The 144,179-nt window shown below is 45.4% G+C and overlaps 1 protein-coding gene across 1 annotated transcript; it reads right to left on the reverse strand.

Moving 5' to 3' along the window:
* Positions 1 to 38,770: 38,770 nt before the first annotated feature.
* Positions 38,771 to 112,138, reverse strand: LOC144820082 (vomeronasal type-2 receptor 26-like). Its single transcript, XM_078677734.1, has 3 exons — positions 111,200 to 112,138; positions 98,218 to 98,341; positions 38,771 to 39,660 (listed from the first exon to the last, which is right to left on the reverse strand). Exons 1-3 carry the CDS (start codon positions 112,136 to 112,138, stop codon positions 38,771 to 38,773), a joined length of 1,953 nt encoding a protein of 650 aa, XP_078533860.1.
* Between the last annotated feature and the right edge of the window lie 32,041 nt (positions 112,139 to 144,179).

Raw genomic sequence — 144,179 nt, forward strand, 5'->3', positions numbered from 1 at the left:
CACTATTTGCTACTTGGGGCTGGACACTACTCAATATTTTATGTATACTGTTGGCGATATTATTTACATGCTGTACTTGTATACAGTGTGGTCCTATGCTCTGCTCCATGTGCATCACTGCTTGTACACCTGCCAAGAGAAATATTGCAGAAATAAAAGAACAACAAATGCTAAATAAAGAGATCATTGAGATTATGAGCATCAGTGTACAGAATGCATTTATAGATTAGCCCAGGTGAATGACTGTCTTCAGCTAATGCTAAAAGGGTTGTCTGTTGTAATTTGGCAGCAATGGGGTTAGCATTAGCAGAAGCCATCCTGTATTTAAAAACTTGTCCATTTTGTGGAATCCATTTTGGATTTCTGTCAGCCATTTTGTTTGCCATGTGCTACCATGTGCTCACCATGTGCTCTGTCCTACCTTCCTGTTAACAGCTCTTGAAATCTGCCCTGAGACGAGATATATTTAGCCTTTTCTGCTCCGCACATGCTCCGTTGAGCTTGCAGCTGTCCTTGCAGCTGTCCCCAGTCTGTAACTGTCAGGATGTGTTCGCCATAATTAGCATAATTAGCAACTGTTAGCTCCTCCCGCTTGTTGACTGTGCATTTTCTGTATGACCTTATATGTACCTAAAACCAGCATTTTGTACTTGTACCACCTTCATTTGAGCCCCTGTGTGGGTATAAAAAGACCAAGCTCCTTCCGTTCAGTGGCTACTTCATACATTACCGAAGGGTGTTGTGTGAATGTAGTTCCACCTCCTGAGGTTTAATAAACTCTGTATTTTCTATTCCAGCTTCTGTGCCAACTTCTTTCTATTGGTCTGAGGACTCTGTGCAGAGAAGGGAGAACCCCTAGCACTGGTAGGCCTTGCTGAGGCCCGCTATAACACGCCTTCCTTGTGAAGCATTAAGTGCGCGGGTCAACCCTCCTACAAAAGTCTTTGACCTGGGGCACAGTATATGTCTCCAGCTTGGCCGGCTTCAAATCCATTATTGTTGGTGCAGATGCTGCTTCTCCAGATAAAGACATGGTTTAGCAAAACATCAAAAAGCCAATTCAGAGAGAACTGAAAAGGGTTGGAATCGGTTTTAGTATAGAGTAGTACTGAGCCCTGAATTGCTATATGGTATTCCACAAACACAAGTCCTATCCTCACCTGTGATCACCAATGTTAGAAATAGGGTTTCTGATTTTCATCTAAATTCATGTTTAACTACTATGAGCCCTGCTCCTCTCATAGGTTGACAGTGGGAATTCCTTAATACACTTTTACGCTGTAATTCCTGATTAGAAAGGAGAGGCTCTGTTATGTTTCATATCGCCAATACATTGTACATTCCCTCTAGACAGCCACAAATACAGGAAAGTTAGGTGTATCTGAGTGCACATCTGCATTCTGATGGTTCATCCTGGGCAACATGGGAGGGAAAAGCTGACACCTCAATAGACAGTGTCCTCTTCCCCTACAGAGAACCTGGAGCCAGGGATAGGAAAGGACGTCTGTGTATTTCAAAGACCTTTCTTTGAAGTCACCCCCACTTCAAAGGCACAACTGTGTTACACTAATGGGTCTATGACCCCCTCAAATCAGATACTTCTGGACATGTAACTAATCTCTGCCAGAAGGACTGCTGTACTGCTACAAGGACTCACACTCAGATGGACTGCTGATCTGGAAGACCTGCATTTCTGCTAAGTTGCCCTGCTGCCTGCTGCTCTCTGACCCTTCTGAGGGAGAGCTGGACAATGCCTTGTAACCAAAGTAACTCCAAGGGCATGTTAGTTTGCCATCTGTTGCTTGAGTCTCAGGGCAATCGAAGCTTCTACCCCTGCTCCTATGCCTGGTTCACTAAAAGTGGACCCAGATACTTACCCTAGCAAAATCAAGCATTCTCTGTTGTGAGAGCAGGATCAACGCATCACCGCCGTAGCGGGCGCAGAATCTGCGCATCGCACATGGGGCGTGAGCAGTGTCACCGGGACCTCTCAGTCGACCACCAAACTGCTGCCACTGAAGGATGATTTGCGCATCCCTTCAACAAACGTAGAGAAACCTCGTGCATCGACTATTGACACAGCACAGAAACCACCTCATTGGCATCACTATTGATGGACGATCAATGCATCCCTTCAAAAAGTGTGGATAAACTGGGTAAATTAGTTCGGAAATCAATGCATCGCGGATCCGGTGCAATGTCTTCCGAAACCATCATATTGCCATCAACGCCTCAAGAAAATCAACACATCGCTTCGACTGCAGGAGTGATATCGATGCATCGGTCGATGCACCCCGCATCTCATGTTTGCGACAAGGACTATGTGTTGCATAAATACTTTACACATTGCTCTTAAGTTAAGCCTGCCTGCTCTGTGCCAAGCTACCAGAGTGTGAGCACAAGGTATTTTTTGCAGTGCATCTAACTTACCCTAACTAGAATTGTCTTTCCTGCTTGGACACGGTGCATACTCTTCCAAACAGCAACCCAATTTCTAACAACTTTCAAGGCATAGAATGTCCTCTCTCAGCACATCAAAGCCTCCTCTTGATTTCTTGATTTCTACAACTAGCTGAAGATCTAGCTCTTCATATAAGCATCTTGGGTCCACACAACTACAGACCATGCCCAAGTGCCTGGATACCCATCTCGGGTGATTATGGCGCTATATAAATCAATATAACATGTTTTGAATCACATTCTAAGGAGTGTGGTGTATTGTCTTCAGACGGTGTCAATCAAGACTCACAAATTCTGATAAATTGCCAGGACTCTATATACTTCAATATGACTTCTTAATCAAGTACAATACAAATCATGGTTCAGGCCAATAAAGATATTCACATGAAATTAAAAATGACTCAACATGAGTAAGTCTATTTACTAGGTTTTTTAACCAAATTTCCCCTACATCTGGATAGTTCAGTAATCCAACTCTCAGTTCTTCTAGTTCTCATTCTACCGTATAATGCACGTTAGCTCAGTTTTTTTCTCATCTCAGGATCCCTACTCTGGTACCGCCTGAGAAATTCACTGGAGACTCCCATTTTTTCATTCCTTTCTGGCTCAATATAATCTACACCTTGTAAATGGAGCAATTTAATTTTCCAATCACAACACGAAGATTGTTTGTATTTTATCATATTTGTCTCAGGACACTTTCATTTGAGCTACACTGTCAATTCACGTAAAGACTAAGGATTGAGGAACGTTTTTCGACCTTTTTAAAGTTGTGTTTGGTTAGAGACAGATTACACAAGCAACAGATTCTGGGGGTTTGATGGATATTATGACTTTCATATTTCAGTATACCCAAATACAATTAGAGGCAGTCTGGACAAATGAGGCGTTGGCTTCTGCCTTTACCATGGCTGAAGGGAGGAAGTTAAAGATTCTTTTTCATTGGTAGCCTGTGGACCAACTACCTTGAATGCGTTAAATGTGTTGTTGCTTCAGATTGATCACCAAAGAAAGGAACTATCTGCTGGAAGGGGCAGGAAATTGTGTTTAGAGGTTCCACCGGCTCTGGCTTATTGTTTATGAACTACTTTATCTGAAGAGCCATTGTAGATTATGAATGTATATAAACTCTTGTTCTCAGAGATAAATTATTGGAGAAAAAATGGTTTGAAACTCTTTGTAAAGAAATTCCCTCGTTTGGAAGGAAACATGATTGCTTTAGCTTACATAGCAGACCAAGGTCGAGTGTTTGCCACTTACAAGTGTCTGCCCAATGTGAAGCACATTTGTTGCTCAAAATGACTTTAGACCCTCCTTCCGGTGCAATGGAGTATTGAGTATTAGTAGACTCAGGCTGGCTGTTTCATGCATCTTCAAGTGCTTCATCTGCATGATATTCCTTCGAAAACAAAATAAACCCATGAACCAATTAAAGGAATAAACAGAAAACTGTTAACTTCAAGGGAAATAAGTCAAGAGACTTTTGAACTTTAAATAGTGCCGGACCAAACAATATCTGAGGAATTTATAGAGCGCAACAGCTACTCAGTGAGTGTCCCAGCACTCGCTAGAAGATTGATCAACTTACTAATATGTAATTACATTGTGGGCACGATGAGCCAAGTTTTAAGGAAATGCGTGAAAAGCAGGATATCCTCTGTGGCGCGAAGATGCTGCAGTAGAGCGTGCCAAAGCATAGCAAACAGGTAGAAGTAGGAGCTGCCACCCCACATCTTCCTACTGAATTGTGAGCTCACCACCAACAAGTAACTGGAGGAATGGAGTGATCTAGTAGGTTGCTCAGGGGCAATTCTATTAGACAGATACTGAGGGCCCAAGTGATAGAAACCTCTGTGTCAGTACTATTACTTTAAACTTAACTCATTCCTTGATAGAAAGCCAGTGTAGTTCCTTGAGGTAAGGTTGGATGTGTACTCTCATACAGAGTGTAAGAAAAATGTATTTTCTGCAGGTATTTCCCCACTTTTTGTTCCCATTTTGACTACTAGATTCTGGTTTTTGACTCTGAAAGTGCAATGAAGCCTGCTGACCAGGCCCAATGGCCAGTGCTTCTTCCCTAAAACTGATATTTGTGATTAGGCATCCCCAAATAACGAGAACCTTATCTCCTTATAAGTCCCTAGTATATGGTACCAGGGGTAACTAGGGCATAGCTGATAAAGGGGTCCTCATGGCTGCAGCATGAATTTGTGCCACCCTGAGTGACCCATCAAACTACTGCCAGCAAGCCTGACATTGCAGACTGCAGGAACAGTGCAAACTGCTCCATGTCAATATTACTTTCACCATGCGTGTTAAAGTCAATGCAATGCTCCTAGCATATGTCAGTCACCCCTAAGGAAGGCCTTCTGAGCATTGGAGGCATGGTGCAGTATATTAAGGGTGAAGACATGTAAGTGAAAGCTTATATTTTCCTATAGTGGCCTTTACCATTAAAGTACACTATAAGTGAAAGGCAGTCTATAGGCTAACATGGGCTTGAACCCAGACACTGACCGGGTTGCTGGCTTCATTGTGGCAGCACAGAAAAATGTCATGTTTAGTACTAAACAACATGCCTTCTCATCCCTGGCACGATTCATGTGTTGAGAGCAATGTGGCATACACCTAGATTGAGACTTTAGATGCCCCACTTGTAATATGCTTTGGCTGGCAAGCCTGACGGAGTTTCTCACACCTGCTACCACCAAGACAAGATTCTGACCTCCTGCTAGGCAGTGCAGTCACTCCCAGGAATCGGGAACAAAAACATGGGCAGGAAATAGGTCACACCTCCCTCCTCTCTTGCAGACTAGTGAATGGGCATGTCAAAGCAGTGAGCTTCAAAGGCTGCCCCACCTCTGAAATGCATCAGGGTTGACTCCCAGTGGAGGAAACAGCCCTCCCCATGTCCCAGGTAATTTACTTACGGACAGGCAGGAAATTAGCTATGCAAGGTAGTGTTCTCCCGAGAAGGCTGACCACATCTCCAGGGTGAGCAGCACAGTGTGTACACTAAGTGCAGTTTTCTGCCATGCTTATGAGTGGCAGAATAGAGGGTTATGCATAGAAAAGGTGACTCGCCCCTACCGGATGTGGTCATCTCGAGGGCAGATTAGCTGCAGGCGCTAGCTGCCGATTGGCTACTAGTCTCTACACCCCTAAATCCCCTAAATCTAGGAGTTAAGGGACCACCCTGATACAGAACCTCAGATCTGATCGACCTGCATCAAAGAAGGACCAAGAAGGGACCGTGTCTTCGACAACAGGACTTTTCCCACCAGCCAAAGCTAAAGGGGATACTCTTTCCCAGTAGCAACAGACTTGGAACTGTGAGAACAAGCCTTGCCCTTGTCCAAAACTCAGCACCCCCTGACAGAGGGATTCCTGTGTGTAAGATAGAAACAGCCTCAGACTTCCCTGGACTAGTGACACTAGTCCCTGCCCACTGCATGTAAAAACACTTACACGATCTTAAGAATTTCTGGCTATCGGGCCCTCCGTGGTATCAACAAAAAACAGATGGTACAGTGCATTGTGGGAGTTGTAGTCCAGCTTGACCTGAGGTATTAGGCCGCTAACTCACTCCCTCAGACACTGTGAAGTGCCCATACCTTTTTGCTGGGTTTACAGCTGCGAATGCTTGTTGGTTGCCAATACGGCAACTAACCCCCACACTTAAAGCTGCATCTAGAGGGAACACAGTGCAACCTACATCCGACATCAGCAACTGTGTCTCTGCTGTGTTTTTTCATTTTGTTTCTTGCAGTGCTGTTTAAGCGATAAAGTCAGCAGCACGTATGGTTCCCATTCACCACCACGGACAGCCAGGACAACTTTGCATCTGGAATCCACGGGCTAGGTAAAATTGTACTGAATGTCATGACCTGGTTCTAGGGAGTGCACAACCTTAACCCTGCAAGGGTTCCACATAACTCAGCCTCGAAGTGGCCGATTGTTACTATTGGTTTTTCCCATTGACCGCAATGTCATGTTTTCATGTAATATTTTGCAGAGTTAATATGGCTTGTAAAATCTATAACTCCAGTTATATATATGGTATTCCATTTGATTTGGTGGCCAAATTAGGGTAATAAAATACTTTATTTTTATGAATTGGTGTCGGATTTCAATTGAGTGCTCACAATTACTTATCACCCATGGTTGTACTCTGAAATACTTAACACATGTACCTCTGGAAAAACCTGACTGCTCTTTGCCCCTCTACCAGGACTGGGATAAGGAGTTATCAGTGTGAATCCAGAGAGTTTCAAAAGAAACCGTTCTGCGGCATTCTGAACCAGCTGTACTCTCTTCAGGAGATATGCCTGGAGACCCCATTAAAGAGAATTGGCATAGTCTAGCTTTGAGGTGATCAGGGCCTGAATCACTGTTTTTTGCTGAAGTAAAGAGTGAAGGTAGAGGATTTTTTAAAAGAATTTTTTAGGAGTCCAAAACAGGACCCTACTACACTGGTCACCTGGGGAGGGGGGGGGGGGTTCAAGATAGCAGAGTTATCACATTTCACCTAAGATTGTGAGCCACCGAGGTAGGGGCCGGTGGAGGCGAAACACCATTTGGCCAGATGTTGTTGTCCCAGATCAGAAGTGGTAACCCGAAGAGCAGAATTTCAATTTTAATGGCATTTCATTGTAGGTTGCTGGAGTGCATCCATTGAAACACTGCTGAAATGGATGCCTTAAAATTACTCAGAAAGTTAGAAGCATTTTTATCTAGGGTGCAGGGCATTTGTGGGTTATCGGCGTACAAAACTATTTATACACCATAACATTCTACAAAGGTTGCCAGTAGGGTCATTTAGACATTGAATAGTATTGGACTCATTGTAGACTTTGAGGTACCTTGAAGCCCAAAGATTGAGAGTCTGAGGTATATGCAGCCTTCTATACAGACTGATTTCCACCTAACAAACAGGAAAGGAACCATGCCAATGTGGAACCACAGATACCGATGTCATTGAGATGCTGTAGAAGTATGGGGTACAAGACTATGTAATAAGCTGCATATAGAGCAAGGAGAATCCGGGCCACCTGCTTCCCCTGATCCATCTCTCGCTTTAATGGTGTCTGCAACCTCCAACAGAGTAGTTTTGATATTAAAACTAGGGAAAAAGCCTGACTGGTAAGAATGTAAGAGCTTATTGTGCTCTTGAAAATCAGAGAATTCGTGATCCATAAGCCTTTCTAAAATCTTGTCAACAGCCGGCAGCAAGGAGATTGGTTAAACATTGGATAGGTTGTATTTGTCAGGTGATGGCAGTTTTGGGAGAGGAATTAATTTAGCCTGTTTCCAACTGTTGGGGACTGTGGTGATCCGAATGGACAAGTTTAAAAGTTGATTTAGAGAGAGGTTGATTGCTGCACAGTTGGAAACAAGAATATGGTGGGGGCACGGGTTATGGGAGACCAAGATATACATGCTCTAAGGGTGTGAGCAGACTCCACTAGAGAAAAAGAAGCAAACACTTGCAGGGAGTGGGAGAGGGTTGTTAGCGGAACAATGCTTTTTATTTTGGCACCAAAGAAGTTTGATAGTTGAGTACACAGGAGCCCATTAATGGCTGAAGCAGGGAGTCAGGATGGGTGCATTTTTTGAAGGTTTTAAATTACTCACCTGGTTTGTCATTGGAGGCATCGAGCTGAGCTGTAAAAAAGTCAGATTGGGCTTTCTTAATTGTATGGTGGTGTTTGTTTAAGGCATTCTTATAGATTATTTTATCCATAGGTCACCTCCATCTAGTTTATTGCATTGTGTGCATAGCTCTCTGTGTTCCTCATTGAACTAGGGTGCAGACTGTTGTTTAACCATGGAAGTAGTCTCCCTAGGTTTAATGGGGCCATTTGCATAAGCCAGGCATTGTCTGACAGAGCATCGAAATATATGTCCCCACTCATGCGTGGCGAATGCTCACTCAGGGAGAGGCTAAACTCAGAGGGTGGTTGGACAGTGTCAAGTAAAGTGAACTATTAGTCTTGGTGCATGTCTACATCTTAACCACATCGCTACGGGTGGTTGAGGTTCCAGTGATGCTTGCGGTGTATTAATAGTTAGTACATTGATGCATTTTACTTTACGGAGCCGGTTTTTGAATTTTAAACGCACTATTACTAAAGCACGAGACAAAAGCATGTCTTACCTGTTTCAAACCACCCGCAAGGGAGCCGACAATTGCTGATTAGTCATGTCATGGGTGGCGCGAGCAGGTCTAATGGTGCCATTTAGTGATGTTCCCCCTCATGCTGTCAAAGGTTTTATGCACAGATACGCCTGTAACCACCTGGCACTGTTCGTATGGATGTGCTGCCATTTTGGTTGCTGTGACGCAATGCCAAGGAGCTCAGCATTACCATGAAGGACATTTGCTTATGTAGAAACCCATGCGCACAAGCCAGTAGGAGCACAGACAGATGAGATACTCAAAAGGATGGGACTGAGGTGTTCCTTATCTCACTGAGCATTGTCCAGTTTAACAACCTGTTTCTTGTGGTAACAGATTGTTAGACCTGTCTGCCCTTTGAGTAGTCCCTCCTAATTATTTAGAGTGGACCACGCCAATGCAGACGGTCTCTCTAGGTATTTCCGCCTTAGTGATGAGGACTCCCAAGGGGTTGGGTAGCTCTCCCGACTTTCAGCTGGGGGGGACGTGTGTTAGACCTGTCTGCCCTTTGCGTAGTCCCTCCTAATTATTTATTTATTTTTGTCCCCTTTCTGCCCCTCAAAACCTTTAATTTTTATGTCCACTGGGTTTTCAGGTGTTGGCCTAGGGGTTAGGTGCTCTTTGCCCTCATAGTCTTTTTCTTGAGTCCTAGGTGCTTTCCTGAATAGATTTTCAAGACCCACAAAATGGTCGCCAGTAAGTGCCACAACTGCCAACTCAGGAACTGGACCCATAGGGTAGAATAGGAACATTCCAGAACCATCTGGTCCCTTCTGGACCTTCTGAGGACAGCCTATATAAGGCCAGGGTCAGGGCAGCCATTTTAGAGAGTGACCAGAGGCGCTTGAGTGAAACCTGGTGAGGAGTAGAGCAGTAGCGAAGGGAGGAAGGCGCACTGTGAGGGGTTAGATCGTCCCACGGGCCGGCTGCTCTACTGTGCTGGTGTGTCCCCCTTCCTATTGACTGAACCCTGGCAGTGCTACCTCAGCTCTAGCTCCAAATATTGAATTGTGCCTCAGAGGGAAACGTGGCTGGGCCACTCTGGAAGAGCGGTATACTGGCCTGGGAATTTACCCAGAGAAGCACCCATTTGTAGGGGGAATTGGTTTCTGCCTTTCTGCCCCTTCGGGACCCAAACTGGTCTGCTACCGTCAGGTGTGTGGAGGAGTGTCACATCGGCCTCCCACCCAAGGTCCTGAGCGTCCATAAGACGAAGGGAAGAATCACACCTTGCGGAGGCTTGCCGCTATCTTCCCTGTCTCTGGACTGCTGACGCCTCTTCACCGGCCCGTTGGGAAGGTCCAGCGGGGAGAGCCGCTTGAGGATAGTATCTGTGAGGCGGCATCGCGGAAGTCAGCGAGGACAGGCTAGCGAGATCCCGGAAGAAGGGGGCGGGAGCTAGAGAAGGCTGGTCCGCGTTCGTTCCCTCCCTCTCTGACGCCTGAGGCGAGGGCGGGACACTGAGCAGACAGCGACGCTGAAGGAGAGTCGCGGAGTGATTCCGGCTTCTTCAACTGCCCAGAGCTGTTAGCGCCACGTCTGGAGACACCACAGAACGACGTTACCGTGGTGAGTGAAGGAAGCGGAGCTGTGTGACTGGACCGAGGCGAAACTCCCGGTAAGACTGTGGGGTGAAGCGCTGGGCCGGAATGGGCTTCGCTTTTGCCTGGCAGTGGTAGGCGAAACTCCCGGTAAAAGTGTGGGGTGAAGCGCCAGACCTGAATGGGTTTCGCTATTGCCTGGCAGGGAGAGGTGAGGAGAGCCTGAGTCGCAACAAGTTACCGGCGTGGGACGGAATAGAGACCAGACCTCTGAAGCCGGCCGGAAGCGGGTCTGGGGTAATCTTTGGACTGTTTTAGCACAACCGAGTGGAAGAGAAGCAGGGGACAAGGTTGCTAAATCCCCATAAAGTTATGTGAACCCCATCGAAACATTTATCTGAGCATTTTGAACAGAAAGGAACAGGGAGGAGTAACATAGGCAGAACTGGGTAGGCGTCTAACTGACTCTAATTGTATGTGAAGGCAAGACCACATCATTGTAGGATTTTGCTAACAGAATTGAATGAACAGCCTAATCTGAATGTAGGGAATATCTATGCTGGTTGACTTCTAGATCTATGACGCATATTTTGTTTCTCTAAGGTGCAGGAGTGTTACAGAACTCTCCTTTCAGAGTGAAGGAACACAAGTAAATGCCAGTAATGTTTTTCTTTTTCTTTTATGAAACTGTCTAGTTGCTAATTTCATGTGAAGCTATTTTATGTACTGTAACTAAAGACTGCTAAGTAACAAAAGGGAAATCCGAGAATTCTTTTTATAAAGCAAACCGTATTTTTCCAAAATTAGTGTAGTGTCCTTATTTTTGAGTGGATGGACGTTATGTTACTGAAGGGTGTGACGCAAACTTAACACATGTGCCTTTGAGTTAGGCCTTCCTACTTAGTGCCAAGCTTCCCTAGGTGACTTGGAGACCCCAGGTCCAACATAATTGGTGTCTAGCGGTTGGATCAGAACTGTGTTTGCGTCCACCCTGAAGTAACAAAGTGTACTCCACAGGCCTACACCTGGAGTTTTCTCCTTGCGGACTCCCTAATTATATTTTTGGTTTTCCAAAGTTACTCCTGGTGGTGGGTGGAGGTAGCTTCGAATTGCCCCTTTTGAACCAATTCTTCCCGAATGGTTGTCCCTATATCTCTCATAAGCAAAATGAAATTTGCTCTGGAGGAACTGGAAACCTATTCTGCAGCCCAGCTTAGAGACTTTTGTCAGAAGATGGGAGTTTTTTTTAAGCGTGGTGCCAAGAAAGGGGAACTCCAGACCAGTTTGAGGGCTTGGGTGGCAGACATGGAGAGGGAAAGGAGGAGGAGGAGGAGACGGACCGGGACACAGTCATAGGAGTAGATGGATTGTTCCAACCTGAGATGGGGAACATACTACCAGGACCTAGGACCTTTTCAAGGAAAGGCAACAGTGTCTCCGGGGGAAGCTTAACCGAAGCTGAACTAGTGGACAGGAGGGAAAAGAGACAGCTAAAGTGGGAGTTAGCCAAGATGGAAAAGGAGAAAGAGGAACAGTGGATGGCTCACGAGTTGAAACTTAGGGAGCTAGAACTCAAGGCCCTACAGTTAGGACCCTCCAATTCTCCAAATGGTGGCAGCGAAACAAAAGAACTGACCAGGGAATCCAGACCCTACCTACCTAAGGATATAGTTGCCAGCTACAGCCCAGGGGATGACATCGCCAAGTGGCTGGCTGCCTACAAGGTCTCCTTAAGAGCCCATGGGATCCAGGAAAAACACTGGGGGGGTGGTTTATACAAATACATGCCTCCTATTGGCCCTAGAGCAGGATGAGCAGACCCACTACCCCACCATGAAAGTGGCGCTGATCAAAAAGTTTGGACTGACCCCAGAGAAGTACAGGCAAAAGTTCAGGGGAAGTCACAAGTTAGGCACACAGAATTGGGTGGATTTCCTGGACTACGCAAGGAAGGCACTAGAGGGTTGGATACAAGGCAGCGAGGTGAAGGACTATGAGGGGTTGTATGACCTTATTCTCAAAGAGCACCTACTCGAGAAATGTTTTCCAGAGCTGCGTCAACACCTGGTGGACAGCAAGCTGACCAACCCCCGGAAGCTTGCAGAGGAGGCGGACATCTGGGCAAGTACCCGGGTGTCCTCAAAGGGGACTGGAGGGGATTCCCAAAGGGCCGGACAGGGCGCCCCCCAGAGGAAAGAGGGGGAGATAAAAAGTGGGAGTTCTCAAAAGGCCCCCAAAACAGTTTCCAGGGAAAGGGAACAGGATTCCTCCCTAAGGCTAACCCGCCCAGAAACCCTTATCCTGGCCAAAGTCAGCAGCCAAGGGTTGTCCACTGTTTTGAGTGTGGTGGTGTTGGACATTATAAGGGAGACATCAAGTGCCCAAAGAGACCACCCCCTCCCACCGGAAGAAAAGTCCCGGGAGTAGCTAGTGTAGTGCTCAGGGAGGAGTTGCCCTTAGATAAGGGGGGTGAGTGGGCGGGTGTCACCTTAGTGTCCCTGGGAGATCGGGAGATGGTTCCTAAGATCCAGGTGCCCTTAAATACTGTAAAGTATGGGCAATGGGTCACCATCAATGGCCAGAGAGGGGAAGCTCTGAGAGACACAGGAGCCAGTATGACTATGGCAAGGAGTCAACTGGTGTCTCCAGAGCAGGTGATTCCACATGTACTCCACCCCGCCGCGATGGCTGACGGCAGATTGGGCCACTACCCTGTGGCCGAGGTTCCCTTTGAGTGGGAAGGGGTTGCAGGTTCACTTCGAGTTGCCGTAAGCCCTGCCGTGCCAGTCGATTGTCTGTTGGGAAATGACATGGAGCACAATGCTTGGAAGGAGGTGGAATACCGGACTCATTCGGAGGTGCTGGGTACACCTGACTGGGCCTGTGCAAGCACAAGGTCTGCGACTACCCGGAGAGGGAGTTCGCCTGGGCTGGAGCCTGGAACAATGGCCCAGCCCGCTGCCAAAAAGGGAAAGAACCGAGGACAGGAGAAGCCTGCTTCGGCTTCCACGCCCCATGAGACAGAACGGCCACCTGCGGTGGTGGACCAGGAGTCGTGGGGGAGGAAGTAGTCTCCCTGGAGGACCTACCTATCCCTGCTGAGTGGCACGTGGAAGGAGGGCCTACCAGGGAGGAGTTTTGTAAGGGCCAGAAGGAGTGCCCTACCCTTGAGGGACTGAGGCGACAGGCCGAATCCCAGGCAGCAGGGAACGTTGCAGGGCACTACCATATTTACTGGGAGGACGGACTCCTCTACAGTGAACCCAAGCTACCTTTGCCCGGTTCATCACGGGCCTTGTTAGTCCCTCAACGATACCGAGCCTTTCTTCTAGAATTGGCTCATGAAATTCCCTTGGCAGGACACTTAGGACAGGACAAGACCTTTGCCCGGCTTGTCCCCCACTTTTACTGGCCTCAGATGAAAGTGGCATCCGACACATACTGTCGGACGTGTGTATCCTGTCAAGCCAGTGGGAAGACAGGGGTGAAGCTGAAAGCTCCCCTGGAACAACTTCCTGTCGTTAGCACCCCCTTTGAAAGGGTGGGCATTGACATTGTGGGGCCATTGGATCCACCGACTACAGCTGGTCACAGGTTTATCCTGGTGCTGGTGGATCACGCCACACGGTACCCAGAGGCAATTCCTCTGAGGACTGTTACTGCACCTGTAGTGGCTAGGGCCCTGATGGGGATCTTTACCCGAGTGGGTTTCCCCAAGGAGGTTGTATCCGACAGGGGGGCCAACTTCATGTCAGCGTACATGCGGGCTATGTGGAAGGAGTGTGGAGTTACCTACCGGTTTACCACTCCTTATCACCCCCAGGCCAATGGCCTGGTGGAAAGGTTCAACAAGACCTTGAAAGGCATGATAAGAAGTCTGCCTGAGAGCCTGCGGAGGAAATGGGACGTCCTCCTACCCTGTTTGCTATTTTCCTACAGGGAAGTGCCACAGAAGGGAGTGGGCTTCAGCCCCTTTGAGCTACTGTACGGGCACCCTGTGCGTGGACCTCTCAGCCTGGTGAAGGATGGATGGGAAAAGTCTCCCAGAAAGCCTCCCCAGGATGTGGTGAGCTACATGCTGGCCTTCCGGAGCCAAATGGCCAAGTTGTGGAAGCAAGCTTCTGACAACTTGGAAGCCAGTCAAGCAGTAATGAAAGAGTGGTATGACCACAACGCTCACCCTGTGGAGTTGGAGCCTGGCCAGAAAGTGTGGGTGATGGAACCTGGAGAGCTAAGTGCTCTCCAGGATCGCTGGACAGGCCCCTTTGAGGTGTTGGAGAAGAAGGGTAAGTCCACCTACCTGGTGGATCTTAAGACCCCTCGACAGCCCCTATGGGTGCTACATGCTAATCGCCTCAAACCCCACCATGAGAGGCCCGAGGTCATCTTGATGATGGTGACTGATGGAGGAGAGGAAGCGGAAAGCGAGCCTCTCCCTGGCCTTTTTTCGTCTCAGGAAAAGAATGGGTCGGTGGAGGGAGTGATTCCCCATCCCTAACTCCTGAGCAGCGGAAGGACTGCCGCCAGATATTGGAGCAGTACTCTTCGTTGTTCTCCCTTGTCCCGGGAAGGACCCACCTGTGTACCCATGATGTGGACACAGGAGACAGCCCACCAGTGAAGTCTAAGACCTACCGGCTGTCAGATAAGGTGAAGGCCAGCATCCACGGTGAGGTTACCAAGATGCTGGAGCTAGGAGTCATTGAACCTTCCAGTAGCCCCTGGTCCAGACGGTGGTGGTAGTACCAAAAGCTGCTCCACCGGGCACCACTCCAGAACTGAGATTCTGTGTGGATTACCGGGGACTGAACTCAGTGACCAAGACTGATGCACATCCGATCCCTAGGGCGGATGAACTTATTGACCGGCTGGGAGCTGCCCAATATCTGAGTACCTTTGACCTTACTTCAGGGTACTGGTAGATCTCCCTTACAGACGAAGCAAAGGAAAGGTCAGCCTTCTCCACGCCTGAGGGCCACTACCAGTTCTGTGTGATGCCCTTTGGGCTCAAGAACGCCCCTGCCACTACTCAGCGGCTGGTGAACCAGGTCCTCTGAGGAATGGAGGCTTTCTCCGCTGCTTACCTGGATGACATTGCCGTCTTCAGCAGCAGTTGGGAGGACCATTTGCGTCACTTGCAAGCTGTTCTCCAGGCCTGAAACAGGCTGGCTTGACAATCAAGGCCAGTAAATGTCAGATTGGGCAGGGGTCGGTTGTGTACCTAGGCCACTTGGTGGGTAGGGGAACAGTGCAGCCCCTCCAGGCAAAGATTGAGGCAATCATGGCCTGGGAACCCCCCAAGACCCAGACTGAGGTCCGAGCTTTCTTGGGCCTCACAGGATACTACCGACGCTTTGTGAAGGGGTATGGCACTATTGTAGCACCCATCACAGAGCTCACATCCAAGAAACAACCTCGACGGGTAGTCTGGACAGAGGCTTGTCAGCAAGCCTTTGTGAAGCTGAAACAGGCAATGTGTGCAGCACCGGTCCTGAAGGCCCCAGGTTTCTCCAAGGAGTTCATTGTCCAGACAGACGCATCAGAGCATGGCATTGGGGCAGTGTTATCGCAACTCAATGAAGAGGGTCTGGATCAGCCTGTAGTCTTCCTGTCCAGGAGACTGCTTCCCCGGGAACAGAAGTGGAGTGCAATTGAGCGGGAAGCTTTTGCAGTTGTATGGGCTCTGAAGAAGTTGCGGCCATACCTGTTTGGCTCGCATTTCCTGGTTCAGACTGACCATCGACCTCTTCGTTGGCTGATGCAAATGAAGGGGGAGAATCCCAAACTGTTGAGATGGTCCATCTCCCTACAGGGTATGGACTTCCGGGTGGAACATCGGCCTGGAGTGGACCACGCCAATGCAGACGGTCTCTCTAGGTATTTCCGCCTTAGTGATGAGGACTCCCAAGGGGTTGGGTAGCTCTCCCCACTTTCAGCTGGGGGGGACGTGTGTTAGACCTGTCTGCCCTTTGTGTAGTCCCTCCTAATTATTTATTTATTTTTGTCCCCTTTCTGCCCCTCAAAACCTTTAATTTTTATGTCCACTGGGTTTTCAGGTGTTGGCCTAGGGGTTAGGTGCTCTTTGCCCTCATAGTCTTTTTCTTGAGGCCTAGGTGCTTTCCTGAATAGATTTACAAGACCCACAAAATGGTCGCCAGTAACTGCCACAACTGTCAACTCAGGAACTGGACCCATAGGGTAGAATAGGAACATTCCAGAACCTTCTGGTCCCTTCTGGACCTTCTGAGGACAGCCTATATAAGGCCAAGGTCAGGGCAGCCATTTTGGAGAGTGACCAGAGGAGCTTGAGTGAAACCTGGTGAGGAGTAGAGCAGTAGCGAAGGGAGGAAGGCGCACTGTGAGGGGTTAGATCGTCCCACGGGCCGGCTGCTCTACTGTGCTGGTGTGTCCCCCTTCCTATTGACTGAACCCTGGCACCACTACCTCAGCTCTAGCTCCAAATATTGAATTGTGCCTCAGAGGGAAACGTGGCTGGGCCACTCTGGAAGAGCGGTATACTGGCCTGGGAATTTACCCAGAGAAGCACCCATTTGTAGGGGGAATTGGTTTCTGCTTTTCTGCCCCTTCGGGACCCAAACTGGTCTGCCATCGTCAGGTGTGTGGAGGAGTGTCACATCGGCCTCACACCCAAGGTACTGAGCGTCCATAAGACGAAGGGAAGAATCATACCTTGCGGAGGCTTGCCGCTATCTTCCCTGTCTCTGGACTGCTGACGCCTCTTCACCGGCCCGTTGGGAAGGTCCAGCGGGGAGAGCCGCTTGAGGATAGTATCTGTGAGGCGGCATCGCGGAAGTCAGCGAGGACAGGCTAGCGAGATCCCGGAAGAAGGGGGCGGGAGCCAGAGAAGGCTGGCCCGCGTTCGTTCCCTCCCTCTCTGACGCCTGAGGCGAGGGCGGCACACTGAGCAGACAGCGACCCTGAAGGAGAGTCGCGGAGTGATTCCTGCTCCTTCAACTGCCCAGAGCTGTTAGCGCCACGTCTGGAGACACCACAGAACTACGTTACCGTGGTGAGTGAAGGAAGCGGAGCTGTGTGACTGGACCAAGGCGAAACTCCCGGTAAGACTGTAAGAGTGTGGAATCTATGCCCGGCAAAAAAGCTGTAACTAGCAGGAAAAGAAGAGTTTGCCCAAAGAAGCCAAGAATTAAGAAAACTAAAACAAGCTTCCCCTCAACTGAACCAGGAAGCCCGCTGAGAGAAGCTGGGGCCGAGCAGGTGCCTCAGTTGTTAGCCCCCCCAAGCTGGATGGCTCAAATAGTTTTAGACTTACAAAATCATTTAGAATCATTCATTGTAAGTCAGATAAAGTCATTAACTAGTAGGCTGGATAAAACTATAAATGAACTAAAGAATAGGGGTAGGGCGCAGGGTACATACTTGGATACAGGCACCACAAATAACTCGAATATTACTGATACCAGTCAAGCTCAACAGACGGTTATGCAATCCAGAAGGATGTCCAGTGAGCATTCTACGGTTATACAAGCCCCTAGTCCATCAGGCATTCCCCTGCACTTTAGGGGCATGGTTTCTGGAGAGGGGGTTTCACGGGCAGGGGCGGTACCTTCCGTGCCATCAACAGAATGGCAAAGTAATCATCCTTCTACACCTGAAGTATTAGCGGTAAACCAGACTGGTTGTGTGGCCAATATATCAACTACTGAAACTCTACTCATCATAAATTTACCACCTGAATCGTGCCCCTACGTAGTGGTACTCGCGGGGGTTCCAGATCTAAAGATAGATCAGAAAGAGTCAAACACCGAATTGAGAAATAAGACCACACATTGGCTGAATCAGAACAGGCCGCTTACAGGTAATCAAAACGGGGAAATCCTCCACGTTAGAAGGGTGAGCTGGATAGGCACCAGGTGTAAAGATATAGTGGGGAATTGCATAATTGTGAATTTCAGGGATGTAAGTGTAGTGCAGCACATTTTAGCCTGTGGGACGGTTAATCAGGCAAGTAGTATAAGATCCTTACCATTAGGATACTTTTATCCTAGACAAATTGTCCCGTATGACTCGGCCTACCTCTTTGGGAGATCGAGGGAAGGACCAAATATAAATAAGGCTCGAAGCCACACTTTGGGGCCGATTAGGATGGCGGTTTTTCCGCATCCTCCGGGCCGGCGGAAGTGTCCGCCGGCCTGGAGGATGCGGAAAAACCGCGGCGGAGACTCCAAAGACCCACCGCCAAATTAGGATGGCTGGTGGGTCTGATAATCTGTCCGCCGCTTTTCCGCCGCGGTCGGAAGGCGACCGCGGCGGAAAAGCACTAACATGTCTGGCGGTGTCTATCAGACACCGCCAGGCATATTAGGATGTCTGAAAATATATGCTTTTCCGCGGCGGCTTTACCGCCGTGGAAAAGCATACGGACCTTCACTTCGGGGGCCCGTTGCGGGCCCCCTGGGTGAAGGTGGGGTGGGGGGTGCACATGGGGGGTACCTATGGTACCCCCCTGCATTTGCGTGCACAATGCAGCAGGCACCGCGCGGTGCCTGCCGCTTTGTGCACGCAAATGCTGTGCATGGATTTTTTACATTGCGGCGGATGCAGCTTGAAGCTGCACCCGCCACAATGTTAGTGATAGAGGATGTGACCGCCACCCTGGCGGTCACATCCTAATTTGATCGGAGGGAACGCCGCAGCCCATGCGGACGTTCCCTCCTCCTCAGGGGTCGCGGACGGACTCAAGTCCGTCCGCGATCCTAATCGACCCCTTTGTGTGGCCCTGTGGCAAGAGATTGGGAACCATCTAAATGGACAAACAGATTTGGGCCCTTGACGTCCCTAGAGGAAAATGATTGACTGACAAAGTTCCCCCTCACAGTTGAGAAGCCAGCAAAAAGAGAAGGTGGGAACACGAACCCGCAGGGACTGCGAGGTGTGGGGCTGCGGGTGCCCCAAAAGGTTGCTTTCACAAATCCTTTCTCTATAGAAGAGGTTCATACATTAATAGGACCTAATGGGGCGAAATCAGTCAGTACGTTAGAACATAAGATTGGGCCTGCATCGGGAGGCATTAGCTGTGAGGAGGAGTCAAGGGATGATTTATCCATGCTCTCACTACAGTGTCGAGGGGCTCAAGTAATGTCTTTAATGGTTGATGATGGGTCTGGTACTGAAAGCCTAAGTGCCCAGGGACCAGCCTGTGATCAGTCACCAGAAGGTGGGCTAAAAATAATCTCGTGGAACATAGCCGGCTTAGCGAGTAAATTTGATAATATTGAATGGCGGCAATATATAAGCAAGTTCCAGATAATTAGTCTACAAGAGACCTGGGTGGTTGATAATAGTCTCATCCATATGATAGTGTATAAATGTTTTTTGTGCCCGCCCAGAAATCGAGATCAGGAAGAGCAATGGGAGGACTATCTGTTTATGTAGATTTAAATCTGCAAGGTACATGGACCAGTCCATCCTGGATATCTCCTAATCTACAGGCATTGGGGTTTAGGGGTAGCGGGCTAAGGCTGATCCTGTTCAATGTATATAATGCAGGAGCCCTCAGAGAAAATAATCCCACTCCCCAGGAATTAGACCATAGACTTAACCAGGAGATAGCCGAAAGGAAAGGGGCCTTGGAACCAACTGTTCTTGTCATGGGAGATTTTAACTGCCACTTATGTCCAACGTTGTTCCCCCTGAATGCAGAATGGTCACGCTGTCCAGTTGAGAAAGGCCCTCATTTTCAACACATAACCGAGGGAATGGCCTTTAGTAAACTCCTAAAAACCCATGTCCTGGAACACACCATTGACATGGTAAGACTGGAGCAAGACGGAACCCTCGTCCCAACTTTGAAAGGGAGAGGGTGTTCGTCATTTATTGACTATATCTTAGCGTCCAGGTTATTAAAAAACTGGATTAGTTCGGTGGGGACTGAGTGGAGCCCATTTAGTGACCATAACCCTCTGGTTTTAGAGCTCATGCACTTGGGTCGACCTAAGATAGGTCCCGTGGCAGGCATGTCTGTGAGGGTTACGGACCAGGGAAGACGGCTCAGGTGGTCAAAAATTGATAGTGAGGCTTTCTATAAATCACTAATAGTCACTGGGAAATACCTATTGGCGAGTACCTAGATCTCGCAGTTGAGGGGGCCATTGTTGGTTAGGGCGTTTGGGCTAGTAACGAGGTGGGTAGAGGGGCTTATGAAGTCAAGTGTCCCTATGAGAAATATTACCCACCTGAGATAGTTTGACAGGGAATGTTTGCGCGCCCTGAAGGAGTTAAAAATTAGTTTTAAAAAACAGCCTAGGGACAAACAAAGAGTAGTGCAGTGCAGACAGGCATATAAGAGTGCAGTAAATAAGAGGAAATTATCACTCCAAGTAGATGCATGGGCAGATTTTTGGGAGGCCGCAGACAGAAGGGACATGACAGAATTAACAAACCGTGTTTCCAGGATTGTAACGCCCCTGAGATTGGTGCAAATATCCTCCCGGAACAATGGCTCACACACTTTAAGGGCTTGTATAATTACAGATAGGACATTGCCCCGGAGGGGGGATGGGCTGGCCAGCAGGGCCAAGTAGTAGAGTTCTCCCTAGAGGAAATTATTGTGGGAATTCAGGGCTTGACAAGAAATAAAGCCCCCGGCCCTGACGGCACACCACCAGACCTGTACCTGAGTAATGTAGATCTATGGGGCCCTATCCTCACTAGAGTGTTAAATGCGGCAATTATGTGGGGACTACCCCGCTCTTGGTCCACGGCAATAATTGTCCCTATTTTTAAAAAGGGTAATAGGGACAACCCCCAGTGCTATCGGCCTATCTTATTGATTGATGTTTCCGACAAAGTTCTGGGTCGGGTAATTCTTAATCGTCTCACTGAATGGACCGAAGAACACAAAATCATCTCGGACATTCAGTAGGGCTTCAGGACAGGGAGGTCCACAAGTGATCAATGCCTGAACCTTTATTTGCTGGTGGCAAAATATACCAAAACCAGCAATGAAGCGATCTATCTTGGGTTTATGGTCCTGGCTGCCGCCTTTGACCATGTCAATAGGGAAAAGCTTTGGTCCTTGATGAGTAATCTGGGAATTGACCCGATCTGATCAATATCCTTAGAGAATTACATCAGGATACCACCGCCACGGTCCGCTATAACACGGAGGGGGAGAATACAGAACCCTTTCCGTGTACTAGCGGGGTGAGGCAAGGTTGTATTCTTGCCCCCTTTTTGTTCTCGCTCTATATTAACAACTTAGAGCAGGCTTTGGTTGCTCTGAAGACAGATTGCCCCGAAAGTAGGAACGCGCCATATTCCGGTGCTTTTGCACGCGGATGACGTGGTCCTACTGGCCCGTACCCCGAAGAGTTTACAGAGCTTAATTGACGGATTCGTCAATTTTATGGAAACACTAGATCTCTCTGTGAACCTAAGTAAGTCCTATGTAATGTTGGCTGGCACAAAACCATGCAAAAGGTTCTCTTATAGAATAGGGAACCACATATTAGAAAAGGTGCAGTCTTTTTCCTATCTTGGCTTGTTATTTGACGGGTTATTAAAGTTTGATTTCCTGGTGGACGAACGATGTAGCAAATTGGTATCCTCAAATGGCGCTATAGCAGGCAATGGGCGGAGGCTGGGTCGCTGGTCTCCTGAACAAGTTATGAACTTGTACAGTTCTATGTGCTGCTCCAAAGCTACGTATGGTTCTGAAGTGTGGGGTTTTGCAAATGTTGACCAATTGCAGCGGGAGGAAAACAAATATTTGCGATCGATCCTGAAAATACCTCAGAGCACCCCAGTTGTAATAGCTCACAGGGAATTAGGGAGGCCATACACTGAGGACCTGGTTAAACTCAGGCCGATCATGGCATGGATACAAATCTGGGCAAATCCTGAGGCAGACACATTTTAAGAGACTGCCTGGATAGGGACAAAGGCCTGGAAATACCATGGTTGAAATACGTGAAGATTACCCTGGAAGACCTAGATCGGAAGGTTCTTTTTATAAACCCCACAGCAATCTCACTACTGGACAAACCTAAAATAAAGAGATTGTTCTTGGATTGGAGAGCCAAGGTGGAGCAGCAATTGAAGGGACCAAACACTCAGTAAGTGCCCATGGCCTTGTCAAGAGCACCGAGGGTATGGAACCGTACCTTTACCTCATGTATAACGCCCAGGATAGGTTTTTAATGACCCGTTTTAGGCTTAATCTTTTACCTAATTTACTAGCTGATCCACAAGGTTTTACATTATCAGTTGAGCAGAAGGGTGCCTGCGGCTGCGACAATAGGTCTCCGCAGGACACCCTTCATTTTGTACTTTTGTGTTCTTTTTATGCAACCCCCAGGCGCAGATTTTTGGTAGACATTATAAAACAGGCCAAGTTGAGACATGCTAAAGCCGCCTTTCTCTTCTTGCAAAGGGCGAATGATTCCCGTACATTGTGCTGTATAATGAATTTTTTTAAAGTTTCTTTAAAATTAAGGAAAACAAGAGGGTAGGCCTGATTGTGGATTTTGTAAAGCTTTTTAAATTATTTGTGTATATATTAGTCGGGGTCTAGATGAATATTTAAACGTTTTTTAAATTGTATATATATGTGTGCTTTTATTGTGTTTTTTTAATCACCGAATAAAGATCCTTTGAAATTGAACTGTAGACCTGTACCAAGCACATGCAACCAACCAGCACTGCCACAGCTTTTAACTGTGGGAATCAGGGTTGCTTACACCGACCTCTCAGCAGCAAAGCACCTTGAGTCCTGGAAGTTAGCTAAAGTTGCAGAGCTTCTGTTGGAAGGTGCCTCCAGTCCCTCTGCAGCCCAGCCCCTTGGGTCCTAGTAGCTTGCACCTATCAATGAAAGATCTGAGATATCTTATAAAATAAGAGAGCCTCTTGCACTTGTACCTCGAGTTTGTTCACACCTATCACCAAATTTTCCAGGAATGATCAAGTCTCTCTCCAGCTGGACCTCTTTAGTCTGGAAAGCATGTACCTATCAGTGAGTTTCTGGCAGTAGGCTAACCCCTCTGCAGCAGGCCCTTTGACCACAGGAAGCTTGCACCTGTCTGCAGAGTTTCTGAGGACAGGCAAGCTTTCCCACAGCCGGGCATCTTAAGTCTGGGAAGCTTGCACTCTTCGGCAGCGTTTTGAGTGGAGCAAGCAGTAAAGGTCAGGAATTTGGGAATCTTGCTTGATGACCAACTAAGCTTTGGAGGCCAGTTTAATCAGTTAATATCGTCATACTTCTTCCAACTAAAAATCCTATGCAAAGTGTTCCCTTTTATTCTCCCGGACCTCAGAAAATCGATTGTATTTGCTTTGATCCATTCATGAATTGACTATGTAATGCCCTTTTCCTGAGCATAAACAAGTATCAATTGTCTTAACTACAATTTCTGCAAAACACTGCAGCTAGAATGCTGATTAACATTCCAAAGTACCACCACATTTGTAGCAGCATTAGAACACTTAAATGGCTACCAGTGCAACTGGAAATTGAATTTAAAGCACTGTGCCTGGTACATAAAGCACTGTTTGGTGGTGGAGCAGCGGATCTACAGAAATTATTCAGTGAGTACATTCCACAGCGTAATCTCAGATCTGCTAACAAAGGTCTTGTCCAGATACCTAGAATACAAAAGGCTAGATGGAGAGGTAGAAGCCTGAAAGATTGAGCATCTGAGCTATGGAATTAATTACCAGACGACATCAGACTACAACCTTCCAGACCTCTGTTCAGAAAAAGGCTGAAGGCCTGCCTATTCTCCTTGCAGAAATAAGGCCTGCATCCTTTCTCTAACTCGTTTCCTGCTATAGCACCAAGACGCCTCATCATTCGTGCACGCTATAAGCTTTTACTTACTTTGCGGAGTTTCCAGGGGCAGGTGCCCCTACCCCCTCAGATGCTGGGCCTCTTGAGCCTGGGAAGGGAGAGCTCCTCTGCAGCCAAGCCTTTTGTATTCAGGGAGCTTGCTCCCCTCAGTGGGCGTCCAGGCGTGGGTGAGCCACTCTGCAGGCAGGTTAATTGAGTCCATAAAGCTTGCACCCATCAAGGGATTAACCCGGGGTGGAGGCCCCCAACTCCTCTGCACCTGGGCCCCTTAAGTTTTTATGTGAGGATGACCTCTTAAGCAGCTGGGCACCTTGAGTTCAGGAAGTTTGCGCCTGTTGGCAGACTTCTCAGTTGTGGTTGCCTCAAGCCCTTCAGCAGCCAGGCCCCTTGAGTTCAGGAACTTTGTACTCACAGTTAAGCTTTCCATGGGTAGGGAAGACCCTTCACAGCTGAACCCCTGGGAAGCTTGTACCCATCAGCTAAGTTTCTCTTTAGCTTGCCTCTTGTGTCTGTGAAATGTACAGCAGCCAGATGAGACTCATTGTGCTATCTCTAGGTGCTATGCTAGTTCTAGCTGATGAATAAATAATACGCTTATTTCTTGTGTTTCATATGTGGTAGAACATCAACGTTTGTTGTCTGTTTTCAACAGCTTTCCAGCTATTTTGAGCACAGGTGTAAGGGGATTGTTGTTTCAGTGTGAGAACCCAATCCTACCAACAGTCACAGAAGCCAGAGCCTCACAAGACAGTATCAGCCTTGGGTAAGGTCGAATCTGGTGCAGTGTCCATCTGGATGTGTGTCTGGATTTTCTCCCTGAGAAATGTTTATCTCTTCCTCAGTGGTCATTTTATGGGGTATATAAAGTGCTGACCGCTGACGTAACCTTTATTGCAGGACTTTTCATTTAATCAGAGCCATAACAAGCATGACACAGCATGATAAAAATATGTCTACTCTGTAAAAAGCCCATAAGCTTTTGTGTCATCTTTAGCTCATGTTTACTTTAAGTGTCTGCTTCTAAAATCTTTAGATGTAGATAATAAGAGTATGCACTAGACATGCCACCTGATAGTGTACCAAAGTCATTGTTAGGATGAATTGACAAGTTCACAAGTTATGCTATATTTAACAACCCACTGAAAGTTGACCAAAGTGCAAACATACAACTAAAATGAAAACAACAACTAAAATAGAACCTGTCCTGTATGTGTTTGGGAACCTAAAACTAAAATAAAGAAACGTAAGAGCAAGTTATTGAAATAAATAAAATAGCAGAATTATGATGGCAAACAGTCATAGTGTCTGATTGCGATGGCGGACGGACTTGAGTACGTCCTACATCGCTCTGGAAATGGAACCGAACGACCTCCTGTTGTTGGTTCCAGCCCAGTTATTAGGATTGCGACCGAACCCTGTTTGGTCGCAATCCTATACTTTGCTATGAGAGCATGCATTCCGAACGGAATGCATGCTCCGATTGCAAAGAGCAGGGGTGCAGTTCATCCCAGCACCCATTGGCTGGCACCTTAATGTGCCTGCCACTGGGTGCAGGGATCAACAGGGGTCACCATAGGTGCGCCCTAGTCTGCCATTCGGCGGCCTTGCACCCACGGGGGCCCTGCTGGGGACCCCCAAAGACAGTTTCCCAATGCCTTTCTGTGTCGTAAAGGACGGTAGAGAAAAGCAGTGGGAAACTGCCCTTATAATCCCTCAGCCAGAAACAGCCGGCGATGAACTGGGTCGGAGCCATTCCTTACTGTATCATAATCGAGCCCATACTGTTTGAGATATCCCTGAATAATTTCTGAACTAAACAATCACCAATCATTCACTGAAGGTGTTTTTTCCATGATGTTGCTTATCAGAAATTCATGACACATTTACAGACCAGAAGCACGAGCTAGAAACATGCATTTGATGAAATAGTAATTCATTCCCTGTTGCATGTTCAGTAATACGTTTTCAAACTGAAATTAAAGGGTGCTGTCCTTTGGAAGACATGTCTTCATGAAAAGGTCACTGACAAATCCAAAAGTTAAACTGACATAATAGTTAGATATGTTAATAAGATCGCAGATGATGCTAAAAAAAAAAACAGAAATTCACTGAACAAATCAAATGTTAAAATTACATTATGTGTTGAAATGAATTGAAAACTGATGCTTCAAAACAAAAATCCATTATAATACACCAGGTATAGTTCATTGAGCTATGTGTAGCTTGCACTCTCATCATGCACTGCTTATGACTTCCCCTTTTAAATCACTCATGACATATTAAATTATATCATTGATGACATGGCATTGTTTAACACCATAAAAATACAACACCATGTTTTCTTCATGTGATTATCCCAAATGGATCAGCCAAAAAGCTCTATTTCTAGTGCATCTACATTAGAGCTACATAGTATGTCATATGCAGACTACAATGAGATCCGAATGGCTGTTATATCCCAGGAGCAGAGGAAGCCATATTACTTTAGTCATCCACACCCTGTACTGTAGACTAGTTGCAAGACAAATCTCTTCCATGGCTCTCAGCAGTATTCACTAGGTGAGCTATAGACAAAATGTATTTTGCTTCAATATAAACAACAATCAAATTAGGAACCTCAGATTTAGAACTTCTATTATTACTCCTTTCATAAAATCCCACATGGACAGGAGCTCTTTTCTTCGTTTAGGCTAACAAGAAAACACTCTTCTAGCATAAAGAATAAAAATCAACAATCACCTATAATTCAAAAGAGTCAGGCTGATCCTTAAAACGTGATTTGCGAGGTAAAGTGTAAAAAGGTAAGTGGGTATATACACAATCAGTGATGCTCTCTCTCACACCCAATTTATTCTTGCTTTCATGCTAAAAGCTCTGCCCAACATCAAAACATACTGCTGTTAGCGTACACCTCAAACCATTACTTTTCCAACCATGCATTAAAAAATGAGTAGCCGCTTATTGACTATTCAGAAAGTGCATCGGAGCCTCATCAGAGGTAGGCAAAAACAATACAAATGCATACACACAACACAACATTGGAAACATTTTATCCACATCCACATTCCATGAAAAAGGTATGCCTGGGCAAAATGGCAGTTACACCAGAGTAATTTAAGTAATTCTGCATTACTCTTTTAGATGGAATTATTGATAATTATGCAATTATTCCTGCTATCAAACAATCAATTAGGATGTGTAAAGCTCTGCTTACCACCAGTGAGGGTATCCAGGTGCTCGGGGGTGTCGAGGATGGTTGCTGAGTGCTGTATGGTCTATGAACTTAGTAGTGTGATGATCCCCACTTAGAGGGAGTTGCCATAGCTGGTGTTGAGGGCCTGGGTGACTGTGCGTCTGGTGCTGGTGGGGAGGCACTTGAAGATTTTCCGAAGCATGTGGAGAGTGAGGAAGTAGGAAGATGAGACAGTGTTTATCTGGTTTTTTATGGTGAGCTTGCTGTCGAGTATGATGCTGTCATTTCTTGCGTGATCTGTGGGTGTAGGTGGGGTTCTAAGTTTGATTGCTATTTAAGAGCATATTAGGACTTTTTAGGAGAGTGCTAGAGGGAGACCATATTAGAGAGCACGAGTTAGTGCTCGTTATTCAGGTTCTGCAGCATTTAGTGCTGTTTCGTAGTGCAAAATGCATCCACACATCCATGTTGTGCATAAGGATGGATTTTGTGCTAAATGCCAGTAATAAAATTGGGGAAAATCCCAACCCAGAAGCACATTTAGCGAGCACGAGTGGCTGCTATCAGACAACACATTAAGACACTTGAAGCTCTGCACCATCGAAAATCCTTGGGACCCCCTTGTTGTCTTACTGTTCCATGCAGTCTCTGTGCTGGAATCCCCAGGGTCTGTGTGCAGCTTAAGGTAGGTAAGCCTTTAGAGTGGGGGTGTCGTGAAGGGAGAGGATGGTGTGACCCATGGCATAATCCACAGTGATCATTATTTCCTTGGAGTTTATCGTGGTATACCTCTCAAGCAAAGCAGGCGAGGGGAAGCTGGGAACTCTCTGAGCTTCAGGCACAGGAAAAGAAGGCCACTACCAGCTCACACTAAATTGCATCAGAGCAGACCCTACAATCATACTGCCTCACTGTCTGGCAATAACAGAAACAGACAAGAAGTACATAAACGCATTCTGATGTGATCAGTGGTGAGAAAAGATCACCTCTTCTAAACCTGACCTTTAAATAGACTGGGAGAAGGGAGCAGGACATATGCTGAGAGAGGCTTGTTCCTTCCTCTGCTGTACAAATAAGAAAGAACGCATAAAATGAAAATGTGGAATGAGAGTTAAAAGTAGCATAACAGAGAGCAAACAGACAAAAAAAGACCCAGTAGAATTAAAAAACATATACACTGCAGAATACTAATATAAGTAATAGGTAAAGAAAAGTTTATGAAGGTTTTTTTTTATAAACAATGTTATTGATATAGCACAGTTCAATGGGAGAGAGAATTCCCTCTTGGATAGATGGTAAACCCTTATAATGCATGATCACAAAAGTCTCAGGTGGTACAGACAGTTAAGGAAGCGACACAAATTTAAGCCACGAGACACAACCATTTCCCCCCCACCTTATGGTATTTCTTCGGACATCTTGCGCATCATACTTGGGCTTTTCCTGTGTGGCACACCAGTCTACCCCCTCACGCCATTTCTTGATGCTAGGTGGAGTAGGATGTTTCCAGTTGGCGGCTATGTCCCGTATAGCTACAATCATTGCCATGTTAAAAAACAGTTTCTAAATTCTGGACCCAGCCAGTCCAACTGTGATCCCCAGGAGCGTGTGCAATGGGTCATGGGGGACTTCCCAACCCAGGACTTCCATGAGTTCCTCCTCTATACACGCCCAGAATCACACCAACTGACTCACACCCTGACCGTGTGGAAGATATCTGCCTGGTCTTGGCCGCAGTGCATACCGGAGGCAGTGGGATATATGCCTGCCCTGTGAAAGTGAGAAGGGGTAAAATAGGCAGCGTTAAAAGGTGAGTAGGGGTTAAATAGGCAGTGTGAAAGTAGTTCAGTTGGATCAGGCGAAGTCTAGCCAATGCAGTGACTGTCTTAGGTGCCATTAGTGCATCCCTCCAATCTTCAACTTCCAGTGGACCCGCCCATTCCTCCCACGGGTTTCTGAGCCGGTACAGTGTGGCTGGGTTGTTGTTACTTAATGTGCGATAAATACGAGAGATGCCCCCCTTCCCCAGATTCCCCATCATAGTTTGCGCCTCGGGTGGGCTATATTCAGGTACTGCTGTGCCACCTGATATGTGTGAGTGGTGAGCATGACGCAGCAGCATGTATCTGTAAAATGTTGATGGGTGTAAGGAATACCTAGATTGTAGGTCCTGGAAGGAGCGTATGTGACCATTGGCTCGCACTTCCCCAAGCTGGGCGATCCCTATAAGATCCCCAGACCAAAATCCTTTTAGCCCACCAACTTCCCTGAGCCACATTCCATGCCAGAGCGGCACATGTTGGGTTCGTTTATGTGTCCATTGGGTGTGGTGCAGTGATGCCCGCCAGGCCAGAAGAACGGCACTTGTCACCCCCGGTAAAGTGCAAGGTATGGGCCCGCCATACAACATAGTTTGAATCTGGGATAGACCCAGTTCGCTCAGCTCGAGCCAAACAGCCGGATCAGACCATCCCCCATTAAACCAATCATGTACTGTGAGTAGGCGGGTCGCCAAATAATATAAATACAAGTTGGTCATCCCTGTCGAAGGGTGGGATCCGGCAGTGGGTTATGCAGGGTCTCTGACACCCCAGAGAAATTTGGTGGCTGTGCTGTCCAGCTCTCTGAACCAGGCCCTGGGAAACAGAAGAGGGTGTTTTGAAGGTCGTAGAGGAATCTGGGGAGAATCATCATTTTGAACAGGACCACCCTTAGGGGATTCAGTGGTCATTTGCAAAGGTCTTTGCCAAATTTTTTCACCAGGGGAGTTATGTTGAGGGTACAGGCGAGATCAGGGAGCAGTGCAACCCAGATCCCACGGAGACTGCATTGGTTGAGGTAGCTAAAGCAATTAGGGAGTGCGTGGACGGGGGCGGCAGAGCAGCTCTGATTTTACATGACCTCTCTGCCGCCTTCGCTACGGTACCTCACCAGCTTCTTCTCGACCGGCTCTCATCCATCGGCGTCTCGGGTGCGGTGTGGGCTTGGCTGAGATCCTTTTTGGAGGAGCGCTCCCAACAGGTCTGGATGACCCCCTTCTCAACCTCGGAAGCTATCAACGGAGTCCCGCAGAGCTCCACCTTGAGCCTGCTACTCTTCAATATCTACATGACTCCTTTGATTGCCCTGGCGGAGGGGCTGGGTGCCAAAATTATGGCATATGCCGATGATAAACAGCTTTTATTTACATGGAAAAGATCTGGTTTTTGCACCGGGGATGCGCAGAGTGTGGTACTGAAAATTTTGGACCTGTGTCATAAACATCGTCGTATCATGGCGATTTTGATATCAGCAGACCGAGAATGGCTAGTACACTATGCACAAGCATTTTCGTCATATTCAAATGACAGAATCACCCTGAAATCAGAGTTTTCGTCCTGAACCCTCAGGTTCCATTTTGTGAACGGCAGCCATTTGTTGGATTGCCCTTACAGTAGGCCCTCACTGTGGCAGAACAAGTATTTAAGGACATAACCTTAGCATGGGTTTGTGCTGACTCCTGCATGACCTGGCGAAAGCTGACCCTGTTGCCCGAGGCTGACCTCGTTGAGACAGTTCCTTGTTAGGCAGCTGGTCAGATAGAGATCAAAGAGCAGGACATTGCAATGTTTATTGTACACGCACACACCCCTTTATCTTGCTCCTATCTGTTTCTGTTCCTTCTTTATGGTCTATTTAAGATGTGGGCTGCGGGCCTTTTCATTATGGGTCTTGTCCAGCTTGTCTAATGAAGAATGTTTATTATGGGTTTGTTTGATGATTAATTTTGGGCTGGACTAACTGAAAAATGGGTTTGTCATCATACAATGCTTTGGTCGTGTATACATGGGATTGGTCAAACTGTAAATAAGGAATGTTGGGGGTTTTGCATGCTTGCATAAGCCCCTTACTGTTGTGCTGAGTCATGTAACCTAAAACATATATAGGAGCTCTGTTATCTGTATTCCCTCAGACTGCCTCATTCAATTGCTAAGGCAGTTGGGTGACGTAGCCTCACTTAATTGTGTTTAATAAAGATGTATTTTTTCATATTTCAGCTTCTGTGCCAAGTTCTTTGTTATATTAGTAAGTATTCCCTGAGAGCCAAATTACCAAGTTTTTCAAGAGGAGCTTATCTGCTGTGTTTGCCTGGCTGGCTAATGCGCGTCTTAAGTGCAACGAAGAAAAATCTGAGAAATTGCTGTATGGCAATTTTCCCCCGCTGTTTAGAGAGACTCTGTGGCCACCTGACTTCTCATGCCCACCGTCAGTGGGCAGCCTGGCCAAGAACTTAGGGGTATGGTTCGGGAAGATCTTTGGTTCGCCGAGCATATTAAAAAACTTACTGGTATCCGCTTCGGCACTCTTAACCTCTTCCACGCTCATGACGAGCTGAGCTCGTCATGGCCAGTGGAACGCTCAGGTGCAGGGAGAATTCCCCCGCTGTGCTGAGTGTTCCACGGGAGTCAATACACCTGTGACGAACTCAGCTCGTCATGAGCACCGGAGCGCCGTAGCTCATGACGAGCTGAGCTCGTCATGAGCGCCCCCTCCCCCCCAGCACAGCGGGGGAATAACCCCCGCAGCGAAGGGGTTAAGATTTTTAGGAAGTTTTTCCCTCTGCTACCGCAGCAAGCAAAGTAAATGGTGGCTCGGGCACTTATCCTTTCCAGGCTTGACTACGCTAATGCCTTGTTCATTGGCATTCCTGGATATATCATGAATAAACTCAAACTGATTCAAAATGCGGTGGCCAGACTTTTATTTAACATCTCCAAATGATCCAGTGCGAGGCTTCTTCTACGTGACCTTCACTGGTTACCTGTGGCCCAGCGGGTTCAATTTAAAATCTTGACCATGGCCCATAAAGCCCTGCATGACTCTGGACCTTCGTACATTAGGAAGCGCATGGCCTTTTACAAGCCTGGCCGCTCGCTTCGCTCCTCCTCTCTTTGCCTACTGGCCATTCCTCGGTTTTGTCACTCTAGGATGGGCGGCCAGTCGTGGTCAGTAAAGGTGGCCACTCTATGGAACAGCCTTCCCGGCCTTGTGCGACACACTCAGGACCTCCACATCTTCAAGAAACTCCTTAAAACTTATCTTTTCAATCCCTCCATCTAATTTATTTGTGTCTCTCGGCCTCAGCCTCTTGAGTAATTGTGCGCGCTACCAATCATACACATAACATCCCCAAGTATTTGAAGGATTGTCAACTGAGGGGTATTGGGGTTTGCGAGTCATAGCAATCCCTCGCTAAGTGTAAGGGGAACAGGACTGACTTACTGGGGTTAAGTCGTAGGCCGAAGGCCTGCCCAAAGGAGTGCAGCACCCGGATACAATGAGGGCTGGAGCGGGCCGGTTCCTCAAGGAAAATTAAGACATTTTCTGTGTAGAGGGCAATTTTGTCCTCCTCCGAGTTGGGCGACTTCCATGCCTGAATGGGGTCGTCCGACTGAATGTGGCTCGCTAGGGGGACCATCACCAAACATGAATATGGGAGGTGAGAGGGGGCATCTCTGCTGCGTTCCTCTACAAATGGGAAGCGCCTCCGATACTACCCCATTGACTAGTACCTATGCTTGAGGTCGAGAGTAGAGAACCTTCACCAGGTTGCAAAAGCGTGGGCCGAAACCCATCTCAACCAGCACATCGCCCAGGTACCGCCAATCCACAGAATTGGAGGCCTTCTCAAAGTCGACGAGAAGAAGTGCCAGATAAAGAGTGAGCAAGTGGCGGTTAGCTAGGGCCAGAAGGAGACGACGGAGGCAGTGTCTAGTGCACCGCATCGGCATAAACCCACACTGGTCATGGTGGACCAGTTTGGTGAGGTATGGCCTCATTTGCTGGGGAAGTACTGACGGCGATTGTGTTTTACGGAGAACAACAATAGTGGCAACGTTAGTCGCAGGCAGAAAGAAGCCCTTCTCTATGGCCTCATCAAAGAGATCAGCGAGGTGCAGAATAAGGGTCTCCCAGTTTGCAGAGTAGTATTCCTATGGGAACCCATCTGGGCCTGGGGTCTTGCCCGGCGAGGTATGTGCTATGGCTTCATTAATCTCCTCGCGGGTGATGGGGAGGTCCAAGTCAGCAAACTCAGTGGTGCTAAGGTGCGGGAGGTTGAGACGGCTTGTGCCAAAGCAATTCGGAAAGGGAAGTTTCAGGGCGCTGCGCTGAATAGAGTTCGCGATAGTAGAAGGCAAAGGCTCGGGCCATCACCAGAGGGGAACGATGTGCCAGACCATCTGGGCCCACAATCTCTGGAATGATGCGGTTGGCCGTTAGGTATTTAGCTAATCTGTGGAGGATCTTTCCATTCTTATCGCCCCATCCATACACCCTAGCTATAGATGATCTCCATAGGAGATTAGCGGCTTCCAAGGAGAGCTGCTTGATTTTGCCCCTTAGGTGTGTGAGCTGCCTCTCTTGGGCGGCGGTGCGGCCCTCAGGAGGACATTGCTCAAGGAGCAGCGCTTGAGCCTCTCACAGGGTGATCTGGTGTGTTTGGGCTTGCCGCTGAAGTTTAAGTTTGCTCTTGGCGAAGCCTCGGATGGTGGCTTTGCCCGCTTCCCTGTGGGTGCCCGGAGAGGGAACAGAGCCGGTGTTGGCAAGGAAGAACTGCTGGAGTTCTACCCCAACTGCCTTTTTAAACTCCTTCTCCTGGCGGAACCAGGCGTTCATCCACCAGGTTGGGCGCATCGAGGGAGGAGGTTCTTCAATGCTGAGAAGTACTGGTGAGTGGTCTGAGATACCCCTGGGAAGGATACTGATGTCTTTAATTGTTTGGCATTCAATAGAGCGGACGGATATAGCAGCTATACGTGCCTGGATGTGGTATGCAGCTGATGTGTGAGTAAACGGCATGTTTCGAGGGGTCCAGATTCTCCAGGCATCACACAGGTCCAGGGAGTCAGCCCAGTTGGCATGGGAAATTCTGTTGGCGGACGGTGAGCCTGTAGTGTCAAGGTGTTGGGTTAAGAACTGCATTGAAGTCGCCCCCGACTATTGGGGTACCGAGAGGTAAGGAGGTGAGGTCGTAGGTGGTGCGTTCCTAAGTCACTGTGAGCATCGATGGGGGTGAATAGATGGAGACGAGGTTGAGAGGGTTCTCACTCAACGTTCCACACAGAGCCACATATCCACCCTGGGAGTGGTCAGTAACCTGTGTGAGCACAAAGGGAAGGTTATGCCTTATAAGCATGGCCACCCCTCGGGAGCCCCAGGCAAACCCTGAATGCCAGACTCTATCATACCCATACCGTGCTAGAAAGGGGCAGTGGTTCCCCACCAGGTGAGTTTCTTGAAGCAGGAGTATGTCAACAGTCTGGCATTGGGCATAGCACAGGAAAGCCGTTTGTTTGACCCTATCCCGGAGCCCATTAATGTTCCAGGACAGTGTGAGGAGGGAGGCTCTGGAAATAGTTGTGCAAGTCATAGTGGCAGCAGGCAGGAGCGAAGGTTCACAAGACCTGGGCTAGCAGTGGGAGCAAATGGGGTCTGGAGCAAGCGCGGGACAGTAAAAGTGACTTTAGTTTGCAGGTGATACATGGGATTATCATAGTGTGCATTAAGAAAGCTGGTGAAGCAACACATAAAACCAACATCAACAATGGGACAATGGTATCAACCCCACTACTATCCCCCTCCCCCACCCTATAATTCAAGAACAGAAGCATCTGTCGTCCCAACTTAGGCAAAATCAAAAACCAAACTAAAATGTTCGGGTTGGATTGCGTGGAGGACCCTTCCTTAGAGACGGCTGTTCAGTATCTCGGCAGAGAGACAAACAGGTTGGAGCAAGAACTCTCCCATGGCGCCTTTAATGCTGGAATAGTGAGGACATGCCACTGGATGGGGCCCCTCCCACAGGGTGCGGTGGGCAGTGAGGAGCCCAGGGTCAGCAGGGCACTGCAGAAATGCCTGGTAGGATAGGCCACGGTTCAGTTCCACACGGCTTGTAGAGTCGGATCACTGGAGGTGGCAGGTGATATTCAAGGGGGAGAATTCTCCATGGCACGGGTGGGTGCCCCTGCCAACATTGGCTGAGGGAAGGCCGCTTGCCTGTACCCCAGTTCCACTGTGCGGCATCGTGCAGACTGTACATTAAACGGAGAGGCAGCGCAGACCTCCCGGATCATGGTCCTCTCCTTCCAGAGGGCGTCAGATTGTTGGGCTTCAGGAAAGGTCCAAGACCATGGCTGCCAAGCCCGATGGCCCAGTGGCAGGTGTTCCCCAGATGGGCTGCCAGTCTAGTGATTTCTGTGGTGAGATGGGGAGCCCAGGAGCTAGGAGAGCCTCCGGGCTCGTGGGTGGCTAGACTCAGCTCAGCGATCTGGATGCCTCTCTGTGGGGGGACTGACACCCTCTGGGGGACTCTGTATGCCTCTGGCATTCTTTGGTGGATCGAGGCCACGTGGACCTGGGGCCCGAGAGTCCGAGGGCGCGGGTGACAAGTTCCGCCAGGACCCAAAGTGGCGCTCCTCTGTCAGCCAAGTCCAGGCAGCCTGGGGTGATTCAAAGAACTGTCTCCTGCCCTGGAAGATGATACAAAGGCGTTCCGGGAACAGGAGCCGGTATTGAAGGCCAAGAGTCCGCAATTTCTTCTTCACTTCCATAAAGGAGCATCGCTGGTCTTGCACCTCCTTAGTATAATTGGGAGACACCATAATGGTGTGGTTTTGGAACTTTAGGGATCCCAGGGACCACGCCTCATTCAGGATCACATCCCAGTATTTAAAGTTGAGAATCCGGGCTAATATGGGATGATGCGGGCCCCGGGTGGCGGCTTAGGTGCAAGGGACCGGTGGGCTCGCTCCACTGCGAACCAGTTGGAGAGCGTGTCCTTGGGCATCCAGGAGGAGAACCAGGATTCAATGAAGGTGGACAGCTGCTCTTTCTCAGCGACCTCAGGGAAGCCCACCAAGCGGAGATAGTTGCTGTGTGAGCAATTTTTGGCATCTTCTGTATGCCTGTGGAGCTCCTTGGTATGGAACTGCAAGCGAGTCACTTGTTCTTTTAAGTGATGAATGTCGTCCTCCGACATGGAAAGGTGAGATTCAGCCTCTGTGATGCAGGCCGTGGCATTGTGCAAATCCTGTCAGATAAGGGAAATGTCTACCCTGACTTCACTGATCTTCCCTTCCACTGAGGCCTGGGACGAGCTGATTGCCTGCAGGATATCAGCCAAGTTTTTGCCCTGAAGAGACGGGCCGCCCTCACCCTGTTCTGAGGGATCATGGTCAACTGTGGTGAATTGGTCGATGTTTGTTTGCGTATTGGTGGCAGAAGATTTAGGACCTTGGTCTTTCCCCATGGCAATGGACAACAAACCGGCGGAGGGTCAAGGCAGATCTGATTTGGTCTCTGCAGGCCGAGGCCAGTTGGGCGCCCCTGGCTGCAAGTCAAAAGTCCGTTGGGATCTGAGGTCAGGGGCCCGGAGCATGTGTCTTCTCAAAAGCTGCAACTGCGTGCTCAACTGTGTGCAGGAGCCCCCGTGATAAGTGCCAAAGTTCAGCACCAACAGTGCGCAGGGGGGATATCACTTCACCCAAGTGCCAGGGTCGGGCTAGAACTGCGCCCACAGTGTGCCGGTGGTCCTGCGTGCACACATGTGCAAACACCAAGTCAATGGTGGGGGAGGAGGATGATGAAGCATAAATCCAGCGTGCGGCATGCTCACATCCAACAGGAAGCCACAGCCCCCTTCACGATCAGCGTTGCAGGGCAGGACTCAAGATGGTCATTGCTAGCGCCTTATCACTTATCGGAGGCCCACAAGAATCACTCCATGGGCTCAGGACTCGTGTTCCAGGATAAGCACCAACCATGAAGCTGTCTTCCCAAGCCTACAGTGGTGACAGCCTGGGCCCACCGTCAACCCACCACCAGGAAGCAACCCACTGTCAGACCCTGGAGCAACAGTGGGGTGAACAGGCCACAGCAGACCCCAGGCAGACAGGAAGGGAGGGGGGTAGAGACTCTCTCTTGAGCCCCCATGCTGCCCGTGCATGACAGCCAAGACACCCCCCCCCAGCAATGCGGGATCAGTTGGTTGCAGGAGTTCCAGTTAGCGGTGGGCTCCTTCTTCTCCGCTCGCTACGTTCCACTCGACCCACAGGCCACGAATCAGAGCAAGGCCACGGGGCCCAGATGCTGGTCTCTGGTGACGTTCGAGCTGTCGGGGGTGGTCTGAGTCTGGCAGTGCTGGCCCAGTTGACTGGAAGGCCGCCAAGGCAGAGGAAGCACCGTGGGAGTAGGAAAAGGGGATTGATGGAGAGGGCCCTCTCCCAAGACCCCACGCTGCTCGATTGATGCAGCAGATCCACCCCCAAAATACAGCTGCAAGCAGTCTACAGTACTCAGGGAGCACCACACCAGACGGGTCCCCGTCTCCACCCGCCGCTGTCTCCACACTCACCGAGTTCCAGAGGAGCTGCAAGGACCCTCTCAGGCCATTGGAGTCGCGCACTGCCGGTAAGCAGTCACGCTCTGGGTCTGGCAGGGATGGTGGGAAGGTGAACTGGTGAAGCCACAGATGATCTCGACCTCCGCTGCCCGAAATGGCAGCCAAAACTGCAGTTTCGCCTCAGCGCAGCCCGCGGTAAGGCCCCTGTGGCGCCAGGCCTCACCTCCATCACAGGGATTTGGCTGATAGTCAGGGTGTCACCTACGGGCCTCGCAGCCGAGCACCACACCTCTGATCTACGGCTTGCAAGGGGCCGGTCTCTGATCTCCCTGGATCCTCCTGCTGGGTGGCCGATGAGTAATCAGGTCCACCAAGCACTTTGTTGGGCTTCTCCCACCGACGCTTGAGTTTCCAGGCAGAGGGCAAGCGGCCCCTGGCTGTGGCCCACATAGCTCATGACTCCCAGGGTCCCACCGAGGGGAGGAGGCCTCCTACGTGAGTCACATAAGTGGACAACCCGTGCCAGGCCACTAGGGAGCAGGGGCAGGTCTGCAGTGTGCGGGTGACTCTTGGTGTCGCCGGGCTGGCCTCTGGTCTCCTCATCAGCCCCAGGTCACAGATCGGTAGAGTGTGGGCCACGGTCCCACAGCAGCGATGCAGGCTAGGGCACCGCGGTCCAGAAAGCGGGTGCCAACATTTTGAAGAGCAGTGGCACCACGGTGATCTTGTTTGCACAACCACGGTGATCTTGTTTGCACAGAAAGGCAGGGATTTTGCTGAGATTTTTTTCCTGGATGTGTGTCCTGGCTTGTAGCTGTGCATTGGCAGCAGAACTGGAGGATGGATGGCTGCCGGTGCTAGTGGATGTTGGTGTGGATGATGGAGTGGGCCAGAGCACTTTTAGAGTGCGACCGCCATCTTGACCTGCCAAGCCACGCCCGTTTGTCAAGATTTTAGCTGGGAGAATAGCAAAACATTGTGTTAGTTAACTAACAATAAAATTAATGATTTTTCCAGTGAAATGTTTCACTTTTTTATCATGTGAATTTTAATATATAATTTGCATTTATTTTCTTATATAGTTATGCATAGGATTTTATGGAGATGGCATCACCAGAATGTGCCTCCATTCTGATACATAACTGCAATATTAATATGACAAACTATAATGTTTTTATGACTATTAATTGTCCTAACTCTTATATTCTTTTTTGTTTACATCTGGCTTGAGTAGAATGATGTAACATTTAGGAAAAAATATACAGACAAGGAGTCCAGCACTGGAAGCCAAGATAGCAAAGATCTCCACGGACACCATGTATCTTCCTTTAGTGCTGAGGTAGGCTGGAATGAAGGAGACCCAGACACTGCAGAACACCAACATGCTGAATGTGATGAGCTTGGCCTCGTTGAATCTATCAGGTAGGTTCCTGGCAAGGAAAGACACAATGAAGCTCATAAAAGCCAATAGGGCCATGTAACCAATGACACTATAGAAAGCAGTAACAGACCCCTGAGCACATTGTAGGATCATATTTCCCATTTCAAAGTGTGTGTCCATGTCTGGGTGAGGTGGGGAGGTGAGCAGCCAAGTGAGACAAATTACTGCTTCACCCATTGTTGACAAGAGGACCATAGAGGCAGACACCCGATTTCCCAACCATCTGCTTAACGTGCTACCAGGCCTGATAGCTTTAAAGGCAATGACAACAGTGATGGTTTTCACTAATACGCATGACACAGCAACAGTAAAAATTATTCCGAATGCAGCCTGTTGGATCAGACAGGTCAATGGTGTAGGTCGTCCAATGAACAAGAGGGAGCAGAGGAAGGCCAATATTAAGGAGACAAGGAGGGTGTAGCTAATATTTCGGTTATTAGCTTTCACTATTGGTGTGTCCCGGTGTCTAAGAAAGATTCCCAACACTCCAGCTGTGATTAAGGAGCAAGCAATGGATATAGAGACCAAACTCACACCAAGACTATCATTGTAGGAAAGATAAACCACATTCTTCTGTATGCACCCAGTCTTCATGTGATTGGGCCACTGGTCATCAGGACATTTTAGGCAGTTTTCCATGTCTAAAAGAAAAAAAAGAGTATGTTGTCATATGTAATAGAAATGTCAGTAACACATATCACAATGCCACTCTCTGCTCAATAAATTGATCTGTTACTAAAAGGCAGAGTGATGTATAAAGAAAACAGATGGCAATATCTCTAGGAAGCCCCAAAGCCTGTTTCTTAGTGCATTGTAGACAGTTAGAAATTGGGTTTCTGGTTGCCAGAGTATGCACCCTGTACAAGAAGGAACCAAAATCCAAGATGGGGTAAGTCAGATACACATCTTAAATATTACCTGTGCTCATCCTCTCTTATCTTGGCATAGAGCAGTCAGGCTAATCTGAGGATGCAATGTGTAAAGTATTTGTGGAAGGCAAAAAACAGTAACACAATGAAAACACCACAAAAAGACTCCATACAGGTTTAGAAAGATAGATTATGATTTTATAAATAAAACAAGACCAAACCAATAAGTAGAAGTCAAGATATGAACTTTTAAAGATTAAATTCAGTTCTAGCGCTTAGAAGTGAATAGCTCTTTAAGGGTTTATCTGGTCATGCTGGACCAGGACAAGGTCAAGAGTTCAGGCCACTTGCAATGGAGTGCAGGCCAGCTACAGGACCCACACAAGGCCCAATGAGCAAAAGTACCTTTGTCCTTGTTGCAAAGACGAGATACAGGAGGCCTTTATCGATGTGTCAATGTCACTCCTGCAGTTGAGGATATGTTTTGATTTTCTCCACATGTTGATGGTAATGTTTTGGTTTCCGAAGATGCGTTGATTTCAAACCAATGCACCGGTTTTTCCAAACGTTTGCAGAAGGGATGCTTTGATCATCCTTCGGTGGTGGTGGTGATGCAGCAGTTGATCTAGCGGTTCTGGTGGTGCTACTCAGGCCCCAAGAGCGATGCACTGATTCTACTTCTGCAACATGGTTGGTGCGCCAAATCTGCTCCAAGCAAACAAGAGATGCCTCCATTTCTCTGGTGCAAGTACCTAGGTCCACTTCCAGTGCACCAGGCGTACAACCAGGGGTAGAGTCTTTGACAGCCCTGAATCTCAAGCAGAAGAAGGCAAGGCAACAAGTCCTTAAAGATCACTTTGGTTGCAAAGCAAGTCCAGCTCTCCCTCAGCAGGGTCAGGGAGCAACAGGCAGCAGGGCAGCCCAGCAGAAAAGCATGACTTCCTGATCAGCTGTCACTCTGAATATCAGTCTTTGTAGCAGCATGGCAGTTCTTCTGACAGAGATAAGGTACAGGTCCAGAAGTGTCTGATTTGAGGGTGTCGGAGACCCAGTACTTATATCCAGTTGTGCCCTTGAAGTGGAGGTGACTTCAAAGAAGGGTCTTTGAAATGCACAAAAGTTATTTCTTCACAGCCCCGGCTCCAGACGAAGGAGGTAATCAGCCCTTTGTGCGGGTAACAGGACACTGCCTATTTAGGTGTAAGTTTTAGCTCATCCCTACCATCCTGCCAAGGATGAGCCATCAGAATGCAGATGGGCACTCAGACACACCTAACCTTCATTTGTTTGTGACAGTCTATAGGGAATGCGCAAAGTGATGCTGTCAATCATACCAGATGTGTATTGGAGACAAACTGCAGGCACACAGAACAATAAGAGCAGAAAAAATGTATGGCCACATTCTGCAAGTACCCTTTCTAAAAAAGTAATATTAAATCCAACTTTACTAGTAAAGATGACATATCATTACTTTTCCAACGATATGAACCATGACAGAGCTACTCCTTTCTAATCAGGAATTGCAAGTTAAAAGTGTACTAAGGAATTCTCAATGTTAAACTATGAGCGGAGCAGTCATCACAGTAGTGAAAAAGGAATGTATATGTTTTTCACTACCAGGACTCGCAATGCCTAAAACTACATGTCCTAACTTTTACTTACACAGTGCCTGGTCCTATGGGCTACCTACAGTCTACCTTGGGAGTGACGTATGTGTAAATAAAGGGGAGTTTAAGGCTTGGCAAATGTTTTTAAATGCCAAGTTGAAGTGGAAGTAACACAGCCCACACAGGCTCTCCAGTGGCAGGCCTGAGACATGTTTAAGTGGCAAAAAGAATCAGCTAAAAGAGGAGGTTAACAGGCAAAGGTTTTGGTGAAAACCTGCATAAGTAAAGGTTATTTTTTTAGATTTGAATGAAATAAACAGAATGACTTGTAACAGGTAGTTCATATGTACAAAATAGACCTATTGGGTAAAACCTGCATACCTTCCAACACAAGTAATATTTGAAGTTTGGATACAAAGTTTTTGAAAATATTTGTTAGTTTGGAGTCTGATTAAGAAATGTTATGGCTGGCTTATGTGCTCAAAAGGCTATGTTTGATTCATAAATCCACATGCTAATTCAATGAATCCACAGTGATCACTTTTCGAAGCTGAAATAATACTTTCAAGTGCATTTTTGGCTTACAAAAACTCATAAGCACGGGAGGAAACGTATGCCTTCTAGGGCTGTGGCTCTCAAGTATGTTATAGGTGGTTGGATTTTGCAGGTTGTTTCCCCACCTGGAAGTGGATGTAAAACTAATAACACCCAAAGGCCAGAATAAGAGTCCTTTCAGAGTTAAAAAAATGGAGGGCAGAAATCAAGGTAAAAGGTTAACAGTTAGGCATACATTTCTAATTTACTCATAAAGATATTCTACAGGATGTCTATTCTGAAGGGCTGAAGGGCTAAATTCTAAATGGGAAAGGAACATCTGGGGTTCCACGACTAGCAAACAGGAGTAGATTTATGACTTTTTAAAGCTTTACTTTGTGAATCAGACCCTTAAAGATCGAGTAACTGACCCAGTTTCTCATCAGCCTAATGCAACCCACATAAAGCGCAAATCATTGTTTTAGATTAAAGTTCATCATCCATAGAAGTAAACATCTGATGATAGTTATGAAAATGTCTGAGTCTGGATCTTTATGTCTCATAATTCACATGTGCACTTGTAGAAAGTATTCTATTCCATAGGTTGCAAGAACAGGAACTAAAGCATTGCCTCAGAGTACCACAGTTTTTCCAAAGATCAGGCCACCCTCATGGACTGTCTGTTAGTGTGCACTTCTTTGTGGAGAGTTCTCTGCAGCCATGAAGTATTACATGCACATATGCATGTGTGTTTATATGAGTATGAATTTCCATATAGCACTAAATATTGGTGAGATTTATGTAATTAACATTATATTGATGGCATATCTTCAATATTCAAGACTTACTACTATAAGCTAGGTATAAATTACAAAACAATATTTTTGTACGTCTGTGTAAAGTTAGTGTGATATCATATTTTGTTAAATATTTTTGTATTTGCCATTATAAGGCTGGGGTACTATATTTTGAAACAATATTTTTGACAAGATATTTGTGTAACATGATAATATTGAATTTGCTATTGTGTCATTGATCTCAAAGTAATCAGCTGCCTCAAGCTCAACTCGGAGAAGACAGAGGTCCTCGTCCTTGAACCCTCCTCCACTGCCTAGGACAATACATGGTGGCCTTCCACCCTCAGAAACCCACCCACTCCATCAGACCATGCCCAAAACCTCTGCATCATCCTAGACTTCTCCCTCGCCATGACCGGCCAGATCAACGCCGTCGCCTCCACCTGCTTCAACTCCCTTCGCACCCTCCGCAAGACCTTCAAGCAGAACCCCCGAATGCAGAAAGCCTGTCACCCACGCACTCATAACCAGCAGACTGAACTACGGTAACAACCTCTACTCCTGAATCAACAAAATCCTGCTACACAACCTCCAAACCATACAGAACACTGCAGCCAGACTCGTCCGTGGAACCTACAACACAAGCACATGACCTAGCACCTAGGAGACCTCCACTGGCTCCCAATCGAGAAAAGAGTAACCTTCCAGCTACTCACCCATGCCTACTAATCCCTCCACAACATCAGACCCAAATATCTCAACGCATTAGTCTCCTTCCACGTACCCAAAAGGAACCCCTGCCCCGCTGACCTCGCCCTGGCAGAGACCCCACGCATCCACAGAACCAGAGTAGGCAGAAGAGCCTTCTCCTACATCACAGCAAAGACCTGGAACGAGATCCCAGTCAACATCAGACGCTCCCTCACTCTGCACACCTTCAGGAAGAGCCGCAAGAACTTGCTCTTCGACTGATCCGGATCTGCACCCTCCACCCAGCCCCTTGAGACCCTCATGGGTGAGTAGCTTGCTTTATAAACCCCCTGATTGATTGACAATACATTCTGTCAATTCACTGTATCAATTGCTTATATTATTACATGTAACAATTGTATGCTCTGCAAGGCAATATATATGTATTGGTGTACAGTACACATTTTGAAATGGATCATTACATTTTGCACTTAAAGACAATTAGGCATATTGATTTAAATTGTTGAAAAACATGCAGGGTGTGCTATTTATCATTACAAGGTCCCATCCGTCCAACATATGCTGGTTTTTATATCCTAGACTCACCCAAAAAAACTTACTGTTGTAAGATTCAGGAGATCATATTTATTATACACTTGGTATATATAATTGCCCTCTATATAGTGTTTAAAAGCTCATTTGGGAAAGGGATATATGTTGACCTAAAGAGAAACATCACAACAGCAATTAAGTAGACCAAGCAAAAGTGCTTGGTGTACTGTGTACTATCTTGAGTCACAACCACTTGGACCTCAAGATGCACGGAATCACAGGAAATGTTTCCTTCTTGAGTGAAAGACTGCTATATTGTAATCAGGCCTACCTAACAAATATTACCAGAACAAGAACTCATCACCTTACACACCTATTCTATCATCAAATGCCATTTATCTTTGCCCCCACTATGTATACTATTAAGTTTTAGAATCTTTTCTAGGAGCCCAACAGCCTCAACACTTTTTAGAGCTCATAGTCTCTGCCTTATGAACTCCTTGCTTCCACCTCTTTAAGAACTTAAAGATCTGCCTTCCTGCATCTACCAGCTGTCTATATTTTTTAAGGTTACCAGGTGAAACTGTGTCACTAAGGACACACTGCCCCAGTATTCTTACAGTTTAAACAAATAGATTTTCATGGTGAAATTCCGAACAGTAGCTACCACAATGCATTAAATAGCACACCTAGCCCCTGTCTTTAGTATTTCTCCTTGTGTCCATCTTACCTCAGCATACTTTTACAATAATCATACAAGGAGGCAACACATACAGTTATTTGTGAACATTTGTGAACCTTTCCTCTTCCAAACTCCCTTTAACTGTTGAAATACTGTCCTTTCCATTTATAATTCACAAAGTTTTAAGCAGGTGGAAGTTCAACATCAAAATGCCCTTTTACGAGAAGTGCGAGCCCGCAAATCAAGATGAGCTCCTCAGTGCGTCAAGCCCTTATTCATCGATTTCTGGATGTTTATTTGCCAGAATCCAAAAATATTGGCAGCAATGTTTGGAGGCATTTACTAACCGGTGAGGTGTTTATCCAGCTCTGCAGAACACTGGAAGCTGTATTTCTCCCATTCTGGTTCTGCCTAGATCTCTTCACTCTGGTACAGCCCAGCCTTCCAGTCAGGGGGGAGGAGTAGGGCAAGGCAAGGCTTTGGCCTAGTCACTCCCACAGTCAGTTTTAGCTGCTGCACCTCCATTTATTGAAATAATGTTTTCTTCCTTATTAACTCTTTCCTGCATATTTGATTCTATTTGGCTGCTGAAATTCATTTAAAGAAATATGAAGAGCCAACATGTGCAGGCTCAGCATAATAAAAGGAAACAACATATTTCTCCTCCTCCAGTTAAGTCTAAAGTAGTGGAATCTAGTGAATCTTCTTTGACTTTGCTACTTAATGAGATTCATGCAATTCTCTCTAGCACTGATACTATTGCGTCAGAGATTAAAAACTTACGAAAAGATATGACTAGTATGTCAATGGAAATATCTGACTATGCCAATAAAATTCAAGATAATAAAGTCGAAATTGATACTTTCTCACTGCTTGTGGCAAAAATATTTCTTATGTGTACTGTTCTTCTTGATTTAGAAAATCGTAACAAACAGTATAACCTGCGTATTTTTAATTTACCAGAAGATGTAGAAGGTAATGATTGCAGGTTATATTTGGAGAATCGAATACCTGGTCTTTTGCTTCAAAAATTCCCTGAGAAATTTGAAATAGATAAAGCCCACAGGATTCCTTCTCATCGTAATCCACATCATACTAAGCTGAGACAAAGGGTCTTTACATTTTTACGTCACCATCATTTAGTCTTGCTAAGAATAGTGGCACAAGATATTCCTTCCTTAATGGTAAATGGTAATAAAAATGTTATTCACCAAGACTTTGCTAAAGAAAATGTTAAGACTCGCAAAAAATTCACTCACATTCATCCACGGTGACAAAGTCTTGGATTTAAATATGGACATTTTGATCCTTAGACAAATGTGAATCTGGAAAGACAGTTTTTCAAAACTCTTTCAGCGACCTGAAGACCTACGAACATTTCTAAGCTTCCTATGGATACACATGAGACTGCTACTTGAATATTAGTACATTATTTTTTCCAGCTAATCTATATGTTTCATTCTTTACAGGGCTCCAATGGTTCCGTCATGCTTGCAAAGTGTGTTTGAGTTTCAAGATTGTTATTATTGTTTAAATGTTGTCGTGTTTTTTTGGTTCAAACTTTATCTCTTCTTCTTTGTATTTTCCTTACCTCACTATGGCTAACGTTCATAATATTAAAATTGTTTATTTGAATGTTAAAGGTTTAAGACATCCTGTAAAATGTACAAAATGTGTAGATTATTTAGGTAGTTATAAAGCAGATATTTGTTTCATACAAGAGACACATATTGAAGATAAAGTTTTGCCTTTTGGCTTTTATGAAAAAAAAGTGGGCTGACTATCATATCTTCTCCTGCTATAGGTAAAAAATGGTGTTGCTATCCTTTTCGCAAAAAGGTTACATTGTCAATTAAGTAAATCATCGGACACAGAAGGTAGATATATTATAGCAAAAGTTAAAGTTCAAGATACAGTTATGTTTTTAATTAATATGTATGGGATAACAATTGAGGATCCTAATTTTTAGTCTATTTTAACTACGGAAGTTCTCAATTAGGGTAATGTCCCACTTATAGGCGGAGGAGATTTCAAACTTGTATATGATCCTTTATTGGATAGATCATTTGACACTAAATTTCGACCACCTGGAGCATTTATTTACTCTAAAATATTTTTTTTAAACTGCTAAGTCGGTGGATATCTGGCAGTTACATTACCCTACTGAAAAAATGTTCACTTTTTTTCTCAAACCCTCACAACTCTTATTAAAGATTAGATTATTCATTAGTTTCTCAACAATTAATTAATCCAGTCGTTAACCCTAGCTCAAATGTTAAAGCTCAATCCAGATGGCGCATGAATACTAGCATTGTGGAGAAGTGTGGCTCACTGGTTAGAGCAGGCAGACCCTGAAGCAGAGGTCAGACCCGGGACCAGGGTTCAATTCCCGACGCGGCAGGGTCTCGAGCTCAAATGTCCATGGACTCGATAATTCTCGCTTCGGTGCCTGACCTAATCATGGGTTCAAACTCTGCAACTCTGGGCATTAAGCTTGCTTAATCTCCACAACGGCCCCCGCGGCGGGATGCCTGGCTTTCACCTTGGGGATGCCCTGTAGGGGCTATCTCACAGGGAAAAGCCAGGATGGGTTCCCAAGGCAAAGCGCTTAGAGACCCCTGGGTTATAAGCGCTATATAAATCCAAACATACATACATACATACATACATTGTTCTGAACGAGCATAATTAACCAAAAACTTTACCTTCACTTCAAGAGTACTTTACCCGGCTTAACCCATAAGGCTCTACATCTATGGAGAATCGATGGGATGCCTTCAAAACCTATATTAGAGGTACTTCAATTTTTCTAATGGTGCACGAAAACAAAACCTTCAATTCTAAAATTAAAGAATTAGACTAGCAAATTGCAAAATTCCGGAGACTTTTTATTACTTCTGTTGACCCTCAATTTAAAATAAATGTTCAAAGGCTGTGTTATGAATTAAACTAAATGTTAAGTAAAAGAGCTTGTATACAACTTTCTAACTCTAAAGCCAAGTTCTGTTTTAATGGTAACAGATTTAGTCTGCTTTTGTCCAACTATTGACGTATTCAAAAAGATAAAACTCTTTCCCAGCACGTCCTAAGGTATTTTTCCAAGGTAAGACATTCTTCTTCGATACCCCCCAGGCGGCATGGACCTGGCTCATGGAGGAATGCCCCCTCCTGCCTGGAAAGGCCCCCTCCCCTGTCCGGAGGCCGCCGCCACAACCGAGCCGCGAGGCGCCCAAGACCCAGAGGCGTCTGACTATATCTCGCAGGCGGGGCGGCCGCCGGGGGGGAGCTGCCTCAATCCACAAACCAGGACACCTCTTTCCCCGCCTTGGCCTCCTCCTTGATCGATCTGGGGAGTGTCCCCAGGCCGGATGCGAGCCTGCGAAAGGCCAGGTCGGACTCGGACCTCTTGGGTAGCCCCGTGATCCGCGGCTCTGTTGATGAAGAAGGGGTGTAACCGGCGCAACAGACTGCAGGCCTGGTCTTCACTTGCTGAGTCCTTTCGTGCTGGGTCCACTGTAGATGCATCGAGCGAGGGCCTGCCCGGCTCCATTGGAGGGCCGACCAGAGATTCCCCTCCCGGGGTGGTGTCCAGACGGACTCTTCTTATTACTCTTCGTCTACACCCCTGCTTTAGTCCTTTTGCTGATACTCTTACATATGTATTGCAGGGCTGAGATTGATACATCCTGCCAACCTTACGCTTAAAGCACTATTCCTTTTATAGCTGTGGGTAGTCATCCTCTAACATGGGGGGGTTCCTCCTTAGCCACGCTCTTGGTTGTTGCTCTTGTTCTCTGCTAACCGTTTTAGATTAGCAAATCACCTTTTAGGGGGTAGTTAGAAGTTTGGGATTTTGGGGCGACAGATGCTTCCACTTTTGAAGTGCATGGTGGGGGGACTTGGAGGGCAAGGGTGGATGGGGAGACAGTTGTCTCCCAACAGTTTGTTATTTTCAGCTGCCTACGGGCGCTGTTCGTTGATGCTCTGTTTAGCTACCCACGGGCCGCTGTCGGCGCCGCCAGCGGGCAGCTGGTTGCAGTTCTCCTTCCTAGCCTTCTCCGACGGGTGGGTCCACAACCGACACGCAGCTCCTTGCCTCCACTACTTTGTTGTTTTCGGCCGCCGGCTGTTCCCCCCTCCTTCCCTTGGGTCTCCGCCAGTGCTGCTCCAATCACCAACCCCAGGACTTCCCCTCTGGCTCTACATTTGGATGGGGGCCCTCCCTGGGTTGGGTGTGCTCCCCTGAAGTTCTCCGTCCCTCCATGTTTCATCCATTTCCGATGACACACACACTCACTAGGCCACTCCATATCCTCTCATGGAATGTCAATGGCCTCCTGGACCGCATTAAACGCACAGCTATCCTCCACGCTACCCACCGCCACACATCAGACATCCTCTTTCTCCAAGAGACACACCTCTTAGGTACACAATGTGACTTCCTAGCCCGTTATGGCTTTGATAGGGTCTGGCACTCCGGCTTCACACGAGGGTCCCGGGAGGTAGCAATCTTGCTCAGGAAGGGCCTTCCCTTTACCTTGGCCGCTGCGGAAACAGATGGACAGGGCCGCTATGTGGTGATATCAGGTACTATAGAAGAGTCCCCCTAAACCTCCTGAGCCTTTACATCCCCCCACCCTCCTATCTCCAACGCTCCGACATCTTACGCAGGTCCTCTTCTCCCTCCCGCAGGGTCTTACGATGGTTGGGGGAGACTTTAACACCATTCTGCAGCCCCTGCGTGATACGACGGGGACTCTGTCCACGGCCCGTGTCACCTCAGCTAACTCCCTGGTGAGCTGGACTTCGGCTCCGGGACTCTGTGATGTGTGGTGGGTCTGGCAACCCCGCACGAGTCAGTATACCCATACGTCAGCCTCCCACCATACCCACTCCTGCATCAACCTTCTTCTGCTGCCGCCCACCGACTGCTTGCTGATCTCAGGCACTTCAATCCTGCCCAGGGGTCTGTCCGACCACTCTCCTGTCTCCCTCCGGCTCGGGTCCTCCTCGAGGGGCCCACGGGCGGTCTGGCGTCTGAACGCCTGGTTCCTACAAGACTCGGAACTGGTGGAGTCCCTCGGCCAGGAACTCAGTCACTACTTCTCCACCAGCGAGGGCTCGGTCCCCTCGCCGGGAACACTGTGGGAGGCAGGCAAAGCTGTGGTCCGCGGGGTGGCCAGGGGTTTGGTCCACGCTAAACGATCGGAACAGGTGGCCCAACTCGCACGGCTGGAATCCCGGGTGACACGGTTGGAAGCTGCTCACTCCTTGGGCGGGTGGACAGATGCTTCCCGACAATTGACAGCGGTTCGCGAAGAGATCCGCCGAAACTCGCTGGAATCGGTCAAAATGCTGTGGCGCTTGTCGTTGGCACGGGTTTATGGGTGGGGGGACAAGAACGGCAAGCTCCTCCACAATCTGGTGTCTTATCCTAAAATCAACCGTATTATTCCAGAGGTCCGCTCAACCAATGGAACCATCCACGTGAATTCTGCGGCCATAGCACGGACTTTTGCTGACTTCTATGGATGCCTCTATGCGTCTCGCCCCTCAGGTGCGCCTCTGGCCTCCCTGCTGGACGGGGCTGGTACCCGCCTGCCTTCCATCCCCTAGGACACTGCAGAAGTTCTCGACCGCGCCTTCACCCTGGAGGAGGTTTGAGATGCTGTCTCCCTCCTGCACCCCGGTAGGACGCCTGGTCCTGACCGATACCCGCAGGAATATTACGCGGCCTTTCGTGACATTCGTGACATCTTGGCCCCCCGCCTGCTTGACCTTTTCCGCCATGTAGCGGAGACTGGCCGCTTCCCCCCTGAGTCGGACTTGGCCACGATAGTGGTTATCCCGAAGACTCAACCGCCATCTCTTGCTGATCAACACTGAGATTAAACTCTTCGTCACGGTCTTGGCCCAGAGACTCCGGCCCCTCCTGCCAGAGCTGGTCCACCCCGACCAGTGCGGGTTCATGCCGGCTAGAGGTACCCGCCACTGCATCCGTCGCCTCCACCTGGCCTTGGCCCACCGTGATCGACTGACCCTGTACCTAGCCCTCCTTTTCCTTAACTTCGAAAAGGCCTTCGACACGGTGAACTGGGATTACCTGCAGGGCGTGCTGGACGTGATAGGCTTTGGCCCCTCGTTCCGCTGCCTCATCAAAGTCCTCTTTACCAACCTCCGAGCCCGGGTACTTATTAACGGAGAGCTATCCAAGGCCTTCCCAATCCGTAGGGGCACGTGTCAGGGGTGCCCCCTCTCGCCACTTCTGTTCGCATTGGCGATGGAGCCCCTGGCAGTGCTCGTCCGGCAGGACCCCCTCATCCAGGGCTGGGCCTGGGACTCGAGCCAAGTGGACAAAACAGCCCTATTTGCGGACGACGTGCTTCTCTACCTGGCGGATCCGGCGGATTCAGGCCCCAGGTGCCTGAAGGTCCTCTCGGCTTTTGAGGAGGTCTCCGGACTTCGTCTTAATGCAGCCAAGTTCACTCTGGTCCCACTAAATCCCTCCAGGGAGTGCTATAACTGGCAGTCGACTATTCCCCTCAGGAGACACTCTGTCAAGTACCTCGGTGTATGGGTGGCTCTCTTACCTGAGCTTGAGTGGGCCCTGAACATTACGCCCCTGGTCGTCCGGATGAAGGCAGACCTTAAGTAGTGGCAGACTCTTCCCCTGAACCCCCTGGGTAGAAGTGCGCTCTTCAAAATGATGGTCCTCCCCGTTTCCTTTTCATCCTGCAGAACATCACGATCCCCCTTCCGAGCAGTTGGTTCCGCGAACTCGACGGGGCCCTCACCCGGTTTCTCTGGGGGGGGCGGGAGATTGCGCATATCCCTGGCACATTGCTGCATTCCCCCCCTTTGATGGCGGTATGGGGGTGACCAACCTCCACCTCTACTATCTAGCCACAAAACTTATCGTTATCCACGATTGGTATGCGGGCAGCTGGTCCGACCCAGCCTATCGGGTGGAACTTAATGCGATGGACTTTCCACAGGTCCAGGCACCTCTGTACGGCAGCCCAGTGCCACAGGCGATGGCCTCGGTCACTAAAACGGTGTTCCTGGCCTGGCGTACTGCCCTGAGACACGTGGGGTGGGACCGGAAACTCACTCGGCAGATGCCACTCTGGCAGGGGGCCTGGATGCGGGAGGTCTCGTCCCTGCGGGGGTTCTGGCGTTGGGACCTTGTTATAGTTTCGGTGCTCGGAGATGTTTGGGTGGGGGATCACATCCGTTCCTTCGCGTACCTACGGCAACGCCATGCTCTCTCTCACGCCAAACATTTTTGATACTTACAGCTACGCCACGACCTCTACATGCATCTCTCACCACCTGTCTCCCTTCCGGAGTTTAACCGATTGGAAGCCCAAGTGATGATGGGGAATCTGGTCAGGGGGGGAGTGTCCCGCATTTACCGTTCACTAGTGAACAATGGTCCCGCTTCCTTAGACCGGCTTCGGGCCCGCTGGGAGGGATGGCTGGGCACCCTAGAAGAGGCAGATTGGAGGGATGCCCTTATGGCGCCCAAAACCCTGACCACGTCCTCCAAGCTGCCCCGGGTCCAATTATATTAACTCCAGGCATACCTCACCCTGGCGCGGCTTTTCCGAGCCCGACTTAGACCCTCTTCGGAGTGCCCGAGATGTGGTACGGCCTCTGCCGATTTCTACCATATGGTGTGACTCTGCCCGGCGCTGGCAGCATTCTGGGGGCGGGGTGGAGCGGGAGCTCACACAGGCCCTGGGGTGGGAAGTTCACACGACCCGCTGCGGATGCTCTTGGGGGTCTTTGATGGCCTAGACAGTTCTAGGACAGACAAACGCCTCTTGGGGACAGCTGTGGCGGTGACCGAGAGGGACATAGCACTGCACTGGTCACAGGCTAAGGCGCCTACTGTAAAGGGATGGAGGAAGGGAGTGGACTGGTGTGGGATCCATGAAGAGGCCCTATTTGAAGCTCAGGGACAAATGGTTTAATATGATACCACTATGATATTGTATTTTCTCTTTGTTCTATGTCATAATGCAACTGCTACACAAACTGCCGTGTTGGATGGTAATGGACTGTCCCTACCTGCACATCCCTAATCCCTGACCTGCTCCCTTTGATGCTAAATGAACTGCAACCAATGAATTTCTTTGTTTACGTAAAACCAATAAAGTTGATTATCCCAAAAAAAAAAAGTTAAAACTCAAATATACTCAATTCAAGATCCCAATGGGAAAATTCCATTGTCACAAAAAGATATTGTTAGTGAATTTCTAAATTATTCCTTAACCCTATATATTAAACCGCAATTCGATGATCCTTTTCTGATTGATAATTTTTTATATAAATGTGGATTACCTAAAGTTCCACAGTTAGCCAAAGATAAATTTGATTTGCCTATTACTGAAGAAGAAATTCAATTGGCTATTAAATTGCATAACCAAAATAAATCTACAGGTCCTGATGGAATTCCAGCAGAATTTTATAATGAATTAGATTTGCAACTCAGTCATGATTTGTTTAAATTCTTTACTTTTTTTACTGCTTCAGGCTCAACTGCTGGTTCTATTACCGAAGCTTTGATTGTACTTATACCAAAACCCAAGAAAGACCTGACACTTGTATCGAATTATCACCCTATTTCCTTAATAAATCGAGACTGTAAACGGTATGCTAAAATTCTTGCAACCAGACTGACCTCTGTATTGAATTCCCTTATCCATCCTGACCAATTTTCATGAAAGATAGATATTCTGTCAATACACAAGAGTTTTGCTACATGCTATTGAACAGGGGTCTACTTTATCCTTACCGTCTGGAGTACCTGCATTGGATACTGAAAAAGCTTTTTACAAACTTCATTGGCAATTTCTATTTCATACTTTAAGGGCATTTCATTTTGGTGATTTGTTTATTCGCATGATATCTGCTCTCTACTCTAGCCCTTCTGCTCACTTATTTATTAATGGTCAAATTTCAAATCAATCTTTTTTTTTAATAGTTACTAGACAAGGTTGTCCATTGTCTTTACTGCTATTTCTTCTTGTTATAAAACCTTTACTTACCTCAATTAGAAAATGTAATGATATTACTGGTATTAATATCAAAGAGGTCACCATTAAAACATTAGCATATGCAGATGACGTACTTTTGTTTATTAGCAATCCTGAATCCTCACTTCCTCCTTTATTAGATATTATCTCATCATATTTCCTGATTTCTGGTTATACGTTAAATACCAATACATTTTTCTCTTTAAATCCTCATTATACACCAGATATGTTACCATACGAGAAATAATCTGGCATGGAGATAAAATCAAATACCTTGATATTTTGTTCTCTACGTCTATAAAAAAACAATGACATTAAATTGTGAATCTATTATAAACTACATTAAAGATAAATTATCCAAATGGTTTTCACTTCACCTTTCCTGGTGGGGAAAAATAGATTCAATAAAAATTACTATAGCTCATAAAGTTTTTTATTTTCTAGCTATGATTCCTAGTCAATTTCCTAAGAAGTTTTATAGAATTGTTGATTTCTTTGGAGTAATAAATCACCTCATATTGGTTATAAAATACTAAAAATGGTAAATGTAATGGAGGATTTGGTATCCCATTTTTGTTTAGACATCATAAAGCGTTTATGTTAAAACAAAGCTCTCTTTGGCTTAGTCATTACCACATTAATAATCCTCCTACATGGCTTCTTATACAAAGGGGTTTGGTAAATCCTTTTCCATTGTCTACTTTCCTAACCATGTCTATCAATTCAGTGTTAATTAATACATCTATTTTTTTGAAATCCACAAAGTTAATATTAAATGATTTAGATTCACTTTTTCAATCAACTATTTAAAATACTGTAGATATGTCATTATGGTACAATCCACGACTAAACATTTCTCGAACTATAACATTTTGGCATTCATTGATTAAGCCAGGTATTTTTTATCTAAAATATATTTACCATAATAATACTTTTGTATCATTTGATGTACTACAGGATATATTTCACTTAACCTCTTCAGATTTTCTTAAATATGAGCATTTATGTAATTCTATATTAGACTCTTTTCCTAATAACATTCCTTGAAATAAAATATAAATTCAGATTTCACAATCAATATTCAAGTGGTATCCTCTTCGTCTAATGCTGTTTCATTAATGTTCAAGAAACTGAATAAATTTCAAAGCAACAATATCAATATGATTTAAATTTAAAAATTTTGGAATAAGGAACTTTCAATATCTTTCTCATATGAAATATGGTTGAATAATATTTCAGTTTGGTTACATGTATCACTTTATCAAACAAATTCTTATATTCTGTGTAATTGCTTATGGACCCCCATTAAGTTATTGCAGGCTAAGCATCTTCTGAGTTCAAATTGTTGGCATTGTAACTTGCATACAGGTTCGTTAAAACATATGCTTTTTGAATGTACGTTTGTTTCTAATTTTTTGAAAGAAGTTTGGGACGTTAAACAAAAAATACTCAATATCTCTGAAGGACTTTAATTTATTATGTTGATATTCACACATGTTGTTCTTTCTAAAGAGTTGTCTGACTTAGATTGTAAACCTTTTTAATGTTTTATTGTCAGCAGCTCTCAAGTCTATTACAACACGTAGGGAAGATATGTCAATATTATCTGATCATGCTTGGTAGTCATGGATTATTTTCACTAGAAGAGGTGCCAATTTATCTTTGTTTGGTATTACTCATAATAGTGACTCTTATTATTCATTTTGGAAACCAATTGATCATTATTTAACTTCTTAGCTGTATCCTCCTTTTATTTACTGCCCTACATTATAACTTACACTTGTTTAACTTATAGTAGCTCTACTGAAAACAGTTTTTACTATAATAATTGATTGTTTCATCCCCTTACTTTTTTATTTTATGATCATTATTTGTACCTTTTTTATATTTAATTAATGTTCTCTATAGATAACCTTTTATAAGAGTACTCTGTATGGTGCTCTTTTTTGTAATGTTATTGTTTATTATAAAATATATTAAACTATTTTGAACTCAAAATGCCCTTTTGTACCCCTTAGGTGAATAACAAGAAAAAACATAGCCAACATCAATCCAGTTTCAAGGTGGCAAGGATAATTGTTTTAAAATTTTATGAAAATGGCACATCCATATTCAGAACTAGCTAGAACATAGTAGGAAATATTGGCAATCTCAAGGAAAGACCATAGACATAGGAAAATGGAAAATTCTCCAAAATGCAAGAAATGTACTTCTACAAAGATCCTTTCAGAAAATAAGAAGCTTACATAGCCCTACATATAATTCAATTCAGTTCTCACTTTGTTTTCTCTTCCTGGTTGAGTTTATTAAATGTATTTTACAGCTTCTTTTCCTGCCTTTCCAATTGACACCAGTTTGTTCGCATGGGTACCTCAAGGTCACAACGGATCCCTATCATGTTTTACATCCCCCAGAGTTCTAACACTGTTTCTTGTAATTTTCAGCCTTTAAATGGAGCAGCTTGGTGCTCCACTCACAGATAACAGCATCAAGAAATGTCAGTATACTGATGATACACAACTCTACCTGAAAGTCTTCTCAGCTTCAGACATCCAACATCTCAAACACTCTTTGCACATCATCCAGGCCCAGATGGCCATTGCCTACCTGGAGATCACCCCAACCAAGACAGAGTTCCTGTTATTTGCCAAAAGCAATCAATCAATCAATCAGGGATTTGTAAAGCGCTCTACTTACCCGCTAGGGTCTCAAGGCGCTGGGGGGGGGAGCTGCAGTTAGTGGTTGAAGAGCCAGGTCTTGAGCAGTCTTCTGAAGGCCGAGAGATCTGCGGTCTGTCGTAGGAAGAGAGGGAGGGAGTTCCATGTCTTGGCGGCGCGGTGGGAGAAGGACCTGCCCCTGGAGGTGGTTCTGTGGATGCGCGGGATGGCGTCCAGGGACAGGTCGGCGGAGCGGAGTTTCCTGTTGGGTGTGTAGAAGGAGAGTCTGTTGTTGAGGTAGGCTGGGCCGGTGTTGTGTAGTGTTTTGTGTGCGTGGATCATGAGTTTGAATGTGATTCTTTTGTCGACGGGGAGCCAGTGCAGGTCTCTCAGGTGGGGGGTGATGTGGTCTCGGCGCGGGACGTCTAGGATCAGGCATGCAGAGGCGTTCTGGATTCTTTGGAGTCTGTTGATGAGTTTGGACGGGGCTCCGGTGTAGAGGGCATTTCCGTAGTCAAGTCGGCTGCTGACGAGGGCGTGGGTGACGGTTTTCCGTGTGTCCATCGGGATCCACCGGTAGATCTAAATCACAATGCATTAACCGTCCATAAAACTCTACCTGACCCCCCTACCAACTCCAATGGCTTTGGAGACCTCACCATCCCTACTAATACGAACCCTGGCGTGTAGGTCTCTATGCAAATATGCCAAAAAGGAGACCAGTGACTCCTCCAATCCATAATCTAAGAGAATGGACCACAGCCGGGATCTAATAACAAAGTCGAAAGCTGACTTAAGATCCATGAATGCGAGGTATAAAGGTGTTTTCTTGGCTATATTATATTTGCCAATAATCAGGTTGAGGTTAAGGCACTGTTCCACAGTGCCAACTTTGCTCCTAAACCCCAGCTGACATTGATGTAAAACCTGGCATTCTTCAGCCCATGATTTGATCCTGTTGTATAATACCCTCCCTAAGATTTTCAAGGTATTATCGATCAGGGAGATCGGCCTGAAGCAAATCGGATTCGACCGGTGCCCCTTCTTAACCCCTTCGGGGCTGATGACGAGCTGGGCTCGTCATGGAGCAGGGCGCTCGCACGCTGATGACGAGCCCAGCTCGTCATGAGCCCCACCCTCGGGGGAAGCGCCAGCGCTCCCCCCGAGTCTGCCCGATTTTCTGCTTTTCTGCCGGGATGGCAGGGGAAGACCTTACCCTGCCTCCCCCCGCCCTCCCCGCCCGCGTCATCAATGACGTCAGCGCGCGAGGCGCGCTGACGTCACTGGAGGTTCCTTTTGTTTACCGATACGCAGGGAAGCCATTTGCTTCCTGCGCGTCGGATTGCAAAGAGGTTTGTTTTGCGGCTGGGGCAGGGGGGAATTTGCTGAAACGTACATCGAGGGGAAGGAAAGGCCTTTCCTTTCCCTCGATGCAACTTTAGAGCATTCCTGCTGCACGATCGTGCGATCGTGTAGCTGGAATGCTAGGGATTTGAATTTATTTTTTTTTGCTACTTTCGTTGTTCGGGGAGCGGCCCCTTGGGGAAGGGTCGCTCCCCTTTTTGGGGGATCATTAATTTGGATGTCTTTGTGTGCCTCCTATGTTGAGGAATGGTCGATTTTTCAAAATAAAATGCTTATGGGGGACATTTTGAAAATAGTATTATTGTGCTAATATTTATCAAGGATGCAAGTGCCTCTGTCCTTCATTTCTATTACTTTGTGTTTATCTGAAGTGGCTAAAAAACACACCTGTCCTGCCTAGGCAAAGCTCACTAGTGTTTTTGGGCTGATGAATGTTTTTTTTTTTTATTTGTGCTGCAATTCGAACACATACTTTGTCTCCAGTGACCATGTGTGTGTTACTATGCCATCGCAGCGATGTGCGAAGGGGTCCCTTGAGTGAGCTGTCCATCATAGTGGGAAGCTCACAAATGTTTTTGGGCTGATGATTGTTTTCCTGAATTTGTGCTGCAACTCGAGCGCCATCTTTGTCTCCAGTGACCATGTGTGCGTTACTATGCAATCGCACAGATGTGCGCAGGGGTCCCTTGTGTGAGCTGTCCATCATAGTGGAAAGGTCACAAATGTTTTTGGGCTGCTGAATGTTTTCCTGAATTTGTGCTGCAACTCGATCACCTGCTTTGTCTCTAGTGACCTTTGTGTGTGTTATTATGCCATTGCACCGATGTGCGCAGGGGTCCCTTGAGTGAGCTGTCCATCATAGTGGGAAGCTCACAAATGTTTTTGGGCTGATAATTGTTTTCCTGAATTTGTGCTGCAACTCGAGCGCCATCTTTGTCTCCAGTGTCCATGTGTGCGTTACTATGCAATTGCACAGATGTGCGCAGGGGTCCCTTGTGTGAGCTGTCCATCATAGTGGGAAGGTCACAAATTTTTTTGGGCGGATGAATGTTTTCCTGAATTTGTGCTGCAACTCGATCACCTGCTTTGTCTCCAGTGACCGTGTGTGTTACTATGCCATCGCACCGATGTGTGCACAGGTCCCTTGAGTGAGCTGTCCATCATAGTGGGTAAATTTAGGAAAGATGGTGCACTCCGCTAGTTGATGGGCGTGGCCAAACGGGGGTCTTTCGGTGTGAGTTCACATGCCTCTTATGTGTATAAATGGTCAGAGACTGATGAGAGCAGCAGATGGGGAGAAAGAAGCTCCTGGTCATAGGAATTGTTTTTGGATTGCGCTTGTGAAAATCAAGGATGCAAGTGCCTCTGTCCAGCATCACAGTTAACCACAGTAATTCTGCTGCCCCCCTCCCCATGAGAATCCCTGATGACGTCAGCGCGCACAGCACGCGCCAACATCTTCAGGGATTCCCAGGTGGTCGGGAAGCCATTTGCTTCCTGCGCCTTGAGGTGTTAGGTTGGTTTTGAGATATTTGGGGGGGTTTGGGGCTGCAAAGAGGCATCAGGGGAGAGGCAAGTGAATTTCCTCTCTCCTGATGTCTCTTTGCAGGGCATTTCTGCCTCACGGTCGCGCACAGCATTGCGATTGTGCGGTGGAAATGCCCCCACTAGCACCAGGGATTTTATTTTAGATTGTAGGAAGTGACACCTTGGGCAAGGGTCGCTTCCAGGTGGGTCGGATTTTAAAATTAGATTTTCTGGCCCTCCGATGGGCAAATCAACCCGTACTTTTGTCCGTTTTGCCCTTTTTGATGGCCCATCTGTGTGGATGTGATTTTGGGGGTAAAGTTGTGTGTTGTTTATTCATTTGTTATGTTGTTTGTGAAATGTAGCATTAATTTTTTTTTCCTTTGTTTTTGATCCAGGATTTTGCTGTTTGTATTGGTGTAGGTTGTGGTTCAGTTAATGCTGGTTTTGCAGCTTGTGTAGTTGCATGTGCTTGGTAAGTAAATGTTTTTTGTACTACTTTTCCTAGATGAATGTGTTTATATGAAAAGTGAAGTTATTGCTGTTTGTGTGGCTTTGTGTTTCTTGATTGTTAACTTTTTTTTTGTATTGCTGCTTGATGTGTACTTTGTCTAATCTATACTTTTTTTTTCTTTCCAGTGGGATTTCCTTTCTTTTTGCTGTGTTTCAGCAGAGTAGGTGCTGGTGAGTGTTCTTATATTTGGTTAGATTTGAATTGTTTTTGAGTGTATTGATTTTTGTGTGAAGACTCTACCTTGTTTACTTCTTACTTTGCACAGTGTAGGTTGTTGTTCACTTGTGTGTGTAGTCTTCTTGCTTTGTAAGGATAATGGCTGCTCGCAGGATGACTGCTAAGCAGGTTGTTAGTTTGCTTTCTGAGTCTTCCTCTGACCATGGTCCAGACACTGACTCCGATTCGGAGCATGAGGTAGGTGCAGAAGATTCAGGCAGTGAGTTTTCTCTTCGCATGGTATCATCGGATGAGGATTCTTCTTCTAGTGCTGATGAAGTGCCTGTGGTAGAGAGGGACATTGATGTGCCGGTAGAGAGGCAAGAACCATGTGAGCGGCAGCCTAGGTCCTCAAGGTTTCCCTTTTTTTCTCGTCGGGAAGAGGCAAGTGTGGTAAAGGCTGCGCCCAAAAGGTTTCACATTGCTGTGGTGCGCCAAGGGTTATCTGGTGCTGCTAGTCTTCCTGTTGTAGAGCAGCATGAGGCATCTGGTGCTGCTAGTCTTTCTGTTGTTGTTGAGCAGCAAGTGGCATCTGGGGATGCGAGTTCTTCTGTTGATGTTGAGATGCAAGAGGCAGCTGGGGATGTGAGTTCTCCTGTTGGTGTAGAGATGCAAAATGTATCTGGGGATGCTAGTATTCCTGTTGGTGTAGTGATGCAAGAGGCATCTGGGGATGCTAGTGTTCCCGTTGATGTAGTGCAGCAAGAGGCATCTGGGCTGCAGGCTAGGGTGGCTTTTTCTCCCGATGTTAGTGATGACGTCTGGGTTGCCCCTGGCATGGTGCAGCCGGAATTGCCAGACTTCACTGGTGTTCCAGGGTGTAGAGTGAATACTGACAATTTTTTGCCAATTCAATTTTTTCAGTTGTTTTTTGACGATGAGTTTTTGCAGGAGATTGTGGAGCAAACTAATTTGTATGCAGAGCAGTATTTGAGGGACCACAGTGCCAGCCTTAAGACCCATTCTAGAGCTACCCATTGGTCTCCCACATATGTTGAAGAGATAAAGAAGTTTTTGGGATTAACTTTTTTGATGGGCTTGCTAAGGAAGCCATCAATGTCTTCTTATTGGTCCACTAGTCCCTTGATGGCAACATCTATATTTCCAGCAGTTATGACTCGTGATCGATATATCCTTCTTCTTCGCATGATGCATTTTGTTGATAATGATTTAGCGTTGCCACGCGATCACCCTGATTGTGACCGTCTTTTTAAGATTCGGCCTGTCCTTGATCACTTTGTTGATCGTTTTCCTGAGATCTTTGCGCCTGGAAAAGAAATAGCTGTGGACGAGTCTTTGGTATTGTTCAAGGGCCGCTTGGTTTTTAGGCAATACATTCCTAGTAAGAGGGCACGCTATGGAATCAAACTGTATATGCTGTGTGACAGTGATACTGGATATGTTTATAATTTCAGGGTGTACACCGGTAAGGATTCCAGCATTAACACTTCTGCTTGTCCGTCCACTTTTGGAGTGACTGAGAAAATTGTGTGGGAACTAGGTAGACGATTATTTAACAAAGGCCACCATTTATATGTAGATAACTTCTACACTAGTGTGCGTTTGTTCAAGGAGTTGGCCAAAGTGGGCACTGTTGCATGTGGCACGATGCGCAGTAACCGGAAAGGTTTCCCAATAGAACTTGTTTGCAAAAGGCTTGTGCGGGGACAGTCTACTGCATTGCGATGTGGGAAGCTTCTAGCTGTGAAGTTTTCAGACAGGAGAGATGTTTACATGCTGACTACTATCCATGACGAAAGCACTGAAGCTCTGCCAGTTCGGGGTGAGACTGCTGAAGTGCGTAAACCTGTGTGTATTTTACAGTACAATAAGTACATGGGTGGTGTTGACAGAGTAGATCAGAGGTTGGAACCTTATGCTGCTCTTCGAAAGGCTTACGTTTGGTACAAGAAGTTGGCTATCCATCTTTTCCACTTGGCATCCTTTAATGCTTTTGTTGTTTTCCAGAAATCTTGTCCTGAGTCAAAGATGCCTTTTGTTAAGATTCAGGAGACTATAATAGGCAGCCTTGTACTAGTGGAACAGGCAAGTGTGCCAAGATTTGGATTGGTGGAGGAAGTGGCTAGACTGAAAGATCGCCACTTTCCAGAATACATTCCTCCCACAACTGCAAAAGACAATCCCACTAAAAGATGTAGAGTCTGTTGGCGAAGAGAAGTGCGGAGGGAGTCTCGTATCCACTGTCCTGACTGTCCTTCAAATCCTGGATTGTGTGTGCCAGCTTGTTTTAAATCGTACCACACACAAAGGAAGTTTTGGGAGTTTCATTGAGCTTGTAAGTGTACTGTCTGGTCTGTATTCTGTAATATTTTTTAGTCTGCTTTAAGGTTTGCATTAGTGCAAAGCATTTAGTTTTTGAATTTGTGTTAGCAGATTTGTAGGTTTCTACATTTGATTTGTGGTATTTCTTTAAAAAATTCTAATTTCGATGGTGGTGTGTGCAGGATTGTGCTTGGATTGTTGGTGTGCGTGGACTGGCGCTTGGCTGGTGGTGTGCGTGGTCTGGTGCTTGGCTGGCATAGTGCATGGATTGGAGTTGTGCTGGGGGGGTGAGTGGATTTTTGCTTGGCTGGCGGAGTGCATGGTTAGGTGCTTGGCTGGTGGTGTGAGTGGATGGCGCTTGGCTGGTGGTGTGCGTGGTCTGGTGCTTGGCTGGCATAGTGCATGGATTGGAGTTGTGCTGGGGGGGTGCGTGGATTTTTGCTTGGCTGGCGGAGTGCATGGTTAGGTGCTTGGCTGGCGGTGTGAGTGGAGTGGTGCTTGGCTGGCGGTGTGTGTGGGGTGGTGCTTGGCTGGCGGTGTGTGTGGAGTGGTGCTTGGATGGTGTTGTGTTTGTGGAGTGGCGCTTGGCTGGTGGTGTGCGTGGAGTGATGCTTGGCTGGAGGTGTGTGTGGAGTGGTGCTTGGCTGGTGTTGTGTTTGTGGAGTGGCGCTTGGCTGGAGGTGTGCGTGGAGTGATGCTTAGCTGGTGGTGTGTGTGGAGTGGTACTTGGCTGTCGGTGTGCGCTGAGTGGTGTTTGGCTGGCAGTGTGCATGGTCTGGTGCTTGGATGGTGGTGTGGGTGGACTAGCGCTCGGCAGGCGGTGTGTGAGTAGTTACTTTCTGTTGGTCACTACACACACTTCTAGTTGAGTGACACTCCACACAGTCCATCATTTTGTGCAGTTGCAGTGTCAGAAATGTGGGCGTGTGAAAGTGATGGGCCCTTGAATGGCGCTGTTTGCTGGTGTGAGTGTTGAAATGTGAAGGGTCCCCGGCTGGCGTTGTGAATGTTTTGTATGTGTCACGCGTACGAAAGGTGTATGAATGGCCTGTAAAGAGGTTGGTGCCTTGACGTGGCTTTACAGCTCACGAGCTGTGAGTCAGTGGTTCAGTTTATCATACTTTCAATTATACGCAGTGTATTTCATTTTTGATGAAATTACTTGCGTATCCAATTGTATGTACTGAATCATCACTCACCCTCGTGCCAAATCCAACCAGTATGTGTGTGTGCTTGCGGATTAGATGGGTGTGCAGTAATAGTTGTTTTTTTTCTCTTTCTGCATTAGGGTGTACCTTGTCCCTTATTGTGATTGTTGTAATGTGTTGCTTTTCCATTCGGATGCTGTCAATGGTCTGGTTTGTATCAGGTATGAAAGGTGCGTGAATGGCCTGTAAAACGGTTGGTGCCTTGTCGTGGCTTTACAGCTCACGAGTTGCGAGTCACTGGTTCGGTTTTTATGCATTTATTTATTGACAGACCATTTCATTTTTTTGAAATATCTTGTTAATAAAATTTTATGTACTGAACCATCACTCGCCCTCGTGCCAAATCCAACCTGTATGTGTGTGTCTTTGAGGAATAGATAGCCGTGCTTGAATGTTTGACTTTTGAGTAACTCTGTTAAGGTGTGGTATCCTTTTACTCGGGAGTACAAGGGGAACGCAGGGTGGTAGGACATTTTTGCCGGCACGGCGATCCCACGCTAAAAAGTTTGGAAAAGTGCTATTTTTACCTAATTTAAAGGTTTGCAAGGAGTTCTTGGTAGGAAAACATTGGGGGTCCCACGCATGCCATACATCCCTGAACTCTCCCGGGTGTCTAGTTATCAGAACTGTTTGGGTTTGCTACTTTCCAAAGAATACCACCCAGCCCGAGCCAAAAACTCAGGTCCCCCCCCCAAAATCAAAGTTATATTGCTTCAGGGTATTTTAAATTCTCCACCGTACGATTTGGACCTTTTCCTGTTGCAGCCACTATGGCTACCCACGCAAGTGAGGTACCGTTTTTATCGGGAGACCTTGGGGAACGCTGGGTGGGAGGTAATTTGTGTGAGCCCAGTGATGCCACGCTTTCCCAGACTACAACGTGTGAAAAAATTGATTTTTTCCAAGCAAAAAATGAGGTTTGCAAGGGATTCTGGGTAAAGGAACGTTGGAGGATCCACGCAAGCCATACCTCCTTGGAAGCCCCCGGGTGTCTACTTTTCAGTAATGTGTGGGTTTGGTAGGTTTCCCTAGATGGCTGTCTTGCACGGGGCCAGAAACCCAGGTAACCCCTCTTGCAAAAGCAGGTGAATTTAACAATGGTGAAAATGTTAAGTTCACCAGCTTTTGCAAGAGGGGTTACCTGGGTTTTTGGCCCCGTGCGAGACAGCCATCTAGGGAAACCTACCAAACCCACACATCTCTGAAAAGTAGACACCCGGGGGCTTCCAAGGAGGTATGGCTTGCGTGGATCCTCCAACGTTCCTTTACCCAGAATCCCTTGCAAACCTCATTTTTTGCTTGGAAAAAATCAGTTTTTTCACACGTTTAAGTGTGGTAAAGCGTGGCATCACTGGGCTCACACAAATTACCTCCCACCCAGCATTCCCCAAGGTCTCCCGATAAAAATGGCACCTCACTTGCGTGGGTAGGCATAGTGGCTGCTTTTGGAAAAGGCCCAATTCATACTGTGGAGACCAAAACATTACCTTTAGCCAAATAATCTTATTTTTTGAGGGGGTCACCTGAGCTTTTGGCCCGGGGCTTGGCGGGCATCTTTGGAAACTACCAAACCCAAACAGTTCTGAAAACTAGTCACCCGGGGGAGTCCAGGGAGGTATGGCATGCGTGGGTCCCCCAATGTTTTCCTACCCAGAAACCCCTGCAAACCTGAAATTTTGGTCAAAAAACCCACTTTTCCGTACTTTTTTGGGTGGGATCTCGCTGCCGGAACAAATGTCCTACCACCCAGCGTTTCCCTTGTTCTCCCGAGTAAAATGATACCTCACTTGTGTGGGTGGGCCAAAGGCATGTGACTCAGGCTGGGGGGCTTAATTTGTAAAACTTAAATATGACTAAAAACTATTTTTTTCAAAATTCATTTTTGGGGTATTCTGCTTTCTGGCACCCACACAAGTGAGGTATCCTTTTACTCGGGAGAACTTGGGGAACGCAGGGTGGTAGGACTTTTTTGCCGGCACGGCGATCCCACGCCAAAAAGTTTAGAAAAGTGCTATTTTTACCTAATTTTAAGGTTTGCAAGGAGTTCTTGGTAAGAAAACATTGGGGGACCCACGCATGCCATACCTCCCTGGACTCCCCCAGGTGTCTAGTTTTCAGAACTGTTTGGGTTTGCTACTTTGCAAAGAATACCACCGAGCCCCGGGCCACAAACTCAGATGACCCCCCCAAAATCAAGGTAGTTTTGCAATAAGGTAATGTAAATTCTCCACCGTACGATTTGAACCGTTTCCTGTTGCAGCCACTATGTCTATCCACGCAAGTGAGGTACCATTTTTTTCAGGAGACCTGGGGGCACGCTGGGTGGGTGGAATTTTGTGGATCCACGCAGATTCCAGAACTTTCCACCACAGAAATGTGAGGAAAATGTGTTTTTTTTGTCAAATTTTTATGTTTGCAAGGGATTCTGGGTAACAAAACCTGGGGGTAGGCAGACGGGTCACCCCATCCTGAATTGCCCTGGGTGTCTAGTTTTCAAAAATGTATAGGTTTGCTAGATTTCCCTAGGTGCTGGCAGAGCTACGGCGCAAAAACAAAAGGTAGTCTTTTTGTCCGAAACGTGCTAAATTTCACGGGGAAATTGAGGTGCGACCATGCTGCGTTTTGCGCTGTTTCATGTCGCAGCCACTATGCCTACCCACGCAAGTGAGGTACCATTTTTTTCGGGAGACCTGGGGGCACGCTGGGTGGGTGGAAATTTGTTGATCCACGCAGATTCCAGAACTTTCCACCACAGAAATGTGAGGAAAATTTGTTTTTTTGGTCAAATTTCTATGTCTGCAAGGGATTCTGGGTAACAAAACCTGGGGGTAGGCAGACGAGTCACCCCATCCTGAATTGCCCTGGGTGTCTAGTTTTCAAAAATGTATAGGTTTGCTAGGTTTCCCTAGGTGCTGGCAGAGCTACGGCGCAAAAACAAAAGGTAGTCTTTTTGTCCGAAACGTGCTAAGTTTCACTGGGAAATGGAGGTGCGACCATGCTGCGTTTTGCGCTGTTTCATGTTGCAGCCACCATGCCTATCCACGCAAGTGAGGTACCATTTTTTTTGGGAGACCTGGGGGCACGCTGGGTGGGTGGAAATTTGTTGATCCACGCAGATTCCAGAACTTTCCACCACAGAAATGTGAGGAAAATGTGTTTTTTTGGTCAAATTGTTATGTTTCCAAAGGGATTCTGGGTAACAAAACTTGGAGGTAGGCAGACGAGTCAACCCATCCTAAATTCCCCTGGGTGTCTAGTTTTCAAAAATTTATAGGTTTGCTAGGTTTCCCTAGGTGCTGGCAGAGCTACGGTGCAAAAACAAAAGGTAGTCTTTTTGTCCAAAACGTGCTAAATTTCACTGGGAAATTGAGGTGCGACCATGCTGCGTTTTGCGCTGTTTCATGTCGCAGCCACTATGCCTACCCACGCATTTGAGGTACCATTTTTTTCGGGAGACCTGGGGGCACGCTGGGTGGGTGGAAATGTGTTGATCCACGCAGATTCCAGAACTTTCCACCACAGAAATGTGAGGAAAATGTTTTTTTTTGTCAAATTTTTATGTTTGCAAGGGATTCTGGGTAACAAAACATGGGGGTAGGCAGACGAGTCACCCCATCCTGAATCGCCCTGGGTGTCTAGTTTTCAAAAATGTATAGGTTTGCTAGGTTTCCCTAGGTTCTGGCAGAGCTACGGCGCAAAAACAAAAGGTAGTCTTTTTGTCCGAAAAGTGCTACATTTCACTGGGAAATTGAGGTGCGACCATGCTGCGTTTTGCGCTGTTTCATGTCGCAGCCACTATGCCTACCCACGCAAGTGAGGTACCATTTTTTTGGGAGACCTGGGGGCACGCTGAGTGGGTGGAAATTTGTTGATCCACGCGGATTCCAGAACTTTCCACCACAGAAATGTGAGGAAAATGTGTTTTTTTGTCAAATGTATATATGTTTGCAAGGGATTCTGGGTAACAAAACTTGGGGGTAGGCAGACAAGTCACCCCATCCTGAATTGCCCTGGGTGTCTAGTTTTCAAAAATGTATAGTTTTGCTAGGTTTCCCTAGGTGCTGGCAGAGCTACGGCGCAAAAACAAAAGGTAGTCTTTTTGTCCGAAACGTGCTAAATTTCACTGGGAAATTGAGGTGCGACCATGCTGCCTTTTGCGCTGTTTCATGTCGCAGCCACTATGCCTACCCACGCAAGTGAGGTACCATTTTTTTGGGAGACCTGGGGGCACGCTGAGTGGGTGGAAATTTGTTGATCCACGCGGATTCCAGAACTTTCCACCACAGAAATGTGAGGAAAATGTGTTTTTTTGTCAAATGTATATATGTTTGCAAGGGATTCTGGGTAACAAAACTTGGGGGTAGGCAGACGAGTCACCCCATCCTGAATTGCCCTGGGTGTCTAGTTTTCAAAAATGTATAGTTTTGCTAGGTTTCCCTAGGTGCTGGCAGAGCTACGGCGCAAAAACAAAAGGTAGTCTTTTTGTCCGAAACGTGCTAAATTTCACTGGGAAATTGAGGTGCGACCATGCTGCCTTTTGCGCTGTTTCATGTCGCAGCCACTATGCCTACCCACGCAAGTGAGGTACCATTTTTTTCGGGAGACCTGGGGGCACGCTGGGTGGGTGGAAATTTGTTGATCCACGCAGATTCCAGAACTTCCAACCACAGAAATGTGAGGAAAATGTGTTTTTTTTGTCAAATTTTTAGGTTTGCAAGGGATTCTGGGTAACAAAACCTGGGGGTAGGCAGACGAGTCACCCCATCCTGAATTGCCCTGGGTGTCTAGTTTTAAAAAATGTATAGGTTTGCTAGGATTCCCTAGGTGCTGGCAGAGCTACGGCGCAAACACAAAAGGTAGTCTTTTTGTCCGAAATGTGCTAAATTTCACTGGGAAATTGAGGTGCGACCATGCTGTGTTTTGCGCTGTTTCATGTCGCAGCCCGTATGCCTACCCACGCAAATGAGGTACCATTTTTATCGAGAGACCTGGGGGCACGCTGGGTCGGTGGAAATTTGTTGATCCACGCAGATTCCAGAACTTTCCACCACAGAAATATGAGGAAAATGTGTTTTTTTTGTCAAATTTTTAGTTTGCAAGGGATTCTGGGTAACAAACCCTGGGGGTAGGCAGACGACTCACCCCATCCTGAATTGCCCTGGGTGTCTAGTTTTCAAAAATGTATAGGATTGCTAGGTTTCCCTAGGTGCTGGCAGAGCTACGGCGCAAAAACTAAAGGTAGTCTTTTTGTCCAAAACGTGCTAAATTTCACTGGGAAATTGAGGTGCAACCATGCTGCGTTTTGCGCTGTTTCATGTCGCAGCCACTATGCCTACCCACGCAAGTGAGGTACCATTTTTTTCGGGAGACCTGGGGGCACGCTGGGTGGGTGGAAATTTGTTGATCCACGCAGATTCCAGAACTTTCCACCACAGAAATGTGAGGAAAATGTGTTTTTTTGGTCAAATGTTTAGGTTTGCAAGGGATTCTGGGTAACAAAACCTGGGGTTAGGCAGACGAGTCACCCCATCCTGAATTGCCCTGGGTGTAGAGTTTTCAAAAATTTATAGGTTTGCTAGGTTTCCCTAGGTGCTGGCAGAGCTACGGTGCAAAAACAAAAGGTAGTCTTTTTGTCCGAAACGTGCTAAATTTCACTGGGAAATTGAGGTGCGACCATGCTGCGTTTTGCGCTGTTTCATGTTGCAGCCACTATGCCTACCCACGCAAGTGAGGTACCATTTTTTTTGGGAGACCTGGGGGCACGCTGGGTGGGTGGAAATTTGTTGATCCACGCAGATTCCAGAACTTTCCACCACAGAAATGTGAGGAAAATGTGTTTTTTTGGTCAAATCTTTAGGTTTGCAAGGGATTCTGGGTAACAAAACCTGGGGGTAGGCAGACGAGTCACCCCATCCTGAATTCCCCTAGGTGTCTAGTTTTCAAAAATGTATAGGTTTGCTAGGTTTCTCTAGGTGCTGGCTGAGCTACGGCTCAAAAACAAAAGGTAGTCTCTTTGTCCAAAGAGCTTAAGATTTCACTGGGAAATTGAGGTGCGACCACGTTGCATTTTGTGCCGTTTCCTGTCGTAGGCACAAGGCCGACCCACACAAGTGAGGTACAATTTTTTTTGGGAGACCTGGGGACACGCTGGGTGGGTGGAAATTTGTTGATCCACGCAGATTCCAGAACTTTCCACCACAGAAATGTGAGGAAAATGTGTTTTTTTGGTCAAATTTTTAGGTTTGCAAGGGATTCTGGGTAACATAACCTGGTGGTAGGCAGACGAGTCACCCCATCCTGAATTCCCCTGGGTGTTTAGTTTTCAAAAATGTATAGGTTTTCTAGGTTTCCCTAGGTGCTGGCTGAGCTACGGCTCAAAAACAAAAGGTAGTCTCTTTGTCCAAAGAGCTTAAGATTTCACTGGGAAATTGAGGTGCGACCACATTGCATTTTGTGCCGTTTCCTGTCGTAGGCACAAGGCCGACACACACAAGTGAGGTACCATTTTTTTTGGGAGACCTAGGGGCACGCTGGGTGGGTGGAAATTTGTTGATCCACGCAGATTCCAGAACTTTCCACCACAGAAATGTGAGGAAAATGTTTTTTTTTGGTCAAATTTTTAGGTTTGCAAGGGATTCTGGGTAACAAAACCTGCGGGTAGGCAGACGAGTCACCCCATCCTAAATTTCCCTGGGTGTCTAGTTTTCAAAAATGTATAGGTTTGCTAGGTTTCCCTAGGTGGTGGCTGAGCTACGGCTCAAAAACAAAAGGTAGTCTCTTTGTCCAAAGAGCTTAAGATTTCACTGGGAAATTGAGGTGCGACCACGTTGCATTTTGTGCCGTTTCCTGTCGTAGGCACAAGGCTGACCCACACAAGTGAGGTACCATTTTTTTTGGGAGACCTGGGGGCACGCTGGGTGGGTGGAAATTTGTTGGTCCACGCAGATTCCAGAACTTTCCACCACAGAAATGTGAGGAAAATGTGTTTTTTTTGTCAAGATCTTAGCTTTGCAAGGGATTCTGGGTAACAAAACCTGGTGGTAGGCAGTCGTGTCATCCCATCCTGAATTCCCCTGGGTGTCTACTTTTCAAAAATGTATAGGTTTGCTAGGTTTCCCTAGGTGCCGGCAGAGCTAGGGTGCAAAAACTACAGGTAGGCACTTTGCCAAAAAAGGGTCAATTTGTAACTGCAAAATTTAGGTGTGACCACGTTGCATTTTGCGCCGTTTCCTGTCGCAGGCACATAGCCGACCCACACAAGTGAGGTACCATTTTTATCGGGACACTTGGGGTAATTTAGATTTGTAAATCAACTGTTATTACCAATTGAGCTTTCATGCATTTCTCCCTTTGAATGAAAGACATTGTGTAAAAAAAAAATCTTTATGAAAAATGACCAATAATTCTCATGCTAGTATGAGTATTCCCAACTTTGAAAATGTGCAATTACATACTGTTTCTGAACTCTATAATTTGTACCCAATTCATAAATACATAGGTGTCTTTCATACAGATTATTCCATGTATACATTTTCCAAGACAAAGTGCACTATACCCAGTAAATGAAAAAATACCATTGCAAGTTGCTGCTCAGTTTTTGGATCTGGGTTCGTCGGGTTCTTGGTGAAACTACAAGTCCTATATATCCCCACAACCAGGAAAGTCTAGCGGATGTAACGGTGTATTGCTTTCCAAGAGCTGTCAAAATTAGAAAAAGTTATAGGTGAAAACGTTGAGAGAAAAGGCTGTTTTTTTCAACAAATTTTCAAATATTCCAATATCTAACTGTTAGTTTCTATAACGAAACCTTCATGGATTTAGACAAATGACCCCTTTCTGAATTTAGAATTTTGTCTACTTTTTGAAAATGTAAAGCTTTCCAGTATCCATTATTGCTTTCAAACTCATTTCTACCATTAACTGGAAGGAGGTGGAAAGCTCGAAAAATAGCAAAAATAGGCTATGTCCCAGAAAAATGCCAAAACTGAGTGAAACATTTCGGTTCTCTTACAAAAGACTGTCATTCCCTAAAAGCTGAGAAAATGGAGATTTCAGCCCTACAAACCCTTTTTTGATACCATTTTCAGGGAAAAACCCAGAGGCTTTCATTTGCAGCCCGTTTTTCCCATTTTTCTGAAAAAAACAAAAAAATCACTATATTTTGGTTAATTTCTGGGACCCCTCCAAGGGAATCCACAAACCCTGGGGGCCTTTAGAATCCACATGATGTTGGAAGAAAAGGACGCAAATTTGGCGTGGATACCTTATGTGGTCAAAAAGTTACAAGGGCCAAAGCGTGCACTACTCCAAAACGCCAAAAAAAGCCTCAGCACAGGAGGGGAAAAGGCCTAGCAGCGAAGGGGTTAAAAATTGGTACTATAATACTAGAGGACCGGGTTTGGGGTATGGGGGGATTTATTATTATTATTAAAAACATTTAAGAGTAACGGTGCCCAAAAGTCAGGGTGACTTTTTATAAGATCGATGGGGATGCCATCAGGCCCGGGGGCTTTATGTCCCAGGGTCTGAGTAATTGCCTCCTCAACTTCCAATAATTCAATCCATATCCCAATTGTTGGGGTACTCGCCTCACAGACTAGACTAGAGCCCGGAGCAGTGTAGATCGTGATAAAGTGGCTCTCCCAGGACTCGCTAGATATATTACAACTAATAGGCGACATTGTTTTTTCCAGGGATCTCATGCCTTTAACTGCCTGCCAAAAATCCTTGCCATTTTTTAAGGTATTTGCCCGAACGAGATTATCCCAGTGGTCTTTAATGATCTCCTCTTTTCTGATTTTGATGGCTCTCTTATAACTTATCCTAAGTGATGTAACAAGAGAGCTATCCCCAGGTTTGCCAGCAAGCGCCCTCCGCAGGGCTCTGTTAGCTATAGAACAATCAGCATTGAAACATCCAGGGTCTAAATTGGTTTTCTTGTTGGGCTTAGACAATAGGGATTTAATACCAGTGCAAAGCTGTGTAAAGGCACCAACAACCTCCCGATTGCACTCTCTAAATGTCAAGCAGGTGTCAATCAGAACAGGATAAGATCTTACCATCCTTTCAAATACTGCTCTGTTATCTATGCCACGCAACACCAGTCGGAGATTATGAGTAGTGGTTGTTAAATCACTAGCACCGTGGGCATGGTCATAGGCTGGTCTATCTGCAAAACTTAAGGTCATGTTTATCGGGTTATGATCCCCCTGGAGTGTGGGGATTACCTCTACCTTTGTCACATGTTCTTCTAAGCAAGCAGTTATAAAAATATAATCAATGGTAGAGGCTGAGCCCTGTCCTCTATAAGTGGGTTCAATATGAACGTCCCTAGAGGGCACTGCTGCAATCTCCATAGCATTTAAAAAGTTATTAGACCGCGGAAGGTTCCACTGGAATTAATGTAAGGGGATGGTTGTCATATCAGCCCGGGAGGCTTGGGCGTTCGATTGAATTGCTGTCATCTCACACACCCAGGACTTTCAGCTATCCTCCGCCTAAAGTGAAAGCCGGATGGTGTTCCTTATGCATGTCAGGGACTGCACCTCCATGGGAACTACTCTGTATGCTAGAGGTTTGACCGCAGGGAGCTTCCTCCGGCTTATCATGCTATTCTCAGGCTGCTTATCAATGCTACCCCCTGCGTGGGACGATGTGCGGGATTGTCGCATGTTCTTTTGTGTTTCAAACAAACGAAAAATGTCAATAAAAATGCCTTTGACAAAAAGTTATTAGAACTTAGGAGATTCACTAGCTATTCACCTCTCTGACTCAACAGACCCGTGTTAGTAAATTGAGTGGCTGGGCAAATACCCTGTGGGTTTTTAACATTGAAGTCACCACCTATGCATATACGTGTGGCTTTCATATCGCAATTAGTGATTTGTAAAGTAGAGATAAACCCAAACAATTTGATAAAGTTCATATTAGGAACGGATTAAAAATCATCATTATAAAAATTAAACAAATAAAGTGAAACCCTTGTGTGTAAATAGTAGCCTGAAACTTATTGCTATTGGTACGCAGAGGTCTAGCGCAACCTCCTGCCCTAATATTAATCCATGTTGAGAAGCCTACAGCAGGCCTGCCTAGTTCAGGGATGGGGGATAGGACATTAAAACATTCGAAACCCTCCATAAACAGCTCCAGAGTTGCCCAAGTCTTCTGGAGCATAACAATATCTTGGCTGTTAATTAATGCCTGCCAATCCGGTAAATTGAATTTGGATGCTAAACCCACAACATTCCAACTTAATATTTTAAGTGATGGGTCTGCAATCCTTGTGGTCAGGATGTAGGGTTTGCTGGGCTGGGGACAGGTTCCAGGGGATACTAATTCCGCTACCTCAGTTAATACTTGAGTCGTCAGTGGGGGGGACAGTCAATCCTGAGAATCCAAATCTGATAAAGTCGCAAATCTGTGAAGGGTTGGGATGGAAGAGGGCATATTAGGACAAGGTGCCTCAAATGGGGGTTTATAAAAGTAGCCCAATGGCAAAGCCCAAATACTGGTAGTAAGATCAGTCCGATCCACATGTGGTGAAAATATAGCTTTTGCCACAGAAGGCCTGCGGAAATTAATGACTATACAATCCCCCCTAATAGATTTTTGAGATATACCCAACCAACCCACTCTCCGTGCCATGATGATATTCTCAGTCAGTGATGGCCTAAATCTTTTGTGTTTAGACAGCCAGTCCACACACTTACAACGTTACAGCTCCCATGATTCTGTCTGGTCAGATCTTAAGGGGGGGACGCCTGCCAAAACAACAACATAAGGGCAAGCCTCGGGTGGTAGGTTTAACACCTCTGTGTTGCCCCTAGTCTCTGATAGACAAGCGGAGTTGGTGGCCCCTTCTGGTGATCTATTAGATAACATAGTGTTTTTGAAATTACCATCAGTGGTTGGTTTTGTATCAACCCGCACTATGTTCCTATTTGCCACGCTGGTCCCCATAGTTTCGAAACAAGAACACATTTTATTACACATAACACAATCGTCAACGCCTAAGAGAACTACATTGTGTCATTGGTCCAAGTAGCTAAACAAAACAACAGGAAAAATAAGCAATCAAAAGTTATTAGAAATGCAAACAAAGGAATTAGTTAAGGTTAAAAATATCTCTTAAAACACATGTTGTACTCAATCGTGTCTCACTAATTATCCCTTTTTGGTGCTGACCTTCTTGAATGCTGATAATATATTTGGAACCAGCCAATCTAGCTTCAAACATTTGTACATAATTGGTACTACCTGTGTACTGGGATGACACCTGAGAATTTATTTATGGGGTGCAGTGGCCATGTTGATTCTGCCCAACCACTCTACATAATTTTACATAGTGTATTACTCTATCCTTCTTGATAAATGTCACACCTGCCACTGTCAGATAGTTTGAAACCTTCTCTATCCGGAGAAAGCAAATGTAGCCTTTTTCTGTCCATTTCCAATAGAACAAAATATATGTTCCTTCAAAGCTCTGAACATGTACCCTCCTAGTTTAGAATTATAAACTATTTGACTTTGTCAGTGTCCTTCAGGTCTCCTTGCAAGTCAGTGTGGATGGCCAACAGAGCAAGGCTTTCCCTAGTGGAAAAGACAAGTAGGAACCTCCAAGTCTTTCTTATAGCCTGCCAAGAATTGATTGGAAGAGGCAAGATTCTTCTTCCTACAACTAAAGTGAAAATATCTGGTATGGGGTGCTCAAAGGTCTGCCATAAAGCACAGGTGGACTACTACTCTAGTAAAATCTCCAATGCCATTATTTACTTTAGCAGCATTTTAGGATCATTAAATTGTCTGTCAGACCATGTGCCAGTCTTCGTGCTTGTCTTTCTTTCTTAGTCCAATTGTGAGGAAATTGCCAGTTTTCTCTGATAAGATGCCCAACATTTACTCATATTTGGCTGCCTCTGGAGACTTTGGGCAGAGAGTAGCTATAAGTAACTCTCATAACTTCAGCCTGTCCAAATTTAATCTACACGATCTAACCATGATTGAATCCTTGTTAGACTCTATAAGATCTGGCTCTCCCTGTAATCTTCTTCCTCCTGAGCAGATTAGTAAGATTAATAATGTGCTTTACCTTCATCTATTGGTGCTCTGAAAATCTTCCCTAAGGGAAGGTAGAGTTCCTTCAATATGGAAACATGCTTTAGCTGTCTCTCTATTTAAAAAACCTGAGGAATGTTTATGTACAGGATGGTATGCCTTCCTGCACAAAAACAATCTTGTCTGCAACACAGGCCCCCTTGCACCACAGCATGGCTATTTTCGGCATATTTATATATATATATTACCTACTGGCGGTCGCCAGTAGGTATATATAGTTAGGATTTTTTCTCTATGGGTTTTTTGAAAATTCTATGTCTAATAACTTTGGTGTTTGTGGACGGAATTGGCTGAAATTTTCAGGAAAATGGCACATTTTGTTTCTGAGCAGCCCTTGAAAATTTGGGGGGGGGTTCGTCAAGGGGGGGCCGAGAAAAAAGGGGGTCCCAAAACGTGTTTTTAACATTGAGTTTTCCATAGGGCGGTTGGCCTCACTTTTAGCCCGAACGGCTGAATGGATTTGCACGAAACTTGGCAAAATTGTAGGGACTGGTAGCCCGATGTGCCTTTTGTAGGTCTCAATATATGTGCTCCAGTGGATTTTGAGAAATTAACGTTTAAAAAAAGATATATATCTGTAACAGCGGACCGGGCAGCGCACTGGTTCGCGGACTTTTCGCGCAACGGAGCTTTGTGAAGCGAAGCTGATTGGTTCTCCGGCGTCTGTCAACATTCCAAACAGTCCGTAGCGGCCGCCATCTTGTCTCTCGGTAGGATCGAGAGACAAGAGGAGGCGAAAGCGAAGGGGCAAATGACCATAAGGGGGAATAGTAGATCCTCGCTGACCCCCTAGGTTTGATGTGGAGGTTTTAAAAGGGCCCCGCGGGGCAAAAAAAAAAAATAATAATAATAATCGAACGGCTGAATGGATTTGCACGAAACTTGGTAAAATATTAGGGACTGGTAGCCCGATGTGCCTTTGCTAGGTCTCAATATATGTGCTCCAGTGGATTTTGAGAAATTAACGTTCAAAAAAAGATATATATCTGTAACAGCGCTCCGCTTCGCGTAACGGAGGTTTGCGAAGCTGATTGGTCATTCTGTCACTGGGCTATAGTTGGGCTACATCTGGCTGATATTTGGGCTACATTTGTTTTTTTTCGTCTCTGGCGGCCATCTTTGGGCTACATTGGGCTACATTGGGCTTCATTGGGCTACATTGGGCTACATTTGGGCTCCAACATATATATAGGCCAATGTAGCCCAATATATATTTTTCAAAGTTAATTTTCGTAAAAACCACTGGAGCATATATCTTGAGACATAGCAAAGGCACATCGGGCTACCAGTCCCTACAATTTTGCCAAGTTTCGTGGAAATCCATTCAGCCGTTCGAGCTAAAAGTGAGTCCAACCGCCCTATGGAAATGAAGGAAATGAATGGGTAATTTGTAATTAGCAAATAGCTCATCGCAAACTAGGAATGGTAAAGAATCGCTATTTATTCCTTAAAGTTCGCTATTTAGGAAATGCAAAAAACATTGATGATACATATGGCGGTTCATCTCTAACAAGATAAGAAGCATAGGGATAGATTTATGATGACTGGCGCATCACCAGGGATGTGTTAGTCATTCTGTGCCGCTGTTCCGTCACCTATGGTGTGCTGCATTTACAATGCGGCGCATCATGGGGCAAAAACAGCACAGATGCGTGATGTATCTGTGCCGTAAAGGTGGCGCATTGCTGGAGTTGTATCGCAAGTGTGATGAAGCTCCAGCAAGGGTCGGGGGTGCCCCTGTCGCAGGGTTTCTGTTCTCACACAGAACTGTGGACAGAGGATTGGAACCTCGGCGAATTAGGGTGTCCCAAAACTCACCTTAGTAATCAAAAACCCCTTAGCAAGCTAGGTACAGTGTCACATTGGATATAACAAACTCTCAATGTTTAGACAATCCAGAATATGAACTTATAGTACCTCAGGATACGTGGAACTCATGAACAGTCGGTCGTTATATATTTCTTAGAAACCAGAACATGGAGTTAAGAAGAACACATGTGTATTTGAAATGTTTATTTACTAATGCCGTCTTCTCAGGCGTAGTATCTTAGATAATACAAGTACACATATTATCAGTAGCAAAATTACCAGCATAGTTACTAGTACATAAAAAGCGAATGGTGACAGTATGTTAACATGCTGTAAATGAATAAGAGTTAGCAACACTTATAAGCAGCCGCGGGCCGTGGAGGGAGTTACGGTGGGGCAGGGAGGCGGGGAGGGGGAGGGGCAGGGTGGAGAAATTGTGAGGAAATTGCCAGTTTTCTCTGATAAGATGCCCAACATTTACTCATATTTGGCTGCCTCTGGAGACTTTGGGCAGAGAGTAGCTATAAGTAACTCTCATAACTTCAGCCTGTCCAAATTTAATCTACACGATCTAACCATGATTGAATCCTTGTTAGACTCTATAAGATCTGGCTCTCCCTGTAATCTTCTTCCTCCTGAGCAGATTAGTAAGATTAATAATGTGCTTTACCTTCATCTATTGGTGCTCTGAAAATCTTCCCTAAGGGAAGGTAGAGTTCCTTCAATATGGAAACATGCTTTAGCTGTCTCTCTATTTAAAAAACCTGAGGAATGTTTATGTGCAGGATGGTATGCCTTCCTGCACAAAAACAATCTTGTCTGCAACACAGGCCCCCTTGCACCACAGCATGGCTATTTTCGGCATATTTATATATATATATTACCTACTGGCGGTCGCCAGTAGGTATATATAGTTAGGATTTTTTCTCTATGGGTTTTTTGAAAATTCTATGTCTAATAACTTTGGCGTTTGTGGACGGAATTGGCTGAAATTTTCAGGAAAATGGCACATTTTGTTTCTGAGCAGCCCTTGAAAATTTGGGGGGGTTCGTCAAGGGGGGGCCGAGAAAAAAGGGGGGTCCCAAAACGTGTTTTTAACATTGAGTTTTCCATAGGGCGGTTGGCCTCACTTTTAGCCCGAACGGCTGAATGGATTTGCACGAAACTTGGCAAAATTGTAGGGACTGGTAGCCCGATGTGCCTTTTGTAGGTCTCAATATATGTGCTCCAGTGGATTTTGAGAAATTAACGTTTAAAAAAAGATATATATCTGTAACAGCGGACCGGGCAGCGCACTGGTTCGCGGACTTTTCGCGCAACGGAGCTTTGTGAAGCGAAGCTGATTGGTTCTCCGGCGTCTGTCAACATTCCAAACAGTCCGTAGCGGCCGCCATCTTGTCTCTCGGTAGGATCGAGAGACAAGAGGAGGCGAAAGCGAAGGGGCAAATGACCATAAGGGGGAATAGTAGATCCTCGCTGACCCCCTAGGTTTGATGTGGAGGTTTTAAAAGGGCCCCGCGGGGCAAAAAAAAAAAATAATAATAATAATCGAACGGCTGAATGGATTTGCACGAAACTTGGTAAAATATTAGGGACTGGTAGCCCGATGTGCCTTTGCTAGGTCTCAATATATGTGCTCCAGTGGATTTTGAGAAATTAACGTTCAAAAAAAGATATATATCTGTAACAGCGCTCCGCTTCGCGTAACGGAGGTTTGCGAAGCTGATTGGTCATTCTGTCACTGGGCTATAGTTGGGCTACATCTGGCTGATATTTGGGCTACATTTGTTTTTTTTCGTCTCTGGCGGCCATCTTTGGGCTACATTGGGCTACATTGGGCTTCATTGGGCTACATTGGGCTACATTTGGGCTCCAACATATATATAGGCCAATGTAGCCCAATATATATTTTTCAAAGTTAATTTTCGTAAAAACCACTGGAGCATATATCTTGAGACATAGCAAAGGCACATCGGGCTACCAGTCCCTACAATTTTGCCAAGTTTCGTGGAAATCCATTCAGCCGTTCGAGCTAAAAGTGAGTCCAACCGCCCTATGGAAATGAAGGAAATGAATGGGTAATTTGTAATTAGCAAATAGCTCATCGCAAACTAGGAATGGTAAAGAATCGCTATTTATTCCTTAAAGTTCGCTATTTAGGAAATGCAAAAAACATTGATGATACATATGGCGGTTCATCTCTAACAAGATAAGAAGCATAGGGATAGATTTATGATGACTGGCGCATCACCAGGGATGTGTTAGTCATTCTGTGCCGCTGTTCCGTCACCTATGGTGTGCTGCATTTACAATGCGGCGCATCATGGGGCAAAAACAGCACAGATGCGTGATGTATCTGTGCCGTAAAGGTGGCGCATTGCTGGAGTTGTATCGCAAGTGTGATGAAGCTCCAGCAAGGGTCGGGGGTGCCCCTGTCGCAGGGTTTCTGTTCTCACACAGAACTGTGGACAGAGGATTGGAACCTCGGCGAATTAGGGTGTCCCAAAACTCACCTTAGTAATCAAAAACCCCTTAGCAAGCTAGGTACAGTGTCACATTGGATATAACAAACTCTCAATGTTTAGACAATCCAGAATATGAACTTATAGTACCTCAGGATACGTGGAACTCATGAACAGTCGGTCGTTATATATTTCTTAGAAACCAGAACATGGAGTTAAGAAGAACACATGTGTATTTGAAATGTTTATTTACTAATGCCGTCTTCTCAGGCGTAGTATCTTAGATAATACAAGTACACATATTATCAGTAGCAAAATTACCAGCATAGTTACTAGTACATAAAAAGCGAATGGTGACAGTATGTTAACATGCTGTAAATGAATAAGAGTTAGCAACACTTATAAGCAGCCGCGGGCCGTGGAGGGAGTTACGGTGGGGCAGGGAGGCGGGGAGGGGGAGGGGCAGGGTGGAGAAATTGTGAGGAAATTGCCAGTTTTCTCTGATAAGATGCCCAACATTTACTCATATTTGGCTGCCTCTGGAGACTTTGGGCAGAGAGTAGCTATAAGTAACTCTCATAACTTCAGCCTGTCCAAATTTAATCTACACGATCTAACCATGATTGAATCCTTGTTAGACTCTATAAGATCTGGCTCTCCCTGTAATCTTCTTCCTCCTGAGCAGATTAGTAAGATTAATAATGTGCTTTACCTTCATCTATTGGTGCTCTGAAAATCTTCCCTAAGGGAAGGTAGAGTTCCTTCAATATGGAAACATGCTTTAGCTGTCTCTCTATTTAAAAAACCTGAGGAATGTTTATGTGCAGGATGGTATGCCTTCCTGCACAAAAACAATCTTGTCTGCAACACAGGCCCCCTTGCACCACAGCATGGCTATTTTCGGCATATTTATATATATATATTACCTACTGGCGGTCGCCAGTAGGTATATATAGTTAGGATTTTTTCTCTATGGGTTTTTTGAAAATTCTATGTCTAATAACTTTGGCGTTTGTGGACGGAATTGGCTGAAATTTTCAGGAAAATGGCACATTTTGTTTCTGAGCAGCCCTTGAAAATTTGGGGGGGGTTCGTCAAGGGGGGGCCGAGAAAAAAGGGGGGTCCCAAAACGTGTTTTTAACATTGAGTTTTCCATAGGGCGGTTGGCCTCACTTTTAGCCCGAACGGCTGAATGGATTTGCACGAAACTTGGCAAAATTGTAGGGACTGGTAGCCCGATGTGCCTTTTGTAGGTCTCAATATATGTGCTCCAGTGGATTTTGAGAAATTAACGTTTAAAAAAAGATATATATCTGTAACAGCGGACCGGGCAGCGCACTGGTTCGCGGACTTTTCGCGCAACGGAGCTTTGTGAAGCGAAGCTGATTGGTTCTCCGGCGTCTGTCAACATTCCAAACAGTCCGTAGCGGCCGCCATCTTGTCTCTCGGTAGGATCGAGAGACAAGAGGAGGCGAAAGCGAAGGGGCAAATGACCATAAGGGGGAATAGTAGATCCTCGCTGACCCCCTAGGTTTGATGTGGAGGTTTTAAAAGGGCCCCGCGGGGCAAAAAAAAAAAATAATAATAATAATCGAACGGCTGAATGGATTTGCACGAAACTTGGTAAAATATTAGGGACTGGTAGCCCGATGTGCCTTTGCTAGGTCTCAATATATGTGCTCCAGTGGATTTTGAGAAATTAACGTTCAAAAAAAGATATATATCTGTAACAGCGCTCCGCTTCGCGTAACGGAGGTTTGCGAAGCTGATTGGTCATTCTGTCACTGGGCTATAGTTGGGCTACATCTGGCTGATATTTGGGCTACATTTGTTTTTTTTCGTCTCTGGCGGCCATCTTTGGGCTACATTGGGCTACATTGGGCTTCATTGGGCTACATTGGGCTACATTTGGGCTCCAACATATATATAGGCCAATGTAGCCCAATATATATTTTTCAAAGTTAATTTTCGTAAAAACCACTGGAGCATATATCTTGAGACATAGCAAAGGCACATCGGGCTACCAGTCCCTACAATTTTGCCAAGTTTCGTGGAAATCCATTCAGCCGTTCGAGCTAAAAGTGAGTCCAACCGCCCTATGGAAATGAAGGAAATGAATGGGTAATTTGTAATTAGCAAATAGCTCATCGCAAACTAGGAATGGTAAAGAATCGCTATTTATTCCTTAAAGTTCGCTATTTAGGAAATGCAAAAAACATTGATGATACATATGGCGGTTCATCTCTAACAAGATAAGAAGCATAGGGATAGATTTATGATGACTGGCGCATCACCAGGGATGTGTTAGTCATTCTGTGCCGCTGTTCCGTCACCTATGGTGTGCTGCATTTACAATGCGGCGCATCATGGGGCAAAAACAGCACAGATGCGTGATGTATCTGTGCCGTAAAGGTGGCGCATTGCTGGAGTTGTATCGCAAGTGTGATGAAGCTCCAGCAAGGGTCGGGGGTGCCCCTGTCGCAGGGTTTCTGTTCTCACACAGAACTGTGGACAGAGGATTGGAACCTCGGCGAATTAGGGTGTCCCAAAACTCACCTTAGTAATCAAAAACCCCTTAGCAAGCTAGGTACAGTGTCACATTGGATATAACAAACTCTCAATGTTTAGACAATCCAGAATATGAACTTATAGTACCTCAGGATACGTGGAACTCATGAACAGTCGGTCGTTATATATTTCTTAGAAACCAGAACATGGAGTTAAGAAGAACAAATGTGTATTTGAAATGTTTATTTACTAATGCCGTCTTCTCAGGCGTAGTATCTTAGATAATACAAGTACACATATTATCAGTAGCAAAATTACCAGCATAGTTACTAGTACATAAAAAGCGAATGGTGACAGTATGTTAACATGCTGTAAATGAATAAGAGTTAGCAACACTTATAAGCAGCCGCGGGCCGTGGAGGGAGTTACGGTGGGGCAGGGAGGCGGGGAGGGGGAGGGGCAGGGTGGAGAGGGCTCCACCCTGCTTCTCCCCCTCCCCGCCTCCCTGCCTCACCGTAACTCCCTCCACGGCCCGCGGCTGCTTATATCTCACCCTCCCTAATACACATATTATATTATTTGCTAAGAAGGTCTCTTTGTGTTGGTTTAGGGCGTGCCCATACTTTAGTGTCTTAGATTTGAAGGAATCACATCAGCATACACCAGCTCTCTCTTCATGTGAACCGCATCAAGTGTTGTGTATGTGTGTTCGGCAAAGCAATATAAAACCCGCCTCATGCCCAGAATTGGCAGAAGTTGCACTTATGTTATGAGTATGAAGTCGTGGAGATCAGACCTCATAACAATTCTGTATCGTGTTGTTCTTGAAACTTTAGCACTCGCTGTACAGATATAGTTTAACAAGCAAAGCAGATAGTAGAGCAATAACATATTATTCTCATGTAAACCACGATGAACTACTAGGTTGAAAGCTAAAGCAACAACTAAGTGTCGTGTGCAGAAGTTGCAAAAAAGGAAAAATGGCATTTAAACCGGTAATGAGCCCATGCTAACTTAACACGGTGTAAAGATATCCAGGACCTAGATGACACCTCCCCATGATCCGGAAACGAACTGAATAAGATAATAGAAGTGCCATCTCATGAGAGCAGATTGCAAGTTTATATGTGGACGGTCCGCAAGGTAAAGCATTAAAAACTAGGAAAATTTAATGCTAAAGAAAAATAAAACAGCCAAGTACTTTATCGAGTCTTAAGCATTACTCAGCATATCAAACATGAAAAATGTCTATGACATAACTGTGTATGCAAAAATAAGCTGCAACAGCCTCCAATAGGAAGTCACCGTCTTCATCCGAAAACAGTTCAGCCATCCAATTTAAAAGCGGAAAAGAACATACGTGCTCTCCCAGCACCGGATCCTCTATCACCATCAGAGGACAGCTCGGTGGGTTTTCAAGAAAGCTCTGTTCCAAGAAAGACTGTGTTGCCGCCAGTAAATTCCAGGGACCAATTAGTCCATGCATCAATGCCACAGCCATAATCCTTTCGCCAGGACAAACCAACTCGTGAGTAATGATAGGAGTCATCAGCTGATTAAAGTCGACGTCAGGAGAAACCGGTCCGCAGAGACACAAATCAATGGCCCAATCGAAATCACAGGTCAGGCAGTGAAATACAGGCTGGACACAGGTGAAGTAGGAGAATCGAAAAGATAATCCATATGCCGTGCTTAATATCGCCAACGGCATTGTGCCATAATATTCTAGCATGCGATTGCGGAACAGTGTCAGCAGCTGCAGGGCGGGAGGTTGCATAGGAGGGACATCCATATTTAAAAATGTAAAAAAGCACAAGAGCGTCCGCTGGTAATGCAAGTAAAAATGGCAATCCACGAAGCAGAGTGGAAAAAATAGAATGAAAGAAAGCAGGGATGACTCCAAAGATTTTCTCAAATGAAGTCACAAGACCACTGGTAACAACTTTAAAAAAGTGCGCCAGGGTCTTTGTGGAGGATGCGTTAAAGATAGTCCGAACCATCTTGCTGAAATGGAAAGGCAAATCTGAATTGAAAAGGGTCTGCACCTCTGTACGGGTGTTCGCTATGTGAAGCACGAAAGTTTCACGGGCCGAACTCAAGGCCACCTCTCTCTGAGACAAAAGAGCTCTTATTCTTGCCATGCCGTTGAAATCTGCTCCCAAGGTTGGTATTTGTGGCGAGATTGAAAACTCCCTATGTTCATGTGTGGGAGGAAATAGAACATTTCTGCAGCAAATAACCCGTTCACTTACTGTTACGATAAAAGGAATACTTTTAATTAACCCAGAACAATCTTCATTATTGAGCATCAAATAACTACCATTTTCCAACAACTTGAACGTGGGGATGATAGCAGGAACTGGCGTGCCTTGCAACACGCAAGCCATATTTGGTCGGTGTTTGTTGCATGAACCGTGTAACTGTATGTGCCTACACATTAGTGAATGATCTGGCGTCTCAGTGCATTCCTCTCCATTCAGATAAACTTCTTGATCATCTTTGAAACATCTGTATGTGTATGGAAGCGACCAGACCTCATGAAGAAAAGCACTACCTAAAGGTTCATAACGACCTATTGGTATATATTTCATACAATTTGAAAACTTATATAAAGCAAAAGGCAGCGTTATTAAACCGTGGATAAGGCACGTTGCCAAAAAACCCGCAATCCTCTGCTGATGATGTCACTGAGCATGTCATGAATGATGTAATATGTGACATCGTCAGCAGTGGATTACGGGTAATAGTATCTCTAGTTTACTCCCCTATAGCTGTCTTTCTTTTAACATAAGTGTCTGTTTCCTTCCCTTATACTTACTGTTTTTGGTTCGCTTCCGGTTCGCGTACCGGCGAGAGAACTGGGAAGCGAACTAAGAGAAATAGAGGTTGGCACAGTTCCAAATATTGTACCAATTTTTTAATAACGGGGAGGTAGTTCTGAAAAGAACTTTTTTTTTTATTGTTTTTGTTGTTTTATATTTTTTTATTATTTTTCGAAACATTTTTTTACTTTTTTTGAATTTTTCTGAACAGTTTTATATTTTTTGGGGTTTTTCTTGGAGGGGGCAATGAAAACGATTCATTGTAAAGGGCTCAACAGGAGCAACAAAACAAAAAAAAAGTATTTATTATTTTGGGCGTTTCGTACAAACTTGCATATGATAGTCAATAGCTCTGTTGATCAGAGTGATGCTTCTTTCTCCGTAGCAAATGAATCCATCGCAAAATACGCAGATGTGTTTTACTTCACCAAATCTCATTTGTATATTTGACACCATCTCCCTGCCCTCTGGTCCCGTTACTTCCGGTACAACAGATCTTCTGGCCATAATAGGGAGATTATCTAGGTCGTTCCGAAACTGTGCAGCACTGTAGTTGTTAGGATGCCACCTAGTCATATGGCGATGCATTGTGTAGTTTCCGAAACTGTATTTTTTCTCGGTTCCTCTGGACAGTCTATCTTGACATATAAGGCAAGTTACGTATCTTGCATTTACTTTTTTCAGACCTTTGGGAATTTTAAAAAATTGCCAAATGAAGTTTTCTTTCCGGTGAGACGTCCTGGGCTCCTCAGGCAAAAACTGCCTCTCTTCGTGCTCGTCGTTCTGTTCCTCTTCTTCCTCTTCTTGTTGAATTATAACTTGAGCAGGTGGTCCACTCTTCCTTGGATGTGGTGGAGGTGGTGGGGAAGCACCAGCTGAAGCTACTAAAGAAGCCATTGCTCAGTGATCACAAAGGGTCTTTCTCTCACAATGATGAAAGTCAGAGTGAGGAAAGAAGGAGGGATTTTCATCATTTGGGAAAAACAAGAGTTCTCAACCAATGAAAAGTGTTCATTTTAGATTATATGACCTAGTCTTACATCATTAGGAAACCAAAAGTGAAATGAACCAATGAAAAGTGTTATTACCAAGTCACATGACCTGCTGTGTTTACGTTAAGCGCTTTGCAGGGCCTCCCGGTTTGCTTCCAGAAACCTGCGCTTTGCGACTCGCTTCGCGTACCAGTTCGCTAACGTAGCACGTCATATGACGTATCACGCGACAACGTGAAACGTCATGCGGACGGGAGGCGTCACGATGTTGTTTTCTAACGCGGCAGTTGCGGTAAAGAAACGTTTACCGGCTCGCGGTCTATTTCGCGGCATCAAGGTCAGCTAACGGGAAGCTTCCCGATTCGCGAAGCGGGAACGAAGAAAAAAAATATTTTTAAAAAAAATTATTCATAAACATATAAAATATATTTTTGGATTTAAAGAAGAATACATTTTACAGCTACAGATATTAGCTGTTAAAAAACCAATGAAATTCACTGAAAAAACCACAGGTTATAGACCATATATAGTTAGGAATTAGCATTTACAAAACCTTGAAAATTCACTGAAAAAACCATAGGTTATAGACCATATATAGTTAGGAATTAGCATTTACAAAACCTTATTTTACTCACACAAAACCATTGAAATTCCATATATAGTTAGTTGCACTAACCATATATCGCGCACCCGCAATCCACTGCTGATGATGTCACATATTACATCATTCATGACATGGTCAGTGACATCACTGATGACATCACTGATGACATCTCAAATGACATCACTGATGACATCACTGATGACATCTCAAATGACATCACTGATGACATCATGACACACCAATACCAGTTACTACATACGCACTCACTGATTCCTACGTCTACACACACATTCACTCATTCACCCATACAATCACTCATACATACAGTCACTCATTATTACAACACTATCATATGCACTCATACACCTATGCAGACACTCACACACTGCCACTCATCCATGGAGTTACTCACACACCTAGTCAGTCCTGTAAAGAATCAATCACACTTCCATTTCCTCATCTATACAGTTAAACACAGAACACCATACTTCAGTGACATCACTGATGACATCACTGATGACACCTCAAATGACATCACTGATGACATCTCAAATGACATCACTGATGACATCATGACACACCAATACCAGTTACTACATACGCACTCACTGATTCCTACGTCTACACACACATTCACTCATTCACCCATACAATCACTCATACATACAGTCACTCATTATTACAACACTATCATATGCACTCATACACCTAGTCAGTCCTGTGAAGAATCAATCACACTTCGATTTCCTCATCTATACAGTTAAACACAGAACACCATACTTTTTCACACATATACTAACACATACTTACTCTCTTATACAATCACTGATACAAGTACACATTGATATGCACAGTCACACACCTCCCAGCCAGCCACACACACACTCAGTCTTCCATACATCCACTCATTCTTCAATATGTAAAACATATTTAAACTTTACAAAAACACACAGACACTAGATGATGTCATTTGAGATGTCATCAGTGATGTCATCAGTGATGTCATTTGAGATGTCATCAGTGATGTCATCAGTGATGTCACTGACCATGTCATGAATGATGTAATATGTGACATCATCAGCAGTGGATTGCGGGTGCGCGATATATAGTTAGTGCAACTAACTATATATGGAATTTCAATGGTTTTGTGTGAGTAAAATAAGGTTTTGTAAATGCTAATTCCTAACTATATATGGTCTATAACCTATGGTTTTTTCAGTGAATTTTCAAGGTTTTGTAAATGCTAATTCCTAACTATATATGGTCTATAACCTATGGTTTTTTCAGTGAATATATATATATATATATATATATATATATATATATATATATATATATATATATATATATATATATATATATATATATATATATATATATATATATATATATATATATATATATATGGAGGGGGATGCCGAAAATAGCCATGCCAATGCCCCCACCCCCATAAAAATTCAGTATTTCTCTTCCACCCAGGAGGCAGATGGGGGCAATAGCCTCTGGCTTGCTCCCGAGGGTGGGCAAAAAGCTCATTTTGTTTTTTTATATGCAGGAGTGGGGGCTTCCCAGAATGGGCATGCCAATGACCCCACCCCCCAAAACAACATTGCCACAGTCTTTCTGCCCCACCCAGGAGGCAGATGGGGGCAATAGTGCCTTATCTGCCCCCACCTGGGGGGGACAAATACCCCACTAGGCACCAGGGATTCTGTTTATTTTGTAGGTAGTGGTGGGAAAATGTGATTTTTTCAGCTAAATTTAAGGCTTGCAGGGGATTCTGGGTAGGAACACATTGGGGCATCCAGCCAAGCCACGTCCATTTTGAAACTCCATGCCTTTTGCATAAGGCCTTGTATTGTTGTGGCTCCCTTTTCTTGTGTGTTGGTGCACTTTTATTCCCCAAGTGTAAACTTAGCTCTGGAAATCAGCTTCTAGCTACCACGCCTCACTATGAACATGCAAAGCAGGGCAGCAGGTCTTTTGCTGTTCTTGGTCCTACTATATGGAAATTCGGGTCTACGCTTATTTTTGGACTTGCACAGATTGCTCAAAATGTGTCCTTTTGTGTTTTTTGGTGTCCTTTACTTCACAATCAGTGCTTAGAAACTCTTTCTGGATAACCATGCACTCTACAAATGTAATGATTGGTTGGTGTATATGAATGGCTACTGCAGATCTTGCAGCACATTGATTCAATTGAATAGCAAATACTCTTCCTGCATTTTCACCCGGTAAGTAATGTTTGTTTTTATGTCAGAAATGGCTTTCTCTGGTTCTTGGGATGAGATTGTACTTTTTTGTTGTTGGGGTGGAGGTCAATGGAGTGGCACTATGTTCTTTTTTTGAGGTGCAAAATGTTAATTTCTATGTTTCTGACATACTTTTCTGTGTTGCAGCTGATTCCTTCATTAGCTCATCTCTCTGATAGGCCTTGCCCATAATGTCTGATCAATAGTGTCCTCACTATCGATGCAAGGTAGATATACTTTCCGGTGATCTACCAGCTTTCATTTTTCATTGGCCATTCTGATTAGCAGGGTATCCATTCGGCACATCTTGAATTTAGCATTAACAAGTTTAACGTCAAGGGTTTAAAGCACAGGGACATGTTTTCTTCTAATTCACAGGATGGTACAATTGGATAAACATTCAAGTGTGTCAAGTAGTACTCAATCCTTGTTTCAGTGCTGTGTGGGCATGATAAGAAAGTATATTCTCCCCATTAGGGATCAGTAGTCGCCAGGGTCGCTTCAGTGAATGATCTGCTATAAGATTGCAGAGGCATCCCCTATAGTTGTTTCTGAGGTGTGGGCAGAGAGATCTAAGATGGGATACACAGTTGAGTTCCAATACCCTTGTCTACTGAGTCCGGAGAAGAAATAGAGCTTAGCATCATTGGGGTATATTCAATCCCCAAAATCAGAGTGTAGGACTGAATAACTAATTTGTCAAAGTCATATCTACCTTCAGAATCATCTCACGTTCTACAGATTTTAATTGTCAGGTTTTGTGAATACAAATGGTGCTCTCACTCCTTCATTAAGGATAGTGATGGCTGATGCAGGTGGTTATCACCTGGTGTGGTCTAGAGGAGGCCATTACCTGTTCCACTCAGCCTTATTTTAGCTTTTCTGTGCATACTGTAACACCTGGGTCTCTTGCAGCAATGCTAGATCTGCTTATTTCTGATTTGAGCAAAGTAAGAACTTATTGTCTCTTATTGTAATTTGTGGGTCAGTTTCCAGTAAATGATCAGATTGCACGGTTGCATACTTGAGACAGTGGTATAGACCTTTATCTGAAATCAGGGGCATACCAAAGTTGGCAAAAATAAGGCAACAAAGGATGGTATAAACTTATGTTTTAGAAAGGGGGTCACCCTTCTGGTACTCCACCTGTTCTATGGAGAGGGAGAAAAAATTAAATCCAATGTCATTGATGATATCCTGCTTCAGTAGTAGATTATTGAGCCATGATACATTTTAAGGAGTGAGGAGGTGAAACTGTTGAAGAGAGGTACACATGGTGGTCTTAGCCAGTTACGGTTTTCACAGAGAGAGGGATTTTTATTCTGTGTGGGGGTGAATCATCCACATTTCAGCTTCTTTGAGAGTGTATGGTTCTAGTGCCTTGTGCCACATTGAGACCTCCTGCTCATTACCAGTCACAGTTTTGTATAGTGGAAGCATACCGTTCCTTCTGTGAATAGACATATGTGTAAAGTTCATTGTCTATATTATCTATATGGTACTCCATCTCTTGAGGGCCATGTTACTCCCTATTTTTATCTTCTTCATTCACCAGCATGAGGGCCATATTTGACGCTTTTCTGTTGAGAATGGGATGGAGGACAAGATTTTTTTTTCAACATGCTTGTCTTGTAGGAGGAATCGGCAGGAAAAGAGACTCTGTTTCTTTCATAGAGATAAGAACCATGTTTCCTAGCATTCCAAAGGATTTTCTGACCTGGCAGTGTCTAAGGCAATACATCATGATTGGACTTGGGTCTCTTTTTCAGTCATTTCTCTAGTACAGAGCCTATCAGCCCTTTAAAACTCCAGTGGATGATGGTGGAATTCAATGTCAAGGTGGTTCTTAGTAGAGTAAAAAGCAATTTTGGAACAGCAAGATCCTGAAACCTTGTTTAATTTATTTTTAAATTGTGTCCCACCGGGTGTGATCTTCAAGATCTATCACCTTCAGTTATGAATTCCAAACCTCTGTCCCCAGTTAGGTAAAAGGCCACGCTGACCCACTCTAAAAGATCACCGGCGCCGATCAGGTTCTTGCTCCAGTTCAGTAGTGGGTTGTAGGCCGCCAGCACCAACAGGCCTGAGACAATCAGGGCCACCTTCAAAGGACTATTGGGCATGACCAGGTATGTTCAAATTCACTAGAGAAGCCTGATGAGAGTAGTATGACTCTTGTTCGATATGATATGGCAGCGGTGAAGCTCGCTGGTATTAAAAGCTTGATAGAGAGGGCCTCTTGGCCTGATGGATTCAAGATGGCGATCAGATTCTTCATCAATAAGATTGGCAAGTCATCATGCATGTATTTCATAGTAGTGACGAGCTCGTCAGAAGGATTAAAGTGCATCCCTACACCCCAGGAGTCAGACACCTTATCAGAGTTTGCTATCATTCTCATTTCCCACTCAACAGTGGGATTGAGCAAAATCACTCACCTACCCGCGTAAGTCAGCCCCATCACTAGAGAGCCATCTCTTGGCAAGTTCAATCTCCTTGCTAATAACACCAACCATCCTTGCAAGGGAATTATCGATAGTGAACCTAGTGATGGTGCCCCCTTACATTTCCCTATACTCACCTGGATGCAGCCTCTGCTATTACTGGTAGCTGAATATTTTAGGAGCCTTATATGGCTGTGGATGGGCACAGATGGACCCACTCTTGGCCCAGTCTTCACCGGGGCCATTCCTGGGCACATCTTCTGCTGTGGGAAATGACCATGCACTACATTTCTGAGCTGCTCTGCTCCGTCCCCTGCCCATCCTGCTTGCACTGACTTGTGGGCCTAAGAGTACAAGACCCCTCCAAATAAACTCGGCTTCTACTACATTCAATGAAATAATGTCAATCTACGCCTGACTCTAGTTACTAATGTCCTTAGGGCTGCTGTAGGGAGCAGACCTCCACCATCTTGGTCTAGTTCACTTATTGTTCCAATTTCTAAGAGAGAGATAAAGCAGGTCCCATTTGTTACAGACCACTATGTCGACTGGTTTCTATAGTGAAAGTCACAGTTTTAGATTTATTGGCCAAATTGAGAGGCTGAATAGAGCAGAACACTAATCTGCCTAACAACCAATATGCGTTTTGACAAGATTTTGGCACTATTGAACAATGCGTTATAAAAACCTTTAAATTTACAATTGCCAAACACAGCAGTGTGCGCCTGGCATTCATGGACCTGTCTAGTGCTTTCGACCAGGTAAATCATTGTAAACATTGGTCCAAAATGACATCTTTGTGTGTGGAAGCTTCTATTGTCCATTTGCTCTGCTATTCATCAAGGATGTATGCTGGCCCCATTTCTTTTTACTCTTTACATCAATGATCTGGACAACATTTTCGAGTTAAAGTGTGTAGGACATGTCTCAGTTGCGCCTGTGTGCGATTTGTGTGCTCCTCTGTGCTTTTATGCAGGACCTGGACCTCTAAACAAACTTTGCAAAATCCTGTGTTACGATATGTGGCTATGAAAACTCACCCTCATTTTTTCGCTTGCACACGCATACGTAAGTGAGAACTTATCAGTATTTAGGAGTTCCCCTGAACTGTGTTTTTTAATGGGATCTCCTTCGAACTGTTAGAACACAACAGTTCAAAAGGTCGATGGTGCTGATAAGTTGGACTCTAATACCCCAAACAAAACATTGCAGTTCATGAAAGTGATCTGGTTTCCATAGCACTTTATAGGGCGGAATAAGGGTCTACATGGATTTAAAGGGCATGACATCTGTAGAGATGCCTTCTTACAGATGTTATTGGCTGTTCCAAAAAGTATGTGCACTTTTGTCATTTTGAGTTAAAACGTTTCTTAGCCGGATAATTGGATTGTGTTTGATATGTTCACCTTATGGCTCTATATTTGGTTCATTCCACAGACAAAATGTACCTGGTTATGTCCGACTGCTTAATTTCGGAGTGTGCGCAACAAATTCCCTGGGTGCAGAATAGAAGAGAATGGTTCGACTGGCTAGGGAAATCAGACCTTTTTTCTAACTCATAATTAATTAATCCCCTAACGAAAGTCACCTTGAAACATGTATTTCTTAGAAGGGCCGATATTTAAAATAGTTTAGTAAATCCTGTGTGCATGCCTACACTGCGATCTCTAAAGCTAGTAAGATTTTTCTATATCTTATTTCTGAAGTTCAGACTCCGATAATTGCGGTAAGTACCGCTTGTTAACAGTGAATCTTTTTTTTAACTTTCATGCATGCTATTGTTTATCCATTACCACACATTTTCACTAAATCTTCATTTAACATACGGGACTCAACCCACGCTTTCACTTTTTTATCGTTTACCTACGAGCACCACGTTATGGACCCGTCGTCTCGAGAAACCAGTATAACCCAATATCTTACCCATTCACCAGCGCACTGTTTGTTTTTTGGCTTTCTATAACACGTTCTGTTTTCACTTTAACATAGGTATACCTTAGTAAGTCCACATTTTTCGGGAACACAGCTAACCATTGGCGTTCTAACTTCACACATTTTTATGTTCACATAGTTGACTTCTTAATTTCGAGTGCTAAATTACACACTTCGCTTCTTTTTAGAAACATCCCCGGACGAAGACATATACTTTGCCGAAATGCATTGGGAATTTGAAAATTGAATAATGATGCATGGATGAACCATCATATGTATTTCAAGGAATCGTGTGAAAACAACGAGATGTTGAATTAAAACAACACATATCAACCTACATATGTTTTTTCTTATCATTTGTTCTAAACGGAGGAACCTTCCATCGAAGGCATTCAACGGAGCCTGGGGGACATATCCCACGTGCATGGGAATGCAGCCCATTTCGATTTACTACATCACACTCCCAGTCAGAGAGTGATACCACGGAGCACCGAACACAATATCAAGGGTCAATTAACACGTGTAGTGTGCCCTACCAATACCTTTTTGCACGTCCATTTTTCCTGACACGGATTGGGCAGCACACCTAACTTACCTTCATCATGCAATATGAGGAAATATTTGACATGACAGACATCAGAGCAGAAACTTTCGCTTATGGAAACGATGAAGCATCTAGAATGTATGCACACATTAACGTGGATGTTACTGAAGTCGCCACAAATCGAACAAAGTAACAAAATATTAGACAATTGATATACCTGTCCAAAAAAGAAATTAACCAACGCCTGCATGCGAGTACTATGATTAAATACCACAAGGCACAAAGGATCCCGAGAGGCCTAAGGATACCGTTAAAACCGTCACTATGTAAGAATGTACAGAAGTTCAAAGATAGATGGTATGCTATCTTAAACAAATGCTCATTAGACTTAATACTTCTGATCATTGAGGAATTGTCAAACATTTTAGATGACTTAACTAAAGAGATATCGAAGGTAAAAACCGAGCTTGAAAACAGTTTTTCCCCACAGGAATTAACTAAGATCTTTGATGATATCAACATCCAACTTTCTAAACATACCGCGGAGGTCAGTAAACGTAAAATACGCAAACTAAGAAGAGACACCATTGACTATAAAATGGGGAGGTGTATACATGGGCCGAAATCTGTGCGAGACGTCGACAAAATAAACCATATACAGCAAACACAGATACTTCCTCTTCTGAAAGTGATCTAAGCAACAAACAAGGAAGAACTGGACGATTTCCCCCACAGAGACCACCACACAATATCCCTTCAACCGAGACAAATGTAGCCACAGCATCAACATCAAGTGAGCCTTTTTTAGAGGTAGGCCAAGAAGAAGAAGACCCAGGAGGAGCAAAAGAAAAAACAAAAGAACCTCCTCAAACGCGTACAGTAACAGCCAAGAAGGACAAACCCAAGACGGTAAAAGAGAGGACAATCTAGTCATCAATATCTCTGATCATAGGTTAAGTCAAATACAGATAATGACTTTGCAAAAAGGCACATCATTTATCCCTACAGCTAACACCAACAAACTTGAGCTCAACATCTAATTTTTTAAACTCATGAGAAAACTTCGCCTTAGACATTTTTTTGAGAACGTCGTGGAAAAGCCCATCAGCAAAGAAGATGATCAACTTAAAGGATTACGTACTATCAGTACATATATGGCACCGGTTTCTCACAAAAGTCTAGACATGTTTGAAATCCTCGTCAAAAACGACATCTCAAAACTCAATTGCACTAAGCAAACGAAACACAAAAATTACACCACCAAGGAAATGGGCACCTTGAAGGCCATATCTCGTAACAAGCACATAACATGCATTAAGGCAGATAAAGGTGGCGCAATCGTCATCTTAAATACCACTTATTACAATTCACAGGCATCCCTACACCTCTCGGACCAAGGAACCTACATGAAGCTAGAAAACAATCCCACCAATCATTTAATGGAAATCCTTGAGACCATTTTACAAAGAGCTTTGGATAAAGGCACTGTTAATGAGAAAACCAATAAGTACTTGACACAACCGCACCCTAAAAGCCCAACATTTTTTATGGTTCCCAAAATACATAAAAATCTCAAGACGCCACCTTGCAGACCGATCGTTTCAACACGCGGTAGTATAAATGAACCCGTGGGAAAGTTTTTAGATAAATATCTGCAGCCAACGGTCATGCCCATGAAAACATACATTAAGGACACTACAGATTTTCTTCAAAAACTTAATAACATTGCTCTGGATGACTATGAAAGCACACTTTTATGCACAGTAGATGTCAATTCATTGTATACCTCTATCCCACACCAAATGGGGATAGAAGCCATCGAGTACTGTTTGATCAGGACTGAATTTCAAGAAGAGTTCAAAATATTTCTAATGGAACTTATGGAATTTACGCTGCTACACAGCTATTTTAAATGGAACAATGAATGGTACCAACAAAAAAACAGAACATCCATGGGAAACGGCACAGCTCCAGCTTACGTGAATATTTTTATGAGCAGATTTGAAGAGGATCATGTACTGACAGTACAACCATGGACCAATCATCTCAAAATGTTCGTGAGATTCATTGACAACAATTTTATATTATGGCAAGGACCTAAGGAGACACTTAATCAGGAACTCAGTAAACTGAACAACATTGATATACAAATCCAATTCACCTATGACATTCAAGTTGAATCAATAACATTTTTGGATGTAAAAATCATCAAAACTCCCACAGGATTCCAAACAGATTTATAAAGGAAAGCAACCGACAGAAACAACACAATACATTATTCTGGCTTTCATCCACAACCACTCAAAGAACATCTGCCATACAGTCAACTGATTCGAGCAAAGAGAATAGTTTCTGACTTAGAAACGTCGGATTTACAACAACGTAACATGATATCAAGATTTAAAAAACGTGCTTATCCTAATCATATTCTCGAGCAAGCACAGCAACGTTGCGCAAACAAGAGACAAACTGAACTATTATCCACCCGCCAGAAAAACACTATGGATGTTATAACCATTGTATCCAAGCTTTCTACCAGGAGCGGAACTTTCAAGAGCATCATCAAAAAGCATTGGCAAATCCTCAGAGCAGAGCAGGATTTCAACCATATCTTCGATACAGAACCTATTTTTGCATACACCAGAGCAAAAAGCATCGGAGAACTAATAAAACATTCAGAATATGATCAGGCCACAACACAATTCAAGGGAACTCTACCTTGCTGGAATTGCAACCATTGCAAAAGCGTCAGAAAAGGAACGACCATCGACCACCCTATGAAGGGCCACAAAATTAAAATCAGAGCAACTGCAACTTGTGATACGTCCAACTTGGTGTATCTGCTTAAGTGCCCTTGTGGCAAAGTTTACATAGGACAGACTGAAAGAAAAATCAAAATCAGACTCAATGAACACAAATCCAACATCAGAACTAAACAAATCAAATCAACAGTGGCTCAACATTTTATTGAAGCTGGCCATAACGTCAGTCAAATAAGATTTTGTGTTCTTGAAAACGTTGCAAAAACTGAAGGAAAGGACAATCACAATTATCTGCTGCAAAGAGAGAACTATTGGATTTCATTATTGTCAAGCATGAAACCACACGGCCTCAATGACCGTATGGAGTACAATTGTTATTTATAAGGACTTCACCCCTTTTTCCATACAGTGGCGCATTCTATTTAACTTAGTTTGATATTTTCTGACCTATAGTACCGTTTTTTAAATTATATTCGCTCCTGAAACGACTTTTCATAATTATGTATGAAAACGTAAGTGTATATTTGGATTGCTATACCTATGCACATTTTCTACATATAACTTTATTGATTAGTTTCAACACACGGATTTGCAGGATGCTATTTAAGACCCACGCATCTCTTCATCTTCTTATATACTAATGCACATTATTTAATTCAAGCATTGTGCATGCACCCGTAATGACACATTTTATATTTTATGTTAAAGTCGAGTTTTTTTTCACGCATAGCAACGCATCTTAGCGACCGCATATATGGCCGCCTAGTACTTCCTGGTCACACCAGCTTCACTTCCGGTTCATTCACGGCAAGATGTGACTCCGATAATTGCGGTAAGCGCCACTTGTTAACAGTGAATCTTTTTTTAACTTTCGTGCATGATATTGTTTATCCATTAGGGCACCTTTTCACTAAATCTTCATTTAACATACAGGACTCAACCCACGCTGTCACCTTTTTATCGTTTACCTACGAGCACCACGTTATTGCCTCGTCGTCTCGAGAAACCAGTATAACCCGATAAACAAGCACCTCTTAGAAAATCTCAAATTCAGTTTGAATTTCATTTACACCACTCACTGTCAGTGCAAGAACTCACCCATCATATGGAGCACACTTCCTCTTGACCTACAAATCACGTCCTATAGCCTTGCGACAAAAGCTGAACTCACAGTAGCTTGGATGGGCATTAAAAAACGCCAGTGAGAAGACATTGTCTGGGGCAATGTGCAGTATAGAAATGCAATGAATTGTACAATTTCACCAGAACCCTGTATTCAAATCTACCACTTTGTTCCTATTTTTCTGAGTCCAGCATTTAGCATCACGGCTCACAAAGACCAATTAAACAGCCCTTGCACACTTTAAAGTTGATGCCTTACTTCTCCATCAGGCACAAAGTTATCACTCACCAGTGGAGTTTGAAAACTCTTCCTCTGCACAGGGCACACAGGCAAAGCAACAGATGGGTTTCCCTTCTTTGGGAACCTTCCTGTACCCTGGGCGGCAGCTCTCACTGCAGACAGAGCGAGGGATCTGTGAAGTAAGAGGATGAAGAAGAAATATAAACTTTAAAGACCTAATAAAGGACCATCAAAGTCAAGTACTGCTTAGGAGAGACTCATCTGCTCAAGGTACTCCTTGACCTTTGCTATTGACACACGAGAAAAAGGGGTAATATTCACAGTTCAGACAGAAACTGAGACCAGCTTGTGAGCTCAGTGTTGGGGCTGTTCAAATGAGTGCCCCAGATCAGTTTAAGCCTGACAATGACATTTTTATTCTCACAGGGAAGACACTTACACGCAAGCACACAGTGGCCTGACTACCTATTGAGTGAATGGGCTGGAGAAACATGCATCTAAAATATGTTGCAGAAGAAGATCAGATCAATTCAGACAGCCATTCACAACATCAATATTTTGTGCTGTGACAAATATTATATTTCTGTTAAAATAGGGGTGTTGCATTACAAGGGTATACAAATCCTACATGTATCATACATGTAGGCTTTGATGTATTGTAAGAAAGAGGTGGGTCGGAGCTCTCCTTCAGGTGATCTTGGCCTTCCTTAAGGATGTAGTATCTTTGGCTTCCAGTCATATAGAGACAAATTCTACATAAGGCTGACAGAATTATTATAATCATACATTAAATAATTATGAATTAGAGAACAGGGATGAAATGTGAATAAAACAAAACATGGTTTCTCATACATGTAAAGAGGCTTTTCTAATATTTGTTTTGATTTGAACCATTCATCATGAAAGGGCATATTGAAATAGAGTACAAAGTGTTCCAGGTGTAAAAGTTTGTCTTTCAGTGAACTGGATTGGTGTCAAACATGTTGTCAAATGCAGAGTAACAAGGTGATAGAAGAAAAGCTTGAACCTTCAGTGGGAACTGCTTTTCAGTTCATAGTTTTATACCCGCTATGCCACGCTTGAGAGATGTGCATATCAGTCATTATAAGCAAACTTGGGGCCTCATTTACGAGGCCCCAGCTGCATTTTTGCCCCGCCAGAGCATCACTTTTCTGACCCTCCTTGGTGCAATATGCTGCAGAATATTTATAAGGCCACGCAAAGCCACTTTCACACAGAACACTGAATGAAAGGAGCGTGCTATGAATGTTGATGTGGGTGTTCCCATGCAAAACCCACGGAATCTGAAGTATTCTTAGATTTACGAGGAATCGTGGGGAGGCATAGGAGTGGCGCAACAAGAAGAAATACTTTTATTTCTCCTCATTTTTTCCTCTTTCTATGCGGCCTGCCTGACCAGAATAGTATGTTTGCCAAACGTATATTTGATTCCATTTTTAAAACTGTAACACAACTTAACTGCAATGATTAAATAAGTCTAGTCATATTTAAACTTTGCCAGTTTAATATAACAATTTTGAAAAGTTTTGAGAGAGGGCACAGGTGGGGCTTTTTTCCACTCGGGAGGCACAGCATTAAAATGTTTAAAGACCACAGGAATATAATAGAATAGTGACAATTTAAATAAAGCAGGCCTAATGGCTTTGTAAGGATTACCTTATTAAAAGACCAATAATCGCATGTTGAAATCATCTCTATATCACTGAAATTAGTTACTATTTTTTCTAGCAATCATTATTGCCAATAAAAATAAAGCATAAATCATTGTCAACAATACATGTTAAAATAAAGCGGTCTTAACCCCTTCGCCGTGGTGGTAATTCTTCTGCTGTGCTGGGGGAGGGAAGGCGCGCACAGCGCCCCGGTGCTCGTGACGAGCTCAGCTCATCACCCAGCACGGTGGTGCTGTGCTCATGATGAGCTGAGCTCGTCATGACCACGTCCGTTTCAATGGAATGCTCAGCACAGCGGGGGAATTGCCTCCGCGTGTGACCGCCGCGCAGGTCATGGCGAGCTCAGCTTGTCATGAGCACACGGCCACCGTGCCTCATGACGAGCTGAGCTCGTCATGAGCACGGAAGAGACTAAATCATCATAACATGTGCCCTTGACTTTCTTAAATCACTTTAGAACACTAAACATGTAATAAGAACCCCCATTTCTAGAGATCTCTTCAGTCCCAGGCTAGAGAATAACAGTTCCAGCCTTAAAAGTGCTCAAAACATTGATGAAAAGCCTGGGGGGTCATAAATTCCACCACCCTAGAAACTTATGGTCATCTTTTGAATTCCCTTAGAGGGGGGCCGCCTTGACACCTGTTGCTCCCCATACTACTCCTTTACTGCATTGGTGGTGCCCCTGTCAACCTAGGGCCGCCACAAGGAAGCGCACTTTAGATTGATGAAGCCCCATTGGGATCAAGGGACATTCTCTCTCAGCAGCTTTGCATATTAAATGAGCAGCTTCAGCCATGGTTACTCTTTGTTGCTTGGGGATACCCGACCAGAGACTTCTTTTTAATTTCTGGCTTCTTTTCTTGAGGGTGCTATGTCCCACCTGGGACACTCCGATGCTTTGTGTGCTGAGGCTGCATGGGTAGTCCATTCCCGTCCTGCCCAGACAGCACTGCTGTTTGATGGTGCAGGAACCGGCAACTGCGATATCCCTGCTTTCTCCATGTGTGCCGGGTGCTGTTTTTGCAGGAGCTGCCTTGCTCCCCCCAGAATCAGCACACAGAGAGGTGGGGAGCCCACCCCATTTGTGTGGGTAGCAATAATGCTCTCCCTTCCGCTCTCGGCGGTCCTAGGCTCCATTCAGGAGCACACAGGTTTATCATGTCTTTGGGGACCCAGGGAGTGGTCCCGTTCCCCACTTACACATATGCCAATCATTCATGGGCATCAGTGGAAGAGCATGGTGCAAGAGCGACGCATCTTCAAAATGAACTTTATCAAGACAGACAAGGCCACCTTTTGTGGTCCTGAGTGGCTTCATATATCTTGAGTAAAGCAATGCAGTGCAAATTGCTGTTTTATTATTTTGCACCAGGGGGTATTTCCATGGTTGTTATGTGGTGAGGTGTAACAAAGAAGTATTGTTATTTATCGTCTTTCAATGTGTACTTCATTCTGCAGCACACATGAAAAGAGGAAGAAGCCTCAGGGGATTATTTTTGTGTAGGAAGATGTCACTTCCTGCACAAAAACAATACAAGGAGATTTGCCTGCTGCACTGAGTGACTTTGCCATAAATAAGGCCATGATTGAAGTAAAAATCAAGTAGCCTATTAATGTAGGTAGACACACTAGGGGATATTTATCAAAGTGTTGCATCGTCCTTGCGCCATGCATGGGAGAGCAAGGGCGATGCAGCAATTAAGAAGGATTTATTAAGCCATGCAAGGCAACCTTAGGTGGTGCTGCATGGCTTGATAAATCTAGAGTAACGCAACGTATCGCAAATCATGTTGCATTACTCTGCCCCATGGAGATGTTCCATGGGCTGAGTGTGGGTGTTCCCCTGCATCTACCCATGAATTTTGCCAGTATTGCAGATTTACTACTCCTGTAGAACTGGAAATACTTCAAAATGCTACACCTTCCCATGTGAGGTATAGCAAGGAGTAATATTTTTATTTCTTCTCATTGTTTACATTATGCAGCACAAAGAGAAAGAGAAAAATGCTTTAGAGGATTGGTTTTGTGCAGGAGGTTGTCCCTTTCTTGCACAAAAACAAACTTACCTACAACTTAGGTACCTTTGCACCAAGATGAGAGGGTGCATGCATTGGTGCTTGGCAGCCTAAAGTGTGCCAGTATAAGGAAAGGACAGGAATGTGCCATATTATGTTAAATACAGTGCATTTCTGCCCTTTCCCTTTCACACAGTGCAAACAATGGCTTGCTGAGCTACGTGAGTGTTTAATAAATCTGACCCCCTTTGATTAAGTAGTGCAGTTCATTTCAGCCAGTTAGAAAGACCATTTGCTTAAAAGATGACTCATAAAATAAAATGGACATTTATGTGCTAAATATTATTCCATGTTATTGGCTGACTGTTCCAAGCTAGATTTTTGTTCTATCTGTGATCCTGCCACTGAGTTGTTGTCACTTGGAGAACTGCAGGATGAAAATGAATTTCTACAAACTTTGTTACAATCAAAAAAGCAGAATGGTTTTTCACACTGTAGTGCTGTAAATACTACTTTTTCTCAAGTTAGCAACCCCAGAAATCTGGGCAACATCTTAGCACCATTTTAGACAATTCCCAGCCAATGCATATTAGGTGATATCATTAACCCTGTAGTTTAACTTTGCCTGTTTGCACTACTGTTACAATTTCTTTGTTGCATACCAATGATTCTTGAGACCTGTTGGCTGACCATACTTGCTATTCTTACATAGTAAAGTCAGTTGGGTTCTTTAATCTACAGGGTTATCCATTCAACAACTCCTGTGAACCTAGCCACGAAACTAAAGAAAATATTTCACAGACCCAAAGGGGTTTTTCAGCTACATGGTGTATTCTTAGCCCTAAAAACTGTCCTCCACCCTAAAAACATCCCAAACCCCTCTTTAGTCTTAAAATCTATCCCACCATGATTAACTACCCCCTTCACCCTCCAAGACCAAGCCCAAGCCACACTTACCTCACTGTGTCCTCTCCCGAGTCCTGAGTCTTCCGAGTCTTCCTCTTCCTGTCTTCCCCTTCCGCTCGGCAACTAGACAGCGCATTGCCTTAACCACTCATATGCGTTGTTAAGGCACATGAGTGGTTAAGACAAGTGGGGTTCGGCTTGCGAGGAAATGTCACGAGTGACTCAGCCCGCATTATTAAATACATTTCCCCCACTCAGCATCTTGCTGCTTCACTTTGGCGTTCAGCAAAATGGTGTTCCGGAAGAAACAATTAAAGAAATGCCAAAGATGTCAACTGACATTGGCACTTTGTGCATAGCTTCTGAGGAAGCTTCAAGTCAGACACCAGTAGTTGTGTTCAATCAGACTCAGGGGCGTAACACAGGCCTCTGCAGCCCCCGCATTTTGCGGGGGGCCCCCAAAAGCTTCAGGGGGCCCCCTCAGCAGGGCACTCTGGCTGCAGAGCACCTGATTGAGCCCGGAGGGGACCCCTCCATGTGCCTTGCAGGAAGGCCCCCTCGAGTTTCGTTACGCCAGTGATCAGACTACTTCTGATATAGAAGTCTCTTCAGTATTCATTAATGAGAGTTATTAGCACAGAAACACTGTGTCCATGAAACAGCCTTTTGTCCAGTGGCAAATGCTAAAGGAACTCTAAAGAATAAATGTATGGTCACTCAAGACTGTGAGTTATCAGTGCCTTCAGTGGTGAAAGTATGTGGTGATTCCATCTCAAAAAAATAATCCTGCACCATCTTTATTTCCAGACGTTTCAGCTTAGATGATGGTACAAATGCCTATCAACAATCCCGTAAGTTCTCTAATGCATCCTGGGTGGAGAACATGCCACAAGTGCATGATGGGTTGCCTGGCCTGAGACAAACGGTCAAACATTTGTGCGCACTTACAGAGTGCACACCACTCCTCTCTCTGCTCTCAGAACAGAGCAGCCCCGCAAAGCTGCAGCAGCAGCAGGAAAAAATAAAATTAGACTAACAAAACGTTATTATCATTTTATTTTTTCTATATGCACACTGCTGAATAGAAGTGGGGTGGCATTTCTCTGCCTACTGGAGGAACCACTGGCTCAAACAAAATGCTCAGTTTTACTTCTGTGTCCTTCCTCTTCACAACACTGTGTGGGTACCTAGGAGCTCACAAAGATGCAAGTGAATTTGTCTGAAGAGAATCTGAAGAGTATAGATTCTACCCCTTGCAAAACTGGTAACTGCTCAAGACCTCATTGTTGTCTGCATGAAGACACCAGCTATGCATTGTTGAAATAATCCACTTGACAATTGTGGGGGACGCCTGTCATCGCACTCTGCACTTTCCTTGGGACTTCATCACACACCTGGCCTTGCTGCAAGCGTCGCCAACGTGTGAGACCCATGCCAGGAGGCGCATAAAGGCTCCTTGGGGCTCCCGCAGCACGGGACGCTCGTCATCCCACTCTGCATTTTCTGTGGGACTTCAACACCCACCTGACTTTGCAAGAGGCGCCACCGGAAGAGGCCAGGCTGGGCCCAATCTCTTTGTTTTTGTATTCCCGTCAATCTTAGTGGACCACTGCTTCTGGTGAAGGGTGTCAGCTGTGTAACTCAAAGGATTGAATCAAAGTAAGTTTGTTTTCCCTCTTCTTCTGTCCCCATATTCATCGATTGAGCAAACTACCTCCCCAAAGCGAACCACTATAGACACCTTCCTGGCTCGTGCCGTGGGAGCTCTATCTAAAGAAATTGATCTAGCTGAGCGCGGCATGTCCCTTACTGCGACTGGCCAAAATGGGTGTACCCAATGTGTAACATCTACTAAAGGGAAGCCTGGTCTAGGTGGTGAACAAAATGACCAGAGTGCAGGATGCACAAGTGAAACTATTTGCCAAACACCAACACTAACTGTACCAGAACAGGCATTACATTCTACACCCCCGGGTCCGGCAATTATATGTTCAGCTAAAGCTTCGAATGCAGCTTGTCAACCAACAGTTAAATGGAAAAGAAAGGCACAGCATGGAACTCATGTTGACCTACGGTCCCCAGATGTACTTTCTTTGCTATGGGGAGCTGAAAATGGAAACAACTCTATGGACAAACCAACATCGGCTCCATTTTGGGATAAACTAACATCTGTTATTAACAGCTTACTAAGCCCCATCGAAGAAAGACTGGGTAGTGTGGAGGAGGAAATGAAAAAGATTGGATAAGAGGCCCTCATTAATAGACACTAGACTGAATAGTGGTATATGCGGCATGCCCCCTCAAGAAGAGGCAATGACTCGTCCCAGCCAAGATGTGATGTTGGGTTAAAATGTACAGAGATTAATAGGGAATCTACTAGGGGGCCTGTCACCATGACACATGTTGTGGCACAACACCCAAGAGGCTCACATATACATCCCCCTAACCAATACAACACGATTTAGTTAACATGTATTTGCCAACTGCTAGCTGCCCATATGTGGCAGTATTAGTTAACATCCCCCCACTAAAGTCAGGTGCAAGGGAAACTACAGAATGCCTGAAGGACAATGTGGTGCACTGGCTTAGCTCTAAACATTTATTCTCCCCTAGTAGATCACATGAAATCCTGTTTAAAAGGAGAGTGTGATGGATTGGGCCATTGGAAAAAATCTTGGCAGTGATTTTGTAGTAATCAACTTTAGAAACCCTAGAATTGCTAGAGGCATCAATATAATGACAGAGGTATTAACTAAGAATACACAAGACATGGGTATACTCCCATTGGGGTTCTTCTACCATCATTTAAAGAGTTCAGATCAACGCTCTAGTGGTTTACTAAATTACCAAAGACAGAGGGTTACTCCAAACTCGTACTTTTCACATGGTTTGGAATTTGCAATGTCTAATACATGTGAGACATTGAGTATATTAGATGATAATGAATGACTCAGCCCGGATCAAAGTAATGGTGGGGCCCCAGGAAATATCAGAGAAGGTATTTTACAAAAGATACAATCAAACAAGCCAGCTACCTTTGAGAGATCGTACATATATCATGCAGGCACCCGCTATTTGTGGGCTGGTTGAAACTAAGGCTGCCAAGGCAACTGCTAAAAATATTTCTAGTTCTTGCAATATACTTTGCAGTGCATCAAACAATCCTCCTGTATTTCAGCTCTTTGAGGAAGGGTCTAAGTTTGCAAGTTGGAATGTGAATGGGTTATTAAATAAGGCTGAGAATATTGATTGGGTTAGTACCATATCTATCTATTAAATTGTTGTGTGGCGTTTTAGGCTTGAGTGAATTTTCCTGATTCATACCCTTATATAGGTACAATTCATATTGCCCTAATATAGGCATAGAAATCAAACCCTTATTTAGGCATAACCCATGCAACCCAAATACAGGCATGGCTACTTCCACCCGTACCAAACGTCACAACGATTTCTTGGAAAACCAGCTGAAGCAGACAGGGACTTCCCCTTGCTTGAATATTGATTTCTCCAAGAACACAGCTACTTTACAATGAACAACTATTCCCAAGAAGATCATTATGAAGTTCATATGCCCGACTTTACGTCAAACTGTGGCATTCCTAAACACCTTCAAGGTATAAATTTACCTTCACTTGCTATAGCACACTACGGTGGTTCTAGCAGTTTGACTATCTACTTGCCCGACGGAGCTCGCTGCAGCAAGTGCCGAAGGAAGCAGACTCTCCAGCTGACGCACTGATCAAGAGGCTGCCCTTTCTCCTGCCGAGAATGTTTCCAAGCTCCCCTTGCAGGGTGTTGGGAAATCGAGTCCTGAGACAGAGCTATCAGACCTCCTCCATTCTAACCAAGGTATGGAGCTGATTAGAACCTAGAGAAACCTTTGGTAGATTCTTGCCTAAAAAAACTAAACCTATGCTACACAATACTTACTTCTTTCTGCATACTAGACTTAGATTAGGTATATTTTAGAAGCACCAGTTGAGTATTTTAGTCTGTGTATTTATGTATGTATTTTTATATGGCTTAGAAACCATACAATGCTCTTACAGTATTATTTCATATTACTGTTTAAGCTGTACGCATTATACTTTACAGTCTGCCTAACGATTGTAGCAGTTCACTTCTCTTGCATGAGAAAGAAGACTGTTCAATAAACCTTTTTATTGAAAACACCCGTCTCTCTATTTCTCTGCAACTCTGAAGAAACGAAGCATGCATGATTGACTGAGTGAAATTCCTATGTATTGTTTCCGCGACTCTAGAGATATATTTCCTATTCTTGGGAAGCAAAGTTGTCATGTTTATGCGGTTGTCAGAAACGAATCTTTTCTTGTGTATTCGAGAAAGTTTCTTGTGACCTCCGAGCTAGCTGACACATTCACTATTAAGTTTAGTATATCCGATAGAGAACTAGTCAACCTCAGACCTACGTCAAATCCATAGTATATATTATTCCAAAGCGTAGAGCCTATTGGGAATATAGGAACTACACTACATGGTGCCCAACATTTGGTAAGGCACTAATGTAACGCTAGATACTAAAGTAACTCAGTCGTGCTTTTCTCAGAGACCCCTTTTTTCTGTAAAATACTCCAATAGACGTCTGGAGTGGGTAAAAGGATATAATATCCGCCATAACTTGTAGGACGAAAATCCTATGTATTAGTTTTTGGTTTGATCAACGTTGAAGGATACAGTGTTCCAAAATATTGTGCACCTTATCTTTGTTTCCTTGAAACTTGAACTGCAAACTTTCAGTCAACAAAATGGCCGACGAGGATAATTCCGGGGCCGGTGGAGCTGCAGGCTTCAACGCCGGACCAGCTTTTGATGTAACAGGCTTATACAAAGCCGACGAGGATGCTATAATCATCCCAGAAAACTTAAGGAAAGCCATTACTATAAAACTTATAAAAAATGGCCTATCAGCAAAAGGTGGTAGGGTAGTTTTTGTGATAGAGGCACACGAATATCATCAGACAGAGGAATTCTATTCATGGATTATCTTCCCTGAAGTAAATCCAGTAACACATGTGTTTCACTTCTACAAAGACGAGGAACCTCCATCGGAATACATTCCTTTCGAGGATGTTGAAATTCCACTAACATACTAAGAGCATGCGCTCTGGTTTAAAGGCGCCCTGCAACATATAAATCACGTTACTAGGCTCGGTCCACTAGGTAGAGCAGGAGCAACATGGCCGGTATTATCCAGCTATACACCACATCCTGCCATTGAAGAAATGACAGGGGCATAACTATTAGTTCAACTAAAGCAACTAATCAAGATCCATAGACAATTGGTTCAATATGTAATGCGGACTTTTACAGTCCAACCTCTGGTAAGGATTCCACAACATATTCCTTACCAGGGGAACACAAATAAAATTACACCACAGACTATACAATCAGTCATTGGTAAATTACCCGCAAAACGGGAACAAATTCCATTCTGGATAGCTCAAAAAAATACTCAAATCGAGGCAGTATTTCCTGATACTACCCCTCATGAGAAACACAGACTTCTAACAATCTGTTTACCAATGGGGATCGCACCACACCTGGAGGACTGCGACACTTGGGGTACAGGCTTTGCTGCAATCTACACTAAAACACATGGTGTACCGTCTATGGCGGTCATACCAGACGTCCTGAAACAGATTCAAAATGAATACGGGGCAAAGCCTGCTTTGAATGTAGGTATGAAATTACTGAAATATTTGAAACAGGTCTCATCGATAATATTAGCTAATATTAAAGGTGAAGAGCATCCGTGGCGATCTGCTAAAAGTTAAGAGAATTTGATGTAATTGAGCGACCACAAGAACTTGCCAGAATAATGAAAAAATCCTATGAAGAACTAAGATAGAGACAGTTTGGGTGGTAAACCAGTAAAACCCCAACTGACTGAAAGCCCTGAAAAGGTCTTTATTAAAAACACTCTTACTCTTCCTAAAAAGAAGTGGGAGAACACTAAACAAATTCCTAAAGAGAAGCGTTCTCAATCCAGAGGTAGGTCTCCTCCAGAGGAGCCCTTTAAAAGGAGGTATAACCTCAGGAATAGGGATAAGTTGAGAAAACCTGATAGATATCAAGATACTGATACACGTTCCTCTCATACCTTTCAGACTTCGTCACACAAATCCGAAAGAAGAGGACGGTCAGAAAACAAGGAAGAACGTGTGAAGTCCAAACACGTTCAGAAAAATAAGAAAACTCAATTCACCAAAAAGAAAGTAGCAGGTCTAAAGATTAGACATGCCGAGGATCTTGAGGACACAACTCAAAAACGGGGAATGTGCTCAAAGGATGTTGGACAGTGCAGCAGAAGTCACCATAGCGCGCAAGAACTTGAAGGATCATATGGAAACAGTGGACTTGAATGAGTACATCCAAATTGAAACTGCAGATACCAGGGTTAGTGTCCCACAGAAGTTATATTAAATAATACTCCGGACGGAGGGAGACATAACTAGAAAAATAAGAGCACTCTTTTGGGAGAAGCTCTCTCAGGGTTATGACATTCTTTTAGCTGAACAAGACAGGCCACCTGAATTTGTCAGGGAGTGCCCACATGGCGAAGACATCATTATACCAGCCTTCTCCAATCACACTCCAATTCATTTAAAATATACCTATTTATTTATTTGTTTATATAGCGCTAGAAACGACCCCCGGAGGGGTATCTCTGCGCTTAAAGAGATTGAGAGACGAGGCAGTGTTTTTTAGCAGTTTAACAAATACCAAACAAGAAGGTTTTGAGCAATTTTCTGAATATCAAATGTTCAGAACATTGTCTGAGGGAGAGAGGTAGCTCATTCCAAAGCCGAGGGCCAAGATAGGAGAGAGCTTTCCCTCCTAGTCTTGCCCTTCTTATACAAGGCACTTCCAGGAGATGTTTGCCACTAGAATGGAGAGATCTTGAGTGGGCATAGAGCAGAATTTTTTACGAAAGATAGGAAGGGCCCAAGTTCTGCAGTGCTTTGTGTATAATGCAAATGGAAACATCCTTTACGACGCAACTTTTACCACGCAGTGCCTTTACAACGCAGGTTTTTCAACGAAAGTCATTACAACGAATTGCGCTGAAAGGCGCTCTAGGATAGGTAATAGTTTAATATACTATCCAACACCTTCCCTACTATCCACGGGGACTGGAGTTGGAATAGTAAATTAAACTATTCACTATCCAGCACCCCCAACGCAAGTCGTTGTAACGACTTGCATTGAAAAACCTGCGTTGTAAAAGCATGCGTAGTAAAAGCATGCGTTGTAACAACGTACATCCTAATGCAACAGGTTTTAAACTTGATCCGTTGACGAATGGGAAGCCAGTGGAGTTTTACAAGGAGTGGATGGGTAGGAGTCCTGGAGGGAGCATTCAGAACCAGCCGTGCTGCTGTGTTTTGAACTACCTGTAGTCTGCTGAGTGAGCTTACGTTAGCCGAGATCAGCAGACCATTACAATAGTCCAGGCGACTTAGTACCAGAGCCTGGACTAGATTTCTATGGGTAGAATCAGGGAGTAATGGGAAGACATGACGAAGTAAGCCTATTGCATGAAAACATGAGCCAGCGGTATAAGTAACATGCTCCTTTAGGCTAAGGGCCTGATCCAAACGAATGCCCAGATTTTTAACTACAAGCTTAGGAGCAGAATAGGAACCCAATTTGGATGGCCACCAGTCTGGAGACCATAGCAGCGGGGCTTCTCCAAAGAGAATTACCTCCATATTTCCCATGTTGCATTTACCATCCATTGGGATATGGCCCTCATCCTTTTTGAGAAGGTTAGCTGGACTGCAGCTGTGAGTTTGTTAAATGAAAAGAGGAGCTGCGTATCATCGGCATATGATATGGGAATAACTCCATATGTCCTTAGGAGATTGGCCAGGGGAGCAACATAGATGTTGAATAATGTTGGACTCAAACAAGAGACCTGGGGTACTCCCGTTGTCAACTCCATGGGGACCAAATGATACGTGCCAAGGTTAACACTCTGGGACTGATCTGACAAACAACTCTTCATCCAAATGTAAAATGTAAATGTTCTGGATTTGTAAAGCGCACGGCTGCCCGTAAGCGTCCCGGCGCTTGCTTAGGGAACCCGTCCTGGTATTCCCCTGTGAGAAACCCCGGCAGGGTGTCCACAAGGTGAAAGCCAGGCATCCCGCCGCGAGGGGCCGTAGTGGAGATTAAGCAAGCTATTGCCCAGAGTCGCAGAGTGTGACCCCGTGAGTTGAGTAGGCACCAGAGCGTGAATTGTCGAGTCCGTGGAATTTTTGAGCCCGAGACCCGCCGAGGCGGGGAATCGAACCCTAGTCCACGGTCGATCTCAGCTTCCGGGTCTGCCGCCTCTAACCACTGAGCCACGCTTCTCCACCAAGCTAAGGCTGATTCTCTCAGCCCCACCTCCTCCAATCCTCTGAGCAAGACACTGTGAGAAACAGTGTCGAACAATGCAGATAGGTCTAACAGCACCAGAATCGTATAATGGCCCTTGTCTTGGGACATTCTGATGTTATCTGTAACTGCAAGTAATGCAGATTCGGTGCTGTATCTAGGCCTGAAACCAGACTGGGAATGGTCTAAACACCCAGTCTGTTCGACAAAGTTTGAAAGATGACTGGTAACATATTTCTCCATTAGCTTGCTCAGAAATGGAAGAAGAGAGATAGGGCAGAGGTTGGAAAGATCCGTCCATGGAATTTTAGATTTCTTACGGATAGGTCTGACCTGAGCAATCTTCCACTCAAGTGGAACTTTACCCTCAGTGAGGGAAAGGTTGATGAGAGATTGAACCACAGGTGCAAGCTGTTTAGTGAAAGATGGAATGACTTTAGCAGGGATGTGGTCGGAGGTTGATCCGGACTTTATCTGATGGATCAGTGTTTCAACCTCAGCCACAGAAATAACTGGGACGTTATTAAGTAGCATAGGGTTGCCCGGTGTGATGCTATCTAGAGACAAAGATTTTTGCTGCAAGTTACTTGCTACCATGATTTTGCCATATATGAGCTCAATCTTCTGCGAGACATACAAGGCCAAATTATCGCACAGTTGTTGGGAAGGGGCCTCAAGGCTTTCACATGGCTTTGAATTGATGAAAGACTGGAGGATTTTATACAATGTTTTTGAGGAGTTCCTAGCCTGAGTTAGCTGCAATGCTATATGCAGTTTGCGTGCAGTTTTTATGTTTTTGTGATAGCTGGTCAGGATGGAGTAAGACTGGTTTCTGTCCACCTCACTATGTGAAGCACGCCAGACTCTTTCCAGCTTTCTACACATTTGTTTTTGAATTCGCAGATCCTCCGTGAACCAAGCTGTCTGTGGGTGATTGGGGCAGCTCATACAGGATTTCACAGGCACGATATGATCAATTGCTTTTACAATTGCCGAATTGTATTTGAGTAATGCCTCCTCAATATTGTCGGATTATATAAATTGAGGTTTTATAAAAACATTTTTAAAATTCTCCACAGAGACTTTCTGCCATTGTCTACATAAACAAGCTGTGGCCGAGTTAGAGCTTTTAGGGTCTCTAAGGTCCTGCATATAAAATTCGATGACTGAATGGTCCGACCAATTGATTTGTTTGGGAGGTTCACACTTGATCTTGGGAGAGTTTGAGAATATAATATCCAGAGTGTGGCCGGCTATATGTGTATCAGCCAAAGGTATCTGAGCATCTAGGTTGGTATTACTATCACTATGGACGTTAAAATCTCCTAGCAATAGAACATTTTTACCTGTGTTCATATAAGGGGCTAGTAATTCAACCACTTATAGAGAGAAGTTAGCTATAGGTCCTGGAGGGTGGTAAATTAATGCCCCTTTCCAGTTAGTACGTAAGGGGGCATCTATCCTAAAAACTAGTACTTCCACAGTGGCGTTGGTCTTAGACACAGATGTTAATTCCGTTTATGGACAATAGCAATGCCACCCCCAGTTTTTATAGGTCTATCCAATCTGATCATTTTGTATCCTTCTGGGATACCCAATGTAATGGCCGGCACCGAATGGGGTTTCAGCCAGGTTTCAGTAAAGAAACCTAACTCTGGCTGAGCTGAGGACACAAGGTCCCATACCTCCATGGAGTGTTAAGGCAAAGAGCGAACATTACATAACAGGTTTATCCATCCCCCCTATGAAGTGTCCCCAAGAGGGTTGATGGATCGACCTGGGAAATTTATGGATGTTTGAAACTGACATATACGGCAGGAAAATGGACCTTCTTCACATGGCCAGGACTCCATTTTGCAAACAGGGGGTTCCTTGACCTGAAATTTAAAAAGTTCTTGTCAGTATAACTTAATAAAATACGGGGGCTGTGGTTTAAAGAAAATTGACCAGAATCCCTGGCGGCGTACTGGCACGGACGGGCGCAGACGGGCTTGCCTCTGGCATGCCACCGGCACGCCCACTGCGCACATCTGCTGTGCCCTCCGCTTTGTGGGGTCATTTATGGTGGAACCAGCGTGAGCACTAGACCGCCAACCAACTGGAAATGACCACTTACCTCCACTAAATCAGGACAGAGACCCGCGGTGGACCGGGGAAGAAAGCCGGAGGTGGGGCGAGGCAAATGAGCAGCAATACAGTGAGTAATGAATACATTCTCCGTTTAAAACAGTAAGTGAACAAAATGCATTAAAGCATAAGTATTATTAAAATAGCAGCAAGCGTAATGAGTGTCAGCAACTAGCGCTGGGTAGATTTAAATAATACAGCAGCACCACTACCTCAAGCGCGCCCGCTGCGTGCTTCGCTTTGTGGGGTCATTTATGGTGGAACCAGCGTGAGCACTAGACCGCCAACCAACCGGAAATGACCGCTTTCCTTCACTCAATCGGGACAGAGACCCGCGGTGGACCGGGGAAGGAAGCCGGAGGTGGGGCTAGGCAAATGAGCAGCCAAAAAGTAAGTAATGAATAAATTCCCTGTTTAAAACAGCAAGTGAACAAAATGCATCAAAGCATAGGTATTATTAAAATAGCAGCAAGCATAACGAGTGTCAGCAACTAGCGCTGGGTAGAGTTAAATAATGCAGCAGCACCACTACCTCAAGCTCGTCCACCTATGCCAGGAATTGGGTAGTTGCCCAGGCTCCTGCATTGTACAAAAATCATGTAGGATGGGACGAGGATTCTCCTCACCATAAAATTCAAGTGAGAACTCAACCAACTGCACAAAGGCAGTATCCAGTTAAGCAAGAAGCTAAAAAGCAGGTCAGGTAGATCTTAGATCAACTTGAATACCAAGGGGTGATTGAAACATGCACCTCGTCTATGAACAATCCTATGTTTCCTGTCTCCACACCAGACAATAAATACCGTCTAGTATTGGACTACAGACACTTAAACTCTTGTTGCAAAACTTTTGCAGTACAAAATGCACACAGTGCAGCACTAATGAATAACATTGTGCATAAAAAATATAACACCACATTAGATATTTCTAACGGTTTCTTCTGTCAAAACATTGCACCAGAAAGTAGGTATTTGAACGCTTACTCAATTATGGGGACACAGGGTCATTTCTGTCGTCTCCCCCAGGGATTCAAGAATAGTCCAGGGTTATTTTCAGCCAGAGTAACAGAGTTACTACAAACCTATGATGATGAAGCTCTATCATACGTAGATGACATCTATCTAACAGACAATGACTTGGACAGGCACTTGAACAGAGTGAATACCATTATACTTGGCTTCGCCTCTGAAGGGTATAAATTCAATTTTAAGAAATCAAGAATTGCCCACCTCAATGTCCTATTTTTAGGATACGAGTTATCAAGTGAAGGCAAAAGCCTGTCGGCCAACTTTTTAGAAAAGGGTGCGATGCTCCAACCTCCAAAGACGCTGAAAAACTTGAGGTCAATTCTAGGTTTCCTGAACTTCGTAAGAACATACATTCTAAATTACGCAGAAAGGGTTAAACCTCTGTACGAATTAATCAAACCTGATTTCAAAACTGTTAATTGGTCTCAAACACATACAGGAATGTTGCATTCAGTCCAAACAGACATGTTGGCAACAACACATCTGCAAACACGAGTAAACATGCGCAACTTAGTAATCCACATCATTCCAGGAAGATGCGGATTCACGTACTTAACCTTTAATGAAGGAGAAAAAGTACCAATAGCTTACAAATCACACTTGTACACACAAGCAGAAATGAAATTCACTTCTACAAGAAAACATTCTGACAGCGGTTTAAACTGCAGTAGCAAAAGAGAGAGCTCTAGCACAGGGAAAACGCATAATGGTCATTACACCTGTACGTGCATTAGAGGCAGTGACAAAAGCAAGTATTCCGAATGCTAATGCTTTATATCCGAGATGGATACAATGGGTTAACTCTCTTTCTGCAACAGACGTTGAATACGTTTTGACCCATATTTGAAAACACAAGAATTTCACCAATACGAACATGAATGTCCTCTGCCTACTGAAATTCTGCCTCTAGAAAAGTATGAATGTATCATTTATACTGACGGATCAGCACAGCCCGCAATTGAAGGAAAACAAGCTCATAGTGCTGCATGCACGATCGTTAAAGGTCGCTGGCGAGATGGAAAATTCCGACCAATGGTCACAAAAACTCAATCTCTAGGAGATTATACAGCTCAAAGAGCTGAAGTATAAGCTTTTAAGATGGCGCTTGAAAATACTGATCGTGAATTCCCCACACTCATAGTGTGCGATTCCTATTACTGCGTTCAATCTTACAATGAATACTTGCAGAACTGGATTGAAAACGGTTTCAAAGCTGCAAAAGGTGGCACAATCAAGCATAAATTGCTTTGGGAACAAGTACTTCAGTTACGACAAGAACTACAAAAGGCTCACGTGATTTATAGACAGCGAAATAATGCACGCTGTCAATGCTTCAAGCAAAGACAGTGGTAAAACATTACCAATAGGCTTTCCACTCAAATACTCATACATAACTGATGCAAATAATCTTCAGTTTGCTTGAATCCCTGGAGTGGAAGATAGAGTGATTCCAAACATAGAACATAGATTAGGATTAATCTTAGCAGCACATGAAGGGCTTGCCTCTGCACACGCAGGTGTTTCCGCCACAGTGTCATTATTAAAACAGAGATACTGGTGGCCACGCATGAGGAAACAAACCAGAAATTATGTTTTGGAATGTGAAATCTGCCAAAAGATGAAAGTCTCTACTGTTTAACGTCCTGCGCAGACGCCCTGTTAATTTCAGATGAACCATTAGCTTGCGTTTACCTGGACCACTGCGGTCCCTTACAGAGGGATGGCAACTACAAATATATCATGGTCGCAGTGGATTTGTGTTCAAGGTTCATTTGGATGTGGCCTCAGCGCTCGGCTGACGCTCGAACTGTTATAAAATATTTGTGAGTCTTTACTGGCACATACTCAGTCGGCACGCTACATTCCGACCAGGGTCCTGCGTTTAGCTCAAAGGCTTACAAGGTGGCCATGGCCAATCTGGTCGTTGCATTGCGGTACTCTAGTCCATTCCATCCTGAGGGAAATTCGGTAGTGGAGAGAAACAACCAGGACAAAAAGCAATCTATAACAGCTAGAGTATTAGGCTCGGGTGACGGGTGGGTCAAACATCTAATAAGTGTAAAACGTAGTTTTAACAATCTGCCAAGAAGTTCTCTAGGTGGTATCACTCCATATGAAATTCTTTTTGGAACTTGAATGATTGTGCAGGACCTCGATTGTCACACTTCAGTGGTGGAACAAAAACCCTTTGATATCAAAGATCGTTTGGCTGTTTTGCAGGACATTAATGAAATACGATCCAATCAGAGTAACATAATCCTGAAGCCAAATACCACTGAAGAGAAACCGACCATCCCAGCAAGGCCTGTCTGGATTCCAAAGACTGGGCATCTAGTCAGAGAAAAGATCTCAGACAAGAAGGAATTTGGGACTTCTTACAGACAACCAGTAGCTGTCATAGCCATCCATGGATCAAGAACAGTGTTACTGCTGCCAATTGCTGGTAAAAAGGAGAACAGGTTCATGTCCATCGACCTGGTCAAACCACATCATGTGGCCAGTCATAAGTAGTAGGCTAAGTGGACTCCAAAGATGTAGCAGATGCCCGCATCTGGCTACTATCCAAGAGGTTCAAACTGAGAGACTCATCACATTTGAAGAATCTACAGTTAGAAAAGAAGGACTAAGCAACAAAGCTATGGAAACCCAAATAACAGTTCGTCAAGAAACGCCTGTCTACAGTGAAGTAGCATCCGACTATACAAGTGTAGCAAGTGATCGAGTGGTTCCAGCGATTTCAACGAATCCTGATGCAATCCCTACAATTGACAGAACTGCCTCTGGCTATTTCAATAATTGTGACATGCCAGCTAAAAGAACTTTCAAAGAACAAGCAACAGACTTCTCTGGCTTCACCATGGATTGAACTTTGAATTGTGTTGGGTGTACTTTTTCTCCTACTTTGGTTGACTCATGTGATAACTTTGGGAATGCTGATAAATGGAAGATATGTTAAAAAGGACACAGCAAGTAAGAACATCAACTTACTCCTCAAGTCACACAAATCATCTCATTGTGAACACAGAGACTTGTCATCAGTGAACATCACAGCCGTTCCTATACCTGGGGGTATAGCTTGGGACAGAACTGATTATGACATTTTTGACCCCTCAGAGCTGTTGAAGATTCTACACCAATTCGAGATTTCCTTGAGTGACTTTGTTTCATCTAGTACCTTTTCTGATGATTGGGACTTCGAGACTATTAGTAATATGATGTCAGACTTAGAAATGTATGCAAAATTTACAAATCATGAATACTTAGAAGGTTCATCGGATTATGAACAAATGTATTGTTAATATCATTATGGTCATCATTTCTTGCATAAATCGGCAAATCCTAGAAATGTATACTGTGTACTTATAACCAATGGGAACATTGTCCTACACCACCAAAGGGTAGCTCAAAAACATTTCATGACACATTTCCGTACTTTTCAGGTTTTAATGTTTCAAATCCAGAATCATTTTACTTTAAAAATGTTAATAGGACAGGAATGAAAAGTATGTTGACAAATACCAAGCAAATTTATTCTGCGGCCTCTTATGCTCAACTGTCTTCATTAGGTTTTGACTTTTGGAAGGACAATATTGAGGCAAAAACTGTCAGGGGTACAACAGATTGGCAGGTGCAGGGGGTAGAAGCCATATTTAGAGCCTGCATCATCCCAGAGTAAATAATGTTTTTGAATGACACTGTGGAAGATTACGCAAGCAGAAACTGCAGAACGAATACGAGAAATTGATCGTATTAATTTAGAGAAATCTCTCTCTGTAGTTGACAATGGGTTAACAACTCTGTCATCCAGGATATATTCTTTGGACAGCATAGTATCCTCTGCCATAGACATCATGGGACAGGACTTGGTCAGGTTGCGACATAGTCAGTCGCAATTACGTTCTATAATGCTATTAGGCTGGACGTTACAAAACTTACGTTGAGGCTATGTGCTTTGGCGTCTAATCAATACCACGTCACTGTTTTCAGAATTTAATCTAACTGATAAACAGATCACACTGGCACAGAGGGGAGCAAACTATATGGTGCTGAGCATTCAAAAACTGGAAAGATTGCCATTAACTGTCGATGAAAGACCAGCCACGGAATGGATAATACACGGAACAATCACTCTGCCGGCTATAATTTTCCATTTTCAGTATTGCCTGAAATGTATACCAGCAAGCCTATATGAAAGGTTGGGTAAAGAATACCTCAAAACATCCTGGGAATTACCTTACACACACAGATGTTAAAGTGGAGGGAAAGAAGTGCTTCTTAGTGGTAAAAATGATGAAAACGCACTAAGCGGTTCTCTCCTTTGTCAGGGTATTAACTCACATGGGGCCTGTGATGGTTCCTCCAACAACTTATCCTGCCACCTGCAAGGTTCTCCGGCTGCGGTGATTGATCCACTTTTTGGACAACTTTGTAACGGAAGTTACATTATGTTGAATTATCACAGCTGCTGTGGCATGTTACCAGGTTTACCCTATCTCATAACTGTGTCAACCAGGGTCATTTGCTGTATGCAAGTATTGTTTCCAAAGACCAAGACAGACCGGGAGTCGCCGTTATGGCCTTCACCGAACATCTCTTCTATACAAATTGATACTTTGAGCAGAATGAATGCCATTGTTTTGCAAAAAACTGTGCCATTGACCTCGGCCAAAGAAACTTATGATCTGCAAGTCGCAAGGACTTCTGCAGAGATACACAACCTTTTAACTACAAACTGCCCTGTACATTTCTCGGAAATGTTAGGTCGTATCTTAAACATATCTGATACAAGTGGTATTGTAAATGTATTTAAGACAGTTTTTTCGGGACTATTAGCACCCTTTGAAGCAGTCCTAGGAATATTTTCAAACTTCCTGCACTCAGTGTTTGGCGGATTGCCTCTCGTTTTAGGACTCGCAGCAGGGATACTATTTGTGCTCCTATTGCTCCGATATGGCAAGTTAATCCACAAGCAATACCCAGTTCACCATGGAAAACACTCTTCTAGCGATGAGTTGTCGTGAGCGCATTGTCCAAATTTTAAGATTAACTTGTTTAAGAGAATTGAATACCACATGCTTTATGTCATTTAGACCAATATGGCAAGATTGCATCTTACCTGTTCTACGATGCCTGCTATGCGGAGAAGAATGCGTGTTGGACATCTGTCTCACACTACCATCATTTCTGCCAACGGATGTTGATAATTTGCTTGGACTAGTAACGGCTCATGCACTGGGTTGTCCCCAACGGCTACCAATCCTGATGACGGCATTCATTGAGGCCTCACAGACGCAAAATGCTGACGGTGAGGTACAAGTAGCGACAGACGCACAGCTACCATCTGATTCGAACATTGCTAATGTAACCAATGCTGACGGCGATGCTTCACATCTATGTGCGATTGATTTTCTTAACGAGGTAATCCAACTTTCACCTACAATGGTAGATGAATTCTTTACAGACATAGAAGATTTGATGTTTTCTCCTTCCAATAACACTGACTTTTGAGTTGGCACACAGTGTTCTTAGAGACTCTGAATTCGACCTATATTTTTTCAAAACAAAGTTTCTAACTTTAGAACTCTTTTTCCTATGATTAATTTTGTTTTCCAAATTTGTATTTTTTCAATTTTTGGCACAAAGTAATCTGCTCATAGTAAAACTATTCATAGAGAACTAAAATTCTTTGAAAAACTTCCAAGAGACAATATTTGACCTTGTCCACATTCAACCAGTTTATTTATTCTGCCATGAAATGGCCTCGACCTTTTCTTCTGTATTTAAGAGCCATTTCATAAATGTATTTTCATGATTCATTCGGATAAGCATTTTCAAATGTCAAGCTATATGCTTTGAAGGAAACATTGCTTTAAAAGCGTACAGCACAAATGCTCTTTTCGTGTACAACCAATACACATGGATTTTTATGTATTTTGGGTGGGTTTTTAACACATCATGTTTAGATATGTTTTATTGTGTTTAGAACTTAGTAATGTCGTACATAAGAAAATGGAGTGGGTGTTGTGTGGCGTTTTAGGCTCCGAGTGAATTTTCCCGATTCATGCCCTTATATAGGCACAATTCACATTGCCCTAATACAGGTATAGAAATCAAACCCTTATTTAGGCATAGCCCATGCAACCCAAATACAGGCATGGCTACTTCCACCCGTACCAAACATCACAACGATTTCTTGGAAAACCAGCTTAAGCAGTCAGGGACTTCCCCTTGCTTGAATATTGATTTCTCCAAGAACTCAGCTACTTTACAATGAACAACTATTACCAAGGGGTTCATTATGACGTTCATATGCCCGACTTTACGTCAAACTGTGGCATTCCTAAAGACCTTCAAGGTATAATTGTACCTTCATTTGCTACAGCAAACTACGGTGGTTTGGAGCAATTCGACTATCCACTTGCCCGACGGAGCTCGCTACAGCAAGTGCCGAAGAAAGCCGACTCTCCAGCTGATGCACTGCTCAAGAGGCTGCCCTTACTCCAGCCTAGAATCCAGGTCCAGTGTTTCCAAGCTTCCCTTGCGGGGTGTTGGGAAATCGAGTCCTGAGACAGAAATACCAGACCTCCTTCATTCTAACCAAGGTATGAAGCTGATTAGAACCTAGAGAAACCTTTGGTAGAATCTCGGCTAAGAAAACGAAACCTATGATACACAATACTTCTTCCCACGTACTAGACTTAGGTTAGGTACATTGGGGTAGGCGTATTTTAGAAGCACCAGTTGAGTATTTTAGTCTGTGTATCTATGTATGTATTTTTATATGGCTTAGAAACCATACAACTCTCTTACAGTATTATTTCATATTACTGTTTACGCTGTTTGCATTATACTTTACAGTCTGCCTAACGAGTGTAGCAGTTAACTACTCTTGCATGATAAAGAAGACTGTTCAATAAACCTTTTTATTGAAAACGCCCGTCTCTCTATTTCTCTGCAACTCTGTAGAAATGAAGCATGCACGATTGACTGAGTGAAATTCTTATCTATTGTTTCCGCGACTCTAGAGATATATTTCTTATTCTTGGGAAACAAAGTTGTAATGTTTATGCGGTCGTCAAAAACGAATCCCTTCTTGTGTATTCGAGAAGGTTTCTAGTGACCTCTGAGTTAGCTAGCACACTCACTATTAAGTTTAGTATATCCGAGAGAGACCTAGTCGACCTCAGTCCTACATCAAATCTATAGAATATATTATTCCAATGCGCAGAGCCTATTGGGAATATAGGAACTACACTACAACATGATATGTCTACAAGAAACCTGGTGCAAAAGTCCTGTACATGTAGAAGGATATTCCTCACATTTTGTAGCTGCCATAGGATCACAAGCTGGGCCAGCAAAGGGGGATTACAGATACTTATTTCTAATAAAATCTCTACTTATGTTAAAAAGGTTGCATCAGTGAGCCCCCATGCACAATTGTTGTGGCTAAGTAAAAAAGTAGAGAAAGATCTAATAGTTGTAAACGTCTATAACAACATTTTTGATTCTACACTAGGAATGTGGCAACAGCCCTTGACTGTGGCCTTGAAACCTTTTAAGCTCGAATTAATGAAAATTCTGTATTATTGTGCACAGGAGATTTTAATATACAGGCATGCGGGGCATCCACCAACCAGGCAGGTGGACATATTTACCATGATGGAGAGGGAATCAATCATTTTTGCCATAACAAGTATGGCGAAGCATTAAACCGGATGGTCCTTAAATATGATCTCCAATTACTTAGAGGGGGCAATGGTCCTAATGGGGACTTAGTCCCAAACTTCTCCAGGAGAAATTTGTATTCTGTCATAGACAATGTATTAGTGTCTGCCTCTGCTATTTTTTACGTGTGGTAATCTTAGTGGCGCTCCCTCTACATTTAGCAAGCATAACTTACTTATAATATTGTTTTTCTTCTGGGGCCAAAGGAGGGATGCATTTGATCTAGTAAATAACATCGACCCCTCTAGGAAAAGCGGTGTAAGGATTAAGTTGACGGGTGTGGATCCACTTATGACCATGTGGAAAATAGTAGTGTCTAACTGTAGGAAAATAACCAACTGTCTCCAGGATGAAATCGCCCCAAATATAGTGACCGAAAACTTCAGCTGTATCACAATTTCCATCAAATCGCTTTTAACCAAGTAACCCGGAACATAAGGTAATCACAAAAAGGGATGGCTTGATGGTACCTGAACTAAAACACTACAGTTACTAAAGCATGCCCTGTCTGAATCCCCACAAGATATACCAACTATTAAATCCCTACGGATCTATTGCTGACCGCAAAAAGACACTTCAGACAGAATCATCTTTTCTGGTATACAGTAAACGCTTCCTTCCTAAAAAATGATGATATCCCAGAGTTTTGTTCTTTTGTTCCCTCAGATACATGGGTGACACATTTCTCTGGAATTTATAGTAATAATGGGGAAATGATGGAAGGGTCTGATTGGGAGTTGCGCGAGAGGAGGCATTATCCGCTGAATATCACCAATGAAGAAGTTCTTCAAGCTATTCAGGTGAGCGCCGGGGGTCAAGTCCCAGGCCTGGATGGTGTTCCAGTTGATGTCTTCAAATCTGCCCCTGAATTATGGGGAACTATTTTAACGGAATTCAGCCGGAACAGATACTATCCCCCAGACATGTGGAGAATCCATCATCGTACCCATATTTAAAAAAGGGGACAAAACAGACCCAAAAAACTATCGCCATATTATGCTCCTAGACACCTCCTTGAAAGTGATGAGTAGGGTTCTGTTATTAAGACTGGAGGAATGTGTGCTAGAGCATTTGATCCTAACCCCGGTGTAGTTTGGATTCAGGAAATGACTTGGGACTATTGAGCAATGCATTAATTTAGAGTCATTCATCGGCAAGTATACTAGAGCAAAGGCAGGTACTCTTTACTGTCGACCATAATTTACTCTGACCAACTTTGATATCTATGGGAGCACCTCGGGCAATCATTGGGTTTCTCTCCCGTCTGTATGAGAAGCTTACAAGTCAAGTCCACTTTGGCCTTCGGGAGGAATACTCATCCAAATTCAAAGTAGTGCAGGCGGGGTATACGGCAAGGGTGTGTGCTTGCACCAATTTTGTTTTCCCTTTTTATTAATGGGATAGATAACCGCTTATGAACAATACAGGCAGATGCCCCTCGGGCGGCTGGTTGTCCTAAACCTGTACTTTTATATGTGGACAATGCAGTGCTATTAGCACGGACCCCAGTTGGCCTCGAGAGACTGATGGACACTTTTTTAGATTTTATGACTCAAAGGAAAATGGTAATCAATGAAGCGAAAACATTCACTATGGTCTGTGGGCCTAAACCCAGATCCTGCAAAAACAAGCATTGGAAATGCAATAGGTCTCGGATTTATTTGAGTTAGAGCTAATGGCATTGTAAATGGCAATGTCTTTTAGCCATGTGTTATGGAGTGTATGCATGTGGTGTGTAATGGAATCATGTGGTTTGTATTGGAATTGTTCACCCTGCACACTCACAAACTGTTCACCCTGCACACTCACACCCTGTTCACCCTGCACGCTCACACACTGCTCACCCTACACGCTCACACACTGCTCACCCTGCACGCTCACACAATGTTCACCCTGCAGGCTCACAGACTGCTCACCTTGCACGCTCACAGACTGCTCACCCTACACACTCACACACTGCTCACCCTACACTCTCACACACTGCTCACCCTACACACTCACACACTTCACACTGTGCACTCGCACTCTTCACTCTGCACACTCACTCTGCACACTCACTCTGCACACTCACGTTGCACTCACTACTCTGCACTCACTACTCTGCACTCACTACTCCGCACTCTGCACTCACTACTCTGCACTCTGCACTCACTACTCTGCACTCTGCACTCACTACTCTGTACTCACTACTCTGCACTCACTACTCTGCACTCACTACTCTGCACTCACCACTCTGCACTCACCACTCTGCACTCACTACTCACTACTCGGCACTCACTACTCGGCACTCACTACTCGGCACTCACTACTCGGCACTCACTACTCGGCACTCACTACTCTGCACTCACTACTCAGCACTCACTACTCTGCACTCACTACTCACTACTCTGTACTCACTACTCACTACTCACTACTCTGCACTCACTACTCACTACTCTGCACTCACTACTCTGCACTCACTACTCTGCACTCACTACTCTGCACTCTCTACTCTGCACTCACTACTCTGCACTCACTACTCACTACTCTGCACTCACTACTCACTACTCTGCACTCACTACTCACTACTCTGCACTCACTACTCTGCAGTCACTACTCACTACTCTGCACACACTACTCTGCACTCACTACTCACTACTCTGCACTCACTACTCTGCACTCACTACTCTGCACTTACTACTCTGCACTCACTACTCATTACTCTGCACTCACTACTCTGCACTCACTACTCTGCACTCACTACTCTGCAATCACTACTCACTATTCTGCACTCACTACTCTGCACTCACTACTCTGCACTCACTACTCTGCACTCACTACTCACTACTCTGCACTCACTACTCACTACTCACTACTCTGCACTCACTACTCTGGACTCACCACTCTGCACTCACCACTCACTACTCTGCACTCACCACTCACTACTCTGCACTCACTACTCACTACTCTGCACTCACTACTCACTACACTGCACTCACTACTCACTACTCTGCACTCACTACTCACTACTCTGCACTCACTACTCTGCACTCACTACACTACTCTGCACTCACTACTCTGCACTCACTACTCACTACTCTGCACTCACTACTCTGCACTCACTACTCTGCACTCACTACTCACTACTCTGCACTCACTACTCTGCACTCACTACTCTGCACTCACTACTCACTACTCTGCACTCACTACTCACTACTCTGCACTCACTACTCTGCACTCACTACTCACTACTCTGCACTCACTACTCTGCACTCACTACTCTGCACTCACTACTCTGCACTCACTACTCACTACTCTGCACTCACTACTCTGCACTCACTACTCTGCACTCACTACTTTGCACTCACTACTCTGCACTCAACACTCTGCACTCACTACTCACTACTCTGCACTCACTACTCACTACTCTGCACTCACTACTCTGCACTCACTACTCACTACTCTGCACTCACTACTCTGCACTCACTACTCTGCACTCACTACTCTGCACTCACTACTCACTACTCTGCACTCACTACTCACTACTCTGTACTCACTACTCTGCACTCACTACTCTGCACTCACTACTCTGCACTCACTACTCAGCACTCACTACTCACTACTCTGCACTCACTACTCTGCACTCACTACTCAATACTCACTACTCTGCACTCACTACTCACTACTCACTACTCACTACTCACTACTCTGCACTCACTACTCTGCACTCACTACTCTGCACTCACTACTCTGCACTCACTACTCTGCACTCACTACTCACTACTCTGCACTCACTACTCACTACTCGCTACTCACTACTCGCTACTCACTACTCACTATTCTGCACTCACTACTCAGCACTCACTACTCACTACTCTGCACTCACTACTCTGCACTCACTACTCACTACTCTGCACTCACTACTCTGCACTCACTACTCTGCACTCACTACTCTGCACTCACTACTCTGCACTCACTACTCACTACTCTGCACTCACTACTCTGCACTCACTACTCTGCACTCACTACTCACTACTCTGCACTCACTACTCTGCACTCACTACTCTGCACTCACTACTCTGCACTCACTACTCACTACTCTGCACTCACTACTCACTACTCTGCACTCACTACTCTGCACTCACTACTCTGCACTCACTACTCTGCATTCAACACTCTGCACTCACTACTCACTACTCTGCACTCACTACTCACTACTCTGCACTCACTACTCTGCACTCACTACTCACTACTCTGCACTCACTACTCTGCACTCACTACTCTGCACTCACTACTCTGCACTCACTACTCACTACTCTGCACTCACTACTCTGCACTCACTACTCACTACTCTGTACTCATTACTCTTCACTCACTACTCTGCACTCACTACTCACTACTCTGCACTCACTACTCAGCACTCACTACTCACTACTCTGCACTCACTACTCTGCACTCACTACTCAATACTCACTACTCTGCACTCGCTACTCACTACTCACTACTCACTACTCTGCACTCACTACTCTGCACTCACTACTCTGCACTCACTACTCACTACTCTGCACTCCCTACTCACTACTCGCTACTCACTACTCGCTACTCACTACTCACTACTCTGCACTCACTACTCAGCACTCACTACTCACTACTCTGCACTCACTACTCACTACTCTGCACTCACTACTCTGCACTCACTACTCACTACTCACTACTCTGCACTCACTACTCTGCACTCACTACTCACTACTCTGCACTCACTACTCACTACTCTGCACTCACTACTCTGCACTCATTACTCTGCACTCATTACTCTGCACTGCACTCACAACTCTGCACTCACTACTCTGCACTCACTACTCTTCACTCACTACTCTGCACTCACTACTCACTACTCTGCACTCACTACTCACTACTCTGCACTCACTACTCTGCCCTCATTACTCTGCACTCATTACTCTGCACTGCACTCACTACTCTGCACTCATTACTCTGCACTCATTACTCTGCACTGCACTCACAACTCTGCACTCACTACTCTGCACTCACTACTCACTATTCACTACTCACTACTCTGCACTCACTACTCACTACTCTGCACTCACTACTCTGCACTCACTACTCTGCACTCACTACTCACTACTCTGCACTCACTACTCTGCACTCACTACTCTGCACTCACTACTCTGCACTCACTACTCTGCACTCACTACTCAGCACTCACTACTCACTACTCTGCACTCACTACTCTGCACTCACTACTCTGCACTCACTAATCTGCACTCACTACTCTGCACTCACTACTCTGCACTCACTACTCACTACTCACTACTCTGCACTCACTACTCCCTACCCACTACTCACTACTCACTACTCTGCACTCACTACTCTGCACTCACTACTCTGCACTCACTACTCACTACTCTGCACTCACTACTCTGCACTCACTACTCACTACTCACTACTCTGCACTCACTACTCACTACACACTACTCACTACTCACTACGCTGCACTCACTACTCTGCACTCAACACTCTGCACTCAACACTCACTACTCACTACTCTGCACTCACTACTCTGCACTCACTACTCTGCACTCACTACTCTGCACTCACTACTCTGCACTCATTACTCTGCACTCACTACTCACTACTCTGCACTCACTACTCACTACTCTGCACTCACTACTCTGCACTCATTACTCTGCACTCATTACTCTGCACTGCACTCACAACTCTGCACTCACTACTCTGCACTCACTACTCTTCACTCACTACTCTGCACTCACTACTCACTACTCTGCACTCACTACTCACTACTCTGCACTCACTACTCTGCCCTCGTTACTCTGCACTCATTACTCTGCACTGCACTCACTACTCTGCACTCATTACTCTGCACTCATTACTCTGCACTGCACTCACAACTCTGCACTCACTACTCTGCACTCACTACTCACTATTCACTACTCACTACTCTGCACTCACTACTCACTACTCTGCACTCACTACTCTGCACTCACTACTCTGCACTCACTACTCACTACTCTGCACTCACTACTCACTACTCACTACTCTGCACTCACTACTCACTACTCACTACTCTGCACTCACTACTCTGTACTCTGCACTCACTACTCACTACTCACTACTCTGCACTCACCACTCTGCACTCACCACTCTGCACTCACCACTCTGCACTCACCACTCTGCACTCACCACTCTGCACTCACCACTCACTACTCTGCACTCACTACTCTGCACTCACTACTCTGCACTCACTGCTCACTACTCTACTTACTACTCTGCACTCACTACTCACTACTCACCACTCTGCACTCACCACTCTGCACTCACCACTCTGCACTCACCACTCTGCACTCACCACTCTGCACTCACTACTCGCCACTCTGCACTCACCACTCTGCACTCACCAGTTTGCACTCGCCACTCACTCAAGTCCATGCAATTAGAAGACATAACATTCTGAACCAGCACCTACCTCTCAGTGCCCTCACTGCCTTGCGAAACTTCTCGATGCCGGCCAGGAAGAGAGCAGTGATTGGCGCGCGGCGGGGACGCTGGCGCCGTGAGCGTGCGCGCGACTGAATCCGCCCGTGGCCAGCACTTGTCGCTCCCTCTCCCATTAGGATTGCTGGGCGCGTGCCCAGCTCTTGTCTCCTTTTGTCGGCATTGGCGGCTGACATGATTACAATAGTTCTCTGCCGAGAACGCGCTTCGCACGTCTCTAGGCCGAGACCTAAAAAATTATTAACACTACTCCAATTTATACTGTGAATTCCTTTTGCTACCTTGGTATTTTATTTTCGGGAAATGGCTTATGGTCTCAACGTATTTTAAATACTAGGGATTTTTAAATTCTCCTCAAAACTAGGGAATCAACCAATTAACAAAATGGTATCCATTTGTAAAGTAAAAGGAGTAAGCACAGTCCTTTATGGGGCAGGTCTCTACATGTAGGTTCTTGGGACCAGCATATTTGAACCTACTGTACATCTATCGCCGCTGTTTGATTCCTCACTGGACATTGTAGGCCTAAGGAAAACAATTTAAGGCAGATTTCCCCCTATATCTATAATACAGTAACACTGCAGATAGACCAACAAACCTTACTGACCTTAGCTATAAATACCATGAGGCCTACCCTAGTTCATCATCTATCCCTGTTGAGTCCCTTCTGTGACAGGCTACATATACATCATTTCCGGGCTGCACAGAATGGTAGTCTCACATGCGCAGCCCGCACACAAGTGCACACACGTCTCATCTCAAAAGGTGGGCCCTTGCAGTAAACATGAGCATTCCAATTACCATAGGATTACCGTGGGAGATTCAAGTAATGAAACTCACCCACAGTTAAAATAAATAGATGACCAAAAAGTGAAAGGTTTGGGTAGATTACATGGGCAGCCACCATATCTTCCCAGGGCCCACCAAATTCTCCACCAATAAGTTATACTATAACCTTTGAAACATCAGCAGTGTTAACATGCAAACTTTGAAGCCACCATCCGAAAGACTGTACTAAGGACACAGTCTAATGAAACGCAGCATAGACTAATAAAATCTCTTTAACTACAATATCTTGCAACAAAATGTGTTGAAGTAAAGTTCAATTATTTGAAAGAAGATCTTCTGAAACAGTTGCACATATTGTGAAAGTGTTAATGAAAGACCCTTTTCAAACTGACCTGGTTAGTGGCCTCCATGGAATGCCAGAGGGTCGCGCTTTGGTTGATGACAAGTTGATGATTTGGGTTCGCTGAGGGGTCAAATGAACCAACATGGAATTCCTTGCTGGTTCCGTTCGCATAGACAACTAAATTTAGTATATCATATAGAGCTGGGACTTCATTAGCATCATCAAATGCAAAATCATCTCCAGAGGGTGTCTTAAAATGAATCTTCTGTAAGAATCTGTTCAGCTGATAAAAAGAGAAATGACACCCAAAAACATAAGTTGCATTTCCATGGTCACTACCTTTTACAAAGTAAGATATTTAACATTCATTCATGTTATATATGTAAGGAAAGTTAAAAGAATACACTAACATTCTCTAAGCATTTTTAAAAGCATTCAGGGTATTTGCCATGCAATAGTTGCACCACAGGATGGAGCAGGCAGGTGCAAAGCTCTCTTTGGTGCTCAGACTGCCTGTAGTTGGATCAGCCAGAGAATTGCCCTCCTTTTTCATGCTTTGGGCCTGAAATAGTACAGAATTCCAATCTAGTGAAACTAGATATCATGAAAGATTCCTCTAAATGGTAAAATATTGTAGATTGCAAATTGTTTTATACATTTCCGGCAAGCTCAGATATGGAGTTTAAGTCTGATCAAACATAGCATTAACAATATGAACATTATAGACAATAAATGTTAGAAAACAACGATTCATAGCAATTTGCAAAAATCAAGAGCCCATAAAATAGAATCACTAATGTTAGAATTAATAGTGCAAAATTCTGGGTTGAATGAAAAATCTGACAAGGACCTCTTTTGTTTTTTTAACATTCACGGCCATCAAAAGGCTGCTTATTTTTGCATAGTCAACTACCCAATGACATCGAACATAGTGGAACATACTAAAAAAAGTACAGGCATGCTGCACACAGTCATACACACTAACAGAAACACATTGGATGGAATACTCTGTAATGAGCTTGTGTAATGTTCTACGCTGCAGTATCTGTCCGAAATGTAATGGGAATGCACAGTTTGCTCAGACTGCACCTATGAATGTTTAGGAAGCCAAATTCAACCTAACACAAAAAAGTATGATAGCTACTTTTTTCATTCACCCTTTCTTATCACCTGGTTATGTGTTCTTGCTAGCACCCATGAACACAGGAAGTGACCGTCCTGACTCGTTCAGAAGCGGTCGCTCCCCCATGCTCCCTGGCCACTTGAGTATCATAGCGCTACATTGCTCACTGCTGCAATTGAATTGCTCGCATTGCATTTAGAAATTGTTGTGCTTGTTTATTATCGTAGCGCTGCCTTGCCCATCATTGTACTGCTCGCATTGCATTTAGAAATTGTTGTGCTTGTTTATTATCGTAGCGCTGCCTTGCCCATCATTGTACTGCTCGCATTGCATTTGGAAATTGTTGTGCTTGTTTATTATGGTAGCGCTGCCTTGCCCATCATTGTACTGCTCGCATTGCATTTGGAAATTGTTGTGCTTGTTTATTATCGTAGCGCTGCCTTGCCCGTCATTGTACTGCTTGCATTGCATTTAATAGTTTCTCTGTGCCTGACTATCATCGTAGCGCTCTATTGCCCAATACTATCACTGCTTTACTCGCACTGCTCGGTAAATTAACTAGTGACTGATTGTGCCGGTGCCACTACTGCCCATAGCTATACTCCTCACTGTGCCCCAATCTCGTCCTGTTTCGCTTTTGTTGTTTGCTGCCATTTTGTTGTTGTTGTGCCTCCTGGCCCGTCTCTCTACCCCGCTCCCGCCTCCCAGCTGCTCCTCCCTCGCTCCACCCCCCTCCACTATCCACTTATGTCAGAGCAACATACGCGCAGCGATCGCGCCCTATGCGCGCCGAAGGCGCGCCAAAGGTAAGCCCGTCTACGCCCGTCCGCGCCTGGACCGCGCCCAGCGCCAGACCCCCTGGTCCCCGCAAAATCCACTCCACTCGCTTAACATACGACGCCGCAACCCTCTCTGCACTTAACCCCGGCTGACTCCCAAACTGCTACCAATCCGCCCCAGGACACACCCATGGACCCTTCACCTGCCACTCCTGCAAGTTCGACTGCATCAGGACCCACACCAAATCCACAAACTCCAAACAGAGCTCCGACACTAACCACCTGAAGTGCATCCTGCTCAACACCCGCTCGGTCCACAGACACGCCATTGAACGTTGGAACCTACTCGACACCACATCTCCGGACGTCGCCTTTCTTACAGAAACCTGGATGAACGCCTCATCAGCACCCAACATCGCCATAGCCATCCCGGACGGCTACAAGATCATCCGAAAGGACCGCACCAACCAAACAGGAGGTGGCATCGCCATCGTTCACAAGAACACCATCCGCATCACAACCAGTTCCGACGATAACCTCGCAGCCGCCGAACACCTTCACTTCCAGATCCACACCGACCCCAAGACCACACTCAGAGGAACCCTCATCTACAGGCCACCAGGACCCCGTACACAATTCAGCGAAGACATCACTGACTTCATCAGCCCACACGCCCTCCCCTCCAAGGACTACATTCTACTGGGAGACCTCAACTTCCACCTGGAAAAGAACAACGACAGCAACACCACCACCCTTCTGGACAACCTCGCCAATCTCGGACTCAAACAACTTGTTGACACCCCCACCCACTATGCCGGGCACACACTCAACCCAATCTTCACCTCCAGCAAGCACATTTCCTTCAATCACACCACAGCTCTCCATTGGACGGACCACAGCTGCGTTCACTTCAAGTACAAAAAGACCACGACCCACAACCACCCACAACCAATTCCCCGCAGAAACTGGAACAAAATTACCACCGACCAGCTTTTCACAGCGCTCCACCAAAACCCTCCTGCCAAATCATCAGACCCAAACCAAGCAGCCACCATCCTCACACAATGGATCACCCACAGCGCTGACAAATTAGCACCCCTGAAAAACCATCAAACCAAGCAAGGTAACAAAAAAGCCCCGTGGTTCAATGATGACCTTAAGAAATCCAAGAAAATTCTGTCGCACCCTCGAGAAAGCCTGGCGAAAAAACCCAACCACTGACAACCTGGCCACCTTCAAGAACGCCACCCGCAAACACCACCAGCTTATCCGATCCACCAAGAAATCAGCATTCAAGGATCGACTCGACAACAACACCCACAGCTGCTAGGAACTATTCAACATCGTCAAAGAGTTTACCCCACCGCCGGCACCAACGACATCACTCCCTCCCAAGACCTCTGCGACTCTCTAGCCTCGTTCTTCCACAACAAAATCGCTGACATACATAACAGCTTTGGAGTCCAGGCCACCCCACCCACCTCCGAACTTAAACCCCCCTCCAACAACCTTTGCGCCTGGAACTCAATCACCACTGAAGACACCATCTGCCTGATGAACTCCATCCACTCAGGATCGCCAACCGACCCATGTCCCCACCACATTTTCAACAAAGCAGACTCCATTATCGCACTCCATCTCAGAGACGTCATCAACTGCTCCCTCAGCTCCGCTACCTTACCGGAAAACTGGAAACATGCCGAACTCAGCGCCCTCCTGAAGAAACCCACTGCAGACCCCACTGAACTTAAGAAATACCGCCCCATCTCGCTCCTCCCATTCCCTGCCAAAGTCATTGAGAAAGCCGTCAACAGTCAGCTCGCCACCTTCTTTGAATCCAACAAATCCCTCGACCCTTCATAGTCCGGCTTCCGAGCCAAACACAGCACCGAGACTGCCCTCATCGCAGCAACAGACGACATTCGAACTCTACTGGACAACGGAGAAACAGCTGCCCTCATCCTCCTTGACCTCTCCGTAGCCTTCGACACAGCCTGTCATAGCACCCTTGTACAACGCCTCAGCAACGTCGGGATACAATGAAAAGCATTGGACTGGATCATCTCATTCCTCGCCGGAAGAACCCAGAGGGTCCGACTCCCCCCTTTCAGATCAGAGGCCACCGAAGTCATCTGCGGCGTACCGCAAGGATCATCACTCAGTCCCACCCTCTTCAACGTATACATGAGTCCCCTCGCATCCATCGCACGCCAACACAACCTCAACATCATCTCCTACGCAGACGACACCCAGCTGATCCTCTCCCTCACCAAAGACCCAAACACCGCCAAAACCAACCTACACGAAGGGATGAAAAAAGAAGGCGAGTGGATGAAGAACAGCCGTTTGAATCTGAACTCAGACAAAACAGAAGTCCTCATCTTAGGATCATCCCCCTCTGCCTGGGATGACTCATGGTGGCCACCAGCCCTGGGAATCGCACCCAGACCAACCGACCACGCACGTAACCTGGGCTTCATCCTGGACTCCTCCCTCTCGATGACCAGGAAAGTCAACGCCATCTCATCATCATGCTTCAACATCTACGTATGCTCAAAAAAATCTTCCGTTGGATCCCCACCGAAACAAGAAAAACGGTCACCCATGCACTGGTCACAAGCCGACTGGACTACGGAAACACCCTTTACGCCGGAACCACAGCCAAACTACAGAAAAAACTCCAACGCATCCAAAACGCCTCAGCCAGACTCATCCTAGACATCCCCCGCCAAGCTCACATTTCCGGTCACCTGAAAGACGTCCACTGGCTCCCCGTCAACAAGAGAATAACGTTCCGTCTCTTAACTCACGCACACAAAGCCCTCTACGACCTAGGACCCGAATACCTCAACACGCGCCTTTTAAACCCCCACTCGCCAACTACGATCGTCCAATCAAGCCCTCGCCGCAATTCCACGCATCCAAAGATCCACCATGGGGGGAAGATCCTTCTCCTACTTAGCCGCCAAGACCTGGAATTCTCTCCCCACCCACCTCCGCCTTACACAGAACCACCTCTCCTTCAGAAAACAACTAAAAACTTGGATATTCGATAAGTAATGTACCCCCCCTCCCCCAAGCGCCTTGAGACCCTCGGGGTGAGTAGTGCGCTATATAAATTTCAAACTTGAACTTGAACTTGGATTTCCTGTTATCCATCTGCACAGGAAGTGACATCACCAAATATGCCATCATCCATCTAGACATAAAGTGACATTACTGGTTTCCCCCCAATATCATCCTTAAAAGAAAAAGTCAAGCAAGAGGACTTAATTTTCTATGCACCATCAGCACAGAAAATGACATCATGGCACCCTGCACTCCTCCCCCGTCCAAGGATCTACTTAATGGCTGCTGAAAAACAGATGTGCAATGGTTGGGCATTGAGGGGGTGAGCATTCCTAGGTGCCATCTTAGGTGAGGGGCCAGCGGCTTGCCCTCACAGGACTCTCGCGATCTTTGGTATTTAAGATGGACACTGATCAAGTGCGCAGCGGGCGCGCCGGAGGTGCGCCAGAGGTAAGCCCGTTTGCGCCCCTCCGCGCACAGGTCGCGCCAGGCGCGGGGAACGTTGCCTCTCCTACCTATCCTCGTACTGTTTATTCCAGTTCAGAACTTAGGCAGCTCAGGTTGACCCAGCAGGATACGGCCACCTGCAGGCCGGAGTTGCTTGCCTATGGTCTTTTGAATGTGAGGTCCCTATGCAAGCATCATACTGAGATAGTTTTTCTCATTGAATCGCTTGGCCTGGATGTGCTCTTCATCGAGACTTGGACGAGGGCAGACAGTAACGTGGAATTAGGACTGGCCTGTCCAGTCGGCTACAAAATTAGGCACACTCCCCGTTTGAAGAACAGAGGTGGAGGAGTAGGTTTTATTTTTAGAGAAACCATAGCCCTTACTCAGCTAGAGGTCAAGGAGGTGTAGGGCTTTGAATTGATGGGTTTCTCCTTTAAAGGACAGAAAGGAGTATTGCAGTCTGGGTGCTCTGTTATAGACCCCCGGGCAACACAGTATCTACTCTGCCTGATTTTATTGACCTCATCTATGACCTCTCCAACTCCCACTCTAGGCTACTCATCCTGGGTGATTTTAATCTGTGGCCGAATGGTCCTGCACACTCTGCTTATAATGACCTATGCCACGCTTGCAGCAATATTCAGCTGCAACAGCTGGTACTCTCCACAACTCATCTGAAGGGCCATATTCTGGATCTAGTCTTCGCGGACACCATGCAGGTGTCGGTGAAAGGCATTTCCCCTCAATGTTGGACGGACCATGCTTTGGTCTCTTTTTCTCTCCACCTTGCGGCTGACTCCTCAGATGCTGCAAGGTCGAAACCTTTTAAGGTGGGTAGGCCTTGGTCTAGGCTCCTAAAGGCCTCGGCTCTGCCTAGCTTACTTCCTGGTGAATATGTGTTGGGGGCTAATGCGGAAGAAAGCTATACCAATCTATGTCAGCAAATCTCAAACTCCTTGGATCTAGTGGTCCCTTTCCGTAGGTCAAGGGACAGACAGAGACAAGCCAAGCCTTGGTATTCCAGCGATCTTCGGCAGTTGAAACTGTGGTGTAAACGGGCTGAAAGGGCTTGGAGGAAGCATTACTTACATCCGGACAAGACCATCTTTAAGCTCTCTTTAATGGAATATAAAGCACAGATTAAACGTGCGAAAGCTATCTATCTTGAGGAGACTTTGAATCAAGCACCTAACAAGTCACAGGCCTTGTTTAGGATTGTTAGTGATCTCTCCCGGCCTGCATGTGCCTCGAATAACATCTCGGCTTCTCAGGCTTTATGCGACTCTCTGGCAGCTGCATTTGAAGCTAAGATAGCTACCATATTGAGCGGTCTTACCTCGTCTGACTCCCAGTCTCTGCCGCCCCGGGTTTTTCCATCTACCCTGGGCGACCCAGAAGATCTGTTGGCCCAGCCTCGGCTGAGCCGCTTCTCTGTCCCGAATTTCGATGATTTTTGCAGACTAGCACTGACGGTGTCCTCGGGTTCCCCTATGGACCCGCTTCCTCATAAATTTTGGAAGCTTTTCCAGAAGGAACTTTTTTCACCCACTGTATTCCATCTGTCTCCAGTCCTTTGAATCTGCTTTGGTTCCGGACTGTTGGAAGACAGCAGTGGTGTCCCCCCTCCTGAAGAAGCCTACCCTAGACCCCACCTGCCCGGAGAACTATAGGCCCATTTCATTACTCCCTTTTCCGGTAAAAATCATGGAGAAGGTGGTTACCCCCTCTCTGTCCAGATACCTGGAAGATAACAACTGTCTGGACGTAGCCCAGTTTGGGTTCCGCCCAGCGCATGGGACGGAGTCGGCTCTGGTGGTCGTGCTGGACAAACTTCGTTTGCGAGACGACACTGGTCGAGCAGCCTTTCTGCTGCTGCTCGACATGTCGGCCGCGTTCGACACGGTCAGCCACCCGATTCTCATCAGGAGACTGGAGGAGGCTGGAGTAACAGGGCTGGCTCGAGACTGGTTAGTCTTGTATCTCCGTAATAGGCAGCAGGTGGTGGCTGTGGAAGGATGGGCAGGGGGTGCCCCCGGGCTCAGCCATTAGCCCAATACTATTTAATTTGTACCTTCGCCCTCTAATCCAACTCACCAGTTCCTTTGGTATCTCGGTACTTAATTATGCCGACGATACCCAACTGATTTTCTCGCTGGAAGGTGGAGAGGCTGTTTCTTTAGAGACCTTCCACCGCTGTATGTCAGCTAAAGCAGACTGGTTGTGTTCCAACTCACTCCAGTTTAATAGGTCTAAAACGGAGGTGTTGTACTGCTCCACTGATTGTGTTCCGTGCTCCTTGCCAGAGGAATTCTGGCCTTCTTCCTTTTCGGGGGCAGTGACAGCAGCAGGCTCTGTTCGCAACTTGGGAGTTATGTTTGGTCCTAACCTTCAACTGGATGGTTTTGCCAACAAGACCATTGCTACTTGCATGGTATTGCTTCGCATGCTACGCAAAGTCCTTCCTATGCTCCCAGCTCCGGCTAGATCTGAAGCTGTGCGGGGGATTATACTGAGCAGGTTGGACTATTGCAACACATTGCTTTTGGGTGCACCCAAGAACTTGGTTGGTAAGCTCCAACGGATACAAAACATGGCAGCCAAGTTGGCCCTGTCTCGCCCGCGCATCACCTCGTCCACAGCAGCGCTGCGTGATCTCCACTGGCTACCAGCAGCGGATTCTTTTCAAGGCCTCGTGTCTGGTCTTTAAGGCGCTGCATGGACAGGGTCCTGTTTTGTTGCAGAATATTTTTTCCTGGTACACTGTTTCACGAACCTTGCGCTCTTCCTCTGCATGCCTCGTAACGGTTCCCAGGTTTCAGAGGTCTTGAATGGGTGGTCGATCTTTCAGCTTTGCTGCCGCCAGTCTTTGGAATTCTCTTCCGCTCCAATTGAGGAGCCAAAGTGAATTTCCTTCCTTTAAGAATAATTTAAAAACTTATCTCTTTCCTAGAGTAGCGTGATCTCTGTGACCGTGTGCTAGTTTGTCTTTCAAAGTGCCAGGATACCCTTTGGGTGGCAGTGTTTTGCGCTATATAAGACTGGAATACATACATACATACATGGGCACGCCACTAGCAACCCTGTCAGCACAAGTCCACACCCAGTGCCAGGAACCCTGGTCTGATTACCATCCAGCAATATTTTGCAGTTTTTTGTAGCACTCCTTAGGCCGTTAGACCCAGACAAGGTACCCCCAATGGCTACCGACAAAGATAACCAGCCTGGCAATGATAAGCATACACCCTGCATAATGTGCACCTGCCAGTTGAGGTCACAAATATAACTACTCAATTCCACTGTAAAAAACATGATTATGCACCCCTTTCGCCCTGCCTCACACCATGGTAGGAGCTTTCAACTGCAACCACAGTCAGTTCTCCAGCAGCCACACACACCCACGCAAATACTAACAGTGCCCTCAACACCCCCTCCAAAAACACATGCCACACAAGCCCCAAAATCACCTCCAACACCCCCACTATACACCACACGCCACAACAAACCTGAAAACCTGAATGCCAGCACCCCACTAGCATGCATGCTTCCCAAAGCACAATCACTCAGCAAACATTTACTTTCTCTTACTTTATAATCCACTACTATACCTCTCTGCCCTTTGCTTAGCCTGTCCCTCATCTTACCCCGCACGAGACTCCAATAGTACAATCTATTGGATTCTTGAACTAATCCCGCTTCCTCATCCAGACTATAACCTTGCCGCCACTACAGTTGACACCTCCCCCCATACCCACCCATCTACTTAAGCCCACCCCCACATCATTTAGCGCAGACCTCTACTCGAGCCCCACACACATCTCACACTCCTTAACACCTCACCAACTATACTGATCATATTATGGAGCTCACAGGCACACATACCAACATCATCATTTACCCCCCCTCAAACTCTCAAGAAACTCAGCCAAACGATTTAAACACAATTTTATAAAACTTTACCCAGAAACACCCATTGCTGATCCCTACTTCTCAAACACAACGAACACACAACTAATGATATCATTTTCCACACGAAACGAAGGAGCGCAATGGAGGAACTCATTCCTAACCTTATTTACGGTCTCCTCCACTAGGAAAACTACTCATGCCCTAGTTATTTATATCTCCCCCTCCCAGCTTTTCCAAGTGACTGCAACCATCTCCATCTACAATAACGGAACCATCATCATGCAATCCACTGATAGTAGTTTAAACCTCCTAGATAACACGTTCCCAATTATCAAAGAGCAAGTGTCTAAAACTCAAACGGCCACACAGGCTATTCCCTCTACCAATACACAACATATTCCATTGCTTATCCCTTCCGACAACCACACCCCATTCCAACCATGCCCTACACCAACACATTTAAATCACTTCTCCAAACCCTCCTGACAAACCTGTTTCTCCATTACACAGACCAATTTCCACAATGGAGACACATTCCACTACCACGCCGCCCGACACACACATAATTCACCTACCTGACACGGCTGCAGTTACCTACGCACCTCCAATAAATAATGAATACCCCTTAATTACAATCACAGATGCCCCTTTGGTTAACACCATGCCTCCCATTACTAACACTCACGCTACCTCAACCTTGTTGAACACTGACACTCCTAGCAAGCACTCCCCCCATTCTAGACTACCACCCTCACTTCAATCAATCAATCAATCATATCACTTGTATAGCGCGCTACTCACCCGGAAGGGTCTCAAGGCGCTTGGGGGAAGGTGGCTGCTACTGCTCGAACAGCCAGGTCTTGAGTTGTCTCCTGAAGGCGAGGTGGTCCTGGGTCAGCTGAAGGTGGATGGGGAGGGAGTTCCATGTCTTGGCCGACAGGTAGGAGAAGGATCTGCCTGCGGCGGTGGCTCTTTGGATGCGTGGTACGGCGGCGAGGGCGAGGCTAGCGGATCGTAGCTGTCGGGTGGGCGTGTGGAAGGTCAGGCGGTCGTTGAGGTACTTGGGGCCCAGGTTGTGGAGAGACTTATGTGCATGGGTGAGGAGCCTGAACGTGATCCTCTTGTTGACGGGGAGCCAGTGCAGGTTCCTCAGGTGGCCGGAGATGTGGCTGCGTCGAGGGATGTCTAGGATGAGTCGGGCGGAGGTGTTCTGGATGTGTTGTAGTCTTTTCTATAGCTTGGCTGTGGTTCCGGCGTAGAGGGTGTTTCCGTAGTCCAGCCGGCTGGTGACGAGGGCCTGGGTGACCGTCTTCCTGGTTTCGATCGGGATCCATCGGAAGATCTTGCGGAGCATGCGGAGGGTGTGAAAGCATGAAGAGGAGACGGCGTTGACTTGTCTGGTCATGGAGAGGGAGGAGTCCAGGATGAAGCCCAGGTTGCGTGCGTGGTCTGTCGGCTTGGGGGCGGTGCCCAGGGCAGGGGGCCACCAGGAGTCGTTCCAGGTGGAGGGTGATTGTCCAAGGATGAGGACTTCCGTCTTGTCTGAGTTCAGTTTCAAGCGGCTGTTCTTCATCCACTCGGCGACGTCTTTCATCCCTTTGTGGAGGCTGGTTCTGGCGGTGTCGGGGTCTCTGGTGAGGGAGAGGATCAGCTGGGTGTCGTCGGCGTAGGAGATGATGTTGAGGTTGTGTCGGCGTGCGATGGCTGCGAGGGGTCTCATGTAGACGTTGAAGAGGATGGGGCTGAGTGATGATCCTTGCGGGACGCCGCAGATGACTTCGGTGGCCTCGGAACGAAACGGGGGGAGGCAGACTCTCTGTGTTCTTCCAGCTAGGAAAGAGATGATCCACTTCAGTGCCTTCTCTTGGATGCCGGTGTTGCTGAGTCGCTAGACTAGGGTGCGGTGGCAGACAGTGTCGAACGCGGCGGAGAGGTCCAGGAGGATGAGTGCCGCTGTTTCCCCGTTGTCGAGAAGGGCTCGGATGTCGTCGGTGGCTGCGATGAGGGCGGTCTCGGTGCTGTGGTTGGCTCTGAAACCGGACTGCGAGGGGTCGAGGGATCCATTCATCTCGAGGAAGGTGGCCAGCTGTCTGTTGACGGTCTTCTCGATGACTTTGGCAGGAAAAGGGAGGAGCGAGATGGGGCGGAAGTTTTTGAGGTCGGTGGGGTCCGCTGTTGGTTTCTTCAGTAGGGCGCTGAGCTCGGCATGCTTCTAGCTCTCCGGGAAGGTGACGGTGTCGAAGGAGGTGTTGATGACGTCTCGGAGTTGGGGTGCGATGGTGGAGTCGGCTTTGTTGAAGATGTGGTGGGGGCAGGGGTCAGTCGGAGATCCGGAGTGGATGGTGTTCATCGTGCGGGCTGTGTCTTCGGTGGTCACTGCGGTCCAGGTGCGGAGGGTGGCAGTGGGGTGCGTTGGTTCGACGGTTGGGTGCGAGGATGGTGTACCAAAGCTGTTGTGGATGTCGGCAATCTTGCGGTGGAAGAACGAGGCGAGGGAGTCGCAGAGATCTTGTGAAGGGGTGATGTCGTTGTTGCCGGTTCTGGGGTTGGAGAACTCCTTGACGATGCTGAAGAGTTCCTTGCTGTCGTGGGCGTTGTTGTCCAGTCGATCCTTCAGTGATTTCTTCTTGGTGGTGCGGATGAGCTTGTGGTGCTTGGGGGTCGCGTGTTTGAGGGCGGTCATGTTGTCAGTGGTCCGGTCGAGGAGCCAGGCTTTCTCGAGGGTGCGGCAGGTCTTCTTGGAGTCCTTGAGTTCGTCTGTGAACCAGGGGGCCTTCTTGCTTCTGGGTTTGCTGGGGGGGTTCTTCAGTGGTTCGAGGTCGTCGGCGCATTTCTCTTTGTCCTTAGAATCTTGAGGTGAGTGGCGGATGCAACTGATCTCCAGGCGCGTTCAGAAGTTCTGAGCGAACGTCTGTCCTCATTGAGTATTCCTTTGTACCAAGGCTTAGAATCTTTTATAGAGGCTCTCTTTAGTTGGAGAGGTGCGACCTCATTTATTATCAAGGTCTTGGCAGAGAGGTAATGATTGGTGAGATCATGTACTTCGGAAGACCCTGCAGGGGACTAACTAGGTTATTACTGGAGGATGGCAAACTGTTAGTGATGATTTTTTTCAGGTCTCTTTTCCAAAATTTTGGTCTTGTGGATTGAACCGAATTCAGTTTCACAATTTCCTTGATGAAGAAGGTAATAATGTGATGGTCTGACCAGTCACAAGGTTGGATAGACTACAGCTGAATGGAATCTCTTTTAGAGATTATTAAATCCAGGATTGAACCTTTATCATGTGTGGGGATGTCGCATATTTGGGTCAGGTCTAGGTCATCTAGGAAATTTTTGAGACTGTTGACCACTGTGATCGTCCCAATGGAGATTGAAGTCTCCAAGGAATATTTGGGTATTTTAGCACCCAGTATTCGTTGATACCATATCCACGAAGTGTTCGGTGAAGGCGAGGTTCTCGCCTGGTGGATGATAGATGGTGTGTATAGAGCATAATGGTTTGCTAGTAAACTCTAGCTGGCCTCCGAACTAACTCGAAGCTTGATCCTTCCAGCTGGAATTCAGTCCCCTCCTGTAATAAATCATCCAGACCAATCAGAAGCACCAATCCTCTCTCGAAGAGCGATTTACTCTCTCTGTTGCACTCATATGATCGCACCCCCATGACGCCGCTCACTCCCGCCTCATTGATGATCATTACTACCACTTCAACCACTAAACTCAACACTAGAGGCGTCATCGACAACAACCTTAGAAGAGTCCCCCTCACTCAGGAACCTACTTCTTCACTCATCACGCCCGACTTAAAAGCATATTCCTAAACTGTAGATCGGCCTCTAGACACGCAGCTGACATAGCTGACCTCATTCGCACACAAGAACCGGATCTGATAATGTTAACTGAGACCTGCTTAAAGGAATCCTCCACACCAATCATTTACATATTAGTACCACCTAACTACTACATCATCAGATTGGACAGAACTGATAAGACTGGGGGAGGTATCGCCTGTATATACCGTAGCAATATCTCAGTAAACAGAGCCATATCCCCAGTATTCCCTTCTTGCGAATACCTATGCCTCGACATCACCAGCAACGGCAAACCATTATGCTCTATACACACCATCTATTATCCACCAGGCGAGAACCTCGCCTTCACCGAACACTTCGTGGATATGGTATCAACGAATACTGGGTGCTAAAATACCCAAATATTCCTTGGAGACTTCAATCTCCATTGGGACGATCACAGTGGTCAACAGTCTCAAAAACTTCCTAGATGCCCTAGACCTAACCCAAATCTGCGACATCCCCACACATGATAAAGGTTCAATCCTGGATTTAATAATCTCTAAAAGAGATTCCATTCAGCTATAGTCTATCCAACCTTGTGACTGGTCAGACCATCACATTATTACCTTCTTCATCAAGGAAATTGTGAAACTGAACTCGGTTCAATCCACAAGACCAACATTTTGGAAAAGAGACCTGAAAAAAATCATCACTAACACTTTGCCATCCTCCAGTTATAACCATAGTTAGTCCCCTGCAGGGTCTTCTGAAGTACATGATCTCACCAATCATTACCTCTCTGCCATGACCTCGATAATAAATGAGGTCGCACCTCTCCAACTAAAGAGAGCCTCTATAAAAGATTCTAAGCCTTGGTACAATGGAATACTCAATGAGGACAGACGTTCGCTCAGAACTTCTGAACGCGCTTGGAGATCAGTTCCATCCGCCACTCACCTCAAGATTCTAAGGACAAAGAGAAATGCATATTGCCGAAAGATCAAGCGCACCAAAGCCGACTTTTTCAGCCTCTAACTAGACCAAGCAAGAAATCATCCCCAAAAACTTTATGAATGAATCAAAACCCAATCTAATGAGGCACCTCAACGTCCACAAGACATATTGTGCCCGCAACCAAACTGTGAAGAAGTTTCCACCTTCTTCACTCTGAAGACTGACACCATCAAGAAGGACCTCTTAAATGATCTAACCTTGCATTCGAGACTGCGTACAAAGACTTCCCCAGCATTTCCAATTGCGCCATGCCAAATCCCATCAAAGCCTAACCTAAAAAACAACGCAGCCTGGTCATCGTTTACCACCTATTCTGAAGAAACCAT

This window comes from Lissotriton helveticus, chromosome 2_1, assembly GCF_964261635.1.
Source record: "Lissotriton helveticus chromosome 2_1, aLisHel1.1, whole genome shotgun sequence".
Classification (NCBI taxonomy): Eukaryota; Metazoa; Chordata; class Amphibia; order Caudata; family Salamandridae; genus Lissotriton; species Lissotriton helveticus.

What these genes read in the sequence shown, in the direction of transcription:
- LOC144820082 (XM_078677734.1), bottom strand. Translation starts at nt 112,138, where the DNA reads ATGAGCTGCCCCAATCACCCACAGACAGCTTGGTTCACGGAGGATCTG. An exon ending in TGCTCAGAGGATTGGAGGAG is followed by an intron (nt 98,342 to 111,199) that starts GTGGGGCTGAGA and finishes CTTACTTCACAG; the next exon opens with ATCCCTCGCTCTGTCTGCAG. An exon ending in AGAGTTTTCAAACTCCACTG is followed by an intron (nt 39,661 to 98,217) that starts GTGAGTGATAAC and finishes TTTTTCTTTTAG; the next exon opens with ACATGGAAAACTGCCTAAAA.